Genomic DNA, 144,179 nt, shown 5'->3' on the forward strand with positions numbered 1-144,179 from the left:
TTTATGAGTATTGATTAAGGAATTTATCATCTGGCGGGGAATATATCTTATAATTAGTAACTTTTACAAAGAGACATATAGTTTGTACTAATGTGTAAAAGTTGAAAGCTCTATATTATGTAGTATGGTCTGTTATTTATTTTTGTTACTTATTTGTCATTTCTATGTAGTATTATCACACAATATTACTTGATGTTTTTTTTTTAGTTGTATATTTGTACCATTCAAAAACCTAGATTAACACTTCTTAGTATGACACTTGTTACCAAAATAAATTGTCAATTGAGTTTATTTATTAAAAGTTTTAGTATATTGAGTTATATAAAGAAATATGAACCAAATTTCAAGCGTGTTAACATAGTAATTTATTTACGATATGCAGCCAGTATCTGATGAGCTTTATTAACACATATAATAATACATGATCGAAGATGCTAAAATATGTCAAATTAGCCATTAAGTTATAAAATTAGTGTATACTGTGTATATATGATTTTCACATCATTTGATACTGGCACATAGCCATCTGCATAGATATATGTTATCGCATGTGTTACAATTATATTCAATTAAGGTCATATTAGAACTAATGTTTTTTTTTAGCTAATACTTTATACATACAATATTGTCAAAAATACATGTGAGTAAAGAATATTTTTCACACACATTCATGATATTATAGTTACTGTTTTTATATTTTTTTTGTTTTTTTAAAGCAGTTCAATATCTTAAAGTTTTTATGTTGTTAGTTTTTCACACTCTTATAATGTATCTCTTTTCATTTATGAAGAATATGGAAATTTCCCAGTCATCAGTTGGATCCAAAATCAATTATGATAATATGTGTCTTATTATGATAGTGCCACAACACACACTATTTTAAGAGATAAGAAATATTTCTCTTATTTGATTATGAAAGAAGCTAATATTAATACAATATCTGGTAGTACAAAATTAATTGAAGGATCCGGAAAAGCTAAAGTTGTACTTGTTGGGGGAACAAATTTAACAATTAATGAAGCATTATATTGTAGTAAGTCTCAAAGAAATTTATTAAGTTTCAAAGATATTCGTCAAAATGGTTATCATATTGAGACTACAAATGATGAAAAGAATGAATATCTTTATATTACTACAATGATGTCGGGCAAAAGGTTTATTCTTGAAAAGTTACCCGCTCTTTCATCTGGCTTATACTTCACAAGTATTAGCATGGTTGAAACATATGCCATAGTAAACCAGAAGTTTACTAACTCAAATGATTTTATTATTTGGCATGACCGGTTGGGCCATCCCGGTTCTAATATGATGCGCAAAATAATTGAGAGTTCACATGGACACTCTTTGAAGAACCAAAAGATTCTTCAGTTTAAAGAATTCACTTGTGCCGCATGTTCTCAAGGCAAATTGATTACTAGACCATCAGTAATCAAAGTGGGCATTGAATCCCCAACATTTCTGGAACGAATACAGGGTGATATATGTGGACTCATTCACCCATCATGTGGACCATTCAAATATTATATGGTTTTAATAGATGCATCTACAAGATGGTCACATGTGTGCTTATTATCAACTCGTAATATGGCATTTGCGAGATTACTTGCTCAAATAATTAAGTTAAGAGCACAATTTCCAGATTATGCAATAAAGGCAATTCATCTTGATAATGCTGGTGAGTTCACATCTCAGGCATTTAATGATTATTGTTTGTCCACTGGGATAACAGTTGAGCATCCGGTTGCTCATGTTCATACTAAAAATGGTCTAGCGGAATCATTAATTAAACGTCTCCAATTAATTGCTAGACCAATGCTTATGAGAACAAAACTTCCCATTTCATTATGGGGTCATGCTATTTTGCATGCAGCAAGTCTTGTGCGGATCAGACCCACAAGTTATCACAAAGTCTCTCCATTACAATTGGCTTTTAGTCAGGAGCCAAACATTTCCCATCTTAGAATATTTGGAAGTGCAGTATATGTTCCAATTGCTCCACCACAACGCACAAAGATGGGACCCCAAAGAAGATTGGGGATATATGTTGGGTATAAATCTCCTTCTATCATAAAATATTTGGAACCTATGACTGGAGATTTATTTACTGCAAGATTTGCTGATTGTCATTTTGATGAATCAGTATACCCAACATTAGGGGGAGAAAATAAGCAGCTCAAAAGGGAAATAGATTGGAATGCATTACCATTATATCATTTAGATCCTCGTACAAATAAATGTGAACTGGAAGTTCAAAAGATAATTCATTTGCAAAATATTGCAAATCAACTGCCAGATGCATTCACTGACCTATCAAGAGTTACTAAATCTCATATCTCAGCTGCTAATGCTCCAATTCGAGTTGATGTCCCAATAGGACAATTAAATGATGCAAATGAGTCTAAACCACATTTAAAACGTGGTAGACCAATCGGTTCCAAAGATAAAAATCCTCGAAAAAGAAAAGGAGCAAATAATCAAGATGGTCATGATATGAAAGAACCTGCTCAAGATGAGCAAGGAGACATAACAATTGATGAAACCTTGGAAGAGGTTAAGGCGCCTGAAAATGATAAAAAAATTTCAATAAATTATGTCTCATCAGGAAATATATGGAATCGAAATAATGTAATTGTCGACAATAGTTTTGCTTATAATATTGCTATGGAAATAATGCAACAAAATGAGGATCTTGAACCAAAATCTGTCGATGAATGTAGACAGAGGAATGATTGGCCAAAATGGAAAGATGCAATTGAAGTTGAATTAGCTTCGCTTGAAAAACGCAAAGTTTTCGGACCGATAGTCCGAACACCTGAAGGTATAAAACCAGTGGGGTACAAATGGGTCTTTGTGCGGAAAAGAAATGAGAAAAATGAAGTTGTAAGATATAAAGCACGACTTGTGGCACAAGGATTTTCGCAAAGACCCGGCATTGATTATATGGAAACATATTCTCCTGTGGTGGATGCAATCACTTTCAGGTATCTTATAAATCTGGCAGTTTATGAAAAACTTGCCATGCATCTGATGGATGTCGTTACAGCCTATTTATATGGTTCTCTCGATAACGATATCTTTATGAAAATTCCTGAAGGATTTAAAATGCCTGAAATATATAAAGATTCCCGGGAAACTTGTTCAATAAAACTTCAAAAATCTTTATATGGGCTGAAACAATCAGGGCGAATGTGGTACAATCGTCTTAGCGAATACTTGCTAAAAGAGGGATATAAAAATAATCCAATTTGCCCTTGTGTCTTTATGAAAAGGTCTGGATCTGAATTTGTTATAATAGCAGTGTATGTTGATGATTTGAATATTATCGGAACTCCTGAAGAACTTTCAAAGGCAGTAAAATGTCTTAAAAAGGAGTTCGAAATGAAAGACCTCGGAAAGACAAAATTTTGTCTTGGTCTACAAATTGAATATTTTGTAAATGGGATATTTGTCCATCAATCAACATATACAGAAAATATTTTAAGGAGATTTTACATGGATAAAGCACATCCACTTAGTACCCCAATGGTTGTGAGATCTCTTGATATTAATAAAGATCCATTTCGACCTCATGAAAATGATGAAGAGCTTGTTGGTGCTGAAATACCATACCTTAGTGCAATTGGTGCATTAATGTATCTTGCCAACAATTCTAGACCAGATATAGCCTTCGCAGTAAACTTGTTAGCAAGATTTAGTTCTTCCCCAACGCGAAGACACTGGAATGGAATTAAGCATATATTCAGATACCTTCGAGGGACCATTGATATGGGTTTGTTTTACTCGAATGAATCCCCGTCACAATTGATTGGTTACGCAGATGCGGGATATTTGTCTGATCCCCATAAGGGTCGATCGCAGACAGGCTATTTATTTACATGTGGTGGTACAGCTATATCATGGCGTTCAACAAAGCAAACTATGGTTGCCACTTCTTCAAATCATGCAGAGATAATAGTCATTCATGAAGCAAGTCGAGAATGTGTTTGGTTAAGATCAATAACTCAACACATTCAAGAAACATGTGGCCTTTCTTTGACAAAAGACGCTCCAACAATATTGTATGAAGACAATGCTGCATGTATAGCTCAACTGAAGGGAGGATACATCAAAGGAGACAGAACAAAACATATTTCACCAAAATTCTTTTTCACTCATGATCTTCAAAAGAAGGGTGAAATAGATGTCCAACAAATTCGTTCAAGTGACAATTTAGCAGATATGTTTACCAAGGCATTGCCAACTTCAACCTTTGAGAAAATGAGATACAAAATTGGAATGCGTCATCTTCGAGATATTAAATGATGTCTTCATCAGGGGGAGTATAATACGCGCTGCACTCTTTTTCCCTTAGTCTAGGTTTTGTCCCACTGGGTTTTCCTAACAAGGTTTTTAATGAGGCAGCATTCAAGGCGTATTACCAGATGTGTGTACTCTTTTTCTTTACTAGGCTTTTTCCCACTGATTTTTTTTAGTAAGGTTTTTAATGAGGCACAACATCAATGGATGTTCAGGATAACTATGTATATATATATTTTTTACTAGCATTTTTCTTTACATGTGGACATCCAAGGGGGAGTGTTAAGTAGTGGATTGTCCATTTATTTGTGTGGACACACCACTTTGCAAGTTGCTCAACTTGCCTTCTTTTGTATAACTATAAATATGACCATTCTTGGTCATTGTGAATTGCTAAAAAAACACACAGAATACATATACACGCTACTTTCCTTTCTTTTCTGTTTTCTCTCCATATTCTCTTACTTTCTTTTCTGTTATAATATTGTCAACTTAGTTATTTTATAACAGAAAGTACTTTTTTAAATAGCATGTAAAAACAGTCACGACAAATAATTTGAGTACTCTATTATTTTAGCCTACTCTTCTTGAGCTTATCAATTTAATGGAAACACCTACTTGGTTTAGAGAACATGTCTGAAAATTTTGAGCTGCACCTATCATCACATCCACTAATTACTTTGGAGTATTACCTAATCAATCATTGATTAGAGCAATATTTAAATACACTAATGACAGTGATATTGTGAAAGTCAGAGCACAACCACTGTGACAAATGGCGGGCGTTTTTTAATCGATTCTGGACTCATTTAATCTCAATCAAATTAGCATCCTAAATTCATTTAATTAGTGTGATTACTTTTTTATTTTAGTGTTATTTCCTAGTTTTGGGAGATTCTTCTGGCCTCTTGTCTTGAATTGCTCAAATATATGTGTGAACAATCACATACACTACTAGTACGTACTACTATTTAATAGTGGGTGTATGATCACGTGATAAGTTGTACGATCACGTGTATGAAACTTGCCTAGAAATATACCAGAAATACTGCTGATAATAATACTCCTATGTAATTAACCTAAGTAGATGGGGGAGCAAGTGTCATCATACATGTTAAATAATAGCTCAAATTAAAACTCAAAATTAAGGAACAAGGTAAGTCAGACGTGCAATTTCTCTATTTTAGATGAATTTTTTTTTTTAATGATAAAAGAAATTTCCAAGTGACAATCTATTATTGATAGTTAGTGGGTTCAAAGGGTGATTATCACAAGTATACATTATTTAATTTTCGTTTATATACTGCTTGATTTGAACACATAATTCGATGTGATCATGTACTTTTACAATTTAAGTATTTTAATTTAAATGATCACGAAGTTTTAATAAAAAATTGTGATTTTAAATTTAAAATGTGCGTAGTCATAAAAAATTATGCAGTCTTTAAACTTATCGTGTAGAATATCGAAGTGAAAAAGTAAATAAATTTAAAAATAGACATTTATTTTGAGACAGACCGAAAAGAAAAAATAAGAAACTAAATTGAGATGCAGGAAATAATAACTTTGATCAAAACAATAAGTTATTTCTCTTCATTTATTATAGTCTTGATAGACAACAAGTTACCTAATACCTATTTATTGATGCAAGTGACAAAATATTTCGTAAAATTAATTAATTAGGTCACCAATTTATCTCAGCAAAATTAAAGACATTGTGTGATATTTTCTCATTCGTTTAATTTTTGACCAACAGAGTTACCTACTAATACATACTTATTATTGGTGAGATCATATCCCGTGAAATTAGTTGATTAGATTGCCAATTCAATTTCGAAACATTTATCACTGTGCTAAAATTCCAAATGAGGAGTGGTGTAATATTCACTCCAAAGTCCAATATCAATTATTAGCATGAAAATTAAGTAAAAGTGGAAAGAATAAAATAGGAGAAGGATATGTCCATATCAAAGACTGTTAACGCAGGAGTATGATAACATGGCAAAGTTAAGAATTTTGCTTAAGCTTTTCAAAATATTAGTATATATTTCTGAAAAATATTTTCAAACATATATACGCAAAATTAATTTTATATACCTAACATAATTTTGTCATATTTGAATGACCATCCTAGAATCAATATAGCTACGTTACCAAGTATGAAGTGAAACCATAATAAAACTAGGAAAGCGCGCCCCCCCTCTTCTTCTCACAGAAGAGTCACAGTCCATGCAGACTGTATTTTCTCTACTCTTCAACTTTCTACATGAAAAGCTTGTGATTCCTTTCCTCTACCAAAAGAGACTCCTAAAAAGTAGACACTCCATTTAAGTTTTTAACTTTCTTCTGCTCTGATTTAAATTTAATTTATTTGTCTGATTTTTAATTGATAACAAATTTAAGAAAATAAAAAGAATTATTGAATTTTATAATTTTAAACTAAATATATGTACAATATAAGACAATATCTTTTTTAATCTTGTGACCTTCAATATAATATAAAAAAATTGTAATCATTAAATTGGTCACATCGAAATTCTTGCATGGAATTTGTCTTTGAGCCCTTCCCACCTTAAGCAGGTGTCTAAGAATTCTCTGAATCTTGTTCAAATAGTGTGGGTGGACCACATCAAGATATACAATGGCCACCCAAAATGTCATTAATCTTTTTTGTTTGATTTTTCCATTTGTTTATATCAAACAAATTGTGAACTACTTTTAATAATAAAGAACAAGAGCAAGAAATAGTGCAAAACTTAGAAATATAAGATTCTCTAGTACGTGTAGTGCAAAAACCAATTCGTTAGGATTAGGCGAATGCTTATGGCTCACGCCATGAATATTTGGGAAATGGGGTGTTTGTATCGTCCCGTGCTTAACCTAAGAGATCGTTTAGTATGAAATTAAATTATTCTGTAATTAAAGTCCTAAAATTCTCAACTGTAAATTGATTTATCTCATTTGATATGTGAAATAACATAAAATTTCAAATTAGATGAAAGAGGCTGGAATATTTCAGACAAATTTATACTATATTTGATTGTCAAACAAATACAATATAAATCTAATCTAAAATTTAATTTAAAAATATTTCAGTTTATTCTGCTTACCAAACAACCCATAAAAAGGCTCATAAACTTCTCACTTTTCAACGGCCTGCTTACTAAAGGTTGAAACGCTCCAAATGCACTTGTCATCTTGCTTTTTCCCTCCTATTTTTTGCACAATAATACAAACAAACATCAACAATAAAGAATAAAAACAAGACTATAAATGCAATAATAAGAATTTCTCTAATAGTCTTTATCTTTTCTTTCTTTTTTTCTGGGAATTATATCAGGAAAGTACATTAAAGACTCCTCCATCCGTTACACTAAACTTTAAAACCTACCCTTCACCAAATCTTGGGTCCATGTTAGGAATGTACAATCTAAACCGGGCCTAACTCTCTTACTAAACCGGCTTTGTTTTTTAACCTTACTTACTACATTCGGTTCACTCCGGTTCACTTTTTTTCATCTAAAATTCCTTCCTTTCCTAACTAAAAAATAAAATTCCCTACACTGCAAGAACCTCTTTTTTAAAAAAAAACAGCTAAAATATCTTCAAAAACTCTGAACCGGCTGAGCTAAACCGGTTTCTTCTGATTCCTTCTTCCGCCGCATCTCCAACACTTTCCGGTGATTGTTCGAGTGCAACTCATTGGAAAAAGTCGGGCTGCATGCCGGACGATACTCCGGTAGCAGCCGACCGGATTTGTAGCGAACCCCACAAGCGTTGCAAAGCGTTTTTGCACCCATTGGACCGGCTCGCCACTGTGGGGTCTTTTGAACCCCACAATGGCTACACCGCCGAGGTTGCTGTGACCCACTTCCACCATGTGCCGCCGGTTTCTTCTTCAGCTTCTTAGTCAGCGGTTTTCCTGCTGACTCGGCAGTATGAACTGGAGTTGGGTAAAGGAACCAAGAAGTAGGAGGAGATGACGACATCGTTGTGGTGGAGGAAGACGAAGTTGAAGAAGAAGATGAATCGGTCAATGAGCCGCCTGAACCGGTTGGCCAAACTCGGACGCTAGTCCTCCCACGCTTGGTTCTTGCCTTGGTTTGAACCGGTGTTGCGAAACAAGACTTCTTCTCTTGAACCGGAATTTCTCCGTCGCCCAATTTTTTCTCGACGGGCAACTTTCCGGCAGAATAAGCAAGTGAGTATCCAGAAAACGAGTCTTCTACAAAATGAGACAGCCATTCAAGGCTATCCAAGTCATCCGTCTGTAGTTGAAAAAAAACGCCATTTTACCTTTAGTTCAAGAACTAAAAAAAATGTTTCTTTTTTCATAAAGAACCAAACTTTACAGCAAAATCGAAACAAGGGGTTTGGGGAGGACTCACCGGAACACTGATTTCACTAACAGGAAGAGAAGCAAAATCTTCTTTAACAGAAATGGTGTCATCAATTTCTGTTTTTCTCTGAGGTGAAACAGAAATTGAAACAGAGCATGGTTTGTGAACAGAGTTATCTTCTCCCCCCTGTTTTTCTTCTTCTCCTTCGCCTTCAACAAAGCCATTGGAGAAGTCAAGCAGGTCGTCAACGAAGAAGTCGTCGCCGGAGACAACATTTTGGCCGGCGCCGGCGGCAGATACGTCATCCCCAAAGGTCTGGTTTTGGGTCATTTTCAACGGTGTCTCCGGCATAAAACTGTTTTTCAAAGCCCCATCCACACAGTCCATTTCCTAATAACAGTTGCACAAAGCAAATTCAGAACAAGAATAACAAAAAGATTGAAACTTTGGGGGTTTTAAAGTTAAAGAAGAAGAAAATTAAAGTACCTGGATAGAAGAAGGAGATAAGAGAGGAGGAGGAAGAAGAAGGCGTATGAGGAGATGGGGAGGAAATATTTTTGCTTTCTTCCTTAAAAAAAAGCTTCTCCTAAATACTTTTTTCTTCCAAAAACCCCCCCTCTTCGCCTTTTTATTTTCCTTTGTACTTTTCTGTGGAGGAATTTCATTTAAATAGTACCCAGTATTTATAAGTTATTTTCTGACTGGCATAGATTTAGGAGATTTGATTTCATAAATTTTTATAGATTTATTATTAATTTTATATCCTTTTTTATTTTTATTTCAACATTAACATAAGTTGAAAAAGTCTTATTTTTATTCAAATTGTAAATAAATTGTCATTAAAGATAATCTCTACAAAAGATTCAATAGATTGACTTATATTAAATACTAAACTAATAACTGACTAATACCTACTCATGATATTCTAAAATGTAATTTGGTGCTGCCACAATTTTTATGACTTTTGTTGGTGGAAAATTAAAAAATTGAAACAATTGGTTTTCCTTTTTTCACTTCAAAGTTATTTGGGCAAATTGATTTTATATGCACTTATAAATTATCTTTAGTTTTATGTCCTTCTCACATGAAATTTTTATTTTTACATGATAAAAAAATTGAAAAAATTATTTTGTTTTATTCATTTTATAAAAAAACACCAAACACCAAGAAAAAGTTTCATTCGTTTCTTATTTTATGTCCCAATTCAAAACTATCTCTAAAAATGTTTTTTTTTTCATCGATACGTTGATTCTTTTATGTTTATCTTGAAATAGATGAAAATGAATTTTTTAATGTGAAAATACTTTATTAACTTCACACGAAAAAAAGATTCATGGGTTATTAACAAATTAAAAAAGTAGAGTTAGTTCAAATAATAAATCTCCCAATATCATGAAAAAGCTTATTATTTCTAAATTGACTACATGAATGAAGCGTTATGGAGGCAAATGCCTACAAAATTTGAAAAAAATAATGCCATGAAATTAAACGAAACTACCAAAAAAATATTGTTCATTTTCTTTTAGGAGGTGAAACTTTTCTTGTTTTGAAAGATTGGGCCCATCTCTTTTGACTAATTAATTACGTATATGCTTATATTTCGATCTCAATTTACCATTCGATTTGCTTTCCCGCTCTTTACACTTTTCTAATTTCCTACCCAAAACTTCTTTTCATCAAATTTAATCTAGAAGATTCATTAAAAATGTTGGAAAATATATATCAAGGATACAAATTTATATGAAGAAAAACACTAAGATGAAGGTTTGATAAAATGAACAAAAAATACAAAATTCTAGGCTTGAAACACGTACAAAATGCTTTCTTAAAAACAATATTTGCAATTTAACTTTAAAATGTCTATTTCACTCTAAATTAAATAATTTATTTTAGACCACAAATTTAAGAAGTTTTTCTTTCTGATACTTTTGAGCCGATGGTCTTTCAAAACAACCTCTCTATCTCAATGAGGTAATGGTAAGGTCTGCGTACACTCTATCTTCCCCGTATTTCACTTGTGGGATTTTATTAGGTATGATGTTGTTGTTGTTGTTTTCATTTTAAATTTTGTGTCAAGTCAAACTACATCACATAAATTGGGATGGAGAAAACAATATTTTTATTTTGTAGTTTCTGAATGAATAAATTTTATTTTTTTAAAAAAAAAAACTTAAAGCTTCTATGTCTAAATTCATGATCAAAATTAGAAGTTTAAATCTCAAAATTTCAGTTTTGCCACATAAATTGAAATGAAAAAAGTAATACTTTTTATATAAATTCTAAACTCTTAAATTTTATTTCAAAGAAACTTAAAAATTCTACACACCAAAAATTAGATAGTTGATAATCTTCTTACTACAAATCGTCTCACATAAAGTACCATAGTATTAAAATGGGATGAAAGGAGTACTAGTAAATGTTTATTTTGCCCATAGAAACGTAAAATTGTATTGTAACTTTAGTGGTTGTTTATCTTTGCAATTTCAAACCAAAAAAAAAAGAAGTAATTGTAATATAATGGACATTAACTTTTGAGTTTGAAGATGAGTGAAATGACTTTGCATGCGCATGTAATATTGCCCATGAAGGATGGTTGTAATTTGCACGTAAAGTATACCACTGACCTAATTTTCGACTTTGGGTGGTTCGTGTAATGCAAGAATTCACTTGATGATGTTCATTGCATAGTGGGAAAATTAAAGTGCCAAATAAATCCAAATAATGTGACCTGAATTATACATTATTGGTTACCTTTTTTTTACACCTAATATAGCATTGTTTTTGAATTTGCACTTGAAAGAATAAATTTTACTTAATTCCTTTAATTTTTTGGTGTTAGTATATAATACTATAGTGAAAATATGAGTAATTAAATGGTTTAATATCAGTTTGTATTTAGAATTTGGAAAACACCCAAAAATCTGTTTTCACTTTTATAATTTTTTCTTTTTCAAATTTACCCTGAAGGTTTATTTTTATATAAAGTAATCTCATTTAAATTATATTTCATGTTTAAATCATATTTCATATAGTATTTTTTTTAAGTACATTTAAAATCCTATTTATTGCAAAAATATATGGCTAAACACAACTCTAACTCCAACTTTTAAAATTTCAAATAAAGTAATTTTTCTTTTGTTTCCACGGACAAACACCCATTAAGAAAAATAGCATGTGATTTTACAAGGTCAAAAATGACCATGAATTTATGATGGATACAAGTATTTTCATCAATGATATTCTATAGAAATTAAAATTTATACCTCCTTGTTTCTCCTCTTGTTTTTTTTTTCTTTTAATTTTTCAAAACCTCATGCTTTAATTGGATTTTTAATGTAGAATTTCAAATTTTAGATACATCGGTAAGGATGGAAGGTCTGTTGATATAGTCTTGGACAATTCTTATTTTATGAGTTAGTTTAGAGGTTAAGTTATGCTCAAAGTTTATTTTCTTAGTGCTATCATATCAAAGTCATGCTTACCGCAATTCATTGTTTATCCGATGTTGAGCCCCCATTTTATATTGTTCAAGCTTCAAATGTCCACTTCTAGATATGCAGGGGATGTCAGAGTCCCATGTCGCCTCTTTAAGGATGTGAATGTTTTTTTATATGGTTTTAGAATCATCTTTACTTCATGAGTTAACTTTTTAGAATTAAGTTATTTTCAAGGTTCATTTCTTATTATAATATTATAGAGTCATGCTCATCCGAATTTATTATTTATTTGATGTTGTGCCATCTTAATTATATTGTTGGGAAACTCCGCAAACGAAAATTATAATTTTCTACTCATTATTTTTTAAATCTTAGTATAGAAGAAAAATAAAATAAAAGTACATTTCGTTGGAGAAATAGAGTGCAGAATGCCAGGACCCCTTCATATATATTACATTTTGTTCTGTCCACGCCTATGATATATATTATTATTATTCTCATGTAAAAATTTTGCAGTGTGATTCTGATGTTTGGTTATTTTGTTAGAAACACTATGGTCTCTATATATGCACCTTCTTATGAACGTAGCTCGTTTAATAAATGATGGAAAGCAATTTATTTATAACTTAATAATCCTCCACTCTTGTCTACTACTTTTCTATGACATGAAATAGCTAATACTGACATTCTTATTTATAATAAATAAAATAATGAAAAAACTAATTTAAGTAGAAAGTAGAAAACATACATTCCTATATTATTCTGATTAAAAATCATATTTATTTAATCTGTATATTACACACATGTAGTGCATGTAATGATAAGGAAAATATATGGCATAATCCCTTTGAAGCAAAGAGTGCTAAAAGTAGATGAAAGCAGAGCCAATTGCTTTCCCCACCACCATTTGTCTCCTTCTCTAATGATTCCTTTGCAAATCCAACTGCTGTCTGATGTCTCTTATCTATTTTAAAATTTTACAATATATAATAGGTCTATTAAAATTTGCTGATCAACAATTTAATAAAAAATTAAAACTTTGCGTTAATTTCATTTAGCTATGAATTAACTAAGAATTATCGATAAATTTCGTAGTTAATTTCATATTTTATATTAGTGAGTTGCAACTTACAACTAGCATATCTAAACAATAATATAATATATAATGTGTTTATAGTAGCTAGGGAAAATTAGCTAAAAGGGATGTTTGAGAGTTGAATAAAGGATAAGGGATTTGTATTTTTTTTTCTTTTTCTTTTGTTATAAATATTTAATTAGGGGTTAATTATTAAGAATTGGGGTTGATTTAAAATATTTATAAATTTAAGGTAAAAAATTAAAATATCAAAACTTATAATAAAAACCCTAAATCTATTCATTTCCTTCATGTTTTGCAAATGATCTGTTCTGTCTCTTCTCTTTTCTTTTTCTTCATTCTCTTCATTTTTTTAAATTCTCTGTTCTCCTTTTCCCTCCTCTCTTCTCTTCTCTTTTCTTTTCTCCATATTTTTAAACGCTCTTGTTCCTTTTCCCTTTCATCTTTTTCTTCCTTAACTTCTTTGCCTTTTTTCTTCTTCGTTTTTCTCTTTCTTTCCAAACTTTTTGTGTTTTCATCTTCTTCTTCTTCTTCTTCGGATGTTGTCATCCTCATTTTTTTTTCTTTACTCCGATTTGATTGTGAAAATTATAAAAAAAAAATTGATGAAAAGAGAAGAGAAGAGAGGATATGTTGTTTATATAAACAGGAGTTGTTCAAGCAATCAAGAGATGTTGTTTAAACAACCCTAAGTTGTTTAGTTCAAATAACAAAAGTTGTTTAAACAACCAAAAATTATTTAAACAATCAAAAGTTGTTTAGTTCAAACAACCAGAAGATATTTAAACAACCCTAAGTTGTTTAGTTCAAACAACAGAAGTTGTTTAAACAACCAAAAGTTGTTTAGTTCAAACAACCAGAAGATATTTTAAACTACCCTAAGTTGTTTAGGTGTTTTTTATGATTCTTTAGTTAAAACAATGAGAATATTTTAAATATCAGCTAGTTGTTCGGAGAAATATGAAAATATTTGCTAATTATTTTGGAGATCGAGATATGAAAATATTTGTTAGTTGTTTAGACAAATGTTTAAACATCGGCGCTTGGAAGGCTGGAATGTGTTGAGATTGAAAAAAAAAAGATATGAAAGAGGACGAATATGAATGTGGGAAGCTGCTGCTGCTGCTCCCGCTGAAAAAATGAGCAAATTTTCTGAAAATTGTTTGTTGCCCTTTTGGCTAAACAACCCTCTTATATGTTGGGCCTGTTTGTAAATAGCAAAACTTTGGAGTGTATAAAAATATTCTTTTTTAAATTAGCATAACCCATCAATACCTAATTATACTGGAGTCCCTTTTACTCAATTTTTAAAACTTGTGCCCTATATCCTCAAATAGATAACTTAAAAGTCTCTTTTAATTAAAATCCCCATAGTAGCTATGAATAGAATTGTCAAAATGGATCAGTCCAGCGTCAAGAAATTTGAAGGGATAGGACATATCGGCTTTTCATTTGAAAGCATCTTGAAATGACCAACCCAATCCAACCCTAGAAGGGCCGCGGGCTGGGAGGTCTAGCCCTTCTTTCTTTCTTTTCTTTTAATAATTTTTTTTCTTTTCAATCTAAATTCTAACTTAAAAAAATTCTGTCAATATATATTAAATTTTTATTATGTCTAATAAAATTATATGGAAAGAACAAAATAATTACAATCATAATATGCATTATACATATGGTTTGTAGTGCTTTCAGTTACAATGTCATATTTGAAATATATAACATCAAGAAAATAAGAAGATTTTCAAATCAAACATGGCAAATAATGATCATGAATTTAAGTCATCCTACTATTAAAGAAAACTAATAATCTTTTTTGACAAATATATAAGTAAAGGAAATTTGAAAAAAACAATTTTGTAAACTAAAGAACAATTACATCGTACAACTTTAGTTATTTTAATTTAAATTAGGGATAATATACAAGTATCCCTTTCAATTATAATTGAAATCGCTAGGACACTGTTTTACTATACATGGATCCTATTAACCTCTGAATTATTTTAAAGTGTGATAAACACATCCTAAAACCTATATAATCACTCATATGAAAGGAGGTGTTTTACACTCGCCTCCACAACATTCTTACGTCAGTGCTATGTCACTAAATCGTCAGATTTAAAAAAAATAAAAAATAGTTAAATCTGAAAAAATAAAAAATCGTTAGTTCTAAAAAATAATGATAAAATAATAATAATAATAATAATATATATATATATATATATATATATATATATATATATATATATATATTTTAAAAAAAATTAATTTAAATTATGCTCACCATATATTGCCTAAACTAAATCTCTAATATGCAATTTTTTTTTGAAATTCATGTTAAGTGTTTGAGTAAAAAATAAAAAGAAAAGAAAAATTATTTAGATATTATACAAATTGATGAAATATCTGGAAAAAATATCTCCGGCAATTTAAGTATGTTGTGATTATTTTTTTTATATTTCTAAAAATGATAAAATTGGGCAAGAAATTTTAATTAAAAAGATATCAACTTAAGTTTTAATGTTAACTACTTATGTGTATTAATTAATAATGAAAATGTCCAATTGAAAATGGATATGTTTCCAAATTAATCAGATTTTAATACTTCTTTTTCGTTTCTGACATGCCTCCAAGAGATTGAACACACTTTATGTGTCACCTCAGCACTAAAAGATGTGTTTATTATACTTTAAAATAATTCAGGAGATAATAGAACTCATATATAATTAAAATGTATTCTAGCGATTTCAATTATAATTGAGGAGGTACTTGTGTATTATCCCTTCAAATTAATTAATATTTCTGGTCAATGAGTCAACTTCCGTCAAGCTTCAAGAGTCAAAAGCTTAGTTGGACCGAACCATAATTTTAAATGAACTTGAACAATCTTACATCAACCCAACTCCAATAACGGTTGGGTTGGGCAGATGCCCACAGCTTCAGTCATGAACAGATAAGTTTAATAGGATATATACCACGTACAAATTTTATTTACTTTTTAAAAAAGACTAATCGATTTAAATTGAAATTTTTTTGTCCCTATTATTACAAATTCATGGGGAGATAAAGAAATAGAGCGAATCAAGTACTGGTGTCTTACCCTTTCAAGGAAGGGGAAAAAAAGACATTATATATATATAACATATTTAAATAGAAAATAAATAAATCCTATCCTATTTTTTTAAAATCCTATTTTGGGTGAATTTAAAATGAATTAGAATTAAGAAATAGAATTTTAGAGTGTATTTACTGAGTAATATCTTGAACGTGGGCTTCTTTGAGATTTCATTAAATCTAAACTTTGTAGTTTTCTAAATAGAAATTTAAAAAAATTGTATTATTATACCAAATCCTTATTTTGTCCTTTATTGTATTGTCCTAAATTTTGGAATAAAAAATAAAATGCGGGCGAATATTTACTCTTTCAATCCCTATTTCATTTGTAGGGTTAACTCGTGACTTCTCAGATCTTAGAATAACAAAATACCGTTTAAATTCATTCTATTTCATCAGATCCGGAATGTGATATGATTTCAAAAGATGAACCGGATGTGAATAGTTCCAATAAGATTTCATTCTTTAACAAAAATCCACCTTTTGATTTATTTCATCTATTCCATGAGAAAAATTAAAATTAAAATTCTAATTTAATTTGCCTCTGCACCAATGTTGCTACTTATAACAACGAGCGAGGACCTACATTCAATCGGATTATAACTGAAGTTTTAGAGATGTTAAATTTCCTCAATCTTTTAGAAGAAAGTAAAATAGAAAAAAAATTAAATAAAACAAGATACTTTGAAAAAAAAGGAATAAATAATCTTCGACGGTTTTCAAATACATTTTGTAAACAATTTAGACCGCCGGCTCAAGGTCATAATAGAGGCAGGCCGAATACGTGTAAGTTTATGATAGGATACTGGAAAATCTGGCAGTTGACTGGCATCAAAAATCATTTTTACAATTTCGAGGTTAAGGTTTTATCCTATGGTAGAGCATAGTACCATTGACCAGCTACAAATTTTGAAACCTTGAATTGAATAGAATAACGAAAAATAAAAAAAATTAAGCAAAAGGAGGTAAATGTGGATAATCCCTCGTCCAATAATACTTGTTTGCTATTAATTTTATATGATTAGACATAATAAATATAATATTTTAAAAAATATAATTAAAAAAATGACTACTAATTAATAATAAAAATAAATAAAAAATTAAATTAAAATTATTTCTTAATTTTTAAAAATAAATAAATATTATTGAACATCTATTTTAGTATAAAAAAAAATAAAGGTGGACAAAATATGTTATTGGCGCCCAGTTTTACCATCATCGTCGTTACAGATACAGTTTCCTCGCAATGTGCAGCCTACCAAAATTCAGAATATCCATATATATATATAGATAGATAAGTACTTGTTTGTGTCATAATTACCTTATTGCCCATTTACATGCAACTTCAACTCCACCTCCATGTTTTATAATTTCTAACTCTAAACTCATGTTTATTGAATGGATTAAACGTACTATACATGTACTCCCAAATTTGCGCTAATTTTACACACTATCAATATAGTTTATTTTAAGCAATTATAAGAGACTGCAGGTCAGAAATTTTGTTATGAGTATTCAAGATATAATATATATGTATGAAAAATAATTTTTTATCCATATACTTTATATATATAATATAATTTTTTAATGAAGTGTGTTCGACTGACCATCTTGACCTACAAGTGGCTACCCCACTGATTGTTGCTATCATTTCCTTTTAAGTTAGTACTTGTTGAAGAAATGAATCTTTGATTTAACTCAACTCATAAATCAACTCAAGAGCTAGCTCAATCTCATCTCAAGCCCAGTGCTCCACATCTTAAACTTCGTGCTCGATCAAATATTTTTATATAAATTTAAATAGATGGAACGAAAATTATTGTGGTAAAGTGCAGAAGAAGGGAGGGAAGAGAGACAAACAGAAAGGTACGGACGGACTAGGAAGTCTAAGGAAGTAAGTTTCCACTTTCCTAAAACGTCCTTATGTGTTGTACCATATTTGCTTTATTACAATGCATAACTTGTAATGCCCACTTTGCTTATTAGCTACTCCTCTTTCCAAGTTTATATTGAAATTCAAAATCTTTATGAAATTTGCATGAATAGTTACATGTACTCGTGTAGATATCTTATACTAGATAATTTTATAAAAACAATTTTTTTAACACAAACATTTGTTATTATGAAGGATACGAAAGTGCATAGAAAAAAAACGATGAACCAGTGACATAGCTACATATATTGATCGTGTTGTTAATTGTATTCTTTTTATTCAAGAAGTTGTTCAGTTGAACACTCTTCGTCGAAAAGAATGTCCAACATGTTTTGAAGAACTAAAGTGGAAAAGGCTATAGGTGAAATAGTTTTTGAACTAATTTTTACCTCTATAAAGTGGATACACCCAATTAGTAACATTTTCTTGTAGATATGATCACTTTCATTAAAGAAACAAGTTAGTTAGACTATATATATATATATATATAAAGTTACTGTCACCATTGCATTATTATCTGTGTTCAGTACAATTCATAGATAGATGTAATTAATTCACCGGCGCTTACCCATAAAATGTAGTAACATAATTATTTCCTTTCATGCTAAAAAAGTAGTACTACTATTCATAGTACTAGAATTGTTTATAGATTTGGCTTCAACCACATTTTTTGGTTGTTACAATAAGCTAAAGCACAAAAGTGAAATATTCACCTAAAATCTGGCACCACAAAAATCTCCATCTAACCTCTCATGTGCCTTTGTAACCTTTCCGTGAGTCAGTGCTGAGGTACATTAAAAAAGTCTGCATTTGTTAAATTTAGATTCCAAGTACTCTCAAATTATTTGTGTGATTGTTTTTTTTTAAAAAAAATAATTATCTCAAATTATTTGTTATTTTAGAAATGTAATACATAATTAATTATCCCGTCCCATCTATTTATCGTTGGCTGTAATTATTTTAAAAACTTTAAACATCTCATTTATGGAAAAAAGACATGTAAATAAAATACATATTCAATGACAAGAGATTATATCAAAAGATATAAATAGGAATAAAATGGTCAAAAACTTCTTTCAAATAATATTTTCTTTATAAACCTATCAAAAAAAAAATACGATAGATAATTTGAGATAGTAAAAATAATTTCCAACCTCAAATATTTCTGTATGCTAATGTATTAGTCTCTGTGTTTTAATTATCAAAATCCATTTTCATTTTTTGAAAAATTCAGTTCACAATTTAAATCTACATATAAACTCTCTTCACGTTGAAACTTGAAACCATTCCTAGTTACTCTCTCATTCATTTTTACTAGTTTAAATTGAACTTTTACACAATTATTTAAAAATTAATGATTTGACATAAGTATTTTATTACGATACTCATATTAATTGATGTTTAGTTTTAAGTCTTGAAAAATAATTTGGAAATAAGTTATTACATGGAAAAAAAATATGTTTTTTCTCTGGACAAACTAAAAGTGGAAAAAGTATTGTGAACAAGTAAAAGTAAATTTTCAAATTATGTCTAAATATATGATATGCCTTTAATTTGGGTACCAATGCAGATTTGAATTTTGGACATAGTCTTTCACACATATTCAGCCCCAAGTAGTGTGAAATTCCAAATTCTGAGACGTAGGAATAATGGAGTATATAGCTAGCCTTCTCCTGTCAACATTCACATGTAATGTGTTGTTATGCATTGATGAATTAATTGACTACTATTATCATTCTGCTTCCTTTCTAAAAGTTTCTCCTCTATATATAATCTAGCGGTGGAGTCATAATCTGAATGTTATGGATTTATGATTTTAACTTCTTTTAAATTATTAAGTTCTAAAATAATTATAATATGTACCTATTAATTAGATTTGTCAAGAAAGATACAGAGTTTTAACCAAAGTTTCAAGTTAAGCAAATTTAACAGAGAAATTGATTAATTAATTTGAGGAGATAAAAGTTAAAGCATTAAAAGCTTAAAAGTTCACTTAATTTAATTGAAATGAGAAGAACCTCACATGGTATAGTGGCAGTTATGTAGTGATGTTCATCAGCATCTTGCCTCTCAAATTTCAATGTGGACCCATCTAATGTCTGAAAATCCAAGTATCAAGCAAAGCGGTGTGGATTGAAATAAAAGTTTAATTTCCCCAACCAATTCCAGAATATTATTTAAAAGGTCTGTTTTTGTTTGTTTTTTTTTAAAAAAAAAAACAACTCTACTAGTTTTCAAATTAAACCAAAATTTTTGAAACCCAAAAGAAATATATCAAAAGTTAGGTTTTTACACCTGAACAAGTATGTAATACAATTATTCTCTAAAAAATACTTCCTTAAGATGTTATATATGTATACACAACTTTTTCTCCACTAAAATAGTTATTTTCAATTATTTTTTTTAGAAAACTAAAGAAAAACCAAATCCAAACATCAAATGAAACATCAAGTGGTAGTCTATGTCGGTGTGTGTGTCCTCACTCAAGTATATGCCTAGGTAATATTACCTTCCTTTGTTTCAAATAATACATATATAGTTCTCTAAGAAATGTGTGTAAGAAATGACTAGAAAAATACCCCCAATCAAATAATATCGTTTTCATTTTGACATTGAAGAAATCAATCAATTCGGTTCTTTAAAACTCAATGTTTTGGGCTAATAATTAAGAGCCCAATAGGAGGCCCTACCCTAGCTTCCCAAGTTATAATGCATAGTTGTGCATGGTTTAAGGAAGGAGTCTAGGCCCATGAAACTCAGCAGAAATATCATACTGAATATGTAACTCCCTTGCATAGATAAAAAATAATCTAGCATTGGAAAATGATTCCTTTTAAGATCAAGTGTACATTCATAAAGTAGTCTCGTAGAAGAGAGTGCTTAATAGTCTCTCTCTTCTTTCAATCTTTGAACCCAATTTGAACTTACCTTTAAAGCTTCTCAGACGCAGCGATTTGATAATATTCATTCTATCATCTTGAGCTAATCTATTTTACACTCCCTTAATTATAGGTGACAATTGGGCATGTTAGATCAAATTTAGATTGGTTATAATGGGTCAAGTCAACAAACGGGTCAAGATCCGATCCAACCCAACTCAAATTTGCCTGGATAAAAATTTGTTGGGTTAAAACGGATCAAGACCCAGTTAATTTTTTACTAAGTTTAATTATTTTATTTATTCTTTTAAAATATTTTAATATCTAATAAAATTATTGTTTCTTTATTACGACTATATACAATATCTCAAATTAGAAAAAAAAAATTAAAAATATTTTGACAAAATTTCTCATAAGTCAATTTTGGTTAAATATGGACCAATTTTTAATGGATTGAATTAATAACCTACCCAAACTTAAACGGATTAGGTGGGTTGAGTTTGATTTTGCCGTCTTTATCCCCAGCAGCATTCGTCCTCCGATTCCATGGTGTAGATAAGATTCGAGAACCGGAAATTAGATTAAATACGAAAAATACAGGATACAATATCGAGAGGGTGTTTGGTCTAGTGGTATGATTCTCGCTTCGGGTGCGAGAGGTCGTGAGTTCGATTCTCGCAACACCCCATTGATCTGTTTTTCTTTTTCCAAAAAGTTTTCTCATGCCCAGTACTCGTTTTTGTGGAAAAATAAAAAAAAAGATGCACCAGCCGGGAATCGAACCCGGGTCTGTACCGTGGCAGGGTACTATTCTACCACTAGACCACTGGTGCTTTGTATAATTAGCAACGAATGCGATAGGCAATTGATCATCATGATTCCTCGATGGGCAACGTCTCGATGCTGTTCGCTGTTTAGATATTTATAAATAACAAGTGAGAACTAATTGGAAGATGAAGAGTATTATCGTATATGGTTTAATTATTGCCTGCCTCATTGGAATTTTGACCAACTCTAACACTTTGTTTGGATGGTTGCTACATATTGTTTCATAATATATGAATTGTATTGTATTGTTTTAATGGATGCGTAAACAACAAATTTTCGAATCGAGAAAAATAAATAATCAAGACCGGAAATTTGGAGTAACAAAGTGTAATATTTGATTTCAAAATGTAGTACGTGTTACAATCTCTATGATAATCCTCTGATTCTTCATATAATATGGAATATGTTGAACTTGAATTTGATTTAGAGGGAAGAGTTTGAATAGCTTGATCTTGAATCTTCGTATTCAAATTTGGATTTAAATTATTCGTCACGAACACTTGTATGGTAATGATGAATAATAAATATGAACAAATAACTTGATCTTGAACTTCTTGATATTTTCCTTCGTTCTTGATCTTGAACTTCAGCTTGAATTTGATTACTTGAACTTTGTAGTTTTGTAGAAAATTTGTGGCCTTTGATCCACGAGCTCTCTTCTTGATTCTTGTTCTTGAAAAACACACACTCTCCTCTGAGAATAATGAGGACCCCTATTTATAGTTGTAGGGAGTGGTATGAGGGTATGATTTGATTGGTTAGTTTGAACTGACCAATCAGATTTCTTTGGTGAAGAGCTTTAATTTGATTGGTCAGAACATGTCACATATACACGTGGTATTATTCTAGTGGCTCATTTAATTTGACTTAGATTGCCATATAACTTTGACATGTGACATGATTTTAGTAGCTTATTTAATTTGACTTGGATTGCCACCTAACTTTGGCACATGGTATAATTCTAGTCGCTTATTTAATTTGACTTGGATTGCCACCTAACTTCGGCACATGGCATAATTCTAGTGGCTTATTTAATTTGACTTGGATCGCCACATAACTTTGGCACATGGCATAATTCTGGTGGCTTATTTAATTTGACTTGAATTGCCACATAACTTTGACACGTGGCATGAAAATGGGCCTCTAGGATGAGATGACATTGGGCTTAACAAAATGGGGTTATCTTTATAGTCCAAATCAATTGATTTGGATTTTTAATTAAGTCCACATTTATTGGACTTAAATAATTGACCCAATTTTATTAATTCAAAATATTTATTTGGACTAATATATATTGAATTTAATATAAATTGAATCATTCTATAAATTTATATTTAATAAATTTTAAATGATTACAGGATGATTGTTACGTATAGTTTTAATAACATATTAATTGTATTATATTGTGTGGTATTGTTTTAATGAATATAATGCTTATACATTATCAATTTAAAGGACAAGCCTACAAGAAAAGTATGATACGCGTCTATGGGGTAGAAATATAGATAGTAAAGCAAAGACAAAATAAGAAAGAAAAAAAAGGAACTATGCAAGCACACCAAATTGATGGATAGATATAATAAAATTAAAGTGACACTCAAAATAAATATTATATTTAAACTAACATTACAATATAATTATATGTTGGTCATATATACTGGATCGACTGGTAGTTACATGGCTTCAAGACTCTTTTTGTAAATGTTTTTGCTTAGGAGAATAACAGTGAACAAATCTTCTAACTATACAAAAATTCTAAAATCATCATTAGTTGAAACCATTTAGGATATTAATGTAGAATAATTATGCTATTTCCACAGTAAGTGAAAAGCTGACATCCATTTTTTGTCTGTACATTCTAGCATGTTTTCTCTGAACTGTAACAAAGATAAAAAGTAAATTGAATTTGTTAACATAAGAGAGCAACAACACTGTTTCATGTTTTATACAATACTTTTGTTTAACAAAATACGAACTGGAAAAAAGGCAATAGCTTCTGTCCAATTGCTACTTGGGATGGTCAGAATAACTTATGATTTTCATGTATTTGAGTGAGTACAACTGAATTACAATGCATTTTGGCGAACAATCATGTCGAAAATGAAAAATAAATAAAGAAAAGGGAAATATTGTGTTTGAAAGTTTCCTCATTGTAGATACTATGTGTGCTTACAAGGAGGAAGTGGAGCTCCACACAAGTTATTATTCCCAAAAAATGCAGACTTTGGGATATTAGCTTTATGAGGAGGGATTCTACCACTTAGTCGATTTCCCGACACATCAAATTCTTGGAGGTCTTTCAAATTCAGAACTTCAGCTGGTATTGCACCTCCCAAATTGTTATTTGAAAGTATAATTGTTTTCAGTTCCTTGGCGTTCCCAAGTTCTATTGGAATTCCACCTGTTAGCCCATTCTCGGCTAGTTTTATTTCCTCCAAGCTTGTCAAATTTCCCAGTGATTTTGGTATGTGTCCTGTCAATGGATTGTGGGACAAACTTAGTGACAAAATAGAGTCCATGACAGGTTCATTTCCGCTGTTTTCGTCTATTGGTCCATTGAACATGTTGTATGCAAGATCAATAGAATTGTAGCGGCCTAGAGGGTCTTGAAACTTCTTGGAGAAAATTGCTTTCAAGTTGCCTGAAAATCTGTTGGAGTGAAGATCAAGATCCATCAGAAGTGATAGGTTCCTGAACTCATCAGGGATCGATGAATGGAAGGCGTTGTTTGACAAATTTAATAATGAAAGGTTGGTCATATTACCAATCCATGTAGGTAATTTTCCTGTCAAAGCATTGTTGGATAAATCAAGTGTTGATAATGATGATGAAGCCAACCAACTTGGAAGTTTCCCTCTGATCCCAGTCTTCACCAAAATGAGACGAAACAGTGGTAGTTTCTTGAACCAGTTTGGTATTCTTGAAAGCCCCAGAGGATTAAATGACAGATCCAATATCTGTAAGCTCTCTAGTTTTACAAGCTGATAAGGAATTTCACCACTGAGCTTATTTTTCGACAGATCTAGTGCCATTAGGTTCTTTAGATTGCCAAAACTTGATGGAATTTTGCCTGTAAAAAGGTTATTGGAAAAGTACATATCAGTGAGAGTTACAAGATGTCCAAGTGTTGCAGGCAGTTTTCCACTAAGCTTGTTGTTCTCTAATATTAGCCTTTGGATCTTTGGAAGATTGCCAATGGAAGGTGGCATAGTGCCACTCAGCTGGTTTTCCGATAAACGGCAGAACACCAATGAACTAAGACCAGATATTGATGAAGGAATTTTCCCTCTCAATTGGTTTTGGTTCAGATACATTAGAGATACTTGGGAAAGGTTTCCAATAGAGTTTGGAATCTTTCCAGATAACTGATTTTCAGACAAATCAACATAATCAAGATTCTTGAGTCTTCCTATACTCTCTGGAATGCTTCCAGAGAACATATTTTTGCTCATATCAAGCTTGGTCAATGATAATAAACTCCCAATTGAAGATGGTATTGGACCTGAAAGCTGATTTGCTGATAGACCAAGTTCTGATAGTGAAACACAACTTTGAAAAATACTTGAAGGGATAGTACCAGAAAGAGTATTATCACTTAGATAAAGCTTCTTGAGTTGGTACAGATATTTAAACGTGACAGGTATAGATCCGGAGAGTTTGTTAGAATCAATAAAGAGGTAACTCAAGCGCGATAACTTGCCAAATTCAGGGGGAATTTGCCCTGTTAAGTCCTTGAGATTACTAAGATCAAGCAATTCAAGAAAAGAGAGGTTGGCAAGAGAAGGAGAAAGTGTTCCAGAAATTGAAGTATCGATAATGAAATCGTCCCCTGAAGCAAGGCCAGGGCGAGAGACATTAACAACCCTGCCATTGGAATCACAAGCAATACCTTCCCAAGATTTGCAACAATCAGTTGTAAGTGTCCATGTTTGCAATAAGTTTGAAGGATCAGAAGTAACTTTTTTCTTGAAGTCTAACAGAGATGTTTTATCAACCAAATGACAAGATTCTAATGTCCATGGAACAAAAACAGACAAGATTATGTAAAAGAAGATGAACAAGAAAGATTTTCTCCTACCCCAAATTCCCATAGATATTGCTGTGATTACTGGATATGAAAAATACTGTATATGATTGGAGATTAGGAATTTGGAGGTGTATTAAATACAGAGTAGCTTTAAAAAACAGTTGCCTCATGCGGTTTGAGTAAATTACACTAGTAAGAATATATTAGATAGGTCATGCACTTATAAGAGTATTTTTCTTCTATTGTTTATTTGATTACCTCCGCTTAAGTTGGCATGAAATGAGTTTAAATGGGAATCATAATCTTGACTTGTTTTAGTTAGCACTATTGAAGTGACTGAACTTTATATGACAATAAAGTTACATAATTACTCTCGTCTCACTAAAATAATTTTATCGCATTAAAGTAAGTGAACTATGTATTAATTGGTCGGAAAATATATATGACACGAGATTGCTCTGATATTACTAACTAGAAAATGAAAAAAGAGAAGTTACTTTGAGATCTTCTTTCCTGTCTCCTTTTCTTTTCTATTCTTTTTCTGCATTTTGTCTGGTGTTCTTAGTGGAATCTAATTAGTACGAGCAGTATCCTCCACATAGACGACTTTGTTAACTAGCCAATGGAAAAAGAATCCAGTTAAGACAAATTAAATGTTTCTCCTTACAAAAGTCCAAATTACAAACATGGCCACCCTATGGCAAATCTTGAAAACCACAAACGTTAGTAACATACTTAACATAATATAATATGTTGGTGTAATATACCACAAATATAATAAATTATAATTGAAAATAAAATGATAAAATGAATAAAAAAAAATATTCAGGTTGAGGAACGGAAATTTCATTTTTTTTAAGGAGATTCAAGCCCACTGCACCATAATCTACACCGATCCAACAGTAATATTCTTGACTTGTCCCCTCCAAGAAACAACAGTCCAAAAACGTTGTACAACTCAGAATTAGTTGAACAGTCCAAAGCTCTACAAAAAGAGAGTCTTCCTTCAACATATAATTACTTTCTTTTATATAGTGAATATAGTTGAAGACTTAGAATATTTTTTTATGTCTCAACTCTCTCTTTCACTACACTAATCTCAATATAAACACAATACAAAACTACTCATCTTTTTCACTCTATATTCTATTGTACATCTCTTGTTATACACAACACAAAGTAAGACCATCACTATTTATAGGTGAGGAATTCTTCCTTGCAATGAATAGGAAGATTATGGGTAGTAAATTGGCTAAATGAATGACCAAGTGTTGCATAAGTTACAAGAATAAATAGGTAGAATAATAGGTAAAATGAAGAGTTGGTGGTTACAAAAGTTATTAATAACTAATGACCACATTCTACCACAATTGATGATAGTAAAGAGGCACAAATATAATACACATAACATGACACTTAATGTGACATATAATATATTTATATTAATATTAAAATGTCACATTAACATAATACTAACATTTACTGTGTGTAACGATGGATTAGATCTTATACTGTTGATGTATAATTCATCTGTACAAGTAATGTATGGTACCGTTATTGGATCTTATAAAGCAAGTAGGAGATGACTCATTTTGCCCAAATTGGTTTATCAAGATTGGTTGTAAGATGATGTAGGGCATGAAAATGGGTACAAATCAGGACCTTTCAACCTAAGTGGTGTAGGCAGACTTTTGTGAATGGTGTCGGCCTATTATCATAATTTATGCTTTATTTGGTTCTAAATGGGCATTTGGACAAAATTGTGAAATTTGAAAAAAAGTAAATAACAATATATGGAAGGAATATAAATTGAAGTTGGTTTTAAATTTTTGCGAAGTAATTTGGAGTGAAAATGACTTTTTGAAATTTTTATGAATTCTGAATTTTTTCGAAAGATTATAATACGTTCAAACAGTTTTTCAAAATAATATTCTGACAAAAATCAAAAAGAAATATGTACGGTCAAACGGGCACTAAGAGTATAGTTTGTGTCCTGTATTGATATTTACTTTGCATTATTTTCAACATTTTGTAAAAGCAATGTCAGATGACGCCCCTCGTAGAAGAGTGCCTCTCGCCAATGCTTAGGCTTTGTGCCTACCACTACATAATTGATTCAATGTTATATACCATATGATTTGCCAAGCATATGCTAAAAGAAAATTATGATTTTTATTTATGGAACAGATAAGATGGACCACCAGTTGCGGAAAGAAAGGGCATCCATGATCATAATAAGTGATTATTACTCCCATCTGGATAATGGTAATGACTGGGACTAGTGCACCTGAATTTCAACATTTGGAGGCTTGACTATGTGGGTGGCAGTAAGTTTTATTTTAAGAGTATAAAATTCAAATTAGTCCCATTACAAGAAAGCTAGCTAGTATTATTAGGTTAGGTTCTACGTTTACATATTCAAAAAATAACCCATCTGTCCTGAAAATAGATTTAATTAATATCTTCCATTGTGCAATGATAAGCAAACATTACTTAATTCCTAAGGGACGTTGTACTCATTACTACTCCATCCATTCCAAAATTGATAGTCTTTTTGGACGCACTTTTTAATAGAAGAGTTGATCAATATATGGTGTACTATTTGTTCCTAAAACATGTGATGTGGAGCGAGAATGTTTTTTTGCTAATTAATTGCAAGTCCATATATTTTTCATAGACGTTTTTTAAAAGATGTGCGATCTTAAGTTTTATACGAGATTTATGATAAATATTGAACATTTGCAATCTATGAATGAACTTTATAATAACGTACAAGTTGATAATTGGGCGTGCACAAGCTAGCTATCTGTGTAGACATAATACAATCATTTGGATTAGTTTGTTTCGAAGGTATGGAAATGATCCCATAGTATCAAAAAGACAGCCCGAGGGGAACTTGAGATTTTAAGAAATACACAATCTTAGATCACATAAAATTAAAGGAAATATCATGTGACTATTGGCTTTCACTTTAATTTGCACTTTTTTCTACTCCATGTTACATCCCTCTCTACTTGTAAATACAGATTTGCTTAAACATCTTTCATCTTATTGTGTAAGTTACCTATGATAGGAGTAAACAATATTGTAATGGCATTCACTATTAAAATTTTCTGTTTCTTGCCACTGTTTGTAGCCTTTGTACGATAATGTGTAAAGGCGAAAAAAGAGCTACGAAATTTATATGCAGGACCAACTGACAAGATTTATTAATAAGGCCCATCACTTCTACCTTGTGGACTTTTAGTTTGTATACTGCCACTATTTCTTATATTAAACTTCCCAAGGTCCGCCTAATTTAAGTTGAAAGATATAAATTGAACAAGTATGATCGCTCCCTCTCTCCCCAGAACAAGTATGATTCGCGCGCTCCCTCACATAATGAATAGGTGATTCAAAATTATAGTGCTAGTTTTGTTTCCTCGGAAAAGAGGGCTCCCGGCTCACTTTTATAGTTTTACTTATCCACTATTTTAAAAATATTCAGTTTTATTCGTCTATTTTAACATATTAAGAGAATTTTTTTTTTTTTTTTTATCTTTAATATTAATTATTTATTTCAAGTCATTTCTCAAGTCCATTTTAAAATGTAATCAATATAAATATCATGATAAAATGTATATATAATTTATTATTCTTTAAGAGGTATACAAAATTTAGCACGGACAAATAAGAGTGAACCAAAGATATACATTTATAGATCACACTATTCACCAGTACTATGTGAAGATTTTTATAGAGGTCAGCTAATGCAGCTTCTGCTCCTTGCTGATGCAATCAGAGTACCACTTCCCTTTGTTTCTGCTTCCAGTCTAACCATTAAAAGAATAAGAAAACCAAAAAAATCTTAGGTTAAAAGGAAAGTTACAGCAAGTACCATGTATGATGCAGCAATGGGAATTTTTTATTTTTTTTAATATATTTTTGGGTTCGTACATGAGGCTTTTTTTGACACACAAGTTAGTAGGCCAAATATTTATGAACCAAAAAGTGTAATATTTGAGTTCACGGTGTAAAAAGAAAAACCTTCATACAATTAATGCAATTATTTGAAATATATAATTAAAAATTTAGCTTAAGACATAGTTAATCACTTAACTTGTTAAGATATTTCATTCAAACACTCCAACTCCTAATAAAGTATTCCGGTTAGATATTTTGAATTCAAATTTCAAAATAAAAATTGCACATATTTTCATTCGTCGATTAGATAGTTAAATTAAATACATAAAATATATCATTTTCTTTAATTATGCTCATCAAATCAAGAGAAAAACATATAATTAAAAGAGATAAATATATTATTTATGATTAACTTAACTACCTAAAGACGAATGAGAATTGCACCCACAAAAAAATTAAATTATAATTGAAAGTATCTAATTTGAATACTTAAATAAGAATTGAAATATTCAACTAAAACACGATTTAGTTCAAATATTTAAATAAAATATATTTACAAATTTAAAAAGCTGATTATGTATCGAGGCTTAAAAAAATTCCAATTATAGCTAGTACATTTGAGTAATTAGTGGGGGAAAAGGAGCATTATCATTCATGACAAACATGTGGTGGCATTTCGTCATCTTTGAACGACGAAATCTAATCGTCGTCCTTTACCTATCTATTTCCATACAATATACATCCATACAAGCCAAAATCACGAAGCACCACATCTCTAATTAAATAGATTAATAGAAATTCATAAACTATTTCCTGGCTTTCATTAAATAATAGTCTATCCTAGTACTATTTTTTCTCTCTTTGCTTCTTTTAAAGCTAAAGATTCTTATAAAATTTATGTACACCCAACTTTTATATAAATACGTTCACCCATTTAATCAAATCATAATTAATCAACATACATTTTTGAATTAAAGTATGATTTAAGCCATATTAAATTAATGTGAACATTCCATGGAGTAACTCTAAATGTTAATCACTCTTCCACAAACAATATGATCAATGCATAAATATCAACACTAATTGCAATGATCGCAGCAATATAGACAGACATATCAATAGTCAATAGTATAGTAATTGCAGTGAAGTTAACATCCATACCTTAAATTCAGAATTTCCTCAACTGTCCCAACACTTACTACTTCACCACATTAAGTAAGAAATCTTTATTTCTTTGTCACTCTTGATAAAAATAACAACTCTCCAAGAGAAATACGATAGGATCCATCTAGATACGATATCTACAACCCCATACAAAAAAAAGATTTATACAATAGTTACTAGTACAAAAGAAAATTATAAAAAGAGGAGGTTGGAAAGTAAAGACACTGGTCACACTACTCAAGGAATGATGGGACCAAAAGCCTGACACTCCGATAATGATTTCTGTTCCCCACCTTCACAGAAAAATAATCTCAACGGGCACCGGTACAAACAGTTGTCTCCTAACCGAACTGTTACTGAACCCGCTTTCAGATCCAACAATGGACCCGGTATGGGTCCGAATAAATAGTTCCCTCCTAAAAGTAGCCTCTCAAATTGGGATACCCCTTCACCCGGAAACACCATTTTCAATGCATATTGGGTCGGTATCATACCCGATAACTTGTTGTTCTCTAGTGAAAGTGATGATAATCTGGGCATTAAACCCAGGAACCCGGGCAAAAACCCACGGATCTCATTGTTGCTCAAGTCTGCTGCAATAAGCTGGCTGCTCTGAAACGAGATCCCGGGTTCCTGAACCGACCCGAATTGGTTGTATGATAGTGTGACCTGTTCGAGGGATGGGTGAGTGAAGAGATTCGCTGGCACTGACCCACTGAGTATATTGTGACTCAGATCGATAACTTGTACGAAATTCAGTCCGGTGAGGCTCGCCGGAATACTACCCTCTATGTTGTTGTTTCTCATCGTGAGCTGAATGAGAGAAGCCGGGAAACTCGCCGGGAGTTCACCGGAGATGGCATTATCACTAGCATCGATGAAATTCAAATTACTTAACTGATCCAACTCGGGAAAGTGGCCTGTAAGCTTATTGCCTTGAAATTCGAGCCTTTTCAAATTCCTCAGACCGTTGAAACTTTGGGGAATTTCTCCCTCAAGGAAATTATTGTCAAGGTAAAGCTCTTCAAGGTTTGAAAGTGAACCCAGCGAACTCGGAATTGAGCCGGATAGCGAGTTGCCCGACAAACCGAGTCGTTGAACTCGAGTCAAATTCGTAAGCGACTCAGGTATTGAACCGGTGAAGGCATTATTAGTGAGGTCTAAGGTTTGTAGATAAGGCAAATTCCAAGAGACAGAAGTGAGTGAACCGGAGTAATTCCACTGGTCAAGAGCGAGTTCAGTGACTCGGCTAACAGACGAAAGGACAAGATCGCAACGGAGACCACAGGTAAATTTTTCACCTCCAAGATTATCACATGGGTCTACAGAGAAATCCCAGGAATTGAGGCATGAGCCAGGTGACATTGAATTGAGTTCGACGCTGTTCTTCAGCTGCTTCAAGACTTCAATGTCTTTCCAGTGTGTTGTTGAATGGGCATGCAAGAACAGAGCATGGAGAATAGTAAGGAGCAGGACAGTAGAAATTGAAAAACAACCCATTTTCTGTGTGGTTATTTTTTCGTAATGAGAATTGAAGAAGAACATTCAAGATTGGTTGTTAAATGGGTTCATGAGTCATGAGCATATATTCTGTGTATCCAAAGAAGGGAACAAACAAAGAAAGGTGAAAGAGAGGGTGAAAATGCCCTTGGCAAGGAGTTTTTAAAGTGTCAATACAAATATGAAAGAAAAAAAAAAGTGAAATTGAAAAATATATTATATCAAGATACTGAAAAATATTTTTTCAAGTAATTATTTTAAAAAGGTAGATATAATTTTGGAACCATTTAAACAGAAAACAAGACATAGAATTCGAGACAAAAAAGTAGGCAAAAATTTGTCACATATATATATTTTGGTAAGTGGGCTCACGGGTTAAATTTGCTTATTGAAATGAAAGGGAAAATGATAGAGTGACTCTGCCATTAAAATGTTTGACAAGGGTCCCAATGCAATTTATGCTTCATCTCAGGCTCCCATTTCCTTCATTTACAACATATTTTACTAGTATAAAATCCAATATTCTCCAGCTAATTGATGCTTTATTCTTTTAAAATATATTTTGATCTCATATCTAACAAAATAGGTATCAGAATTATAGTAAACAAAAGGGGCCAGTAGAGGAATTTGTTTAACTTAGTTCAACAGCAATTGTTTTTGCAGTGATTGAGAGGCAACTACTTTTCATTGAGTAGTAAGCACTTTGCTGAGAGCCACTTTCTGATTCTCTCGAAAAAGTTAGTAACAATAATTTGTCTTTGCGTTTTATTAAAGGTGCCATTTTAATTGGTTGACTGCTAGTTGTTTAAGGCTGTTATTCTACATTTTCGATAAAAGGAAGGTGTTATTCTAGTGAACAAAATTTGAATTTTGCACTTGGTTGGACAAATTTTGTCCAGATTCAGTTGCTACTTCTTTTAAAACCAAAAATACTTGTAACGCTTAGACCAATCTAACGCTTCTGCGTTTAGAAATTAATCTTTTACTCAATCCATTTCAATTTGTTTAGTCTATTTTGATTTAACATAAAATTTAAAAAATAACTAACTTATGATATTAAAGTAAAAATATGTCAAATATACTAAAATATCATATAATCTTGTTGTTTTAACTTGTTAGGTAGAAATTGATATTAAAAAAATTAATAAAAGAAGATTTATTTTAAACAGACTAAATAATAATAATTAGTCAAACAAATTGCAAATGGAGAGTAAGAGCCCGTTTGAATTGACTTTGTTGAAAACTGCTTATAAGTTGTTTTCAATTTTTTAAGTCTTTGACTAGCCAACTTAAAATCATTTTATGTTTAAAATAAACACAAAAAAATAATTAGGCATGTTCGACTTAATTTATCTAAAACAGTTTATAAGTTAAAAGCAACATATACCCAACTTATTTTTTTTAGCTTATAACTATTTTAAGCTTATAAATTGTTTTAGATAAACTAACTCAAACACGCACTAAAGGTCTAATGTAGAGGTGTCAAAATGAGCCCAATTATAAGTAACCTGCCCAAATTTTTATGGATTGAGCTCAAGATAATTTGTATTGGATTCAATCTCAACCCGTTCAAGCCTTAACCATTTTAAAAGAATCTTCAATTGTGCCCAATTTAATATTCAATTTCAACCCGTTTTAAGGCTCTTTATTTACATTGGTGTAATGTATGTTCTCATATTAATGGTATGAATTACTATCTATTTTATATCTTTTAGGATTAATCTATACATTTGTATCTTTTTATTTTTATTTTTATTTTCTTGAGTTGAAATTCAAATTGTGGTTATAAAAGGTAAATAATAATATGTTAAAATTATTGAGAATAAACGGATCAAATTGGACGGGTCATAACCCAACCCATTTTTAGCCCAAATAAGCCCAACCCATTTGAATCCAAAGTAAATTTGGATGGGTCATAACCCAACTCGATTGTAAAACAGAAGAGAGGAAGTTTTATATCTATTTGTGTTCATTTACATTGTAAAACAAGCCAATTTATAGAAAAGGAAAAGTGGAAGAAAAGTTAGTGGAACATCCACTTCTTCCTAATACTCTCCCTTGGATGTCCACGTGTAATGTGCCTCATTAAAATTTTTTTTATAAGAAACAATATACATAGTTATTCTGAACATCCATGGATGTTGTGCCTCGTTAAAACCTTACTAGAAAAAACCCAATGGAAAAAAGCCTAGTAAAGGAAAAATAGTACACACATATGGTAATACTAGGGGTGTACATGGACCGGGTTGGTTCGGATTTTTTACAAACCAAACCAAACCATTTGTGTCGGGTTATTAAATCTATAAACCAAACCAAACCAATAAAAGTCGGGTTTTTCGATATTAATTTTTCTCGGGTTTTTCGGGTTTTTTTTGGGTTTTTCGGGTTTCTCGGGTTTTTTGGTTTTTTCGGATTTTTTTGGGTTTCTCATAGTATTTAATAAAAAGCACAGAACAGTGCTTCTTAAAAAGAGTTCTAGTACAAAATATCAACATATAAGATGGAGGCACAACACTGTTTGAAGTTTTAACTTTATAAGATAAGTTTTTTTTGTATATTATTTAGATGGGCTACTCAAATCCAAATCTAAATGTAAGAAAGAAAACAAAATTTATGAAAAAAATTTAAAAAATATTTATAAATTACATTTTAATAAATATTTTTATGTATAACATAATTTAAATGTAGTATATCTATAATCGGGTCGGTTTGGGTTCGGTTTGACTTTTTTAGTTAAAACCAAACCAACCCTATAATGGTCGGGTTTTTTTTTCAAACACCAAACCAAGTCAAACCAAACCACTAGTCGGGTTTTTTTTCCGGTTTGGTTCGGTTTATCGGTTTGGTGCGGTTTATCGGTTTGTCCTGTACAGCCCTAGGTAATACGCCTTGAGTGTTGCCTCATTAAAAATCTTGTTAGGAAAACCCAGTGGGACAAAACCTAGACTAAGGAAAAAAGAGTGCAGCGCATATTATACTCCCCCTGATGAAGACACCATTTAATACCTCGAAGATGACGCATTTCAATCTTGTATCTCAATTTCTCAAAGATTGAAATTGGCAAGGCCTTGGTGAACATATCTGCTAAATTATCACTTGAATGAACTTGTTGGACATCTATTTCACATTTCTTTTGAAGATCATGGGTAAGAAATTTTTTTGGTGAAATATGTTTTGTTCTGTCTCCTTTCATCTATCCACCCTTTAATTGAGATATACATGCAGCGTTGTCTTCATACAATACTGTTGGAACGTCTCTTTTCAAAAAAAGGACGCATGTTTCTTGAATGTGTTGAGTTATTGATCTTAACCAAACACATTCTCGACTTGCTTCATGGATGACTATTATCTCTGCATGATTTGAGGAAGTGGCAACCATAGTTTATTTTGTTGAACGCCATGATATAGTTGTACCTCCACAAGTAAATAAATAGCTCGTCTGTGATCGATCTTTATGGGGATTAGACAAATATCCCGCATCTGTGTAACCAATCAATTGTGATGTGAATTCATTTGAGTAAAACAATCTCATATCTGTGGTTCCTCGAAGGTATATGAATATATACTTAAATCCATTATAGTGTCTTCACGTGGGGAAGAACTAAATCTTGCTAACAAGTTTACTCAGAAAGCTATATCTGGTCTAGAATTGTTGGCAAGATACATTAATGCACCAATTGCACTAAGGTAAGATATTTCAGCACCAACAAACTCTTTATCATTTTCATGAGGTCGGAATGAATCTTTATTAATATCAAGAGATATCAAAACCATTGGGGTAGTCAATGGATGTGCTTTATCCATATAAAACCTCTTTAAAATATTTTTAGTATATGTTGACTGATGTATAAATATCCTATTTGTAAAATGTTCAATTTGTAGATCAAGACAAAATTTTGTCTTTTCAAGGTCTTTTATTTTAAACTCTTTTTTTCAAATATTTTACTGCTTTTGAAAGTTCTTTCGGAGTTCCAATAATATTCAAATTATCAAGATATACTGCTATTATGACAAATTTAGATCCAGACCTTTTCATAAAGACACAAGGACAAATTAAATCATTTTTATATCCTTCTTTTAGCAAATATTCGCTAAGACGATTGTACCACATGCACCATAATTGTTTCAACCCGTATAAGGATTTTTAAAGCTTTATTGAGCAATTTTCTCAAGAATCCTTGTATGCTTCAGGCACTTTGAACCCTTTGGAAATTTTTATAAAAATATCGTGGTCCAATGAACCATATAAATAGATAGCGACCACGTCCATTATGTGCATTTCAAGCTTTTCATGAACTGTCAAATTCATTAGATACTTGAAGGTAATTGCATCCACCACAGGGGAATATGTTTCCATATAGTCAATGCTAGACCTTTGCGAAAAATCTTGGACTACAAGTCATGCTTTATAGCTTACGACTTTACCTTTTTCATTTCGTTTACGCACAAAAACCCATTTGTACCCTACTGGATTGACACCTTCAGGTGTTCGGGTTATTGATTCGAAAAGTTTACATTTTTCAAGTGAAGTTAACTCTCCTTGAATTGCATCCTTTCATTTTGGTCAATCATTTCTCTATCTACATTCCTCGACAAATTTTGATTCAAGATCCTTATCTTGTTGCATTATTTCAAAGGCAACATTATAAAAAAAAATATTATCGACAATAATTTCATTTTGGTTTATCTATTTTTCTGTAGGGACATAACTTATTGAGATTTCTTCATTCTCATTATTTTCAGATAGTTGGACCTTCTCGGTAGTATCACCATTTGTTGTGTCTCTAGGCTCTTCTTGAGCAATTGCCTTCAAATTATGATTAAAAAAAAGGACAGCCTGGTGCACTTAAGTTCCCGCTATGCGCAGGATCCGGGGAAGGGCCCGACCACAAGGGTCTATTGTACTCAACCTTACCTTGCATTTCTGGCAGAGGCTGTTTCCAAGGCTTGAACTCATGACCTCCATATTATGATTATCTTGATAATTTATTCCTTTCCTTTTTCGAGGATTTTTATCTTTGAAACCAATTGGTCTTCTACGTTTTAAGCGTGGTCTAGACTCATTTGTCCGAACAAGTTGTCCTACCGGGACATTAACTCGAACTTGAGCATTAGTAGCTGGAATATGCGATTTAGTAACCTATGGAAGGTTAGTAAATGCATCCGGCAGTTGATTTGCAATATTCTGCAAATAAATCATCTTTTGAACTTCTTGCTCATATTGATTTGTTCGATAATCTAAATGAGATAGTGATAATGAATTTCAATCTATCTTATTTTTCAATTGCTTATATTCTCCCCCTAATATTGGGTATACTAATTCATCAAAATAACAATCAGCGAATCTTGCCGTAAATAAATCTCTAGTCATAGGTTCCAAATATTTTATAATAGAAGGAGATTTATACCCAACATATATTTCCAACCTTCTTTGGAGACCTATATTTGTGCTGTGCGGTGGAGCAATTAGAACATATATCGCACACCCAAATATTTTAAGATGAGATATATTTAGCTCCCTTCCAAAAGCCAACTGTAACAGGAAAAATTCATGAAAATTTGTTGGCGTTATGCGTACAGGTGCTGGTGCATGCAAAATAGCATGCCCTCATACTGAAATAAAAAGTTTTATCCTCATTAGCAATGATCTAGTTATTAATTGGAGGCGTTTAATCAATGATTCTGCTAGACCATTTTGAGTATGAACATGAGGGACCGAATGCTCAACTTTTATTCCAACCGCCATACAATAATCATTAAAGGATTGAAATATAAATTCACCAGCATTATTAAGATGAATTGTCTTTATTGCATAATCTGGAAATTATGCTCTTAACCTTATAACTTGAGCTAATAATCTCGGAAAAGTCATACTGAGAGTTGATAATAAACACACATGTGACCATCTTGTAAATGCATCTATCAAGACCATATAATATTTAAATGGTCCACACAAAGGGTGAATTGGCCCACATTTATCACCATGTATACTTCCAAAAATGCAGCGAATTCTATCCCAACCTTAGTTGCTGATGGTTTAATAATCAGTTTTCTTTGGAAACAAGCAACACCAGAGAATTCCTTAGATTGTAGAATTTTCCGATTCTTCAAAGTGTGTTCATGTGAATTCTCAATAATTTTGTGCATCATATTATAACCGGAATGACCCAACCGGTCATACCAAATGATAAAATCATTAGAATCAGTAAATCTTTTGTTTACTATGGCATGTGATTCAACAATATCAATATTTGTATGGTATAATCAGAAGAAAGTGCAGGTAATTTTTCGTGCATAATTTTCTTCTCCGTATTTATTATAGTAATATAAAGAAATTCAACCTTTTCTTCATTCGCAGTCTCAATATGATAGCCATTTTGACGAATAACCTTGAAACTTAACAAGTTTCTTTGGACTTACTAAAAATACAATGCATTATCAGATAGTAATAAGTCCGCTCTTCCAGAGCCTTCAATCAATTTTGTACTACCGGATATTGTATTGATATAAGCCTTTTTCATAATCAAATAACAGAAATATTTCTTTTCTTTTAATATCGTATGAGTTGTGGCACTATCCAAAAGGCACATATAGCCATTACTCATCTTGAATCTAATTGAAGATTGAGAAATTTATTTATCTTCATAAAATAAAAATATATTATAAGAGTTAAAATAAGTAACAATATTGCTAGAAAAATATAATTCCTTCTTTTTTTTGTTTTTTATTTTAAATAGATAAACATAAAAACATGATAATCAAAAGTACATAAAAAATGACAACATATTGTAAATCATACAATAAAATTAAACATCAATTATAATCCTTAAAGAAGTCTTTAACCTCCAAATGAGTAATATCATTGAGGTCATTAAAATCGTCATCCTTCAAAGTCAGATTTGCTTCAATATTATCATTATGCAAAGGTCTTGCTTCAACATTATTTTCAAACGCCAAGTGTGACTCTATCCGAGCATTAGAAGAAGAGGCACCACCTCTATTTGCCTTTGTTTTGAAGGAATTTTGATAAAGCCTTACAAAATGCTTAGGTGTCCGACATTCATTTTTTCAGTGGCCTTTCACGCCAAAACGATGACAGTTACTTCTTGAAGGGCCACTTTGAGAACTCATATTGTTCTCCCTTTTATGTTGACCACCACCACGACGATTATTATATCGTCTTCTGCCATTGCTATGTCCAACACACATTATTGTGACCTTGATTTTTATTATGTCTTCTTTCAGACTGGCTATGTGGTTCTACCACATTTGCTTTCGGTAACAGAGCAATTTCAGTGGGACATGCTTCATGATTTTTCATTGAAAGAACATTATGTTTCTCAGCCACCAGAAGGCATGAGATCAATTCAGAGTACTTTTGAAAACCTTTTTCACGGTATTGCTGCTGTAATATCACATTAGAGGTATGGAAAATAGTTAGTGTCTTTTCTAACATGTCCTCATCATTTATAGTTTCCCCACATAATTTTAATTGGAAAGTTATTCTAAAAATAACAGAATTATATTCAATTACAATTTTAAAATTTTGAAACCGTAAGTGCATCCACTCATATCGAGACCTTGGCAATACTGTTGCCCTGAGGTGGTCATACCTCCCTTTTAAACCTTTCCACAATTCAAGTGGATCTTTCACTGCCAAGTATTCAACCTTCAGGCTTTCATCTAAATGATGACGAAGGAAAATCATAGCCTTCGCTTTATCCTGACTTGATGCTTCATTTCCTCGATTATAGCATCACCAAGACCCCTAGCGGTAAGGTGGATTTCAGCATCAAGTACAAATAAATAATTTTTGCCAGAAATATCAAGTGCCACAAACTCCAATTTTGACAAGTTTGACATGATGAAAATTAATTTAAAAATAACAAGACAACTAAAATTAATTTTCTTCAATAGATATACCTGATATAGAAGTTAAATTTTCTGAAAAAAAAATTAAAGCTACGTGCTGATAACGTGTTGTAAAATACACTAACTTAACAAAATAAGGAGGAGAGAGTTAAAAGAAAAGAAAGCAAAACAGAAGAGAGGAAGTTTTATATCTATCCGTGTTCATTTACATTGTAAAACCAGCCAATTTATAGAAAAGAAAAAGGGAAAAAACATAGGGGGACAATGGAGGGTGGAAAGAAAAGGAAAAAACAAGTGGAAGAAAAGTTAGTGGAACATCCACTTCTTTCTAATATTGAGATATTTATCACTTATTAGAGGCTTTAACTAAGTTTTTTAATTAAAATAAAAAATCGGAAGAGAGAGCGAGAGTGTGTGTTTTAATGGGACTTTGATCATGAATGTACGAAAATACATGATGTTGAATTTTGTCCAATAATAATTTAGTAAATATAATTTTTTTTATTACGAGAAACTTTTATTCCGAGCAGCTTTTGCTTCTAAGTTAAAATTTACTTTCTTCTGCAGTTCTGCTTATTCCCGACAACCAAAAAAAATAAGCCTCTCCAATTATTTCAAGACACTTATTTTTCCTAGAGTTTGAGCTAACGCCTTAATTTCTTAAATAAATAAATTTTAAGGAAAAAAAATAACGAGGGTCTATCTTTTAAGGGTGGCAAACAACTGGGCTATGTTTAATCTTTGACTGAACAGTTTTTTTTTTAGCTGGTAGGTTGTTTATTGACTTAACCTATTGAGCGGTTCCAATTTGACCCAACCCATTAGTTTGATACCACTGCTACTCCTAAACATGATACATTATAAGTTCAAATTGTTCAACTCATAAAAAAACTTATAATTAGCATCAATGTTGTTTGAATACTTTTCTGTTTTGTCATTGAGAATATATCAACGATCATTTACAACTGGAAAATGTGAAACGAATATTTGGTTGGTTGCTGTGGGAGAATGTCGATGTGCTGTTTGAAAACTCTCACATCCCCCATAAGCCTCGTTGGCCTGGCACGGCATCTTCAGGAAGACCGTTAGGGTCCCGAACATTTTAACAACTTGTTCGGATGATTGTTACCCATTATATGGTATTGTTAATTTAATATTAATTTAAATATAATATTTATTTTGATTGTTACTTTAATTTTTTTGTATTGCATCGTTAAATCAATTGTTAGGTAATGACAAAAATCTCATTTTGTATGAATGAAACAATATATAACAACCATGTGTAAGTGCATTATTAAAGACCCCATAATAAAGAAGCGAAACAATAAAATAAGGTTACTCTCTACCAGATCAGACAGGGAGACGTTAGAGTCCCAAACCTCTTCAATGCATGTGTATTTATTTTATATAAAAAGTAGAACAATAAAATAAAGGCTGCCCTCTGCCAAATCGCAGTCGCTAGCTCATTTCTCTACCAAATAGGAGAAAGATGCTTCATGATTTGCTATTGTAAGTACTACTCTCTTATCTTCAAGACCATTTTAAACAAACATAGGAGAATTACTTGCTATAATGTCCGTTGTTAAAAGTCATTATGAGCTGCCAAGTTGGTAATCGAGTCCCTCACATTGCAAGTCTTAATGGGTCCTTTTGTTCAATATAAGGTTATCCCACCTGGACCTTTACGAGATAGTGAATAGAAAGGCGTGGGACGTACCACTAGCACTCATGGAAATTGTATTATTAAAAAAAGAAATAAGAAAGCTTGTGAAGGATAGGGAACACTTTTATAGATTTGGGGAATAATCTCTAATATGTAACGTATTTATTTAGGACGCATCCACCACGTTCCAAATTGTATAGAAGATTGAGGAATAGTCTCCTAAACCCCCTTCGTCAATTGAAGCGGAAGGGAATAACAGATGAAAAGACTGAACTTAAGTTCTTTTTGATAACTGGGTATCTGTGCCACGCACCTCAACTAATACATAGGATATTCACTATCTTTCACCAGCATTAGTATAACAATTCCATTAGCCAAGACTCGGACAAATGGGAAGAAATAATTTACAATAAATTTTTTTGTCTCGGTGAGAATTGACCCCGCGGCTTTATGGTTCTCAACCCTCTTCAATGAATATGAACAAGTTGTGCATTTGACCATTTGATTCCCAGAGCAAACAAAAAGCCACAGACTTTCTACGGACTTAAAGAAGGATAGGCAAATAACTAGAGTTGATTAAAATAAATAGGAACTCATCAATTGGCAATTATCCTTCTCCTTTCTGTATATCTCTCTCCTTTCAGAAAGAAAAAAGAAAGGAGGCAAATTGATTACATAATTGAACCTCTGAAATCCGATATTAAAAGACTTAAAAGGTGTTAAAATTTTCTACAATAAGTTGACATTTTTATCAAACTCAAGTCACAGCATTTACATTTGAGTAGTTTAAACTGGAAGAAAATATTTGTAAATGAAATGGACATCTTTCCTTAGACAGCTATAGATCAAATTCTTCTGTAAAACTTCGATTCTTCCATTTGCACATCTAATCTTTCTTTAGACAGCTAAGTGATCATAATTCCTCTCCTCCTTTTTACTAAATTAATTCCAGAAGAGAAAAACTGAAAGTCCCAGTGAAACTACTCGTGTAGAGATGAAGAAAAGAAACAAGGTAGTAAGGGGATCTGGGCAGGTTAGATGATCTTTACACAGGAACATAAAGAGATATTTACAACCTACACATCCATTAATGAACAGAGGAAACTGATCCTCAACAAAAGATATTGTTTCAACATTAGGTTAATTTACAAAACAGAACAAGAACAACAAAGGTACCTTAAAGGTGTTCATCATGGTTTCCTTTCAGGTGACCATTCAAATTTGCTAAGTGTTCTTTTATTCTGGGTAATGCTGTATATGTACTGCTTGACATACTTAGGATTCATCTCAAACACAAAACTCATTTCCCGTATCTGTAAAAGTTCAGCATGTTCCATAAGTTAGTAATTGTAAGATCTTTCCTGCCAATGAAAATGCCACAATATAAAATATTTGAAGATCTTGACCATTTCCACTATATTACAGAGGGGTAATATGAAAGGAAGATGTGACAGGTCATCTTAGAAATTGGCTTAGATGGAATTTCACTTCCTTGTTGTGACTAAACAATTCACTCACCAATTATACTCTTGACTCCCCACCGAGGGGGGGGGGGGGGTTGTATCCCACGCAGTGTTGTTAAAAAGCGCTGAAGCGCTCGCTTAAAGTGAGAAGTGAGGCGAGGCGAGGCGACAAGCTGGCGCTATAATGCCTTGAAGCGAGGCGATATTGAAAAAACGTGCCCTTCTGGCCAGAAGCAAGAAGCGCGCTTTTTATAAAAGCGAGAAAAAGCTCGCTTAATTGAAATAAAGCACTACAAGGGTTTTTTTAAAAAAAGTTCTGTAAAAATACTTATAGTTAATTATTCCAATTATTTTCCTTCCTATCGACTACTGTGCAACTGCTTCGACTGCTGCTGAAAAGTTAGTTCTTCTTCTCTTCTCTTTTTCTCTTCTTCTCTTCTTCTTTTTCTGTTTCTCTTCTGCGCGATTATTGCTGAAGGTAACTAAGGTTTTTTTTTCTCAATTTTCTGTTTGTAATTGTTCTTTTTTTTCTTGATTTGAGGTTCTCTATATGCTCGGTTTGTAATGCTATGTGTATGCTCTCTTTTTTTTGGTTTTGCTGCCGGCTGCTCTATTCTGTCTCTATTTCTTTTTTCCTTTGTTTTTTGATGTTCTGAGTTCTGTGACTGAGTTATTGTTATGACTTCTGAGGATTATTGACTATCTATTTACTTTTTAATCTAAGAATGAAAGATATGTTTAATATGTTACCTCTATTGAGTTCTTGATTATTTATCTATACATATTTAATTATTTTTACTTTTATACTAAATAGCGCTTATTTTGAAAAAAGCTTGCGCTTCGCTTCACGCTTCTTGCTTATGTGAAGCGAGCCCACATCGCTTTTTTCCGCTTCTTGCTTCTCAAAACACTGATCCCATAAACCAATCATGGAATGACAGGAAATCTACAGAAGAACATTTTTATTTATTGTTTGGAGAACATTTGCAACCAGGTTAGGTGAACTTTTTAGCAGACTCCAATTAGTTAATGATCAAGGTGGTGGTAGTGGTGTTATTTTGGTTGTTAGATAGCCTTTCTTGGCCACATGCGCGGATAAAGGAAGAGCAAAATTATCTACCAGGATATAAAGTCCGTCTAGATAAGCTTCAAATAGACATGTTTGCCCCTAGTATATCCAAAAAGACTCATATCCATTCTCTAAAGTTTTCTTCATCAATCCTCCTTCCTCTATAGCTCTCATTCTGTCCCACTAGTGACACATTCAATGCCCTACACCATCAACATCCCTGGGGAATATCTTTCCTGCTTCCTACAACCCACAACCCATATCTAGTCTTCCTATATTTGTTGTTTCACTTCCACTCCCTCCCTAACTCACTGTGCTCTTTCTCTCTCTCACACACACATCTTCTTTCTCCAATCTCTCCTTGTGTTTTAAGCTAAGTTCCTCGGAGTCTTCACTTTCAGTGTTGCACCCGTGTCGACACGACATAGGTGTGGGTGTGGATGTAGACTTGGGATCCTTACCCGATTTGGTCAACCAATTTTGGGTACTTTGACCAAAATCAACAGAGAAATTCCATCAGATTCAATCATTTTTATAATCAAAACAAAAGCTAAGGTAAAATTGAAGAAAATGGAATACCTTATATATAGAAATTCCTATGTCATTCCTTTTCCTTTTATCTCCTTCTAGGATTCTCCTCTTGATCAATATTTTCTCCTCAAGTTTCCACATAATATCTCATAATTTAAGTTTTGTAACTCTATGTTTAGATATTTGTTTAGCCGAATCTCCACACACGTATCCATAACTAGATTTGTATCCCTGAATCTTAAAATTTAGATCAGGAAGAATCCGACCTCTAGATTTGCACTTGTATCAGACACCTGTACTTGGGTTTTAAGAGCTTTATTAGGGACATTTTAGGTATTATTAGCTACCCTTTAACCTAAATATAAATATCCCTTTTTTCCCCATTTGGTAGGATAGCTAGCTTTTGGATGATTTAAGGGTTTTACTTCTTTGGTGAGTGTTTAGGAATTTTTCAATGAATCTCTTTATAAATCTACCTTGAATTCATTAATGTAGGATTCATTATACAACAGCCGGTACGGGACTAAGGGTCTATGGGAATAATGATAGACTGGATTCAAAGATATAGGCCAATCAAAAGGAAGATGGTGAAAGACCACCACTCGTTTGGCCGCGGGCTTCCAAACAAATCTTAAGCTCTTTTCCTCCCTTTTATAGATTGTTTCTTTAATTAAAGGTTATTCCAATTAGTGTTGAGCTCTTTTGATTGTTCTTGATATTAATTGTTTGCATCTTCATTATTTGATTCATCCTTTCTTGGTAGCTATCTTGGCTATTGATTATTGCTAACTCATCAATGTATTCAACTAATTCTTAGTTTGGTGCTTGATAGTTATAGCCTAATCCTTATTCCACATATTTGTAGTTGTTTTCTATCAAACGTTGATAGTAGAAGGGAAGAAGGGGCAGCCCGGTGCACTAAGCTCTCGCTATGCGCAGGGTCCGGGGAAGGGCCCGACCACAAGGGTCTATTGTATGCAGCCTTACCTTGCATTTCTGCCAGAGGCTGTTTCCAAAGCTTGAATCCGTGACCTCCTGGTCACATGACAACAACTTTACCAGTTACTCCAAGGCTCCCCTTCAAACTCCGATAGTGTTCTTAGGATTCTTTATCAAAAAAAGTGCTCTTAGGATTGGTTATTTTTATATAACCGTTCTCTAGTTCTTATTGGGTAGAAAGTTATAATTAGGTAGCACTTTTTCTAAATTTACCATTTTTTGGTCAATTATATAGACCTCCTTTGTCTTTGTGATGGCAAAATGGAGATCCCAATGCATGGAGCCATAGATGTTGGTCAAAACAAACGGGTTATGTTGGTCAACTTACTATATAAATAAACACCATATAAGAAAAAGATTGATGCAGAGAATTCATATAACTAAGGACACTTAGTTTTGGATCAATGGTTGTTGATTGATTGATTGAACACCGTCCTACTACGGCTAGAGGTTCCAAATATAATTAGAAAGTTTGTATAGGTTGCTCTGAATGGAAGGTCTAGAAGTTCCCCACCTCAGGTCCTGTGGTAAGAGTGCAAACCATGATGTGTGAGTAGGGAACACCACTGGTTCAAATCTTGCCTTAGACAAAATCTATATATTTAAGTAGAGAAGGGTAGAGGAGCGGGCTCAATATCCACCCAATTTCTGATTGGGAGCCACTAGCCCTAGGGGATACGAGAGAGAGAATGTCTAAGCAACTAGCCATCTTTTTATCGTGACTTCTTTTAAGTTTCCCTTTGAAAAAAGTCTTTCCAAATTTTTTTGTGGTGCTTTCATCTAGCATTTAATTGATGATATTTTGCAGTTATGTTGATTATCTATATCTATATTATATTAAAAGCATGAAGAAATTTTAGGGAAATGCCGTTTGCCTTTTTTAACAGTTGAAATTAAATTTTATATTGGACATAATTGTAATTTAATAATTTTTAATATTTAAAATTACATAATTTAATTATTTTCCTAATATTTAGGACTTCAAATCAATTAGATTGTGTGTACTAACTTTTTAAATAATTATGAAACCAGACTCATAAGAAGGAAGTATTATTAACCACAAAACAGAACTTCCAAGACCTAAGTGTAGGTAAGGAGAGTGACATACCTCTATCACACAACTAGAGCTAAGGCTCAGATACTGCCCAGTATCAACAGATTTGCCATTCACTGCTATTGAGCACCTCCCTAGATTCTTCAGACAGAAGGATCCATCCGATTCCATCTTGATGCTAGCCTAAGTAAGAAAACATGGAGAAATGTCCTAAAAAAGGCCTTCCATCTATTGCAAAACTATAAGGATGGCATAACAAAGAAGGCAATCTTATCTAAAGAAACTTTGAAATATCTAACTCCGCCAAAATAATTTCAACGAAAAAGCAATATATTGTTTATAACTGACTGTTTCATAATATGTATAAGAGATTGCCACAGAGGATTAATTTCATCACCCTGACTTCTCAACATTCAAGTGTTAACCTTGTTTTTCTGTAAGAGTAACCCCTAATTTTTTTAAGACATCATCAGCCAAACACTGTTAACTTCCTATGCTTAATAACACAGTATAGGTTATTAAGCAAGAAAGATGAATATCCTTTGTGTGTTTTTGGCGGTATCACTTCATGCTCATACATTATTACATTTAAAGAATGAAAAAGCACCAATAAAATCTTCCTTCACTAGAGTTTTACCACCAAGGTGTAACGTCAAAAGGCACTTAAAACAAAGACACGTCATAATGCCTCATATTGTTTGACATGTCTCCTTTTTCATAGAGTACATAAACACATCACATCAGACTAACATCATTTTCAACAAAGTCATAATAACCTGAAATAGAAGATGATAACTAAATAATTCTACCTGACGCCGAGATATTTTGTTAGCACGGCCTTCTTTTCGTAAATCAATGTCAACCTCAACATCATCGGTGGATCTTCCAAGTATGACCTACAAAGGCAAGCTGACTTGGTTAACAATACACAGGCAAAATAGGAAAGAATTGCAATAATCAGGGCCTGTTTCCCTATAAAAGCAGCAAAACCATATGGTGTTGAAGCCCACTAGAAAGGGCAAAGAGGTCATTACCAATCAATAGGCAAGACAAATAGGGATATACTAAGAAACTAAGTTGCTCAGACCCGGGTGTGGGTGTCCGATACGGGTGTAGAACTAGAGATCAGATCCTTCATGAACAAAATTTTAGGATAAGAGCGTAGGGATCTATCTCGACTAAAAATAATTTTATTATATAAAAATATGTCTAAATTATGGTGGCCTATTTGAAAGGAAAGGAATGCACAGATTTTTGGAAGCATATTCGAATCTATAATTATTATTAGTCCAAATTATTATTAAGTACAAATGCAAATGATATAGAGGTCATGATCGACTTCTTGAGTTCATAGTACATTCACCCATGATGTTAACTTGTAAATATCTTTAAAGCACCTTCTTGTTGTTGACGTTTTAATACAAAAATCTTTTAACAATAAAAAAAAAACATATGCTTAAATAATGACTTCACCCTAGCTTTTGTCTCGAATTTCTCAATCAATTTTGGTTGAGTACCCAAAATCATTTGACCGTATCCGGTACGGATCCCACACCCATGTCGTGTCAACGCAGGTGTGGCATTGAAAGTGAAGAGTCCGCGGCAACTTAGCTAAGAAGAAATGTAAAATCAATTAGCTGGAAATCCTTGTAAAGGTTTTTGGTAAGGAAACCAATGAAAACTAATGAGACAAATCCAAAACAAAACTATTCTTTCTAGATACTAACTAACTAAGACTAATAACATAATAAACTTGGCCTTAGCCAAGAAGCCCATAAAGGTATTAGTTATATGCTTTCCAAGCAAGAATCAGGCTATAGCTGCACAATCTGTGTCAATGATACAAATGCTTGATGAAAGCCAAGGCACTCGGAGGAAGTACACAAGGGAGAAAGGAAATCCCATTTTTTTCCTTAAGGGACTCTTACAATCATTGTTAATGGCTTTATAATATTTTCCCTCAACATCATAACCCGAGTTCCTGATGAGTATAGGATATTTTAGCAATCTTATATTTTGTAATAATTTTTTTATGGAAATCCAGCCAGCAGCTTTCCCTCACTACAAGGTAGGGGTAAGGTCTGTGTACACCACCTTTCCCAGACCCTACTTGAGCGATAACACTAGGTTGTTGTTGAAGTCAGCGAAGTGTCCTAATAGTCTCTATGATCAAGTTACACAAGTTTAGTTTCTTCATAGGAAGAAGAAATTTATCCGTATAAATTATACATATCTTTTAGTTTAATGGTGGAAAACTATAATCTTCCAATGAAGCTTATGTAGCTTCTTTGGTGCATATGCGACCTAGGGAACTTTTCCCTGTTCATTGTATTAAAAGGAGCAAGAAGATTGCCCCAAAAGGGAGCAATTGCATGGCAACATGAAAATGTTGGATATCAACTATACTATTAAAACTAAAACCTCAAAAAAAAAAGCCACGTGGAAAATAGAAATCACAGATGTGGAAGAGCATTTCCCTAGCAGAAACAAGACAAATAGATAGATAGATAGAGAGTGTGTGTCTCTGTTGGGGTGGGGGTTGAGGGAAGCTACACTAAAGGAGAATGAGGAAAGCACTAATATAATTAATAATTAATCAATTGAATAACAAAAGATGCAGAAGGTCACAATCTGGGATATTTACCTCTGTCTTTCGGATGTAATGCCTCAGATGACGGCCATATAGGATGGCAAAGGCCCCTCGAGAAGTCATGTCTCTTTGCACAGCAGAACGACTACACTGCTCCAACCTTATGGTTGTCCTTCTAAAGTCTTCAGACTGATATTTGGACTCTGAACATCACATACCCAGCAGTTTAAGATTATAAAAATCTACACCATGTAGCATAATAATAAGCATTTTCTTTTCACTTTAATATAAAAACATTAGCTTTACTATATAACACATCAATTGGCTACTTTGGTAATCAATTTTTTTCTTGCTATGTGAATTACAGCATTAAATAGTCGCACGCCTTTAAATGCATGGATGACTAAATATGGAGGTAATCTTTGTATAAGATTGGCACATCAATCCTAAGAAGAACAAACATATGTAAGAGTGATACCACACAGAAGGAACATCAGGGTTTACACACCTGGTACTTATCTCCAGTAAAAGATATAAATGAACAAACTCCATTCAATTTCAAAGAACTTACCTTGCCTAGTTGCATTTAAGTTTTGATCATGTGGATCTAAGTCCATCTCTAGTATCTGAAAAGCGAAATTGCAAAATCCTGTTATATCTATTTTGGTAACTCCACAGATGAGATTAGCTTAAAGAAGAAAACTTCAACAATTACCATAGCTTCAACATCAGAATAACAAGGTACATCATCATCGCTCTGAGGATCTTCCACTTCTGATGTTGAAGAGTTAATTGTTGGCTCTGTAACAGCTACCCTGACAGAGCTTGATTCACCAAATTGTGGTGCCTCGATGAAAGTAGCTGGGGTGTCCCCTACCTGTCACCAACAAATAAGCAGCTCTAAAGGTTTCATATGAAGAAGGTAAGCAATTTATGGAAGAAAATATACATACTATTTCATGTTTTGATACCCCTCGAACTCTAGCAATATCATCCTCTCGCACATCATTTTTAGATACTGCTGGGTTTACAGGGAATGATCTGCTTTGACCAGCGACTCCCACACCCTTGTTAGCAGCACCAGGAAGGACCGGTAAAGCAGTAGTACCAGACACCTTTAAATGGGCAGTACTACCAACGGCTGGCTGCACTGGTCGTGTTTCTCCAAATATGTTTGGTCCAACCTTATTAGTCCATGCAAAGGACTTGCCAGAATCTTTTCCACGAGTGAAGGAGTTGACTCTTTGTTCACTTTTACTACAAGCTGATGACAGGTCTATGGAACTTCGACCAACTGGTTGGGTGGCGGTAGAAGCAAATGATGTGGAAGGGTGGATAAGCAAGAAGATATCATCGTTACAAGGAATCTCTGTGTCCTCAGTGTTAAGTAAACAAAGCTTACTCCCATCAATAGGCTGTTTTCTATCAGGACTTAATGCCGATGTGGATGGCAGATTAACTTCACAATTAGTTCTGACATCTTGCCCATGTAGAGAAGAATTTTCCGTTTCTGATCCTAAAGGATTGAAATCATCAGGATCTGTAATATTTATGTTTGATTCTTTGATAACTTCAGATTCATGGTCATCTGAACCACCGTCTGGAATATCACAAGGAGAATCTGGGAGGAACTTTAGATTTGCTTTACACAAGTTGTCCGCTGAATCCTTTCCATCCACCTCCAAAAGGATGTCATCCTCATTTGAAAGGTTTAAGAGGGAATCTGGAAGATCCGTGAATTCACCATCTGAGGTAGCTGATGAATCAATAAAATCAGTGCTGTCAGTCCTGGCTCCCAACATAGCTCCTGCAATGACAACAGCATACACAAATGAACACTTATCATTACTATTGCCATCATTAGGCTATGCCCTTGTTAATGGCTGATTACATATCTCCAAGACTCATACTGCTACATTTTCCACTGTGTTCCAATGAGGGGGAATAGACTGAACAGATGGAAATTCCTGTGTATGAAATGAAGAGTTCTCACCTGATTTTGGGGAGCGAGAATGCTGTCTACTTCCAAATCCGCAAGGACCACTGCAGATGTTTTGATGGTTGTCACTCCTTGAATGGAAGGTGGACAACTGTTTTCCTTCAGGACTACTGAAGATCTTTCTCTCAGGAGATAACTGTGATAAGCGAGGCCTTTTAACAGCCGAGCACTTTTCAAAGTCAATGGAATTATCTTTAAGAACATCAGGAATTTTTCTATCTTCCATATCAGGCTGAAAAGAATTCCTCCTCTCTTCTCTTGAAAGCTCCTCCAGAAACCTTTCTCTTATAATTGCATCTGGACTATTATCGTCTACTGAAATTGAACACCTACTATTGTAGCCTATATGAGAATTAGCAATGGCAGAGGTAACAGGCATGTCGTCAAGTGCTTCTGGGAAAGCATTGCGCAAGATATCCAGATCTGATTCTTGAAGCCCAAGGTCATCTGAAATACAATCTCCAAGCATACAATTCCCATCACGAGCCTGAGCATCAATTCTGACATGCTGCCTAAAATCAGTTCCATGTCCATTGCAATCATGTAGATTTGGCTCATCCAGAAAGCCAAGATCGGTGGAGTTGAAAAATTCACTTCGAAATTTCTTCCGCATCGTATAGTATCGTCTACGAATGCTGTCTGCTTTCCTCTTTCCAGCAACATCTTTGCTTCCTTTAAGATTGTCAGATCTGTTAAACTTTGACAATGGATTGATCCCTGAATGTTCAAGCTCAATCATGCGAACAGAAGCTGGAGCAGCAACATCAGAATCAAACAGAAGAGAATACCAACGATCCTGCAGTTCTTGCAATGTGAATTTGCGGGAAAATCGTACTGCTCCTTTAGCAAGTGCTTCTAAGGATGCACCAGCCTGCAGCATACCAGGAAACGTGAGAAAGTTTCTTTTAAACAACAACAGCAACAACAACAGTTATGCCTCAATCCAAAGCAAGCTGGGTTGACTATGTGAATCCTCACTGACCATGTTACTCCATATAAACTCATCTCCGGCAAATATTATACAAAATATTAATAAGATAAAAAGTACTAGAAGTTTGTTATATATTTTACTGACATATAAATCTTTGGAACACTAAACAGCTTCTAGAAAGGCATAGGGTGTAAAATAAAGTGCTAACATGACTAGAACATATTCTCAACTAATAGGTATCGCTTATATAGATTTTTTCCTTCCATTGTGACATATATTTCGCTAAATCTGCATGAATCCCAAGAGGTTATAAGTCCTTCGAGATAACTTCCTGTCAAGTGATTTTAAATCTATCTCATCCCTTTTTAACACGTTCAAACATCATGGTTTCATACCTAATGGACCGGTGCATCTTGAAGTCGACGCAAGGCATGACGAAACCATCTTTAGTAACCTCTCATTTTATACTCAAAGTGTGCTATTTTCTCGCGAATGTGGTCATTGCTAATATTGTCTAGGCTTGTATAATCACACATCCATCTTAGCATCCACATCTCTGCGCGACATTTTGTGGACTTGTTGAACACTTCAACAGTTCACCATTCCTCCCATATAAAGTTGTTGGTCCTATGACTGTTCTAAACCTACTTTTCATTGTGGTAGGCATCCGCTATCACATGACACCCATGTTGATCCATCATATTTTGATTCTATGTGCAACATATTCATCATCATTTCATTCTCTAGGAACGACAACCTAAATACTGAATTGTTTGTATTTAGGTACCACAATCCTATGTAATCTCACCTCGATTTTGCGGTTATGTTAACTAAGCTAGCCGTGCATTTATACAGTCTTGTTGATAAGACTAAGCTATGTAGCAACAAGTAGACTTAGAGTGCTAATAAAAATAAAAAATAAGATGTTGAGTTGATAGTGGCGGAGCCAGGATTTCTAATAAGGGGGTTCAAAATCTGAAGAAGTAGACACACAAACTAGCCGAAGGGGGTTCCACATCTACTATTTATACATAAAAATTATTTTAACCATGTATAAATAGTATAATTTTTTGCCGAAGGGGGTTAGCCACAATGTGGCTCCGCCCCTGGTTGAGTAATGATGATCAAGACAACAATAGATGGTGAAAAGATAAGAGACAGACATTACTTCAAAGAAATACCTGAAGCATATCTATCAACTAGCCAACTAGCAGACAGCCATTTTATTTTTATATGTGAGCCAGTGTAAAGAAAGAAAGAAATTAATTGTGGCTTGATGGAAATTAAAAAGAATATAGAAAGAAGATCCGACTTCACGGAGAGACAACTAAAAAATTTCCAAAGCTAGCCTTCAGTGTACAAATTGAAAAACTGCTAGTTCCTAGTAAAACAGTGAAGAGGCACAACGAGGCTCAAAGCAAATCATCAAATTGAAGAACTGGAGTACCTATAGCAATCACTGTTTAGCTAAGAGCAACAATGATGCATAAGTGTCTTTTGGAACATTGTTTATACAATAATGTCGTACAAGTATCTACAATCACATGATCTATATAAATATTCAAAAGAACTAGATCATTTTATTCTACACACATCTCACACTCCCAATCTGCTTGCAGCTAAAACCTCCAATCACGTAATAAGCAGCTACTAGAGCAACAAACTCCTAAAATTCACGGAATCTCTAGCATTGATTTGTTAAAACCCAGTATTCTCCTCTTTAACCCCAATTTACAGCCATTTTTTTTAAGAGCATGAGTTTTTGTCACTCTGTGTGCCTCGCATTTCCGGCAAATTATCTTAACTTAAACTATCTAAAAAAAGCCTATCGAGATACAACAAGCTAAGAAACGGAACGATCAAAAATTTATGAGAAAGAAATAACATCGAATTGAGAAAAACTGTAACCTCAATGGAGTTCTTCAGAAGGAGATCGTCTTCGGGAATCCATGAAACAGGAAGTGGAGCAACACTTGCCATCTCCAACTTGTAAACCCTAAAATTCAGGTTGATTCCAGAACAAGGAAAGCTATATCATTCTCAATTCTGATTCGAGAGAGCGAGAAAACTGATTTCCGGAAAGTGGATTGGGGAATATTAAACTCGGTGATGGTTTCGAATCGGTACTTTGGGTGACGGAGTGACATTTTGCGGATTGGGAAATGTTTTTATAGCTTTTCTTTATTTGCGCTGTGAAGCGTAGTCACGACGTGGGTAACGTGCTTAACGGAATACGGATTTTTGCTTTCTCCGTTACCGTATTACTTTAACGTCCCACCTTCTTTTGCTCGATTTTCAGTTTACGGAGCTTTTATTGGTTATAGATTTTAAAATTTTATCCTCAAATAGTTTTAAAATCTCATCTTCAATTATTTTCAAGTTCTCAGATGTTAACTTAGACCTATTTTGGGGTTTTAGGGATTTTTCTCACAAATTTTTAATTTTTTTTCAAATATAGCTCATGTCCAAACACAATTTCAAATTTTAAAAATCACAACTTAAAAAACTCAAAAATTTTAAAATTTTTAATCACTGTTTTTAATTAATTTAGAGAAAAGAAGAATGATCTAATAGAAAATAGCATCCTTAATATAAAACAATAATAAGAAAACTAATCAACTATTGACAAGAGATAGTTATTCGGATGATAATCACCTCCTTATTTTCAATCCTAAAATTGTGAATCTCAAGTTACTGATTTTGTTCCTTTGACGGAATTTTTACTTGGCCTGAATGATATATGATTTCGACATACTATTTGCCTTACTTAGTCATCAAAAAGCAAAAAGGCAAAACCTACTAAAAAGGATTAAAAAAAAAGAAGAAAAAATTGACTATTGTAGTACAAACTTGATATTGTTGTGAAATAAATTATAGAAAAGGATAAGTAAACCACAGAAAACAGAGAAGAGGAGTAAGAACAATGGAATGTTTTTTGTTTTGTTTTTTTGTTGTTCCATTTCTGCATCTCTACACAGCCTTTTATAGGCATAACTAGAGGGAGACAATAGTTAGTGGTAGGGAGAAAGAAGAAAGAAAAATGGGGGAAAAGGAAAGGGACGTCCACATCCACTTTCATTACACTCCCCCTTGGATGTCCACGTGTAGTGTGCTTCAGTAAAATTTACAAGAGATATAGTTATCATAAATACTCATAGATCTTGTGCCTCATTAAAAACTTTACTAGGAAAAACCCAGTGGGAAAAAGCCTAGTGAAGAAAAAATACATATATCTGGTAATACGCCTTGAGTGCTGCCTCATTAAAAACCTTACCAGGAAAACCCAGTGGGACAAAACCTTGGTTAAGGAAAAAAGAGTGCAGCGCGTATTTACTCCCCCTGATAAAAGCTTCATTTGATATTTTGGAGACGGCGCATTCCAACCTTATGCCTTAGCTTCTCAAAAATTGATGTTGGTAATGCCTTTGTGAATAAATCTGCAAGATTATCACTTGAACGAACTTGTTGTACATCAATTTCACCATTCTTCTGAAGATCATGTGTGAAGAATAATTTTGGTGAAATGTGTTTCGTTCTGTCTCCTTTTATGAAGCCACATTTCAATTGAGCTATGCACGCGACATTGTCTTCGAATATAATTGTGGGTATTTTAACATTATTTTCTAGACCACATCTTTCTTTGATTAACTGTATCATCGATCTCAACCACACACATTCTCTACTTGCTTCATGAATTGCTATTATTTCAGCATGATTTGAAGAAGTAGCAACAATGGACTGTTTTGTAGATCGCCATGATATAGCAGTCCCTCCGTGTGTAAACAGATAACCTGTCTGAGATCGAACTTTATGTGGGTCTGATAAATAACCTGCATCTGCATAACCAATAAGGTCTGCGCAACCTTTGTTCGTATAAAACAAACCCATATCAATAGTACCTTTCAGGTATCACAAAATATGTTTGATACCGTTCCAATGCCTTCGCGTTGGGGATGAACTATACCTTGCTAGCAAATTGACAGAAAATGTTATATCAGGCCTAGTTGCGTTAGCAAGATACATAAGTGCACCAATAGCACTGAGATATGGTACTTCAGGACCAAGAATTTCTTCATCCTCTTCTGGAGGTCGAAATTGATCTTTTTCCACTTCAAGTGATCGCACAATCATTGGAGTACTTAATGGATGTGCTTTGTCCATGTAAAATCTTTTTAAGATTTTCTCAGTGTAGGCAGATTGATGGACAAAAACCCCGTCTGCTAAATATTCAATTCGCAGACCTAGACAAAGTTTTGTCTTTCCAAGGTCTTTCATTTCAAATTCTTTCTTTAGATATTCAATCGCCTTTTGGATCTCTTCAGGGGTTCCAATGAGATTTATGTCATCAACATAAACGGCGAGTATCACAAACTCTGATTTCGTTTTCTTAATAAAAACACATGGACAAATTACATCATTTATATAGCCTTCATTTATCAAGTACTCACTAAGGCGATTATACCACATACGCCCTGATTGTTTTAAACCATATAATGATCTTTGCAGTTTTATTGAGTACATTTCCCTAGACTTTTTACATGCTTCAGGCAATTTTAATCCATCTGGAATTTTTATGTAAATTTCATTATCAAGTGAACCATAAAGGTAAGCTGTAACTACATCCATTAGATGTATTTCAAGATTTTTATGTACAGCTAAACTGATGAGATATCGAAAAGTTATTCCATCCATAACTGGTGAATATGTTTCTTCATAATTGACTCCGGGTCTTTGAGAGAATCCTTGTGCAACAAGGCGTGCCTTGTATCTTACAATTTTATTTCTCTCATTTCGTTTTCGCACAAAAACCCATTTATAGCCAACTGGTTTTACACCTTCAGGAGTTTGGACTACAGGTCCAAAAACCTCACGTTTAGCAAGTGAGTCTAATTCTGATTGAATTGCCTTTTGCCATTCTGGCCAATCACATCTACGTCGACATTCTACGACGGATTTAGGCTCAAGACTTTCACTATCTTGCATGAGGTTAATTGCAACATTATAAGCAAAAACATTATCCACCGTAATTTTTGATCGATCTAAATTTATCTCATCACCGGTAGAACTTATTGAAAGTTCTTCATTCACTTGAGTATCGGGTTCACTGATTTCTTCAGGAATATCAAGATTACTCAAACCTTGACCTTCTTCAGGAAGTTCCTGTGTAGTATCATCTTTATTATTTCTTACGCTTCTTTTTCTAGGATTTTTATCCTTTGAACCCAACGGTCTACCACGCTTCTGGCGTGTTTGAGATTCAGAAGCTATGATACTTGTAGATGGTCCTTTTGGGACATCAATTCGGATAGGTACATTCACTGCAGGGATATGTGACTTAGTTATTCATTTCAAATCAGTAAATGCATCTGGCATTTGATTTGCTATTTTCTGCAAGTGGATGATCTTCTGGACCTCCTGTTCACATGTGCGGGTACGTGGATCAAAATGTGATAGTGATGAAACTTTCCACGCAATTTCTTTTTCTTTTTCGGGTTCCTTTTGCTCTCCCCCTAATAGCGGGAAAATTGTTTCATCAAACCGACAATCTGCAAATCGAGCAGTGAATAAGTCTCCAGTCAACGGTTCAAGGTATCTAATTATGGAGGGTGAGTCAAACCCAACATATATGCCCAACCTTCGTTGAGGGCCCATTTTTGTACGTTGTGGTGGTGCTACAGGCACGTATACTGCACAACCAAAAATTCTTAAATGGGCTATATTTGGTTCATGACCAAATACTAATTGTGACGGAGAGTATTTATTATAATGAGTCGGTCTGAGACGTACAAGTGTTGCTGCATGTAAGATAGCATGACCCCAAACAGTAATTGGCAATTTTGTTTTCATTAGTAGAGGTCTTGCTATTAATTGTAGGCGCTTAATAAATGACTCTGCAAGGCCATTTTGAGTATGAACATGAGCAACAGGATGTTCAATTTTTATCCCAATTGATAATCAATAATCATTAAATGCTTGGGATGTAAATTCTCCAGCATTATCAAGGCGTATGGCCTTAATTGGATAATCTGGGAATTGCGCTCTTAATCTTATTATTTGTGCTAATAATTTCGCAAACGCCAGGTTGCGAGATGATAATAAGCACACATGAGACCATCTAGATGATACATCTATTAGGACCATAAAATATCTAAACAATCCACTAGGTGGATGAATAGGTCCACATATATCTCCATGTATACGCTCTAAAAAGCCAGGAGATTCGATGCCAACCTTCAAGGTCGATGGTCTGGCAATTAATTTGCCTTGATAACAAGCAGCACATGAAAATTCATCATTTGTAAGAATTTTCTGGTTCTTTAACGGATGTCCAGTTGAATTTTCAAGAATTCGTCTCATCATTATTGATCCAGGATGACCTATTCGCTCATGCCATAGCACAAATATATTTGGATCAGTAAACTTCTGGTTTACGATCATATTTGCTTCAATTGCACTAATTTTTGCATAATATAGGCCAGATGACAGAGTTGGTAATTTTTCCAAAATATATTTCTGGCCTGAGACACTCTTGGTTATACCAAGATATTCAATATTCATTTCATTTAATGTCTCAACATGATATCCATTTCTGCGGATATCTTTAAAACTTAACAAGTTTCTTGGGGATTTAGAAGAAAATAGTGCATCTTCTATAATAATTTTTGTCCCCTTAGGCAGAATTATAGTAGCTCTTCCGGAGCCTTCAATCATTTTGGAATTGTCAGATATCGTAATAACATTAGCTTTTCTTCTAAGCAAGTTGGAAAAATATTTCTCGTCTTTAAAAATAGCATGAGTTGTTCCACTATCAATTACACAAATATCTTCTTGATTGATCATTGATCCAAATAAAATTTGAGGCATTTCCATATTTTCTTCAAAAGGAAAGAAAATAAATATTATAATTAATACATAATTTATTATACAAAATTTTATTTTATTACATGGATCTAGAAAAATACAAACATAATATTTAATACATACAACAACAAAGAGAATTATTTAAATATTATCGGGCTTATCAACATTCATGTTTACTTCTGGAAAATTAAAGAAATCAGCTACATCCAGATGCATGGGCTCAATATTATCTTCAGAGATAAAATTTGTCTCTGGATTATTTTCTGCCCTTTTTAGAGATGCCTGATATAGCTGAACAAGGCGCTTTGATGACCGGCAAATTCGTGACCAGTGCCCCACACCTCCACATCTATGACATATTGTTTCTGAATTATTCTTCGGTAAAGCTTCTGGCCTTTTACCCTGCCTTTTATATTGCTGATTATTTCTCGGTGTCAGCCGAGCATCATGATTAAAATTTCTTCTTTGACTACGACCACGACCACGACCACGACTGGGGCCATGATCTCTTTCTCGTTGGTTAGAATTTGCCTGATTCACTTCAGGGAGTGGCAAAGAACCAACTGGCCGACTATCATGATTTTTCATTAATAGTTCATTATGTCTTTCAGCAATAAAAAGGTGAGAAAGTAATTCAGAATATTTTTTAAAGCCTTTTTCGCGATATTGCTGCTGCAGGAGCATATTCGCGGGTGGAAATGTGGAGTATGTTTTTTCAAGTTTATCTTGTTCCGTGATTTCATCTCCGCATAAAGTTAACTGAGCTATAATTCTAAATAAAGCAGAATTATATTCAGTTATATTTTTAAAGTCCATCAGTCTCAGATTTAACCAGTCATAACGTGCTTGTGGAAGCATGACCAACTTCAGGTGGTCATACCTTTCTTTTAAATTTTTCCACAATTTCAAGGGATCTTTTAATGTAAGATATTGTAATTTAAGACCCTCGTCAAGATGGTGGCGGAGGAAAATCATAGCTTTTGCACGGTCTTGACTAGATGCCTGGTTATCATCTTTGATGGTGTCTGCCAGACCCATCGATTCAAGATGAATTTCGGCATCTAGTGCCCATGAGGAATAATCTTTTCCAGAGATATCCAAAGCAACAAATTCAATTTTTGAAATATTTGCCATTTTATGAAAATAAATTTAAATAAAACTCTTACCACTTTTTGTTACCTTGAAAAATTAGCCGGAGCCTCGTGCTGATAACGTGTTGTGAAATAAATTATAGAAAAGGATAAGTAAACCACAGAAAACAGAGAAGAGGAGTAAGAACAATGGAATGTTTTTTGTTTTGTTTTTTTGTTGTTCCATTTCTGCATCTCTACACAGCCTTTTATAGGCATAACTAGAGGGAGACAATAGTTAGTGGTAGGGAGAAAGAAGAAAGAAAAATGGGGGAAAAAGAAAAGGAAAGGGACGTCCACATCCACTTTCATTACAGATATTACCAATTCCAATTGTGAAATCTTTCATTAGGCCTCATTGAGAGAATATAAGTATTGTAATATACAGATTTCATGTTATTTTCAGCTGATTGAAAATTAATTTAGTACTTAGTAAATAAAGATGCCCAATCGATCTGTTGATTTTTTAATGGGATGAAAGCATGTAAAACAATTTAAAACTCTGTAATATGTTTTTCAAAGTTTTGAATGAGAATTATAACTCATAAAAAAATTTAAAACAACTTTCAAACACAACTGTTTTCTAAAATTAATTCTTCTAAAACAAAACCCAAAGAACACAATTTCCTGATTATTTGCCTACTTCCTAACAAGGGTGAGGACGGAGCTCTCAAAAAAATATCTTTTGATAGAAAACCATTATACATATAAGGAAAATATTATTCTTTGTATGTATATATAACTAAAAAGCAAATGGATCTAAGCAAAAGCATATTCGGGGAATTATTTAACTATGTGCCAGTTCAAACGAAAGTTGAATTGTTGATACCTTTATCCCTGCAATATATATCCTCTTTATATTTTTCCCTTAGAAGAAAAATGTGGATACACTCATCACTCAAACTTCAGCCATAACCCACAGAGGAAAGAGAAGTCAGCAAGCAGGCTACACAATTCAGAATGACCTAAGTAGAACTATATAGACTTTAAGTTAAATTTAAAAGCTTAGCTCCCCATGACATTGATCAACAAAATATTAACAAGAAGTTGGGACATGTGGCATAACATTCTAATAAGAACAAGTAGTATGCGTAGCTAACAATGAAGTCATAAAGGGAAATTGATTAATTGAACATACGTTCAAGGCATCATAATTCATCTTCCTTGGCATCACCCATATATATAAGAGTTGAAACTCGTAAAATAATAAAGTGCTTTAGACAATTAGGAAAGGAACCAAATCCAGAGTCGGAGCAAAACCTAATTAGATATAGTAGTGTTTGCAGCTTCCAATATTTAACTTTTTTTGAGTAATAAGATATAATTTGGGAAGTTGATTCAAATAAGTAATTCAACATTAAGTTTTAAGGCCATTGCTGCAAATTGATGTCTTCAGGAGAGACGTAGATCACGAGAACCAAATCCTCCTTCGTTTTGAAGATTGGGGTGCAACGGTTGTAGGCGAAAAGCATAAAGGTTGTGCACTCCATTCGCAAATGCCACAGCAGAGTTGTAATGCCCCTCATTTTCCACTACACCATACTTTTGTTCTTCACATTTTGTTTCCTTTGATAAAGCAATTACATATATAAGTTTTTTGGGTTAATAAACAATCCCATAAATCGACCAAAAAAATAAAAAATCAGCATTTCAACTGAATTAAAAAGATACTTACCAAGTCAAGTACGAGGTTTCCATGCTGCTCTTCTAAGCTCTTCACCTATTTTTTTCATATAGAAGAACCCGTTGCACTTTGTAATAAGTCCCAGGCGAAATGAAAAGAAAGGAATCCATATCAAATATTAACTAGTAGAATTATAAAGGAAAACTTACCTTCTTCTTGCAGGTTACCGTTTGATTCATGATCCTGTGGTACTGTATGTAATTCATAGAGCCACTTATAGTTAAGTAAGTCAACAATAGATGTGGAAAACAAATTCTAACTTTATTTGCTGAGAGTGTAAAAGACAAAAAAACTAAAATGTAGTTTGATCGACCTATCATTTGGACACATGAATGAATAAATTACTACTGACTGCTTTTTTGGTTTCATGGTCTTCTCTAGTATTGTATCAAAATGGGACAGCAAAATCTTGTAGCAAGACAAACAATTATAGCAATGAAAGGCCATCCAGGTACAGGAAAACGCACATTAGCTCACTCCTTAGCTACCACTTACAGACGGAGACCATTTTTGGGATTACAATAAGCCTCTTCAACAGGCCTTAATGGTATCATCCCCTCATTCACACAGCCTTTAACCATCGAAACGGACTTTCTTATAATACAATGTGGCATGCTGCTTCAACACAACTAGAATTGGGCCTCAAAATATTGTTGTAGTGTCTCCACTCTCTCGTTGGCCCCATTTTAAGAGGCTTGTCAAACTTGGTGAATGTTTGGTGCACGAGCTGTTATTGTTGAGTGAAAGCCCAATGATCTGGGCTTGTGGAGATTGAGGGTTGAGCGGAGGGCTAAGTTTGAAAGATCGAGTGTGTCACGCCCCGTGCGTGGCATAAACCAGCTACATAGCTTATGGAGGTGGTGTTTGAAGAGTTTTGTGATTATGATGTTGGAGAGGTTCCAAAAATTGTTGTGGAATACACTACTGCTGCTGCTGATCAAGGGGTTGAAGCTTCTGTGTTAAAGTTTCTAATGTCAGGGTTTAGTTTTAATGATGACAAACTTAATGTAAGTGCTTTCTATGTATGCAGGATTACGCAGCTTACAATATAGAAGCATTTGAAAGGAAGTCAAGTAAAATAGCTCTATGCTAATATACCCATATGGAAAGAACTCAATCAACATCTATTACAAATGGAAGCAAAATCAAATAAGAAGATTTTGCTCTTATTAAAGCTCAAGATCTCAAGGCAGTAATCGAATGACCTCTATGGAAACAAGTACCAACGCACATATTTCTCGCCAAAACCCTAGAAGCTAATCAAGTTCAATTGAAGACTAGGAAAACTTACTCAATGGCATCATGTGAAAGCTCTACACTTATTCTTGGAAAGAAATCATCTATTCATCTTTTCAAGGGTCAATTCTCTTGGGACTGAACGGAGCAGTCAAGATGTGAAGAAGAAATACACTTGTCTAAACATTCTCAAATACCCTTGTTCTACTCTTAACAAGCATTGTATTTCCTGTTTGAAATAACAGTGTATTCAAAAGAGAGAAGAGAAGAAAAATATTGTTGGTGAGGTATTGCATCAATCAGAGTGAACAGATTGAGTGTAGACATAAGAACTACACTTCACATAATTTGTACTAGACAAACTTCAAAAGCATACAGAGAGTTAAGATTTACATTGAATCTCAACCAGCATAAAAACATCTGGTGTCATTTTACTTTTTGTCTTTACTTTTGAGTTCTTTAGTATTAAGTATCTCCTTCAGTGTCTCTAAGATAGTTGACGAAGAGACAAATGAAAAAGAAGTCAATTCACCCTCACACTTTCAATTGGTATCAAAGCAAGTTCTCACAAAATAGTTGGTTGATGGTAAGTGAGAAAAGATCATGTGAGCAATTATTTCAAGAGGAAACATATCAAATAAGACCTCCCTACTTCAATGGAAAACACATTTCTCACTGGAAAGTGAGAATGAAAACATACATCTAATCTTACGATGTGGAGTTCTAGAGAGTCATCAAGATAAACTAGGAGACATCCCTGTTCCCATTCCTAAAACTAATGACAAGAAAGCAGAAGGTGTGAAGCCTCGTCTGACATGGAAAATCTGGCGAACTACACATGAGCAAATGGGAGTTACTCAAATAAACTCCAAGGCAAAAATATGTTGTACAGTGCTGTCAATGGGGAAGAATACTAGAAAATATCCGGTTGTAAAATTGCAAACGAAATGTGGACAAACATAAAGTCGCATACGAAGGAAATGATAAAGTCAAACAGACTATAGTTAGTATACTAGTATATGAAAATGAACTTATTCATATGAATGAAGGAGAATCCATTGGAAGTATGTTCTGTCGTCTAAGCAAACTTATAGGAGAACTTAAGTCTTCTATTAAGACGTATCCTATTGCAGATCATCTAAGAAAAGTTCTCAAAAGCTTACCTCCTCAATGGTGTGGGGTCCATCCCGTGAATTTTTTAGTCAACAATAGTTTCTACAAGAATTGTCAAAAGCGCAGTCAACAATAGTTGCTGTAAGAATTGACAAATGCACAGAAATTGTTGAAATCATAATATTGGCCTATGTCATCAGTGACATAGGCATGCTTTTTTCTTTCTCTATAAATTGAGAGTTTATGGCTCAATTGAAGAATACACCAATTCACGGAGAGAAAGAAAAATATTTAGAGAGTTGTGAGGTTTTCATAGACTATATATATAATAAAATAGTCTGTGATGAAAAATAGAGTGTGCGCGCGATATTTTAGTAAGGTGTTAAATCAAAAGAGTGTTATTCCTTTTGAGTATTGCACCCGTGACTACACGATGTAAAATTCCTTACTATAGTGATATCAGTTGTTCCTCTTGGTCCGTAGTTTTTCCGTTATTTAAAAAAAATTCCACGTAAAATTCTTGGTGTCATTATTTTTTCATTTTATTACATTATTTTGACCATATATATTTTTGTGTTAGTTCGCATTTTTCCAACATAGGCGCATCTCATATGACATCAAGGAAGGATTTTTTCTCTTCCTACTCTTCTGGTGACTTTGGAACCTTGAGTATGGGTAATGAGATTGTATCTAGGGTGGTTGGTGTTGGTACAATTTGTTTGGAAACTGGTGTTGGAATTAAACTAGTTTTGAACAATATAAAATTTGCACCTGATGTTCATCTACACGTTATTTCTATTTGTGTTCTAGATAATGAAGGATATGTTAGTACCAATGACGATGGAAAGTGGAAACTCATTAAGGGTTCCTTGGTTGAGGCTCGAGGTAACAAATGTCGTGGTCTATACTAGACTACGGCTTCTACTTGTGCCAGTATGGTGAATGCAGTTGAGAGCGATAATTCTTCAACGTTATGGAATAAGAAGCTTAGCCAGATCAGTGAAAATGACTTATTGTTCTAGCCATGAAGAAATTGTTGTCAAATTTCCAAAGTGTCAAACTAGAAAAGTGTGAGCACTGCTTGGCTGGAAAATAAAATAGAGTTTTCTTTAAGTCTAACCTTCCTTCAAGAAAGACACAATTGCTTGAGTTGGTGCACTCTGATTTATGTGGTCCAATGAAGACAAGAACTCTGGGTGGTGCAATCTACTTTGTTACTTTTATTGATGATTGTTCAAGAAAGCTTTGGGTCAATGTCTTGAAGAATAAAGACTAAGTGGTGGGTGTCTTTAAGCAGTTTCAGGCTTCAGTTGAAAGAGAAACTGAAAGGAAATTGAAATATATTCGTACCGATAATAGTAGTGAATATTGTGGACCATTTGACAAATATTGCAAGCATCAAGGTATTAGACACTAGAAGACTCCTCGGCTTAATAAGTTGGCCGAGAGGATGAACAAGACCTTAATGGAAAGAGTTAGATGTTTGCTTTCTAAAGCAAAGTTGCCGAACTCCTTTAGGGTGAAGCCTTAGTGCCCGCTGCACATGTTATTAACTTATCTCCTGTTGTTGCTTTGCAAAGTGATGTTCCAAATAGAGTTTGGTATGGTAAAGATATTTCTTATGACCATTTGAGAGTATTTGGTTGCAAATTTTTTGTATGTGTGTCGAAAAATGAGAGGTTAAAGTTAGATGCCAAGACAAGGCAGTATATCTTTGTTGGATATGACCTTGATGAATTTGGTTATAGGCTATATGATCCAATTGAGAAGAAGCTTGTGAGAAGCCGCGTTATCGTCTTCATGGAAAATCAAACCATTGAAAATATTGACAAAACGGAGAAGCTAAAATCTTCAAGTTCAAATGGAGTAGTCCATCTTGATCAAGTTCCTCATACAAGTACGTAACATTGGTGGGCTTGACAATCATGGTGATGCTCAAAATCAAGTCCTAGATCAACATGTTGATATTGAAAATAACAATGATGATGTTCTTGATAATACTCATGTTCATGAAGTTGTGGACGAATCAAATATTCCTCTTAGGAGGTCCACAAGACAACGTATTCCCTCTTCTCGTTATTCACCTAATGAGTATGTGCTACTCACTGACGGAGGCGAACCTGAGTGTTATGAAGAAGCCATGGAAGATGAGCACAAGGACTTAAATACGCGACGGGGTATTGTAAGTGGCAGAGTGGCCTTGCTGCCACGATAATGGGTGATCTTTTGCAAGGGATTTTCTAGAAAGAGGTACCTTGTTTTTTGTCGAACGCTTGCGTTCAACAATGCGAAGGTTTGCAGGTTGTCCCAGGCGCTTGGAGTCACCCAGGAGTATTGGGGCTTGTTGCTTTGAGTGCGAACAAACCCAGCTGGGTCTGAGGTCCGAAGTGTCCGGACGGCTCTTGTGTAGGTGAAGAGGGCGTTGTAAACTTGGACAGGGACAAGGCGATGCCTTAGTGGCTGATTCAGAAAGGAAGCGGAAGGTAACTCTAGAGCTTCCGGGATTTTGAACGAAGCTAGTGCTGTGGGCACAAGCTGGAACTGGTTGAAGAGACCCGAACTGGATGAAATGGTGTCCGGGGGAGCACGAGCAGGGTGTCGTGAGGGAAGCCCCCTTTGAATCAAGATAGAGTGGAGGGGGCCCCAGGAGTCCAAAATGGTCACGCTGAGAGTAGTGTGAGTGCTGACTATAGAATGAATTTTTAGCCAGCTGAGAGCGCTCAGGGGTTGATTGTAAGAACCGGAGGAGTGATTTTCCGGAATGTAGTGGAGGGTTTGCCCTGAAATTTGGTAGGTGTAAATTTCGGGGTGGAGGGAAAGGTCCGTGAAGCTGGATTCGGGAGGAATCACTAGACTGCAGAACAGTTTTTGGATGTTGGGCGACTTTAGGAAGAGGTCGCACACTTGGCTTGGGTGGAAGTACATGAGAGCGTCTTGCATGAAGACGGACTCTGTGTCCGGAAGAGTGAGGGATGTTGTGGGGTAGCGAACTGTGTCGGATGACGTCAGTCGATAGTTTTTCAGCTCCTGGAAGTTTGGGTTCTTTCTTTGGAGCTTTTGAAACTTGGAAGGTTTCATGAAAAGGACGGTGGATGGAGTGACGCAGAGGAAACTCCAATGTTGGTGAAGGAGAAAAGTCTCCAGTGTCTTGTGGATGGGATGAGGGTGGGGAGTAGTTCCGAAGGATGAAGCCGGAATTCCCTGGCTGTTCAAGAATGGTAGGGCTTCTTTGGGCAGAAGCCAAGGGTAGGTCTCCAGAGAGTCTTGGAGAGGTCGGACGACAGATGTCAAGATGGGGTGGGACACCGCATCTCGATGAGTCGTTGAGTTTAGAGCTTCTAGAGCATGTTGGAAAGACATTTTCCATTAACTGAAGGACCGAAGTGGTTCAGCTTGGAAGGAAGATTTGTTAGGCTCCGAAGAGGGTAACAAGTAGAAGGGAAGAAGGGTAAAGAACAAGGTTGCATCCCATCCACAAGACACTGGAGACTTTTCTCCTTCACCAAACTGTTATGCCCTGTTTTTAACCGAGGTTAGATAAAGCACAACATATTGACTCTAAAAGGATTGATTATTGTATAGAGTCGCCACCTAATTTATTAAGGAAAATAAGGAAAACCTATTTGATGCATGACCTGTATGATTCACGTTTCGATCTACGAAAAACCAGTTTAGATTCTAGGTAAGGGTTTACATTATTCCAAAGGGAAGGTGTTAGGCATCCTTTGAAATCCACAAAATGTATTACCCGGCTAGACTTAATTTATCAATGAGGGAGGGATAATATTACTATTTTGCAAGTATAACATATATATATGTAAAAAATATTTATTAAAATTATATAAAACATATGTATAAAAGAATATGAATCAAATAAATAATGTATGTTATTGTCAACTATATGTATAAAAATATGAGAAAATAATATAAATGTATAGAAAAAAAAACTCTTTTACCATATGAAAAGAAGAACACTATTGAATATTATTTTTTGTAAAATATCTCTGAATACAAACGCTTGACAAAATATTAGTAGAGAATAATTAAAATAATTTTTAAATATATGTATCTTTATATACACTATAAAAAATAAAATTCTATTATATGGTGGGTTCAGATGCGTAACTATAATAACTGTTACATCTCTATATTAATTTTTTTTTTTGCAAATAAGGAGCAATGTCATGGTGATTCGTAAAAAAATCAATTCGGTTGTTCAAAAATAGTTTAATTTAATGAGTCACCATAATTTTAGGATAATTAAAAAAAACCAATTAATTATTTTAAAATGCCTGCAAAACCAATGGATTTATTCCGAAGAGAAGGTATTAGCATCCTTCAAAAATCCACAACTGTGAATCCCAACTGAACTCATTTTTTAAATTGAGGAGATAAAAAATATTGCACAAATATATAATGAAATATACATAAGAGTAAATTAAAGCAATAATATAAGGAACGGCCTAATATTTGTCTAACGTCAATAATATACACAATAATAAATTTAAAATATTATTCGAACTTAATTCGAATAGCTTCCTCGGAAAGCAGTTCTGAATACCTGTAAAAGACTTGATAAAGTGTTAGTGAGGGATAAATATTAATAATGATGATGATTATGATAATAATAATAATAATAATAATAACTAAAAATAGCATTCGTCTTATAAACATGGAAGGCCTTGGAAATCGACGGTAATTTCTTCATCGACCGTTTTAACTTGTAAAAATATAATACATAATGTAAACTTAAACTAAAATTTCCGTCTTTAAATGGGGAGGCCTCAAAAACCGACGGAGAGATCTTTTCATTGGCCATAATTGTGGCTTTGGTTTTGGACGAGAGCTGGGCATAATCATTGATGCAAATGCACTCGGCAAAGAGGACCGGGTCGAATGGGATAGAGTCAGAAGGATTGCGATTGTAGACAGAGCAAAGAGAATTGTAGAGATGTTCTCCGAGAACAAAATCATTGGGAGTGAGAGAGTAAGGAGAGGTGGAAGGCCGAAACCGGAGTCTCTTCTCCACTGAGAGGGGGAGTAGGGTGGAGTCACTAGCAGGTCTGTGGATCGCGGAGATCAGAGAAGATGGTTGGCAGGATAAATGGAATGGAGAATCCAAGTATGGGAACTGGGAGCTGCAATCGTCTCGATAGAGCATCTCCTTTAAGTCGGGGTCATGGGCAGGCATAAAGAAGGCGGCTAAATTCTCGAAGGTTTCTTCGGGATAAGCAGCGGTGAAGGGAGTCCCGAAAATGGAGTCGCAGAATGAAGAAGTAGCTTCAGAAGGGATGCCGCTGACCAGATCAGTTTGTAAAACTAGTCGAGTAGGAGGCAGATGTAGAACGTCGAGGCGACGCTCTTCATGGTGGCCAAAGAGGAAGGAGCTGTGATTGACAACATCAAGGTCGTGATCAACAGAGATGTGGGGAGGCTTGGCTTTGGATTCCAAGCGAAGAATCTCCATTTGGGAAGTTTCCCCACCAGTGAGCCTGACTCTTCGAGACTTGATGGGTTCATAAATCTTGGGGAGGGAGTCGAAGAGCCTTGGGAAGCATTGAGACATGTTGATTTCTTGGAGAGAGAGGGCAGCTGAGAACATGTAATTGTTGCCAAAATTGTTTGAAGCCACGGCGAGATTTCCAAGGAATTCAACGCCCTTCTTAGATCGGGTGAGAGCAACAAAAGTGTTAGAGCAAGACAGGAGTACAGTGTGACGATCGAGAAGGATCGAAACTTGCTCTTTGAATGTCATGCCTTGACTGCTGGAAATGGTGAGAGCATGATGGCCAAGTTGATGCATGGTATTGGCAGTGGAAATGCTGTTTACCAAGTTTTTGCCATTGGGCCGGTGGGAAGAGATGGTGGAGATGAACCCTTCTTCCTGGCTGAAAGTCTGCACATTGAAAAGGCGGGCTATCTGTTTTGGAATGCGGTAAGACCACCAACAGTAGCAGTCAATGAAGCGGGACAGCCTCGAGACTTCAGATTGAAGACGATTGTTAGAAGAGTGGGGACTGGAAGAATGGTATTCACCCTGCAGAGGGTCGCCAAGAATCACGACGAATTCTATGGACGGATCCGCAATGATGCTGAGGTCTAAGTAACCTCGTGGGAGTTTGTAGATCTCGTCAATAATGAGAACTGGGCCTTTCTTGAGGAGAGAAGACTCCCAAGTAGAGAACTTCCAAAAGTCTTCAGGATTTGGCTTCATGTCAGCTTTCCATTCATTGCGAAGCTCTGTGGTGGGGCAAGAAATCCTGAAGTTGCTAAAAGCTCGAGTCTTGAGCAGTTGCTGGAGTGGATGGGTTTTCCCACAACCTGGGAAGCCAGCGATGTGAACTAAGTCGACGCAGCGAGTCCTGGCTACGTCGCAGATGGAGTCAAGCGAGTAGATTCGATCACGGGGCGAAGGCCCAGAGGAAGAACTTGGAGTGTCAATGGTGGACAAAATGCCATCGAAACCATTTTTCATGTTCGAGATCAAGTTTTTAGCGTGAGACAGAGAGGGGCTGAATTTGTGGATCCGCTTGAAGGGAAGATAGCAATCGTTGTATTTGAAACGGAGCATCAAGCGTCCGTAATCGGTGCAACGACTTGAGTTGACAGGGCGTGGAGCGCCGCCAACGATTCTTCGGTAACATGAGTAGTGAGAGGGCGGGCCAAATTCATGCTTCAGGTAATAGCAGGTTGAAGCGTTGGAAAGGCCATAATAGAGCCAACCAGAATCAGTGAGAATATGCACTTGAAAGTGCAAGTGATAGGACAGAGCAATGAGGACATCGGAAGAGAGTCCGAACTGTTCGACTTCTGGGTTGGACAAGAGTGAGTCTGGAAGTATTTCCTGAAGGAAATTCCAAAGTTGGTCAACACTGTAATTGGAGGATTCACTGAGAGCAGTCAAAAGACAATGTTGAGATGGGATTGGAAGATGGGAAGAGGGATGGACTCTAAGCCTGGTTTGAAAGGAGGGAGTCTCGTGGAGATACGAGGCTGGAAAAAGTTCCTCGAAGGGTAGGACAGGACCAGAGCAAGTAGGGTCATTGAGGAGAAAGCTCTGAGGGAGCTCGGGGCTGGGAGGTCTGGCTTGGACAACGGGTTCATGCATGGTGAGAGAACCGTCAGGGTTGACGGTTGAGACAAAAGGCAATGAGCCGAAGCTTAACGAGGCGGGGTTTGGCGGCCTTGGAAGTTCAGGAGAGGGAGGAAGAGAAATTGCGACTCGTTCAAAGCTTGGTGGAGCCTCCAGTTGGGGGGTTGGAGAATGAGAACTTGAACTCTCCAGATTCAGCGGGAGGAATGGGTGAATTTCGTCGACCACGAACGACGTCAACTCCCATTGAAGGCGGAATTGCTGGGGGTGAAGGTTGTGGTGGTACAGGTCGTGGTAAGATTGATCCTGAGTGGGTTGGGTGAGATGGAGAAAAGCTAGAAGCATTTCTGGAAGGAGCCCGAGACCCAGCATGAATTTCCAGTCTGGAAGTGGTAGACTTCCTTTCTTGAACTTCATGCGAGGCAGGAGAGGTTTTTTTGGGTGAAGGGGGACGCCCAAGAATTCCAGGACCTGGACAAGGGGCTTTGGGAGAATAAAACATTTCTTCTGAAGAACATGAGGAAATGCTGTGAGTTGGAGAACCGGGAGATGCAGTGATGGTGGTTCTCGAATCAGATGGCGTCCGGCGATGGAAAGACTTGAGATGGCTGGAGCTGGAATTCGACAGCCTAGCAGCTTTGGAAGGAGCAGTAGGGTGGACAGGATGGGGGCTGACCGACGGAGGATCAGCATGGAGTGCTGCCGAAGATAATGGGTGATCTTTTGCAAGGGATTTTCTAGAAAGAGGTACCTTGTTTTTTGTCGAACGCTTGCGTTCAACAATGCGAAGGTTTGCAGGTTGTCCCAGGCGCTTGGAGTCACCCAGGAGTATTGGGGCTTGTTGCTTTGAGTGCGAACAAACCCAGCTGGGTCTGAGGTCCGAAGTGTCCGGACGGCTCTTGTGTAGGTGAAGAGGGCGTTGTAAACTTGGACAGGGACAAGGCGATGCCTTAGTGGCTGATTCAGAAAGGAAGCGGAAGGTAACTCTAGAGCTTCCGGGATTTTGAACGAAGCTAGTGCTGTGGGCACAAGCTGGAACTGGTTGAAGAGACCCGAACTGGATGAAATGGTGTCCGGGGGAGCACGAGCAGGGTGTCGTGAGGGAAGCCCCCTTTGAATCAAGATAGAGTGGAGGGGGCCCCAGGAGTCCAAAATGGTCACGCTGAGAGTAGTGTGAGTGCTGACTATAGAATGAATTTTTAGCCAGCTGAGAGCGCTCAGGGGTTGATTGTAAGAACCGGAGGAGTGATTTTCCGGAATGTAGTGGAGGGTTTGCCCTGAAATTTGGTAGGTGTAAATTTCGGGGTGGAGGGAAAGGTCCGTGAAGCTGGATTCGGGAGGAATCACTAGACTGCAGAACAGTTTTTGGATGTTGGGCGACTTTAGGAAGAGGTCGCACACTTGGCTTGGGTGGAAGTACATGAGAGCGTCTTGCATGAAGACGGACTCTGTGTCCGGAAGAGTGAGGGATGTTGTGGGGTAGCGAACTGTGTCGGATGACGTCAGTCGATAGTTTTTCAGCTCCTGGAAGTTTGGGTTCTTTCTTTGGAGCTTTTGAAACTTGGAAGGTTTCATGAAAAGGACGGTGGATGGAGTGACGCAGAGGAAACTCCAATGTTGGTGAAGGAGAAAAGTCTCCAGTGTCTTGTGGATGGGATGAGGGTGGGGAGTAGTTCCGAAGGATGAAGCCGGAATTCCCTGGCTGTTCAAGAATGGTAGGGCTTCTTTGGGCAGAAGCCAAGGGTAGGTCTCCAGAGAGTCTTGGAGAGGTCGGACGACAGATGTCAAGATGGGGTGGGACACCGCATCTCGATGAGTCGTTGAGTTTAGAGCTTCTAGAGCATGTTGGAAAGACATTTTCCATTAACTGAAGGACCGAAGTGGTTCAGCTTGGAAGGAAGATTTGTTAGGCTCCGAAGAGGGTAACAAGTAGAAGGGAAGAAGGGTAAAGAACAAGGTTGCTGAAGAGCAAGGTATTGTTCTGGATAATTACCTTCTACTTGTTACCCTCTTCGGAGCCTAACAAATCTTCCTTCCAAGCTGAACCACTTCGGTCCTTCAGTTAATGGAAAATGTCTTTCCAACATGCTCTAGAAGCTCTAAACTCAACGACTCATCGAGATGCGGTGTCCCACCCCATCTTGACATCTGTCGTCCGACCTCTCCAAGACTCTCTGGAGACCTACCCTTGGCTTCTGCCCAAAGAAGCCCTACCATTCTTGAACAGCCAGGGAATTCCGGCTTCATCCTTCGGAACTACTCCCCACCCTCATCCCATCCACAAGACACTGGAGACTTTTCTCCTTCACCAACATTGGAGTTTCCTCTGCGTCACTCCATCCACCGTCCTTTTCATGAAACCTTCCAAGTTTCAAAAGCTCCAAAGAAAGAACCCAAACTTCCAGGAGCTGAAAAACTATCGACTGACGTCATCCGACACAGTTCGCTACCCCACAACATCCCTCACTCTTCCGGACACAGAGTCCGTCTTCATGCAAGACGCTCTCATGTACTTCCACCCAAGCCAAGTGTGCGACCTCTTCCTAAAGTCGCCCAACATCCAAAAACTGTTCTGCAGTCTAGTGATTCCTCCCGAATCCAGCTTCACGGACCTTTCCCTCCACCCCGAAATTTACACCTACCAAATTTCAGGGCAAACCCTCCACTACATTCCGGAAAATCACTCCTCCGGTTCTTACAATCAACCCCTGAGCGCTCTCAGCTGGCTAAAAATTCATTCTATAGTCAGCACTCACACTACTCTCAGCGTGACCATTTTGGACTCCTGGGGCCCCCTCCACTCTATCTTGATTCAAAGGGGGCTTCCCTCACGACACCCTGCTCGTGCTCCCCCGGACACCATTTCATCCAGTTCGGGTCTCTTCAACCAGTTCCAGCTTGTGCCCACAGCACTAGCTTCGTTCAAAATCCCGGAAGCTCTAGAGTTACCTTCCGCTTCCTTTCTGAATCAGCCACTAAGGCATCGCCTTGTCCCTGTCCAAGTTTACAACGCCCTCTTCACCTACACAAGAGCCGTCCGGACACTTCGGACCTCAGACCCAGCTGGGTTTGTTCGCACTCAAAGCAACAAGCCCCAATACTCCTGGGTGACTCCAAGCGCCTGGGACAACCTGCAAACCTTCGCATTGTTGAACGCAAGCGTTCGACAAAAAACAAGGTACCTCTTTCTAGAAAATCCCTTGCAAAAGATCACCCATTATCTTCGGCAGCACTCCATGCTGATCCTCCGTCGGTCAGCCCCCATCCTGTCCACCCTACTGCTCCTTCCAAAGCTGCTAGGCTGTCGAATTCCAGCTCCAGCCATCTCAAGTCTTTCCATCGCCGGACGCCATCTGATTCGAGAACCACCATCACTGCATCTCCCGGTTCTCCAACTCACAGCATTTCCTCATGTTCTTCAGAAGAAATGTTTTATTCTCCCAAAGCCCCTTGTCCAGGTCCTGGAATTCTTGGGCGTCCCCCTTCACCCAAAAAAACCTCTCCTGCCTCGCATGAAGTTCAAGAAAGGAAGTCTACCACTTCCAGACTGGAAATTCATGCTGGGTCTCGGGCTCCTTCCAGAAATGCTTCTAGCTTTTCTCCATCTCACCCAACCCACTCAGGATCAATCTTACCACGACCTGTACCACCACAACCTTCACCCCCAGCAATTCCGCCTTCAATGGGAGTTGACGTCGTTCGTGGTCGACGAAATTCACCCGTTCCTCCCGCTGAATCTGGAGAGTTCAAGTTCTCATTCTCCAACCCCCCAACTGGAGGCTCCACCAAGCTTTGAACGAGTCGCAATTTCTCTTCCTCCCTCTCCTGAACTTCCAAGGCCGCCAAACCCCGCCTCGTTAAGCTTCGGCTCATTGCCTTTTGTCTCAACCGTCAACCCTGACGGTTCTCTCACCATGCATGAACCCGTTGTCCAAGCCAGACCTCCCAGCCCCGAGCTCCCTCAGAGCTTTCTCCTCAATGACCCTACTTGCTCTGGTCCTGTCCTACCCTTCGAGGAACTTTTTCCAGCCTCGTATCTCCACGAGACTCCCTCCTTTCAAACCAGGCTTAGAGTCCATCCCTCTTCCCATCTTCCAATCCCATCTCAACATTGTCTTTTGACTGCTCTCAGTGAATCCTCCAATTACAGTGTTGACCAACTTTGGAATTTCCTTCAGGAAATACTTCCAGACTCACTCTTGTCCAACCCAGAAGTCGAACAGTTCGGACTCTCTTCCGATGTCCTCATTGCTCTGTCCTATCACTTGCACTTTCAAGTGCATATTCTCACTGATTCTGGTTGGCTCTATTATGGCCTTTCCAACGCTTCAACCTGCTATTACCTGAAGCATGAATTTGGCCCGCCCTCTCACTACTCATGTTACCGAAGAATCGTTGGCGGCGCTCCACGCCCTGTCAACTCAAGTCGTTGCACCGATTACGGACGCTTGATGCTCCGTTTCAAATACAACGATTGCTATCTTCCCTTCAAGCGGATCCACAAATTCAGCCCCTCTCTGTCTCACGCTAAAAACTTGATCTCGAACATGAAAAATGGTTTCGATGGCATTTTGTCCACCATTGACACTCCAAGTTCTTCCTCTGGGCCTTCGCCCCGTGATCGAATCTACTCGCTTGACTCCATCTGCGACGTAGCCAGGACTCGCTGCGTCGACTTAGTTCACATCGCTGGCTTCCCAGGTTGTGGGAAAACCCATCCACTCCAGCAACTGCTCAAGACTCGAGCTTTTAGCAACTTCAGGATTTCTTGCCCCACCACAGAGCTTCGCAATGAATGGAAAGCTGACATGAAGCCAAATCCTGAAGACTTTTGGAAGTTCTCTACTTGGGAGTCTTCTCTCCTCAAGAAAGGCCCAGTTCTCATTATTGACGAGATCTACAAACTCCCACGAGGTTACTTAGACCTCAGCATCATTGCGGATCCGTCCATAGAATTCGTCGTGATTCTTGGCGACCCTCTGCAGGGTGAATACCATTCTTCCAGTCCCCACTCTTCTAACAATCGTCTTCAATCTGAAGTCTCGAGGCTGTCCCGCTTCATTGACTGCTACTGTTGGTGGTCTTACCGCATTCCAAAACAGATAGCCCGCCTTTTCAATGTGCAGACTTTCAGCCAGGAAGAAGGGTTCATCTCCACCATCTCTTCCCACCGGCCCAATGGCAAAAACTTGGTAAACAGCATTTCCACTGCCAATACCATGCATCAACTTGGCCATCATGCTCTCACCATTTCCAGCAGTCAAGGCATGACATTCAAAGAGCAAGTTTCGATCCTTCTCGATCGTCACACTGTACTCCTGTCTTGCTCTAACACTTTTGTTGCTCTCACCCGATCTAAGAAGGGCGTTGAATTCCTTGGAAATCTCGCCGTGGCTTCAAACAATTTTGGCAACAATTACATGTTCTCAGCTGCCCTCTCTCTCCAAGAAATCAACATGTCTCAATGCTTCCCAAGGCTCTTCGACTCCCTCCCCAAGATTTATGAACCCATCAAGTCTCGAAGAGTCAGGCTCACTGGTGGGGAAACTTCCCAAATGGAGATTCTTCGCTTGGAATCCAAAGCCAAGCCTCCCCACATCTCTGTTGATCACGACCTTGATGTTGTCAATCACAGCTCCTTCCTCTTTGGCCACCATGAAGAGCGTCGCCTCGACGTTCTACATCTGCCTCCTACTCGACTAGTTTTACAAACTGATCTGGTCAGCGGCATCCCTTCTGAAGCTACTTCTTCATTCTGCGACTCCATTTTCGGGACTCCCTTCACCGCTGCTTATCCCGAAGAAACCTTCGAGAATTTAGCCGCCTTCTTTATGCCTGCCCATGACCCCGACTTAAAGGAGATGCTCTATCGAGACGATTGCAGCTCCCAGTTCCCATACTTGGATTCTCCATTCCATTTATCCTGCCAACCATCTTCTCTGATCTCCGCGATCCACAGACCTGCTAGTGACTCCACCCTACTCCCCCTCTCAGTGGAGAAGAGACTCCGGTTTCGGCCTTCCACCTCTCCTTACTCTCTCACTCCCAATGATTTTGTTCTCGGAGAACATCTCTACAATTCTCTTTGCTCTGTCTACAATCGCAATCCTTCTGACTCTATCCCATTCGACCCGGTCCTCTTTGCCGAGTGCATTTGCATCAATGATTATGCCCAGCTCTCGTCCAAAACCAAAGCCACAATTATGGCCAATGAAAAGATCTCTCCGTCGGTTTTTGAGGCCTCCCCATTTAAAGACGGAAATTTTAGTTTAAGTTTACATTATGTATTATATTTTTACAAGTTAAAACGGTCGATGAAGAAATTACCGTCGATTTCCAAGGCCTTCCATGTTTATAAGACGAATGCTATTTTTAGTTATTATTATTATTATTATTATTATCATAATCATCATCATTATTAATATTTATCCCTCACTAACACTTTATCAAGTCTTTTACAGGTATTCAGAACTGCTTTCCGAGGAAGCTATTCGAATTAAGTTCGAATAATATTTTAAATTTATTATTGTGTATATTATTGACGTTAGACAAATATTAGGCCGTTCCTTATATTATTGCTTTAATTTACTCTTATGTATATTTCATTATATATTTGTGCAATATTTTTTATCTCCTCAATTTAAAAAATGAGTTCAGTTGGGATTCACAGTTGTGGATTTTTGAAGGATGCTAATACCTTCTCTTCGGAATAAATCCATTGGTTTTGCAGGCATTTTAAAATAATTAATTGGTTTTTTTTAATTATCCTAAAATTATGGTGACTCATTAAATTAAACTATTTTTGAACAACCGAATTGATTTTTTTACGAATCACCATGACATTGCTCCTTATTTGCAAAAAAAAAAATTAATATAGAGATGTAACAGTTATTATAGTTACGCATCTGAACCCACCATATAATAGAATTTTATTTTTTATAGTGTATATAAAGATACATATATTTAAAAATTATTTTAATTATTCTCTACTAATATTTTGTCAAGCGTTTGTATTCAGAGATATTTTACAAAAAATAATATTCAATAGTGTTCTTCTTTTCATATGGTAAAAGAGTTTTTTTTTCTATACATTTATATTATTTTCTCATATTTTTATACATATAGTTGACAATAACATACATTATTTATTTGATTCATATTCTTTTATACATATGTTTTATATAATTTTAATAAATATTTTTTACATATATATATGTTATACTTGCAAAATAGTAATATTATCCCTCCCTCATTGATAAATTAAGTCTAGCCGGGTAATACATTTTGTGGATTTCAAAGGATGCCTAACACCTTCCCTTTGGAATAATGTAAACCCTTACCTAGAATCTAAACTGGTTTTTCGTAGATCGAAACGTGAATCATACAGGTCATGCATCAAATAGGTTTTCCTTATTTTCCTTAATAAATTAGGTGGCGACTCTATACAATAATCAATCCTTTTAGAGTCAATATGTTGTGCTTTATCTAACCTCGGTTAAAAACAGGGCATAACAGTTTGGCGACTCCGCTGGGGAACGAACCCAGAATGTTGGTGAAATTGCTTAAGGGCATGAGAGCTTTGAAGAACAAGTGGGTGTTCAAAGTTAAAATTGAAGAACACAATTTGAAACCCAGGTACAAAACTAGATTGGTTGTTAAGGGATTTAGTCAAAGAAAGGGTATTGACTTTGACGAAATATTTTCTCCTATCGTGAAAATGTCCTCGATTCGTATAGTTCTTGATTTGGCTGCTAGTCTAAATTTAGAGATTGAGTAGATAGATGTGAAGACAGTTTTTCTTCATGGTGACTTACAAGAGGGGGTTTATATGGAACAACCTGACGGCTTCAAAGTAAAAGGTAAAGAAAATTTTGTGTGAAAACTCAAAAAGAGTCTCTACGGGCTAAAGCAAGCTCCTAGACAGTGATACAAGAAGTTTGAATCTGTTATGGGAGAGCAAGGCTAAAGAAAACTTCCTCAGATTCACTGTGTGTTTGTACAAAAAATTTCTTACAATGATTCTATCATCATCTTGCTATATGTGGATGATATGTTGATTGTGGCAAGAATATTTCCAAGATTGACGAGTTGAAGAAAGAGTTATGTAAGTCTTTTGCTATGAAAGACTTGAGTCATGCCAAGCAAATTTTAGGCATGAGGATTACTCGTCTCAGAAATGAAAAAAAGAATTATCTATCACAAGAGAAGTACATTGAACGTGTACTGGAGTGCTTCAACATAAGAATGCAAGTCTGTTGGCACATCTTTTGCTGGTCATATGAAGTTGAGTAAGAAAATGTGTCCTACAGCTCGGGAGGAAAAAGAGAACATGACCAAAATTCCATATTCCTCCGTCGATGGAAGTTTAATGTATGCAATGGTATGCACTAGACATGATATTGCTCATGCAATTGATATTGTCAGCAAATTTCTCGACAATCCAGGAAAACAACATTGAAAAGCTGTAAAGTGGATACTCAGGTATCTGAGAAAGTTCAGATAAATGCTTGTGTTTTGGAGGATCAAATCCAACTTGAAGGACTATACAGATGTTGATATGGCAAGTGACCTTGATTACAGAAAATCCACTACTAGATATTTGTTTACTTTTTCAGGGGAACTATATCATGCCAGTCGAAGTTGTAGAAGTGTGTTATACTGTCTACAACTGAAGCTGAGTATATTGTAGCTGCTGAAGCTGGCAAGGAGATGATATGGCTCAAGCAATTCCTTCGAGAGCTTGGCTTGCATCAGAAAAGGTATGTCGTCTATTGTGACAGTCAAAGTGCAATAGACTTGAGTAAGAACTCTATGTACCATGCAAAGACAAAACACATAGACGTGAGATATCACTGGATTCGAGAAAAGATAGAAAACGAATCTATGCAAGTTGAAAAGATTTCTACAAATGAGAATCCTGCAAATATGCTGACCAAAGTGGTAACAAGAGATAAGTTTGATTTGAGCAAAGAACTTGTTAGCATGAGCTCTCTCTGAGAAGATGAAGATACTATTGGAAAATGCGGACTAACTCAAAAATATATATGGTTAAATTAATAAAATAAAATGAGAAAATAATGACACCAAGAATTTTACGTGAAAACCTTTTTAAATAAGGGAAGAACGACGAACTAAGTGGAGCAACTAATATCATTATAGTAAAAAAAATTACACTATGTAGTCACGAGTACAATATTCAAAATGACTACTACACACTCAAAAGAAATAACACACTTTTGATTTACCACCTTACTAAAATATTGTTCACACTCTATTTTTCTTCACGAACTATTTTATATAGAGAGTTTATGAAAACCTCACAACTCTCTAAATATTTTTCTCTCTGTGTGAATTGGTGTGTTTTTCAATTGAGCCACAAGCTCTCACTTTATAGAGAAAGAAAAGAGCACACCTATGACACTGATGACATAGGTCAATTTTATGATTTCAACAATTTCTGCGCATTTGTCAATTCTTACAGCAACTATTGTTGACTAAAAAATTCATGGGATGGGCCGCACACCATTGAGGAGGTAAGTTTTTGAGAACTTTTAGTATAACATTGTCCCCCTCCAGTCCCATGCACCAGAAGGAGGTATCTAATGGGACCGCGCGTACCTCCACCCTAACTTCACATTAGTATGATATTGTCCGATTTGGGCCAAGCCCTCACGGATTTATTTTTTGGCACTTCCCAAAAGGCTTTATACTAATGGAGTTGGGCAAGCACTTACATATTGATACATTTCTTTTTCTCCATTCGATGTGGGATGGGTTTGTTACCCAACAATCCTCCCCTCAAACTAAGACCACACAATTCGTAACCTTCCCTTCAGCAATAATACATTTGATCTGTTGATCATCTTGCACCGCTACTACCAACCAGTAGGACACGCCGCTTGACCACCAATTTGCCAAGACTTTCGACAAAGGCATCAACCGCAGATCTCCAATCACTAAGTCACATCATCTGATCTACCAAATCATCTTGCACCGCTAGTATCCCAACGGGACACGCCGCCTAAAACACCAGTTGACAGGAAGACTTTCGACACAAGGCAACCCTACAGATCTTTGGTCCTGTTGTCACACCAGAACTTCTCACAAAACACAGTCCACTATTCCGACACACCTAAACCTAGGCTCTGATACCACATGTTGGGACCACGCATACCGCCATCCTAATTCCACATTAGTATGATATTGTCCCCTTTGGCACAAGCCCTCACGGATTTATTTTTGGGCACTTTCCAAAAGGCCTCATACTAATGGAGTTGGGTAAACACTTATATATTGATACAATTCTTCTTCTCTATCTGATGTGGGATGGGTTTGTTACCCAACAAATGGCACGCTAAAGTAGTTGTTCTAGAAAGTAAGAATCTCATCATTCTTACTTATGAAAAAGTAAGCGGAGACACATAATTGTCTTTGAAAAGGCGCATCTAACAAAAACTAGGGCAAGATGAAAATAAAAAGAAAATGGTTGCATTCAAGGCTACAGAAGGAGAAGAAGAAGAAGAAGAAGATCTGGGTGATCTAAGAGATTGCTATGATAACTAGATCTATTGTGGATTCCTTAAGAAGATCTAGAAACAGTATACGAGGCAAGTAAAATTTCAAAGAAAAATATATTACTGATCAAAACAACAATGATGGAAAATGCTATGAATGTGGAAAATATGGTCATATAGTTGACGATTGTCCGGAGTCAAGAAAGAAATACTCCAAAAGCTATCAACGAAATAAAGCTTCCAGCAATTGGAGTGATGAAGATAACTCAGACAACGAAAAGGAAGAAATGGCCAATATATACTTTATGACAATTGGGGAAACTAGCGAGGTAAGATCTCAAATTTGCAATAACTGTAATAAACTTCAGAAATTACTAGAATGCACCATATCTGATTTAAATCGTGTGTTCGATGAACTTAGAAGTTTGCAAAAAGAAAAGGAAGACTAGGAAATAAAATTGGAATTATGTGAAATAGAAAAGAATTTCCTTCAGGGATTGGAAATGCGACTTAATAGCATGCGCAAATCCTCTATCAGATCTAACCAATCGACTCATGATATGAAGTCAACCAGTAAAGATCCTGCCAGTGTCAAACCTGCCTGTAGTAGGTCTACATATCAGTCTGTCACCAATACTAAGATAGATTACTCGACTAGCTCTAGTCAGTCAACTGAAATGAATTTTAAGAGTGAAAAATCTAATTTAGGCAAGCCGACTATCAGTCTAACACTGAGGAGCAATTCTACCAAACATGTCATTTTTGTGATAGAACTGGTCATGAATTTTATAAACGCATATTTCGATACCCAGACATTCCTGGTTAGATATGGAGACCTAAACGTATTACAAATGACCTTGTGTCTAACCTTGAATGCTCAAAGCTGCACCTATCACAAAATGTTTGGCATTTTTTGCAAGAAGAACAAGACCAACTTGAAGAACTATTAAAATGGCAATGTTGTATTCACTAATGTTGAAATTAAATCGGTCCAAGCTAAAAAGATTTGTTGCCTTTACTTCAAATAGAAGTTGAATGCTTCTCTATTCTCTAGACTCAAAATAAAGTGAACTTTGCATCTAAAATTAATATACACTAGTTCACAATTTTGATAAAAGAAGACATCATGAGTACTTAATTTCCGTGTATTTAGCTTCAGAAATGGATCAACTTTATTCTTGATTAATAACCCCAAAATGTAAAGAGTAAGGTATGAATAATAACCTTTTTTTCACGAATCTCAGCAACAGATTCAGAGATGTTTTCCTGCAAGTGGCACAGTTCCTGCAAATTGAGGCCGCTCATGTCTTCCCCTGTTCTCTGCCTATGAACAGACACCAACATCAGCCATTTCAGTATCATTACTTAATTACACACCCAAAAAAAAAAACTGATCACATGATAAAACTCGTTAACCATCCTTCAATAGCTCAAATTAAAAAAAAAAAGTTAGAAACGGTGTTATTAATACAACAATGGTATATTAAGTGTGATCCACTTACTTACCCTAACTTTGTAGAGAGGTTGATTTTGGTATATCCTCGGCTTAAATAAAGCGTTTTCAAATAGTTTGAAAAAGGGAATACAAATATAGGAGCATAACAACAACAAAATAATATGAAATACACATGTAGAAGAAGGAAAAATAATGACAGCAAAATAATGAACTCTTACTACCTTATCTCTCTTCTTAGCTTGTTATTAATCTCTTTCAATCTCTTCAAGTTTTCTTGCATTTTCTGCACACACACATCGAAAGCACATATTTCAATTTCTAAGCAAGTGTATACTAAATCAACGTTAACCCACAAAACTGTGAATTTAGGAAAATATACCTCATAGTGACTGCTCCAAATATCAACTCCAAGCGTACTCAGATACTGATCTATCATCTTTTTTGTCCTGATAGAAAAAAAAATTAAAGACTTTTATTTTGGTTACAAAGAAAACTCTGTTGTGACCATCACCCCAAATGGGTATCCGGATTTAGATGGAGCTCCAATGGAGACAAGGGAGAAAAGAAAGAAAAAAAGAGAACATAGCATACGTAGTGTTTGGGCTAGTATACTCATGATATTTCCTGGTGCTGGAGAGCATGATGAGAAAGATTTTAGCGTCACAAAGAACAGTAAGTTCTTTAGCTTTCTTGAAAATACCATTTCTTCTCTTGGAGTAAGTGACCTGCCTGTTTGTGGAGTTTTCGATCTTCTTGATCTCAATCTTTCCACGACCCATTCTGGAGGAAGTAGAAATTGTAATGGAGCTGAATCTGATGCTGAAAGAAGGCTCATGTCTTGTGATGATGAAGTTAAAGAGCAAAAAAGTGGAGAGATGGGTGGGTTAGTAGAGAAACTATATCGGGAAAAAGAAGATTGAAGTGTAGTAACTGCACTACTATAAGCTTTTGCCTATTTTATGAAAGTCTCTCTGGCTTTCATGATCATTACTGTTTAACGTGTGATGTCGGCTTCTTTGACCAGGACAACTCCCCACTCACCATTACCTAAAGGGCCTGTAAAAAAAAGCCCAATGCAGTGACACAGAATCAGAATTTTCAAAAGCTAGAGTTGTAATTGTTCGGATAATATCTCTCGCTTTCAATTTTTAATTTGAAGATTATCAGAAATTTCACTAAAATATTCAAATATAAAAAGTAAACATATAAAAAAAAAAGTTAAAAAGGCTCAGTATCTATTACTTATGTAGAGATAAAAAAATAAGTTAAAGCCTATTTGAATTGGCTTATAAGTTATTTATAAATTATTTTCAGCTTTTTTGAGTGTTTGATTGACCAATTTAAAGTCATTTTATGCTTAAAATAAGCCTCAATAAATAATTGAATTTATTTGGATAGATTTATTTTAAGCAATATATAAGTTGAAAACAGTTTATAAGTCAATAAAAATAAATTGGGTTGCACCTATTTATTTATTTTTAAATTATAAGCAGTTTTCAACTTATAAATTACTTAAAATAAGTTCATTCAAACATGTTGTAACATCCCCTAAAAATGTTGTATACGATGTTTCAATTCTCGCCTAAAAATGATACATCCTCTGTATGTTGGGCATAACTTTTTATAGGATTATCCAAATTGGGTGATTCAAATTTCTGAGTAACCACAAGATCATTACCTACAACTTTTGTGAAGACCATAATTTAAGTTTCGGATGTTAAGTAGGTCAAACAAATTAATTATTGTAAGACAGTGTGTTGTGACAAAATAGAGTGTTTGTAGAAGAAAATTCATATCTCACTGTAGGATGCTCAAAATTGGTTGATTCTTGAACGACATGAAACTAGACTTCTATATCTACAATTCTTATGAATACACCAAATCCTAATAAGGAATTTATCTTGTTCAAAAATAGCTCCAAAAAGGAGTATTCTGTCAAAGATAACTCATTTCACCTACCATGGAAAGATCTAGATACATTTGATATCACTCATGACATAAATTGTCCTCCAATTAACATCATCCATGACATCATAATTTTCCATTAAATTTTCAGATTTTTCTTTATAATTATTTTATTTATTGTTAGGTCCCTCTTTCTCACCTATAAATACCCACCTTATTTCCTCATTTTATTCATTAAGCTTTCTCAAGCAAATCTTCTCTATATATACTTTATTACACATTCTCAAATATAGTTTTAGTTCTTAGTAGTAAAGAAATACTATTCTGGTGATTAATATACTCCGGGTAGTACACAAAACGTTCCGGCGAAGAGAAAAGTTAAGACTCAAGAGTGTTCATTAAGTCTTTCGGTTCCGACTAAAGCTTCAGATTCCAGGTATGTAAGGCTTCAATGAGAGTATTCCTTCCACTCTCATGTCTAAATTGTTTTGATTATATGATAAATTATGTTTATTTTCTTTAAACATTACTCTAAGTTATGTGAGTGTTTATCCATGAGTTCTTCCATCCATGTAGTCCAAAAACTCTTTCAATTAAGTCTCTTGATTTTCAGTAATATTTTCTTATGGAAAATTCTTATTTATTCTTAATATCATGAATCATGGTTAAACTAATGATTATTGTTCTATTTTGATGCAACATAATTTCATATGTATGAATTGATGGATCCTCTATTTGTCTATTTAAAGGTTCTTGAAATTCATAGTGGGTTGTTTAAAGAATGATTTTTAATTAATGAATTTTAAAGTATTTATGTATATTTATTTACACACATGTTTGTAAGTTGAAGTGATTTGAACCTACCTAGTTTTACTATGTTTTGAATAAAGTTTGGCTTGAAAGTTTTGACTCCAAATGAATGTTTATGAAAGCAATATCTATTATCATAAGGGAGTCTTATGAAATAAAAGAATGATGAAATGATATGAATGATGGATTCTTTATGCAATAAGGACAATTCTTGCATATTTGAATAACCAAATGTTTTAATGAGCTATTCCACCGAATATGATGTTTTGAATTCTCAAGTTATATACTATGAATATTTTGAAGTATTAAACTATTCAGTGGGATTGACTTAGCACCGAATGGGGCATTGAGGTGGGATTCGGTAAGGGAATCCTAGTAGCAACCCCTTGTCTCATTAACTATGTGCCAACATAGGAGCCCTTGTAGGCTTAGGCTAATGGATCCATAAATAGCCCTTAAAGTTAAAGTTAAAGAAATGAATGAAGTTGACGGAGTTCTACCTGGCAAGTAGTCTCCCCGGCCAACGTAGGGGGTTATGTTGGATTCCATATAATAGCTCGCATGGTCTTAAATGTCGGTTATGGTTATTTTCCCACAAAATGAATGTTTTAAATGATATCTATATGATTTATTATGCATGCATTACATTATGTTTCATATTACATAAATGTTTTAATGTTTCCTCAATGTCCATGCATCCTTACATACTTAATACATTCAAAGTACTAATGCATACTCTTTTGCCTACATGATATCACCATGTAGGGATCAGTTGAGATTTCGTTGAAGACTACTTTTGGTGAGTTCCCATGTTCCGGGAACAATACTCCTTTATCTTTCTAGCTTATGATATGTTAAGATATTTTTCTATGACATTTCTTCTATTATGATTGAAAGTGAGCTAGGAACTTGTCTTAGCCCCGTTAAATCTAATAGTTAGAGGTATTGTTGGACATATGTAAGTTGAAGATTTACTATTATGATTTCTGCTTGTTTATTTATCATCATTACCTATAAAAGGCTAAAAGAATGCTAAGAGGCTTGTTTGAGGTACTTTCGGTTTTCTCATTCGCCATGTCACATCTAGGCCCTAGGCTTGGGTCGTGACACATGCTCTTAAACAATTCAAAAGGGTATTTTTGCATTCGCATCGGAGGAAAACATTTTTGTATTTTTCATGTTTGAAAATTTTTTGATAAATATTTTTTCTAACAAAATAATTTTTTTATAAACTAGGAAAATAATTTTTCTAGTGCAAGTAGAGAGAACAAGTTAAACAAGTGATATTTCATATTAATTGTGTTATCTATGCACTTCATCTTCACTCACACCTTCGATAGCATCTATCCCTAGTCCCCACCACCGCATTACCTGCACCTCTTCTTTCATAGTACTCCCCGCGTCCCATTTTAGTTGTCAAGTATACTAAAAATAATTGCCCTAAATTAGTTGTCAATTTAAACAATTAGTCACTTTTTTCCGACTCTATCATTAGTAATTAAGTCATTTTGAAATGTGAAAAAAGTTATTACTACAATTCTACTCTATTGCTATAATTTTCAAAAAGACCATTTTAAAGTTACAAGACGACTTCTTGTTATATTTTTGATATTCCTTGTCTATCATTCAATACAGAACACGTCATTCTATGATATTTAATGTATAAATTTAATAATCCATTAATAGAGATTAATTCCCATAATGATTGAAGAATATTTATAGTAGGATTATATTAATCAAATTGTATCCCTTATTATTTTTTCTTAAGGGTTGTGCAAGACTTTATCCTTACAACTAAAATGAGACGGATGGAGTAACCCAACCCCGGAACTTAGAACGGCCGGCCTGTTTGGACGGTAGAACAGGGAGAGAGTATTTATTTGTCTTACATTATATATATATAATGTTTTTAAGATAGTAGTTCCCCCATTTAATATTAAGTGAATTTGTGAGACATTGCACATCAATTAAGAAAAACATTCAATGACATAATTTAAAATTATATTTCCACTGTTGTCTTTTTGTTATTCCCAAGTAAAACTTCATTTGAAAAGGCAACTATTGAGGGAAAAGAATCAAATATTCATCATAAATTTTGAACAATTCAATTATTTTGAATAATTAAAATAAAATAAAAAATCACTTAATTTGAAATAAAGTCATTAATATTTTTTGATTACTGAAACACAAGATATCAAAGAAAAGTATAAGATGGTTTGAGGCACAACTAAAGAGATATAATTAGTATTGAGGGCAAAAGTCATAGTTGAGCCCTGATATCAACTGAAAGAGGTAAGAGAAAATATAAGGTCTGCATACAGACTAGTATGGCAACGTTAAGATAATTGTGGGCTGATTTACGCACCTACACATATTCGTGTGAAAATTGCAATAGGATGCGTGGCAAGAGAGCTAAGAGCAAATTTGAGTAAAGGGGCAATGAAAAAGTTTGAGTCACAAATAGAGAAACGAATCAAGATATTATGCCTAAAGTATTGCTAATTAAGGGAAAGGAAATTACGAAATAATTCAACCAAGACAATCAGAACAAGTGGGTTATTGGTTACTGGATAACGGTAAGGTCATAATATGAGGAAACCCTAGCTCTAATTGATAGACAACCCAAAGATCGAGATCGAGAAATAAAAGAAAATGATAGACAAAGACCTTCAAGAAAAAGTCAGAAAGTGACACATGATGCCAATGACTTCAGAATACAGACTGTCACAGCAGAGTAAAGCAAGAATATTGGAGTACAAAAATGTTACCCCATGTGGAATTTTGTTTTACTCGTAGAACCTGGAATGTGTTATAATGAACTAAAGCGAATAGACTAATGGAGGATATATGTGAAGGGCATAATTAACTATAAGAACACTTGAGAAAATATTGAGAATTTAGAATCAATTTAACATTCGTGGACGAATGTTCCAAAGGGGGAAAGGATGTTACACCCCAGAATTTTTTTTGTTTTACTATGGCTATAGATGGCTTAACCGTGAACTGAGGTGGAGCCCACTTAATAGATTTTTTATAAAAAGGACATATGATAATTTATATGTATAATATATGTGGAGTTAAACACAACTCAAGGAGGACCCTTGAGCCAAATCCAAGGGTGAGCCCTCCAAAAAGATGTTTTTAAGTTATGTTTTTGGGCAATCTGACTTGGGAAGACCATAACGCCATCATGGCTCAGGAATTTGGGAAACCTTATAAAATAAAAGTTGTAGATAATTGGATTATCTTTCCAACCATAGGTTGTGGTAATTTATTCGATATCGGTATCAAGAGATATGACTGATTTACTGAACAAAGGAGCTGGCTGCGAATTTTAATTCCGAATTTGAAAATGGCTCGACCTGTTTTCAAATTTCTACTGATATTGAAATATTAATCAAGATTAGGGATTAATTAACCATGGTTGAATTATTAAATAGGAATTTGAGATTAATTGAGATTAATTAAGTTAATAGTGGATGAAAGTGATCTCCACTGTCACATGGCCAATTCCTATTGGTCCACATTTTTATAAGGGACAATTAGGCCTCTTGGGCAGCCACTTGGTCCCCCTTATTGACAAAAATCTGCATCCACTTCTTTTCCAACTCTAGAGAGTTCTCCAAGAAGGAAGAACTCTCATTTTCAACAAATGAAGATAGAGAGAAGTAACGAGAAAGAAATTGAGGGAGAGATTAAAGGGTCAAGGTTGGTGATTATTCAAGTTTATGGCAGCAAGGATGGGTCCATTAAAGAAGCAAAAACGTTTTTGACCAAGCCCTCAAGTTTTCAAGCAAATTATGTCAAAAAAAAAAACTAAGGTAAGATTTCATCTCCTTTTTCGTTTTTCCCTCATCTTGAAGGTAATTGAAGCTTGTGTGAGTTGATGAATGTATGAAATTATGGGTGTTGATGTTGAGGCATGGTAGGAGACGTTTGGGGCTGTTTTGGTGTGGAAAATAATGAATTAATTTTGCTTAGTATTTGATTGTTATTGTTATGGATTTTGGGATGAGAATGAAGGGATTAAATGGTTAAAGTTGAGGTTGAAATTCGTTTGTGGGCTATGGTATGACTTGTGGTGATATTAACATGGCTTTATTGAATTTAAATGAGTGATGTTTATGTTGAGGGGCTGCTGCAATAGGTCACGAAAATTATTGAAAAATAGTATGAAATAAGGTGTAAAAATTATAGGTGGTTTGCTTGGCTTGTGGTAGGTGTTCATGAGGTTTTTGAGCATCTTTATGTTGGTAGTTAAGGGCTATTTTGATAGGTTGTTATTGTTATTGTTGAGATTGGAGGATTAATGAAAATGAAGGTCATATGTTGCACTATATGTTGGTTGAGCTGTTTTAGGATTGTTTCAATAAAACGTTAACACTATGGATCATTAAGGATAATTGGAAGATGTAGTAGTTGTATGTGGATTGGAATTGTTGTTGAGTGTTATGAATGTGGGATGACTTAACTTACCAATAAGGTTATAATGAAGATATTAACTTGTATTAAATGGACTTGGAAGCAAGAAAATTCCATAAATAGTGTTGATATTAAAATGGACAGATTTGGAGTATTTTTGAATATCGTCTTGGCTTGTCTTGACATGGCATTTGAAGGTGTGATTATTTATGTTGCTTGGGGATTTTATGACTGATTTGAAAGGGGAAAAAAAGTGAGCAATATAAGGGAGTTGCTGCCCAGAATTTTGTGTTTTGCAAACCCGTTTTTGGATGGGACTGCTGTTAGTAAATTTAGCATAACTCCTTGTGTAAAGCTCCGTTTTGGTTGATTAAAGATGTTTTGGAAAGCTATTTGATAGAGCTAAAACTTTCATTTAGACTCTAAAACCCAGTTGTACTTTTATATACTCGAAAAAGGGTGATGAAGTTAAGGGGAGGTGCTGTCCAGTTTTTTTTGTTTTTGTTTGAAATAATCTACTAACGATAAAAACGTTTTATGCCTTTCCATATCTTAACCATAACGCTTAACGTATTAATATAGGTATGAGGCAGCATATACATGTTGTGTGTGGATAAACACTAAAGGTATGTAAAGCTAACCTTTCTTTCTTTTGGCATGATTTATATGAAACAAACGGACGAAGGTATAAATTCCAAAGAAGCTCCTATTCTTAGAGACACTAGGATGGCTAATGTTCGTAAATTCCTAGAAATTATATCTTTATATTTTGATACATGAGTTTGATTCCGGCCATCCTATTTTGGTATAATTCATCTTTTGATATAATTCATGCTTTAGTATAATTCATAGTGACAATCGAAGGTTACTTGAAATAACTATTATCTTGATTTTTAAATGATAGTTATTTCAATTATTCAATTGATCCCCATATTATGTTTCGAAATATGGAAAATGATTTCTGAAAGACTGTTTTGACATAGACCATCGTGACATAGGAAAGAAGTACACTATGATTATAGCTCAGTTTCTTTTATATGACTTGTCATCAGGATTAAGCTATTGAGTCTCTATAAATGTTTTTATATTTTAAATTGCATTTAGTTTCTCACTACTCTACTCGTGCATACTGTAACCATTCTTTCACTGAGCCTGGGCCAGGATATGTTATCAAGCGTACTTCTCTGCATTTTTTTCGCCATGCCCCGACGTGAGGGGGCAGGTATGACATGTACATGGGTTGTGGTGTATGTTATGCCACGGAGTTATGCTGTGCCATGTACATACATAATATGATATGATTTGATTTGACATAATATGATCTGATCTGATATGATATGATCTGTTACGGAGATATTTCCTACTCTGGTGTTATGATGTGCTGTGGCGCCAATGACAGGAGGGCGACCACGTTTTGTTCACCGAGTCCCATGAAATGGGGCCGGATACGGCATATGTATTTGCATATATGATTTGGGATTATGATAAGTATTTTGAAATTCTGAACATTTATTTTGTTTTCTGCACATACTATTCAGATTATGATTTTAATTTATTACAATTCATGCTTTACATATTCGGTACATTTTTCGTACTTACTTCCTTTCTTCGGGGGCTGCGTTACATGCCCGCAGGTACCGAAGTTCGATTTGCTGATCCACCTGTTTAGGATATTTGCTGCGTCGTTGACAGTGCTCCCTTGTTCGGAGCTTGTATTTTGGTACTGACTTTATCTCTGTATATTTGGATATTTTAGTCAGGGGTACGACGGGGCCCTGTCCCGTCATATGACTATGCTATCATCTGTAAAGGTCTGTAGACAGAGTTATGTTGTGGGTTTTGTATATATGGTTTGGATTTTGTGTGTTTTGTGACGGTCTGTCAGCCCTCGTGCCTACATCTATTTTTGTGATCTATTTAGAAATCTTTTCTAATCACTACCTATGTTTATTCGATTAAAATGTTAATTTGGGATAAAGGTACGTTTGGGTGCTCAATTCGGGCACCAGTCACGGCCTACGAGGTTGGGTCGTGACATGATCACTTCATAATCCTCACCAGAGGCGGAACTAGGAATTTTATGAAGGGGGTTCAACATTTTATTATCTAAAATCAGGAAAAAAAAATATGCTTATTCGGATTCAAACCCGCGAGTTGAGACAAGCTAAGGCAAAATATTGAACCCCCTTGCCACTAAGCTAGTCCCTTGGCTTATATTCAGGGGGTCAATGTTAAATATATACTCATAAATTAAAAAATTGTCTTATATATACAGTGTAATTTTTTAACGAAGGAGGTTCGGATGAACCCCCTGGATACCACGTAGGTCCGCCCCTGATCATCCGACCCCCCTGGATACCACATAGGTCCGCCCCTGATCCTCACCACCAATTACCACCACTTGTGAATTGCTCGCTAATTTTTGGAGTGTTTTTCATCGAACAAACTTTTTTTTACTATACTATATAAATTGATATTTTTTGTTATATCGTATTGATATACATTTACATTAATCACCCTCCACTTTAATCTATAAAGCTTACTTTTTTTAGTCTATTTTTTGGATAATTTTTGTTATATTGTATTGATATACATTTTCATTAATCACCCTCCACTTTATTTTTAGTCTATTAAAAAGTGTTACTTTTTATATTTTTAAAAAAAGTTCGAATTTCATTATTTTCATTTTACTACTCTCTCATATAAGAATATCATTACATATATAGTTAAGATAACACGACTCATTTATAACAGTATATAATAATAATAATAATAATAATAATAATAATAATAATAATAATAATAATAATAATAATAATAATAATAATAATAATATATCTAGTCTAATTTCAGAAGTACATAGAATTTGCAAGAATTGAATGTTCACAAACTTTACTTTTACCTTTTATGGAGTGAAGAAGATATTTTCAATAGACTTTCGACTCAAAAGATATTAGAACACAAATATATTAGAAAAAAAATATTATTATTATCTTGATTTCTACATTTATTATGGATAAAATTTGAAAGGATTAAAAGACACTTAAAATGGACCTCGAAGAGTATATCTTTATCTTATGACAATAAAATTTTAAAAGTTTCTTTTTAAATTTTTTATGCCCATTTAAACTTATAAATACTATTAATTTTATATTTTAATTAAGACATCTAAATTTCAATAATACAAAGGAAAAGAAAATTAATAAGCAAAAAGATCATTCAATATGAGAGATATAAATTCAAGAGTAGTTTCTTCTGCATGTGTGAGTTTTGAATTTGTGGAAACAAGTTAGTTTGAAGCATTTAAGAGTTTTGATTCTTGAATAGTAATTATAATTGGACAAATTATTGTTGGAGGGGCCTATCATCCTATGAGAACTTGAGAAGAAATGTGGCAGCGATTTTGTTGTCCACAACGGATTTAAATGTTGCTATTAATGCTTACCCGATCTCTGCGTGACCCTGTTTATTTCTAAACGTTTGTGGATATTTATAATTCGCACTGAAAAATTAAACTGAAAAAATACTCTTTTCATTTCATATTATTTACTCAAGACATTAAAAATATTTATCTTTAATTATTTATCATTTTATAAAATCAAGATACAAATAATTAATATTTTTTTACGTTATCCTTAAATTATTATTTTTTGACAATATAAATATTACTATAAAGTTTTAAAAAAAATTCTTGTTAGTCTCGAGATATTGATGGATAAGATACATATATATTTTAAAAAATTAGTAACATATTTTTTATTTATTTATAACTTTTTAAAAAACTATAAAAATGCATAATACAAAAAAAATATTCTTTAACTTAACCTCAACTAATATCTATGTCTCTCAAATTTGGGTGTATACAAATAAGGGAAATTTACATAAATGTACTACATTAAGAAAATATTTACTATTTATAGCAATAATATTTTTTTTTCACTGAATATTTATAATACAATTTTAATACATATTAGCGAGAATAATTTATAAATCTCATATAATACAAGTTTTATTCATGGATAATTTATTTATCACATACTTTAATACACTTATAATACATTGTGTCAATTTCTTACTAAATAAGTATAATATATTTTAAAACACTTATAATATATTTATATTGCATGCATAATTCACTTTTAATACATAGTAGATATATCATAATATTGCTATAAATGGTAATAAATAAAAAGTATCGCTAAAATCAGTAATTATTTATTAAAAAATGTTTTTCCTAATAATTTTTTCTACAAATAAACACTTACAAACTTGTATATAGTTGAATAAGTAGACATATATATACATTATACGTGAAATCCTAATTAAAACAGAGGAAATATAATTCTTAGAAAGGCCTTCTAGTAACATATTATACTTTGCTATAAATTTATAATTTGCTCATTTGATAAGATTATAAGAACCGAAGAAATTTTAATAATTTTAGAGATTATAAAGTTTTCATATTTACAAAAAAAAGAAAATCAAATTTTGAGATCAAAATACGTTCCAAATAAATATTTAAACAAATTAAATTAATAATTTCAAAATCATGTCTTAACTTCACGTTATTTTTCTGGGTCCGTAGCTGTAGCATATTATTAATTGGAAGTAAATCTTCAATTTTGTTGGTATACATACAGTAGCGTCATACATCATCCTAAAGCAGCAACGAAAATTTGCTAAATTAGTCATCTAATTCACCTTCAAAAGATAATCCGAAGAGAGAAAAATTATTTATCCATCTCATTAATTATCAATATAATTTGTTTTATTATTATTCAACACTCACCTTACACCCAATATTAGACCTAACTCACACCCTAAAAACTAAATTTTTTTTATTCAAACCTTATAAAGAATCCTCTCATCTCATTAATTATCAATGTGAGACTTTTTATCATTCCGACAAAAATTACCCAAATTAATTGTAAATTGAAATGTATGAAATCAAAGGCCTAACCAACCGCCACGTCAATTCTATTGGAAAACGCAACATTTAATGCTTGCAAAATAGCACTTGAGAGCTAACAGCAAAGCAAAATTAGGACTTAATATTTAAGTTTGATTTGGGAGAAGAAGAGTTTTAATATTGGAGTAAAATTGAAGCCATGAATGGAGTTCAGGAGGATGTGTTAGGTGAACTGAGAACAACATTCAAGAGAGGAAGAACCAGAGGTGTTGCATGGAGGAAAGCGCAGCTTCAAGCCATTCTCAAACTCCTTGCTGAAAATGAAGAGGAGATCTTTGAAGCACTTAAACAGGATCTCGGAAAGCACCCCGTTGAATCTTATCGTGATGAAGTGAGTAACTAATTTCTCGATTTTTTTTTGTTTTTTCAACTGATTTATGCATCTGGTGCTTTAGTTTTGTACACTGTTCATTTTCATATTAGTAGTAAAGCAAATTTTTGCTCAAAGTAAGTTAGCATCGCTGTTTCCCACAATGGGAAGTTGTATTCGTTGGACGTGATACGTAGATGCTACAATAACGAAGAACAGGACTAGCAGCTCCAATAGAAAGCTAATCATGAAAAAGATGGAAAAAAGTAGAGAATAAATGCTGGATCGATCTTATTGATGATCGTTTGTAAGCTTCGAAACAAGTTGAGCCTAGAGGCGTTGATAAAAGTGGAAGCAAGAGCTGAGCTAAGGCAAAAAGTGTAAGTGAGCAATAGAGTGTAGCTGGGTAAGAATCTGAGAATCTCCTTTTATTAGAAGACCAGGAGGGTCCAATAGCTAGGGGTTGAAAACGATCCTTGATCAGTAGGAAATGACCTCTTCATTTGTGGGAGATGGTTGCAAGAATTTTCGGAATCCATTGAGAGGCGTGGAGCAGTAGCGGCTGTGTTTGAGTTAATCGAAAGTAGAAGATGTGGAGCAGGTATAATTAGGTGGGACGTGCCTGATCAATGGTAGGCACACTCGTCAGGCATCCCGGGACATTGTCTGTCTTCTGATTTGCACATGCTGAGATGACTCATCCTACCTCAGGAGTAGGACCAAAATTTACTGCTGTAATGATCAAACTATAACGCCAGAGAAATGACATTTACACTTGAAATTCATATTTGATCAAAGAGAATTAAACAATAAAAATTGCTGTATTTAGTGATTCAATGCATGACCAAGGGATTGATTTTCCACTCATTTCAGGTTGGTGTGGTGAAGAGATCAGCTACCAATGCTTTGCACTGTGTTGAGAAGTGGATGGCCCCTCAAAAGGTTTGTAATTCTTTCCCCTCCCCCCTTCCCCTTGAGAAATAAATAAAATCATCCTTAACTGTTAGAGTAATCTTTGGCTAACATCTTCGTTGAAATTAGTTCTCAAAAAGATATCTTCGTTGAAATTATCCTAAACGGAGTAACACATTCTGAATGCTATCTGTAATAGCTCCTCTCTTTTCTGTCTTGAATAAGTATGTTAACTATTGTAGAAACAGGTATATTCATTTTTACAAGCATGCTTGTTAAGATTACTAAGTATTGTCTTACTGGTGAATTGTCTAAGAGGTTTTGCTGTCCAAAACAGTCTTACAGATACAAGCAGGCCAGTAAAACTTTGAAAAGGTTGAAATAGACTCAGAATGGAACATATTAAAATTGTTCTGCTCTGTTACTAATTAGTATGTTAAATACTAGCAGCTTGCATCACGTCCTCCAAAAACATGTTACAACAACAATTAGTATATTAAACAATCTGCAGTTCAAATGAACTGTTCAAAAGCAATCAATCCAGAAATAGCAATGAAGTAACTCTTGTGATACCATGACCTTATTGAGATGTCAAAGTGCTCTTACTGCACTATGCTATTACTCTTTGTGCGTGAAAGCTGGTAAATATCTCGTATGTTTACTTGCTTCTTGGTCATCTAACCAGCTAGTGAAAGTTAAAATTGTTCTTTCATTCATGTTGCTCAGTCATTTGACAGCTATTTTGTCATTTTGTGTTTATCTATAACTTATAAACTAAGGTGTTGAGCAGCAACTAATGATGCAATATAAACAGGGCCGAATACCATTAGCTTTCTTTCCTGCAAGAGGGGCAATAGTATCAGAGCCACTGGGAGTAGTGCTCATATTTGTATCCTGGAATTTTCCCATCTGTGAGTAAAATCTTTTTGACTAATACTGCAACTGTCCCATCTCTTCTTTTCTAGTCGCGGAGAAATATTGACCATTGTACAAACAAACTAAGTCCTTGAACAAAATGACTGTTCAGGAACCAAACTAATGTGTATTTTGTGTTCTTAGCTGGTTGTCCACAACTGTTGTTTTGTGTTTATTAGTCTGTTATTTCATCTGCAGCCCTAGCTTTTGATCCAGTGATCGGAGCAATTTCAGCTGGAAACACAATTGTCCTCAAAACTGCAGAGCTGGCACCAAAATGCTCCTCCTTTCTGGCCAATACAATACCTCTTTACTTGGATCCAGAAGCTATTAAAGTTGTTGAAGGTGGAAAAGATGTAGCAGAACAACTACTGCAGCTAAAATGGGATAAGATATTTTTTACAGGTATAGCCTAGCCATTTTGTTTTCTATGATCTTTCTCATGTTTGGGAGGAGCATTTTGGAGAAGGGCATTCAGCAATAAGAATAATTAAGGAATGACCTAGAATAAAAGAGTTGTTAGTTATGAACAGCCACTTGTGTTGATATAATTCTGGCTTCCTGTTTTGCAGGTAGTCCACGAGTTGGCCGCCTCATAATGTCAGCAGCTGCGAAGCACTTAACACCTGTAACTCTAGAATTGGGTGGAAAATGTCCTACCATCTTTGACACACTATCTAATTCCTCTGATTTACAGGTTCCCAATGGTTAAATATCCTCTAACGTAATAATGATTACTTCATGTTTCATCTAAAAAGAAAGTGCTATAAACTGTAAGGGATAAAACATCTCCCATACGGGACAACTTTATTTGTTGTAATTGAAAGGAAATCGACATATAGTTTCGAGTACAATTGGATATTTTTGTCCTAGGTTATTGCACCAAATTTTTTTGGGTCGCGTTATGATGTGGAGTAGAGTATATAATTTGTTCAAGACGTATTCATATTTTGCTCACAGTACGATGTTCGTTTTAAGGTGGCTGCCAAGAGGGTAGCGGGGGGCAAGTGGGGACCATGCAATGGACAAGCATGCATAGGAATCGATTACGTGCTCGTGGAAACACAATTTGCTCCAGTTCTGGTATTAATGGCATGAGCTGTTATCCTGTTATATTTATCTTTTCCCTCTTTCTTTCTCAGTAAAAGTTTTATTCTATCGGTCTTTTTGAGGCAGATAGTGTAGCCACCTATTTATTTTTGTAGTTTCTGGTAAATCAGATCGAACTATTGGAGAAATTCATCAAGAGATTTTATGGTGAAAACTTGAAAACTTTGGGAAATCTCGCCAGAATCGTGAACAAGTACCACTTTGATAGAGTACACAATCTTCTGAAAGATCCAAAAGTTGCAGCATCTGTTGTTTATGGAGGTTCAGTAGATGAGGAAAATATGTAACTCCAGTATCCTATATCCTATTCTACTATTGCTTACATACCATGTTCCTCATTCTATTTCGATGAATTTTTTAGGGTCATTGAACCAACAATCTTGTTGAATCCTCCACTTGATGCTGATATTATGACTGAAGAAATATTTGGCCCATTGCTTCCAATCATCACAGTAAGAAAATATTGTTGCTATGTTTTACTTGAGAAATGTTGATCTATGCTTCCAATTGGAGTAAAAGGACTTCACTCTCGGTCCACTTTATCGGAAAATCTCTTTCAACAAAATGTCTGACAAGAAAGTGGTTCTTTTAACAGTTAAACAATATCGAAGAAAGCATTCAGTTCATAAACTCTAGGCCAAAACCTCTTGCAATATATGCATTTACCAAGAATGATTCGTTGAAGGAGAAGATCTTGCAGGAAACATCTTCTGGAAGTCTGACTTTTAATGATGCTATGGTTCAGGTATGAGGATCCACCTCCTCTTTCAAATGTATCCTCATGCCCTCAGCTAAATATAAGCAGAAAAGGAGATGTTTAATTTAGTTGTCATAATATTGCAATTTCAGTTTGTATGTGACACATTACCATTTGGAGGCGTTGGTCAGAGTGGTTACGGACGTTACCATGGGAAGTTCTCTTTTGATACATTTAGTCATGAAAAAGCAGTTCTACATAGGAGCTTCTTAATTGAGTTGGAACCAAGGTATCCTCCGTGGAATAATTTCAAATTGGAGTTTGTCCGGTTGGCTTACGACTATGACTATCTTGGGCTTATACTGCTCTTGCTGGGATTGAGAGGATTATTCAGAACAAACCGAAGGTGGTAGCAGATGTATCTTCTCACACAAATAAGGCTAATCCATCAAAATGAATGCCTTACCAATCAGTAAGAATGCTAATTGTTGTCACTCGCTTGCTCCTGTGGGAAGTTGGGAGTGAAACAAATTGAGAATTGTCAGTTGTATTCACAAATCAATTGAGGTAGTCCTTTTGTTTCTCTACTTGCTATTATAAACAAAATAAATGAGTACTCATGAAAGTGATTGTTCTACAGCAATGAATAACTTGTGAATTATTGTCTAATTTATTTAGTATTTATTTATTTTTTACTAAGACGAATTACTAAAGTAATTGTTGTAAAATTACTTAGAATTGCAGTTCTCTTTCTGATGTCATTCTTCAAACCTGTAGAAGAAACAAACACGTTTAATGAATATGCCAGGGATTTGGAATCAGGATTTTGTTCGTTCTAATAGAAGAATAGGCAAAGTAGCATAGTGAGAGTTCGAATGGATTACCTCTATGGATCTTGAATAATAACAATGGAGACAAAATAGAAAAAGATATGTATCCCAAAATTTTCGTAACAATGGTTGGAATCTAATGGGATCTGACTTTTAATAAGTAAATTAGTAGTTGTTAATTAAATAATGATAAGTTAGAGGGTTTTATGGACGTAATTAATGAATTGTTTGTTATAATAACTGATTTTACCTTATTTAAAAGGGCAGTCCGGTGGAGTAAAATTTCCGCTATGCGCAGAATCCGGAGAAGGGCAGTCAAAATTTGTTATAAAACATAGTTATTTTTAATAAATACCACACATAACTATTTAAATTCAATAAATATAGCTAGTTTCTCAAATATTTACTGCAATTTGGCACAGAAGAAAAGTTGTCAAGTTGAACAATAAGGCTTGTAGGCGAATAGAGTTGTCCGCAGCCAGACATTTGCCTTTGTTTTTTCTATATTTAATCATACACATTATTCAACACGTGACTGGCCCAAAAGGTGCACGCGGATTGGTTATATGAGGAATGGCCCTTTCTGACCTCTCCTTGTCCAAAACGTCGCCATTGAGAACCAAAAATCTTCGCCATCGGCCACCGGAAAATGTCCAACGAGCCTCTACTTTTCTCATGCCTTTAACAGATCTGACTTTTGGACGAATCTATACTGTCAATCGGATCCGATTCCGTCACCCTAGATTTCTATCGGGCCGTAATATCGCTGCACTCGAAAGTCCGATGGCCGAGGAAGCGAATCACAAGAGCACCGTAGAGTCAACGATGAATAACAAAACGGAATCGGAGAAGAATCAGGAAGAATCAAAGGTTACCATTCCGCCGCCGCCGGAGAAGCCGTTGCCGGACGATTGTTGCGGGAGTGGATGTGTTAGATGCGTGTGGGACATGTATTATGAAGAACTCGAGGAATACAATAAGCTTTACAAGAGTAATCCAGATGTTAAGCCTTCTTAGATTTGTTTGGAAACTAGAATTCATATAATCAATCTCTGTTCATATGAATTGTTGTTGTTTGCTATATTCTTGATTAGATTATTGAAGACAGATTTACGAGCATACAGATACTTTGTAAACTTTACCTTTCTACTCTTGACAGAGTTAATATTTTTTTTACTCTAATTTCCTGATTTTTCTCCCTTGGTTTGGAAACTAGTTTTGGCAAATATTGTAAGCAAGATACGAAAGCAACTTGTAATTAGATAGTAGTATTAATTTTGAAACTTGTGTAACAAGATTAAAATTTGATGTAATAGTATAACCAAAACCCAGGCAAATATTAATTGTAAATCAATAGTTCCTACCAAAATTATATGTTAAATTTTCTAATTAGTATTGTTGACATCAAATTCTTTAACGAATGAATAACAAGAAGTTCAATTCATCTATGAAGATTGAGAATTACTTAAATAATGAGTCATATAATTACCAATTAATAACATTGTGATGATGGATATCATTTGAACACCTTTTGAAAATAGTTGGATAACCAAAATTTATTTCCTCAGGAGTGAGTTTTGATCCTTTTCATAGTATTCACATGTGATTTTTTTTTACTTCTTTGATCAGCGGTTAATTTGAGTTTTAAATATCTAAAATTTATTTATTTATTTATTATTAGTTGAGTTTTTTATTCTTATTTCATTTTTTAGTGTGAACTTATGAGAAATAAAAAGAAGAACTATGAATGAAAAAAGAAGAAAAAATAAACTTTTATCAAAAAAAGAAAAAAGAAGAAAAAAATCGAAGACAATTTTTTTCTGGCTATATTGTAATTTATTTATTTTTATAGAAAATGGGACATTTATGATAAATTTTACAAAAGAAAAGTTGAGAGAAAAAATAAATTTGATCATTAAGATAATAAATACCATGGATCCATCATCCGGAGCAATGGGGACATCTATGAGGATGTCACCATCGTATTGAGGCAGCGTGGATGAAATAGAGGCTTGCCTCTGGAGTCTTGTGTAATAAAAAGGTACCACCTAAACTTAAAAGTAAGTTCTACCGAATGATAGTTAGATCGGCGCTATTATGCGGAGTGGAGTGCTGGCCAGTAAAGAACTTTCATGTTCAAAAGATACATGTTGCGGAGATGGGGATGCTGAGATGTATGTGTAGACACATTAGGAGTGATAAAATTAGGAATGAGATTATTCGGGAGAAGGTGGGACTGGCCTCTGTGGTAGATAAGATGAGAGAAGCAAGATTGAGATGGTTTGGGCATGTGTAGAGGAGGGGGTAGGGATATAATGATGTTTTGCCTTGTGTAGGTTTAGGGTTGGCCGTAGATCTAGGCGTGTCACACTAGTTGTGTTGTTATTGCCTTTAATTATCACGTTACTTTGCTATCATTATTGTTCTTTTCTTATAAAATCTGTATCATTTTTATTTATGTATTTATTAATTTATTTATTATTATTATTATTTGCCATTTATGTAGATATATTGTTTTTCTCTCTTACTTGGAGTTGTGATTTTTGAGCCGAGGATCTTTCGAAAATAACCTCTGTATCTCCATGAGATAGTGATAAAATCTGCGTACATTCTACCCTTCCTAGTTCTCACTTGTGAGATTTCGCTGGATATGTTGTTGTTGTTGTTGTAAGATACTAAATACAAATTATTCATTGAATCAAAAAAGAAACAAAAAAAAAAGAATTAAATATATTCTTTAACTTTTCGAAAAGGATTAAATATACCTACATGAAATTTATTGTTTTAATAAGAAATCAAAAAAAAATAATAATTTATTCCGTTACTTCAGCTAGTAAGTATTTTCATTTTTGACAAGCAGGTTGAAGAGTGAATCCCTTCTGTTTTTTTTTTTTTTTTAAAACTTTTGTTGCAATACAGGAGATTTCCATATAATAATAAAAATATATATGAATCATTTATAACAAAATATACATCATCAAGCTCTAAATGATGTATCAAACATTTTCCCATGGTAAAAATGTGCACTCTGTAGATACATAAAGGCCCAAAATTAGTCTTCTGGTGTCGCTTTCGGTTTTAAAGTGAAATTAGCAGTCAAGTCCTTCATCATGATGCAGATCAACCCGGTGGGTCGTTCAACCAAAATAATAAACGGGCACTTTGGACAATATTACGATCTTCCTACTAACAGCGGTATCCGGTTGCCCACTCCAAAAGGCCCGCTGTTTTGTAACCGTCCGGAGAAAATTGGCAGTATCAATTTTCGATTAAAACCCCTGTTCCTCTCGTTTTTGTCCAAAACTCAACAGTTTTTTGAGCGCTCCACTGTTCGTGTAATAGAAAGGGAGAAAATGGAGGTCAATGGTTGTTTCAAGCGTAATCTTCTTCTGATGCTTACTGTATTTGGAGTAATGGCGATAGTGAAAGGTCCAGCAGAAGCCCTAGCCTCTAGTTCTCCTTCTGCTTTTGTCCAAAATGTCATCTACTCTAACAAGATCGCCATCTTTTCCAAATCCTATTGCCCGTAAGTATCTTTGTATGATCAAAACTAAGGATTGATTAGAAAATTGTTAACTTTCGTAGCATATTGCAAAGCTTGTGGATTAAAGAGTTCATCTTTTTCTTTGCTTTCTGGGGTTTCTGTTCTGCTTTGCTTGTTAACTCTACTGATTTGCTCTCTGCTGCGTTTTATCTTCTTTCATGTTAATTTTGGAAATATCACAAAGAGTTTTACGGGTTAGTTTTTGTATCAGACTGCCCCCCCCCCCCCCCCCCCCCAACCAATATTGATAGTGTTGGGCTAGTTTAGGTGCACCTCGACTAATCGACTAGAACCTGTATAAAACACAAGCACTTGTTGCTAAGGTAGGTCCAGGGGTATATGATCACTGGAGTAGCAGCCAAGAAGAGCTGTGGTTGGTCTTAGTAAAGACCAAATGCAGAATATTAAAGGCTGCTACTGCACCAAGGTGGCTGTGTGCACAATGAAGAAGAGCTGTGATCACAGCTTGACTATTTCCAGCCTGATTTACTACGTTTAGACTTTGGCCTATTTACGCATTTACATGGGATTAGCTCATTGTAAGTTGTTAGTTATTTACAGAAGATTAGATGATTTTAATGAAACTCTTATGATGATTGAAGGTTGAAACGTTGCATTTGAATTCACTGTTGCTTGCTTTCTACTTGAGGGTGACAGATAACGTTGGTTTCATCTTGGTTCCGAGTAGGAGCTAATATGTATGTTTCTATTTGTTGCCTACAGAGGGTGACTGATAACATTGCTTTCTTTATTTTAATGTTCAATTCCATATCGTTTGCACTATAATTTAGTATCACATCAAGTGTTTGTAGCCGTAGACAAATTTTCCGGACATCAAGTGCTTTTTATTCCTCTTCATTATCGAAATTTGAAAATAATTGGTATGCATATATGAAGATCACACAACACAATTAGAAGTTTAGCTTTTACATCCTTTCCATCTTCGTTTGATTATAGTTATGAGTCTAAAGGGTCTTAAAACCAGACCTTTCATTTTGGCAAAGGAGGAAGCTATTGAGAAACTAACCTATGTAATAGCTGAGCATTTAATTTATTATGCTCTCTGTGCTGCTTGGAATAAACATTATAAAAGTCTTAAGATATAATATATATCCATGAATAAGATTTAAGATAATGGATTTGAGGCATCATAGGCTGTAGTGGTGCTCTGTATCCCATCAGATTTTTGTGCCATGCCTTCTTTTATTTAATTCTATGCTGGATCACACATTTGTCTCGACCATAAAAAGAAAGAAGCACCCAAGGATGTGGCCTAGTAGTCAATGACGTGGGTTGAGTACCATGAGATCTCAGGTTCAATTTCCAGCACAGAAAAATATTAGGTGATTTCTTTTCATCTGTTGACAGAGTTACGTGATACTTGTTGCTGGTGGGAGGTGGTAGCCTGACTGGTATCCCATGGAATTAGTCGAGGTGCGCACAAACTGGCCTGGACATCAATGTTATCAAAAAAAAAGAAAGAAGAATCATAAAATACCTTGTATTTGAGAATCAAAATAGCTTTCTAAGTGCATTTTAATGTTTTGAAGTTTGTTCCTTCTCATGTTATCGTTTAAATTGTCTTATCTTTTGACAATAGGTACTGCAAGCGTGCCAAAGGCATCTTCAATGAACTTCAAGAACAACCATTTGTGGTGGAGCTTGATCTTCGAGGTAATTTATTGTCTATATACACCTCCCCTGAAACCTGTAGAAAGAAATAAAAATAAAGTATTTGAAAACTATTCATGGAAGTACACACAAGTTTCATCGACTATATCATTGCCTATCTGTGTTTCCTCCTCGTAAGAACTATACTCAGTCTACATTGATTGTCACATCTAGTGATGGAAGTTTATGGATTTGTTTCGAACTTACGATATATCTGTTCAGATGATGGCGCTCGTATTCAAGATGTCCTTCTAGATCTGGTGGGTCGCAGCACAGTCCCACAAGTGTTTGTGAATGGGAAGCACATTGGTGGTTCAGATGGTAAGCTTTGTGATTCTTGTTGTCCGATTAATGCTCTCTGAAATATTATCAGCTTGTAACACTTGATTCTTCTTTCTTTTTTTTTTTGATTTCTTTTCATTTGTTTGTATTAGATCTACAAAATGCTGTCAAGAGTGGGCATTTGCAAAGTCTTCTTAAGAAAGAGTAAATTACTGAAAGTCAAGAGGTTAAAGCATCTTTCCTGAAGTTCTGAAGCTGCAATGCGCTCATGGAGAGCTAGTTAAGTTTGGTAGGTCCAGGTCTAAGCAAAAAATTGTGTGCTGATATGCTGTTTGTTTCATTTCTTATGTTGAAAATATGGTATTTGGACAAAAGACAAGGGATCTGAACGTAATTCCAGAGCTTATGACCTTCACTTGCTATAGCTTTCAGTGTGCAACGGTAGTAGGTTGTTTACAAATGAACAAAAGTAAAATGGAATGTGATAACACTGAAGCGTGGAAATAGAGAAATTGTCTAGTACTACTCTCCTCCTGTTTCAGTTATGTTCAAATTTCAAACGTTGGTATGCAATTTTATGTGCATCTAAATTCTAGAACCAGTGGATAGATCTTCTGAGCAAAGCATGGTGAAAAACTTGTGTAGATCCAAATTGTATATTGAGACATAAGAATGAAAAGATGCCATGATTAATACATAAGGCGACCTGTTAACTCAATCATCTAGAGAAATATCCAGTGGGTACGGCTAAGTGCCATTTTTCATGAGCTTTTCACATGTCAATAGAATGATTTGGCAAGGGTAGATTAAGTCCTATGATCGACTGAATGTTTCATGCCTAGTTATCTCAAATATGTCTGACTTTATTCCATCTTTGTCAAAGTAAAACTCAATTCTGTCCGACTTTTTATCTATCCTTATCAAAGACAATTTTCTGTTCTGTCTTCTAATCTATCTTTGTCAAAGTTGACGCAGAGCACACACTCCAAAAAGCAGTTTGTTCTCTTTGTTGTCCTTATGATGGTAGTTGTCTTGGACAAAAATGAAGTTGGTGAGTCAAAAAAAATACAAACAATCCGCACAGAAAAAAGTGAAAGTGACAGAGAGAAAAATAAAAATTAAGAGATAAAGGGATAGTGAACTTCAGATCTCTGTCGTTGTAATTATGTATTTGTATGCTAAATGTAAACATTAACCTTGCAATTAATCAATAACAACAACTACGGCATTTGCCTGCACCACTTTGCCTTCTTTATCTATCAAAAAAAAAAAAACTAACTAAAATTGAAAAATAAATGACTAACTACAACAGCAGCTTCTTTGCCTGCTGGCAGCAGTATATGAAGACCTTTAGGCTGCATAGTAAGAACTGCTTGCTACAGATTTAGATGATTTGAGAGTCTGTAGTCAGGTAGGTGCAGCAGAAGCATTTGGCCGCCAGAAAGTCTTCTGTGCACTTAGTATTCCAACTTGATTCTGGGAGATGGTCTTCCGGATTTCCCAATGCAGAGACTTGAGTAAGTTTTCTACTTCCTTAGTTGTAGCAGAGTCATCACGGACAATCAATTTACCTCCAGGTCTTACTATTCTGTCAACCTCTGCCATTACAGCAACAATTTTGCACCTACAAATGCGACATGAAAGTCATTAATTAGTGCACTGACTACAATGATTCTACTCCATAAATAAACTACTACTAGTATTATATACCTCTTCTTCAACTGGGAGAAAAGATGATCAGCATGTAGAAGATCGTATGTCCTTGGGTATGTACTAAATGATTCGCACCAATCATGATAAATCCCAAAAAGACCACGCTCATATATTATGGGAAGTGTGTCTGGAGCATTGACGTTCACCACATTCAGCACCCACATTTTGACATCTCTAAGTGCTGCAGCAAACCTGTTAATTAATAGGAGGAGCCTTTTGTCAGTACTCTTTTTTGGTATAAGCGGAGGTAAGAAGAGACAAGTCAATTACCCTCCATATACTGCTCTCATGTCCATGGCATTTCTCACATTTGACCAGCTAATTCCCAATCCGTTCATATACACCTTGCTTACCAAACGTTTCCAATGTTCTAAATCTGCTGCAAAGTCATCTGGTGCTGGTTTTCCATAAATTCCAACTTGTGATCGGTTTAGCCAGTATGGAGGCGTCTGCAATCGCTCAGGCCACTCTACAGGCCACCGATATCCTCTTTCCGTTTCTTTACTTGGCACCCTATGCATACATGAATTGAAGGGGACATACCTGAAACACGTGTAATATTTCCAATCTCATTAGAAGTTGGTAAGTATTTCTCAAGAATAAATATGTGGAAATTACAGTGTTATTCTTTGTAGACAGACTCCACAGAGTAAACAAAATTTTGTAGGAGAACAATGAGCTTACCAGGCAGCATTAGGATCATCATCTGATTTACACATTGGAGGTTTGTTTTGTTTTCTTTGATCGTAGCATTCATTTGTGTCTGATTTGTGGTAGATGGCAACACCAACATAGTTTAGTTTATCCTTCTTTATGGTTATAAGCTCCCAGCACATGGCCACCGTCAAGCTAGACATTTCTGGTAATAAAGAGCCGAAGGGAAGGAAAAAAAACGCGTCAATTTTACTCTAATGGCATCAAGGGATAGAAATGATTAGGATCTTACCCTTCCATATCTCGACATCTTCTTCAAGAGTTTGGTAAACGGGAGTTGCAGACCAGGCAAAGTAACCTCCAGGACGAAGGACACGATTCAGCTCCAGGAGAAGAGCCCCACCTTCATTGCAAATTTAAACTTTATTAAGGAATTCATATGCACAACTCAAAGGCGAAGTCCAAATGAGAACTTGAATGTTCAAATAGCTCTAAATTATATAATGTCTAGGAAACACCTTCCTCATGCCAAGGGACTCTGCAGCGTGCACAATGCACGAGGTCAAAAACTCCACTTGGAAATGGCAATCTCTGAGTACCCATAACAGCAGATATTGCAGGTATTCCCCTTTCCAGTGCGAATTGAACTTGTGCCTCATGTTCATCTTTAGGTGCGAAAGACATTGCAAGAACATCTCTCTCGAAAAGATAACCACCAAAACTAGCGACTCCACAGCCAACATCCAACACTGTTCTAGTGCGCTTTCCCCATGCTATATCCGGAACTGCCTACAACCAGTTGATTGACATAAATCAGCAGCATCAATGGATTGTCAAATGTAGTATCTACTAGTAGTTAGTTTTAAAATGTTGTTTAACTTTTTGGGTTGATCATCCAATGATGTTTTTGTAGACCTTGGTGATGGATAACATACCTCTTGTACAAAATCCAGGTAATGCAATGCTCCATGGATAAACTGAGTACCTCCACCTGGGAAAGTTAGGAATTCACCAGAAACCTTCACCCAGTTTTGGTGCCCCTTCACCTCTGCTAACAATGTATGAGGCACATTATGGTACCATATCTGGATAAAAGCAGATATTCTCATAAGATTAACATTTTCCCAATCTCATATTAAAAACTAACAAAGTAGTTTAAATGGACAACGACCTTATCTCTGCTTTTAGGCCACTCAATTGGCGTCTTGTATCCCTGAGGCAAGGGGACGAGACAGGTAGGAGGTTCCTGAGGACAATGTCTTTCACGATGTTCATAATGCTTTGTGGTTTTTAGCTTCTTTATTGCGTCTTCGTTGTCTAAACATGGTATGTAGTCTGCATGGGCTTTTACCTTGCATAGCTGCCAATTCTGTTCTGGGACACTGCTGTCTTGGTTATTTTTTCCGACTGTTCGTCTTTCTTTCTGGTTCACTGATTGATCAGCTTGTGTCGACCAGGCCTTCTTTGATTCTTTAGACTCTTTTGGTACAATGATTTCCTTGTGATTTTCATTCTTCAGAACAGGTACATTATTAGTTAAGTTTACGGGAGCCTTGTGATCATTTTGAATCTTAACATCTTTTACTATAGGTGCTTCGTCATGTTTGATTTGATCTTTATTCATTACCCCTTGAGTATGTTCTTCTAATTGTTTCTGTTGCTGTTGCATTTGGTCATCTTCCTGTTGTTGATGCTGCTCAAGTCGTTTTTGTTGCTCGTGATCTGACAATATGTTCTTCGTGTTATCTGTTGCAACTCCATGGGCATCATTTCCTGAATCCAAAGAGACGTCCTCTTCAGCGTTTTCTTTTCCAGTTGTTGTCTTTCCTGTTCCTGCAGTTATTTGCTCAGCCTCTTGCCTGTGAGTGATGGAACTTTCCTCAGACGTTTGTGTCTCCAATTGTTTCTGCTTCTCTTGCTCGTCAACAGATTTGGTTCCATGCAATCCCTGAGAGTTTTCTCCCACAACTGGATTCACATTTTTCTTCTCATCCTCTGGTTTTACATTTTCATTACTATGCAATGATTGATCAACATTCACATTTAAAGTATCTCCTCCACCTCCAGAATCCTTTGTAATATCTGATGGGACATCTGTCTGTACCTTGTCAATTTCGTTAGTATCCTGAGGCCGATTAGCGTCACCAGTTTTAAGGGCATCATCAGGAAGGTCTCCTTGTGAGTCTTTGAAAACAGGAGTTGTTTTAGCAGTGTTAGAAATGGTCTTGTGGGCATTCATAATTGTGGAAGTAAAAGAAGAAGAAGGGGTAGAATCAGTCGATGTTCGAGTTGTGGATTTGGGAGGAACAACAGAGGTGGAGGTGAGAAGCCATACTCCCAACACACATAATGACACAAAAACTATAGTAGTAATAGTTGATGAATAGGAAGAAGAGGATGATCTTCTACCCAAACGAGCTCTTGCTGTTGGCATGTTTTGGTTGATTTTCGATTACATTCAATATTATTATTTTTATTGTATATTTTTACCTACTTTTGGTTGTGCATTAGCATTTATGTTGAAGTTGGTAAAAGAAATAAGTGGAAAAATGAGATGAGAGGATTCAGTTTGTTTTTGTGGAGGAAGATGAAAGCCAAAGAAAGAGAGAAATAGTCCAAGCTGGTTATCAATGATCCAACAGAGTAGGGAAAGGAAACAACATGTTGCACTCATTTAAATTTTTTTAACCTACATAATATTACACTCATTTACAGCTCCCAACGTCAAAGAAAATTATTTTGATTTGTTTTTACAAATTTGTATTGATTTCGTTAAGTTGTTTAATATTTATATTATTTCTGTTAAGAATTCCTCATTTAACTCCTTGAACGGGGGTGGGGGGAACTTTTTTATTTGAAAAAAATAAATAAGGGGACATTTGAACAATCAAACTGTAAATGGAGAATCTAGCATGGCCCAAGATTGCCTTCCAAATAAACTTCAAGCCCACTTCTGGATCACCAAAGGGGAAGTGCACATATACATATATCGCATATTATAAAGTTATTGCGGGGTGGGTAGACATGCAAAAATTATAAAAACTGGAGACAAATTACACAACAGTATTCAAATAGAGTCCATAACTTATTAAACAATTTCAAGTTTAATAAATTTTGCCACGTATTGTTCTGAGGAAGGTTAGTTTGCTACGGCTTCTTCCTGTTTTGTTTTTTTCGGACAATATTTTGACTTTTGACCTACAATATTTGTCCACGACCGTGAAGCAAGGAGGAGTTTCAAAAATTTAAAACCACTCATAGAAGATAGAATAATTTACTATTACAGGTTAAATTGCGCTAATATTATAAAAGATCTTTAAACTATCTTCATATCAAGCATGATGCAGTAACCTGGAAAATAGAGTAATAACAGAAATGAATGTAATTAGCTTTTAACAGTATGAGATTTGTATAATCCCTACTTTTCTTTTTATCTTTTATGTTTTCATAATTACAGTATCTGAAACAAAAAAGAAGCAGATCATCTCAGTACTGATCCATATGATTTTGGTTCAATCAGTTTCCTAAAGTGGTTATTCTGAAGCAGGGCCCTCTCTGTTATTAGGCCCAAAAATGGTAAGACAATAGGATGTTGTTGACTTGTTAATGACTGGGCCAGATCCAACTCTTCCGCTCATCTGCTGGATCTTTGTGTGTCTTATTCTATAGAATTCTCAATTACCTACTGGGTTTTACGCTTTTATTTTCTCATTTTTCACTTGGTATATATATATATATCAAAAATATTTAATTATAATTATGTTACACGTGACCTAAGCCAGACGCTAGTGCATACAACGTCAACTCAAAAAATTATTTACACATTAAGATTAATCAGGTAATTGCAAATAATTATATTTAATAGTATCGTATGGTAATCTAGAATAAACTGTAAGTAAAACACATACTAACTTTTCCCCACCCCATTTGATCTGGAGGTTCACTTGTGTCTTTATTCTTCAACGTGAGGCGAATACTCAACCTATCGATGGATGATAGAAGGGCTCAACTACTTCAACAAACTTGTCGTCCTTTACTTTCCAGTGTCAGAAAACAACAATTGTTATTTATGTATCCACCATCTGAAAGTCATTAAAGAAGTTACAGAAGTTAGGCAGCCAAAGCCTCTTTAATTATCATATAGGCTAGCTAGCAGCCTAGCTAGGTAAATGCTCGTGAAAAATTCAAGTCTTCATTTGCCTGACTCACTTACACATGAAACCATTGAAATTTTGTACATACCCATATTTCACATCTGTCAATCCAATGTGCATAAAGTTAATGAAACTAAAATCCAATATGCCATGTCCCAGCAGTACACTGAACAGTCCAATGTGTCTAATCTGTAATTCTTGAAATATATTTGGTCTCGATAAGTCTAATCTTCTCTTCTTGTTTGAATATCAAATTGAGCAACACACAAAGAATCTCTCCTCTCAAATTTAGAACACATTTAGGAATATAACTTTTTAGCCTGATCAGAATTGCCTGCTAGTATGAAAGGCTTGAGCAATATGGGTTGGTTAGCCCGTGGCCTAAATTACTTGAGTTAATACTTTTTAATAAATAATTATTAATTTTAGTGATATTTTTTATTTATTATTATTTATAACAATATATAATAATATTATGATAAATCTGCACTATATATTAAAAGATATATTATAAGTATTTTTAAAATATATTATGCTTGCTTTGTAAGAAATTGGCACAATATATTATAAATGTATTAAAATGTGTGATAAATATATTATTCATCAATAAAATTTGTATTATACGTGTTTTATAAATTATTCTCTGTAATATGTATTAAAATTTTATTATAAATGTATTATGAGTATATGCTGAAAATAAAAATATAATATTGCTATGAATGGTAAATATTTTCTAAATATTGTATATCTATGTAAGTTTCCTGTCTTTCTCAATGTGACAGCTGAGAACTGTGATTCTTCGCTCGATCAATTCTTGCCATCACGCTCTAGCTTTAGCATTTGCCGAGCACATCTAAGCAAAAAATAGAAAAAATGTTTGAATTTCAATTGGATACCCTTTTTCTCTATTCTAGGTACAAGTCAAGTTGAATGTACAAAAAAAATTCAGTGTTAGAAGCCGAGAGCTGAAATCGGGCTTGAGGCTCTCATCTTACCAATAAGTCGAGAGCTGATGGCTGTTGGTCATGATTACTATCAAAAAACGGGTTTGTTGGCTTGCTGGTTAGCTTGTGCAATCAAGGACAAGGAAGTCAGAAGCTCCATACCATACCTCGTGAGAGAAGTCGTCTTTGATTCATCCCCTTCTGCAATCTTGACTTCCCAGTACTCCGATCAAAGATCCTATTTTCTTAAAAATAAAATATTAAAAATACAAGAGGAGTCCAAACTTAAAATCTTAATTAATCATGCATATAAATATTAAAAAGTTCAAAAATCCAAATATTAAAAATATTTTCTTGTACGGTTGTATTCAAAAGATCTACATAAAATAACAATGACTTCAAATTGAAGTCATACAAGCAAATATTTACTTATATCCAAACTTATTAAGTATTATTAAGATTATTTTATTTATAAATTTGAGACTTGGTTAATAAGTAATAAACATCATTTAATATTGTCATATTGATATTTATGTTAATATTTTAAAATTAGAATTTAAATTATAAAAAATATATTTTAAAATAAAATGGATCAGTCCGTAGCCTATATAGTTATGAGTTGAGCCGACCATCTTTTGGCCTGCTTAAATAATAAATCAGCCCGTATTGAGAGCTCTAGTACTTCCGATTCAGTTTCATCCTTCTTTAATTTTTTCCCCCCTTTTAAAGTCAATTGAGAAGTAATGTCATTTTGAAAATAATGGACTAAAAAGAGAAATGAAAGGTCAATACTTTCCAGTGTAACTCATATGCATTAGTACTCTTAGTTGCCTAATTCTTTTGGACTCTTTTTGTACTTAATTCGATCTAAGGGGGAAGCTGGACTAACTTATATATATGGAAAATGAATAAATTTTCCCTTAAATTTGTTTTAAAAAGTCAGTTATATGTCTAAACTATCAATGTTATATATTATACATTTTTACTATTTAAAAGTAATTTTATTTACCCCCAAAATAAAGGCAGATCTAGGGGTTCCGGAGGGGTTCACTCGAACCCCTCGATAAAAAATTACATTTATATATAGGGTAAATTGTTTGTATTTACATACACATATTATGTTTGAACCCCTTAAAAAAGAAATGAAACACAACTCAATGGTTTAAGGCCTTCCAAATCCTCTGTATATCCCACCATTCTCTTCTTCTTCATATCCACCCATTATCCTCATCCTCATCTTCTTCATTCTTTATATTTATCAATTTCTTTATTTTTCAATACAACCTCAAAGTATGAGAAAACAAAACATCGAAAAATCTCCCTCTGGCTACCACTGTCATCATCGGGGGAAACTCAATGGAAACATTGCTCTTCAGTTACCCCCCATTTTGAATCTTGATTTTCTTCAAAATTCAAAAAGAAAAACAACAAATCTAGTTGAAATTTATAAAGAATTGAAGTTTAATCCATTAGGGTTGATAAGAAAATGAGAAAATCAAGATTCTTTTGTAAAAAATAAAAATCTAGCACTTCGATTTGAGATTTGAAAATGATGGAGGTGATATTTGGTGGTGGGTGACGAAGAAGAAGAATTGAAGACGTGATTTTTCCTGTGAGATGAAAGATAAAGTGGGTGGAATTTAGCGAAGAAGAAGATATAATTATTCGAGAATTTTAATAATTAATTAGAAATTAGTTTGTGTAAAATATTGTTAACAAAAGAAAAAAAGAAAAAAATATAAATTCCGACATGGCGCTGATGTGGTAGTGAGTGTAATACACTATATACTGTGAGAATGATGTTACACATTTGAGGATGGTATTTCACTTTTAAATAGTAAATGTGTGTAATAGATCGTCTTAATAGTTTAAGAGTGTAACTGATTTTTCGGGATAAGTTCAAGAGGAATTTATGTATTTTCCCTTATATATATACTCATTCCACCTTAATGTATGTGACATCTTTTGACTTGAAATAATATTTAAGAAAAAAAAATATCTTTGAAATTTATAGTCTAAGACAATCCTTATATAATTGTCTAGCTAAATTATTTTATTAAGAGTAAAAAATAAATTTTAAAATTAAATTATTTCTAATAATTAAAAAATAATATTAAAAAGAAATGAATCACTTAAATTGGGACAAAAGTAATTTTTCGTGTTCATCCCCACGTCGTTCACTATTTATTCATAATTAGCAAAATAACTAAAAAAAAATATGTACACAAATATTGTTCCTTTATTGGATCAGCCCATGCTTGATTATTATTATTGTTCGGAGAGAAATAGTAAAAAAATATTAAAATAATCAGCTGTAAGTTCGTAATGCGTATTGTCTCTCATGACGACGACATTTATAAAGTAAGCAAATTAGAGCCATAATATATACTTAATATAAAGTTTAACAAGTTGGAATGATAAAAAGTTGTATAATATATTTTTATTTTTTGAGGTTGGGGGGGCTCTCACGTGAGTAATTCCAAAATGAGAAGACTGTCAGCTAACTTACCAGTACAATAATGAGGGACCTTTCTTAATATATTTGTAGTATTTAGTATTATTTCATTGGCTGCTAAAATTAAATGAATAATAGAAACAAATATTAATAATGGCTATCAAACAAAATAAAATAGAGAGGCCCCGCCACATGCACAAGAAGGTGACAGCAGATCGAATGTTACATTTTTTATGGGTCCCGTTATTAATTAAAAGTATACTATATTATTACTAACACATAGTATATGATTTGGACATCCACAATAAATATATACTTCCATTTTTTGCAGATATATGATGATGATGATTAATTAGCTAGGAGTATGATTTTTATATGATGATTCTGATCCAAAGGGTATGGTCGGTTCTTTTTGTCAAGACATATAATATAATGTGGCTGTGGTTTTAGCATCATCAACCTCTGTTTCTAACTGTTCTCTCAAATCCCAACCAACTAATTAGCTTCCCAAATCATTTCTCATGTTTCCCTTCCCCATAATTAGAAGCGGAATTAAAATTTGAAGGTTATAACATCAAAATTTTAATGTAGTTTTTTAGGTTACTGAATTTTAAAGTAATAATTTTTACATATTTAATGAACTTTTTATTGCAAATTTAGAATTTAAACACAAGTTACTGAATTCGATCGAATTCATAATCCTGCCTCATATACTCCATCGTCTTAATTTATATGAAGATATTTGATTGAGTATAAAATTATAAAATAAAAAGAAGATATTTGAAATTGCTTGTGTGATTTAAAATAAAATATAAATATCAGTATAGCTATAAATAAATTAAATTAAGAAATATAAATAGTTTCAAGTCAAATTATTACAAATAGTTAGATATAAAAATTCTTCTTACAAAAAGGTAAGCAGCACTCCACATTAATTACCACAACTACAAAATTTAATTAAAATATTAAATTCGTCCTTATATTAAAATAAAAAAAAGGCAACAATCATCAAAATGTTGGAAGTATCTCCTAAAAATTCGCCACTTGTTGGCTCCATTTTTTGTTTTCTTCAAATTCTTTTCTTTCTTGTTTCTTTTTTTATTATTTTTTTTCCCCACTCGAAGTGATGGCCAGTTGTCTGATGTAGATGGAAAGATTACGAATAGACAATTGGAAATTATCTTCTAAAAGTGCAATTTGACAAAACATAAATGTAATGGGCCAATGTGTTCAAAAGTGTTTCTTTGAGACCGAAAGTGAGAACATCTTAAGAATCAAAAAATAAAGAAAGGTATAAATATGAAAAAAGAAAAAAACTTTAATTAAAATCCTATATAGAACCTTCCAAATTGTATTCTTTTTTAAAAGAAAAAAATACGTCAATGCAATCATCATAGCTAATGTTGAAAACATTTTTGTCTCCTGTTTTTGTACTTCTTATTTTAGTAGCATATTTGTTTCTTTTTCCTTAAAACTTGACCCCAGTTGATCCAAAAAAAAGAAAGAATGTCCCACTGCAGGTTAATGGGTCACAAAGAAATTAAAAGTAAAGCGTGTACCCATTTGATAATTTCTTCTGTAGGATGAGTAGTTATGACTTTATATTTTTATAAAAGACATAAAACCATAGTTGTAATCATTTGGTTATTGACTTTTTATGTGAAAACTCAGAAGAAGAGAAAAAAAAGATATCGACTAGTGTTAGACACAAGTGAACAAAATGTCCACTTGTGCTGAGGTTTGTTTTCTCATCATATTTATTTAAAGTAGAGGAAGTTCACAAACAGTTACTCGAGCTATCACTAATATATCCATCGTTTATAACAATTATTTCATATAAAAATAATATCAATTTTAGTTAATATCTGTAATTAAATACGAATTAAATTTAATTTCTAAATTTGTATAGAGATAACCAAACGACCCCAAAATAGTACTCTTCAAGTTATGTAATTTGACAAAAAAAATATAATGGAAGTTCTTAAATTACCATGTATTAAGGAGTTATTTAGTAGTATTGCCTTAAAAATAGTTATGAACAGTCAAGTTAGCCAAAGTATAAATAAAGTCTATGAGAATCTTATGATCCTTCTAAATTAAGCAAATAGGTGCTACTATATATACACTCCATCCATTTTAATTTATTTGTCTTATTTTTTTTAATTAATTTCATTTAAAATGTTGTTTTTTTTTAAAATAATTTTTTAATTCTAGCTTTCCATATGACATGTTTAGAACCACAAAATTAAAAGGACATTTTTGATACATTCCACATACTTTAATTTAATATCATAAAATTTATTATTTTTTTAACTTTCTTAAATTCATATCAAGACAAAATTAGATGTATAAATTAAAATAAATGGCACATTAAAAATAAAAATCAGAAAAGAAAGTGAAAAATTGGGCCGGGTTAGTCGTTTGGGTGGACCATCACCTTTATTGTACAACTATTTAATTTCCTGTATATTTATTATTATGGACGGCAATTTATGCTGAAAGTAATTAGTAAATTACTTGCTTCTTTAACATATGCAGATTCAGATTTAAATTTTATGAGTTTAAACACATGATATATTTTATAATTATTCAAACATATTATTTGCAATTTTAATTAATTTGTACATAATTTTTTCTCTATATCAAAAGTATTGCATTCAAATGAATCCGAAGCTTGAACACTACATCTGCCATTGGCTTCTTTTCAATTAGTTGCATTTCAATTACGCATTTTAACTTGTCAACATCACTGTATTAGGAGCACTTAGTATAATCTAATTATTTTTTTTTCCAAATTGCTAAACTCTCATCACAATAATGCCATAGCATATAATCATTCACCTATCAATTAATTAATCTTTATCTAGACCTTATTCATATAGTATCTAGCATGCTATGATTAACAAAGTACTGAATTATTATGGGTTGAAATAAGATTATACTTAAGGTGTTGTTTGGCCCAAATAGTTTTTGGAAAAAATTTGAAAAAAATTGAAAACTAATGTTTGGCCACATAATTTGTCATTACTTGGCAAACATCCCAAGTTCCCAAGTTCTAGAAAAAACTAGAATTTGGGCTAAGTTCTAATATTTTAGAAGTTTTAAAAATTTAAAAATTATCCCAAACTTTTATATTTTATAAAAACACCTATCATTTCTTAATTCCAACTAATATTTATTTATCAACTTACTCTTTTAATGTGGTCAACTAACACCATTAAATAATATTTCTATCTATTAATAAATAACCAGACTATTCCGGAAAAGAATAGTTTGAGTGACAAGATTGAAAAAAAAGAATAATTTATTTTTAATTCGATTAATGTACTGCTCTTACTTATATTGTTATTTTGTTGTTGTTGATTGTTATCAATTATATTATAAGTTTTTTTTAACGAAATATGTTCATTATAAAGTGATAACACAAACTTATAGGTATTTTAAATAATTTTTAGAACTTATGAATATAAAATAATATTTTTGAAACAGCCAAATATTTTTGAAAATTTTTTTGGTCAAACACATAGTAAAACTTCACCAAAAAAGAATTTGCCAAAAAATATTTGAGAATTTGAGGTTAAACCCTAGCTTAAGGGCCTTTGAATAGTCTGTTGCGTTGATAATGACCCGATGTTCATTAATGAAATGTTGACTTAAAAATGATATATTGTTAATCCATTTTGTGTATTGGTAATTGGTAGTAAGTTGTGCTAGTGTTATAAGGAGGAATGATTTAACTTGTAGAATATAAAGTTGAAGATGTAGTAATAGTTAAAGGTTGATTTAAAACTTGAATCAAACATATATATATCGACGGTTAAAAATAAAGTTTGATTAAGTTTCATTTAAGAATTTTATTTTTATATAATAAATTTTTTAATTTATTTACGTTTATATAGTATTATTTTACATTTGATATTTTTAATTATATTTAAATCATCATATTAATATTATATCAATATTTAATTAATTTTTTTTGATTTATCTGTGTATAATATTTTTATTGAAAATTTGAATATGTACATTTTAATTTAATAAAAATAAAAATTTGATTAAAATTTATAATAGATATTTAAAATAATTTCTCTATATAAAATAATCTTAATAATAGATGTACATTGATACTTGTCTTTTTTCAGAATTTGACTCTTAAAAGCACTTTTTTAAAAAAAATTAATCAAATACAATCTGCTTATCAAATAAATTAATCAAATACAAATTATTATTTTTTAAAAACAATATTTTGAACAACTATTTTTAAAAAAGTGCTTTTAAGAATAACTATTTTTTAATAACAACGCCAAACAAAACTCTAATTACTTAATAGCTATACATGTGTTTGCGTTAATTATCAACTTAGGGATTTTGATGAAATGATATACAATTCAATATAATATCATAAATAGAAGATACAAATCACTGTCACTCATAATACAAAGTAAAATTAATTTATTTTATTTATATAATCCCTCTTGACTACGAGGAAATTCTTTTGAAAGCTTGACTTAGAAGGAAAATAAGAGCCTATATATTGCATTTGTTTACTAGGATGCTTTTAATATGAAATCAAACAATATAGTAATAAGCACACGGTTTTGGTTTTCCATATTTATATTTTCTTTCATTTTTAATACACAGGTCACAATTTTGGTTAATTAAACTCAACTTGTTTGGCTTTCCTAAAATGTTGATTAGATTCTTTTTAAATAATAATATTATGAGCATTTATTTGTTTTTTATATATATATATATGGTCTCCTAGTAGGATATTTACTTCAAGATTAACATCCGGACTAACATAACAATTTTTTTCTGTGTGTGATAAATATTGTTTCTTACGAACGTTTAATTAGAACAATAGCAGTGTACAAAACAAAATCAAGCTACCTACATATGAGCACTTGGCCAACTTTATATCTATTAAATAATTTACAAATTTCCTTTAAAATATTGTTTATTCATTTTCAAATTCATCTTTAACATATGGAAGTTGAGGATTAGTATAGAAAAGTACTAGTAAATAGCTGAGTGTTGTCATATTTTCATGGTTATCCTGAATGAAATGATTTATAGTTACACAAATAGTCAAAAAGTGGTTTAAACCACAACTTGTAAATTCTTTCCTTTCTTTTTTAAATGTTGTATCAAATTAAATAGTGTCACATAAAGTGGGGAGGAAACTACCTCCCATATAAAAGTATGACAACACTCGACTATTTTGCTATCATTATTTTTCTTTCAATTCTACTTTGATTACACATGATCATAAACAACTTATCTACCCATAAAGATCATTCACTAGATTTCACTTGTGAAACTATACTGAAGTTGTTGTTTGTTGATAGTTAATTTTCTGATGAATCCCAATTCCATGAGATTTGAAATAACTAGAATTACTTATTTTAGGGCAAATTTCATTAGAATTCGAACTATCCCATCGGTTGGAAACTAAATCCTATTAAGTTACATGTGCTTTATTGATTTGATTAGTATCCTACCATAGCTAGCTAAGAGTTGACTAACAATAGTACGTACTGGGTCCTTGCCTAATTTAATTATTCAGTGTACAACAGATCTCTTCCTAATTTAATTTGTTAGGCACTTCATTGTGATGAGAGGTATTCCATATATTAGGCACAATATCATTTAAACAAGAAGGCATAAATTACTACTACATGTTCTGCGTTGACATCGAAAGCTCCTAGTATCATTTTGATAATTCTCAATTCATGAGCTAATTATGTTATAGGAATAGAGGTACGTTAGGTCCAGAATCATCCAATTCTAGGCATGCCAGTCTCATATTGATAGAACTAATGTATTGTTTTCTTATACGATCTTCGAAAACATTTTTTCATACCTTTCCGTATTAAAATAGTAGTGTAGCTTACAGCTAACTACTAAGTTTGGTAGTGTAAAAGTTAAGAGACTCTCATCAAATTCTTGCACAAGGTCTAAAACAATGGAAAATATAAACCTTTCCTCTAAATGTTTCTGCGATTGCATTTCAATATAATACTCCTTTGTTTTACGTAACTTACATTTATAATGTCATTTTTTAATGATTATTTTAAATTTTTTTGTGCATCTTTAATAAAATAATTTATAATTGTATAAATATTTAAAACTTGTTTCTTAAGATATAGGCCTATGTTAATTTAGGTAGAACAGTTAATGGAGCCAGGATGTGATGAATCAACTATAAAATGCCAGAAAAGCTCGTTGATGTTGTACCAAAATATATGGTACCAAATTGAATTTAAACTGCGGCTGTTAATTTTATTACTTATACGAACTTGAATATAATACATATATTTATATAGTATTATATTATATGATTATTAATTACAACTGCTTGTGCTATAGTAGTTTTACTGCTATTTGCCAGCAAGCAGATCAACATTATAATTTACGTGACTTAAAATCTGAGAAAAATAAAGTAGGATTTAGTGGGTCCATTATTGGACCTTGCATGTGACTTTAGCTTAGATACTATACCCAATTGATTTTATTTTATTTATATTTTTTGGTTGAGTTGATCATAATTTTCTATGAATTTGAAATTTTAGCCCCTTTTATTTGATGGATGTGCATGCATTTTTCTTTAGCTAGAGCTTGGAGACCACCTACTTAAATAATAACTTTTTAACTTTTCACATGCAAATCAATATCAAAGTCCTCTTAATGGTTCCCGACACCCACTTACACCTCCATCAACAGCAATAATTTTGCTTCAATTATTTTGGTTAATTGTTTCATCCTAATTAAGGGCCAGGGACAAACCTCTAGAGTAGAGATTATGAGCTCAGTAAAATTTAATAACTTTAGTTTAAAATTTGTATTTGTTTTAATAAATTTATTAAATATATATAAATTATTTAACTAAAAACCTAATAATTTAAATTCTAAACTCATAAATTTCAATTTCTGGTTTCATCCTTGTTAAGATATCTCTTTTACTATCTGAGTGGATAGAATTAAATGACTTCATCTGATTTCAATAGATTTGGCTCGAATTTGAACCTTATAAGCATATTTCAATATTCACCAAAAAAAAGGAGCAAATAATTGACTCCGAACCGTATGAATAAAATGGTTTATGGTAAAATTCAAACTCGGACCTATAAATAATATTCAAATCTTTAATATGTCTTTATTTTTTAATAGTGTTTTCATATACTCCCTTTATTTTAGTTGTCATAATTTTGTTTTTAAGAGTCAAATAATATGAACTTTAACTAACATTTTAAAATGTAATTTTTAATCATATTGATATGAAAAAATTATAATTTATGATTCTTTTTATAAAATTTTAAAATATTAAATTAATATAATCTCATTTAATTTTAAATATTAAACTAATTAATTATGAAAAAACATAATATGACAACTAAAATGAATGGAGGAGGGAATACCAGAGAATGCGGCACCTAATGTGCCATCTGGCCTGTTCGTTTCTGTTATGTGTACTACCTTTGAGAAAATGGAACAGAATATGCCACCGACGCTTCCTCATTTGGCCGAGAAATTAATTACTACTCTCAACTCTCATGACAAGAGACTTGTTGTGAATTCAAAGATTAATTCCTTAATTATTTAAATTAATGCGTATATTATATGATTTTAAATAGATATTAAAAAACATTAGTGGAAAAAGTTTGTTGAGTAATCCTCAATTGTAAGTGTCAAAAAAAAGAACTACTTTTAGGTTAGATTATTGCTCCTGATTGTTTAAGTTTCTCAAATTTGATGAATGAATCAAAATAATTGTCGTCCCTAGCTATTAAAAATATCTGGTTCAAAATACTTGTCATTTTAAAAATTTAAGATAATTTTCTTTTTTATTTCATCCTTAGTTGTAATTTTTTTTGAAAATTACATACAACATACACACACCTCATTTATTACACATGAATAAAGTAGATATACAATGACAAGAAATTATTTGTTAAACAAAACTATGAATATTCAAAGGACGTGGAAATAATTTTAAAAAATAAATAGAACAAGTATTTTAAGACGGAAGAATATTAAAGAATAACCTTAAAAAAAAGAAAGACAGAGAAACAGAAGGGGGGAGAGAGGTGTTGTGAACCCTAGAGGGAACAAATACACACACGGCTCGAGAAATGCCAGACAACGTTCGATATTTTAACATACCTTTTCTACGTTAGCATATCGAAAGATACTTGATATAATTTTCAAAAATTTAAATTCTCTCATGTTTGGTAATGCCAACGTATGTCCTCTCTATGATGAGCAGGGGCTGAACCACATTCAGGGGTTCGTTCCAAATTTTTTTGATAAATAATTATATTATTTATATATAATTAAAATAATTTTTATATATAAATAATAGATATCGAATCTTCTTTGGCTAGTTTGTGTGTCGATTTTTTTAGATTTTAAAATTTCTTACTGAAAATTTTGACTCTGCCACTGATGATGAATCCCACGTAATGGGTCGGAAATGTTTAGAGTTGGAGTCATAATCGAGCATGACACTTATTTAATAAATTTCATTAAAAAAATTAATGCGTTCTTCTTATTAAATTTAATTTTTGATGATATTTTTCCTATTCGACTAAAATGTTAAGGTGGCACCTTTTTTTTCAAAAAGAAGTTATTGGAAAATTCAATTGTCAATCAAACACTTTTCGGAAAAGGTCTTTAATTCTCAATTTCTTCACCGTTTTTTATACTATTCTTTCCCATATTTAGATGAATACTTTCAATTTTATATGGTCATTAAAAAATTATTAATACATTAATTTTTTTTTATCATTTTGCCCTTTGTTTATATCAATATAATATACATAGTGTATAAAAAAAGCTAAATATTGAGAATTGTTAACATTCAAAAGATCATATTAATTGTAAGGGTAAAATAGAAAAAATTAATTAATTTTATCTTGATTTAGTAAGTGATCAATTATTATAGACAAATATTTTTAATAAGATATCCAATTTAATATGGGACAGAGATAGTATTAAAGAAAATAGGAATAACGCATTGGGGGTATGTAGTTTGTAAACACTATTATTTCCAACAGTAATGACACCAATTATTTTAATGGGATGGGGGCTTACTAGCATTATTGACAGCTTTGATTAATATACATGACAATTATAATTCGAGCCTACCTAGTTAATAGATTTAAATCAAAGGGAGAAATTTACATATTCATGGTTATCTCTCTCAAAATTATCTTTCTTTAGCTATCACATCAAACGTATCCTAATTGTTTGTTATTGCACTTCGTTGAAATCAGCATATATAGTCTTTATCTTTCTCTATCACACAAAGAGGGATTTAGAGAGAAAAAAAAAACAAGGAGCGCTAGGGGATAATAAAAATTGACCAACACAATCTGCTTGTATGACATCCCGTAACATTTACTTAATTCATCTAGTGCACCACTATTGCTACTTTTGTGCATAAAGGCAAAAGAAAGGTCCACAAAATAACTTGTGGACAATATATTAGGGTTTAGATAAATACATACAAAATAAGATGACTTGGAAGACTTTGACCCTTTGATTTCCACACGTGGATGTTTTTTTTTAAGTCAACTACTTATTTAATTTAATGGACCACACATTTGTGGTTCAAATTAACTAAATATTGAGAAAGCAGGCAAAAGTAATGACGAACAAGAGTTTTGTGGTTCTAGTTACTATTCAATTCTAAAAAAGTTTGATAACTACATATAAGAAAAGTTCGTGATAGGACGTTTTATTGCATTGACCATTTACCATATTAAGTTCTCAAGAACTTATGAGATCAATAGCTTTCAATCCTTTTTATTGGTAAGAAAAATTAATGTAGTCAGTGTTTTTGAAGCTTCGATAGATACAAGACTAAAGAACTATTGTTTTTGAGAAGACTAATAAGCTTGTGGAGGATTGAAGGATCTTCCAAATCCAAGGTTTGTCCATACACGCAACAAACTAGAGATGGAGTAAGAGATAAAGACGAATCAATATGAATTTTGTGGATTCAATGCAACAAAAATTAATTTTTAAGTGTATACCTACAAGAATAAAATACTTATTTTGAATTTTGAATTCGTCTGCTTAGTGAGGCGGATATTGACAATGTGTTCCATAATATGAATATCGTCGACAGTAGTAACAAAGTTTTGAATTATATGTTCATTCGAAGTCGATCCATCTAAATTCACCTGACTTTAAATTTGATTTCGATCAAAACGAGTGACACTCTATGATGGGGGCTGCTTTTACGTTTACCTTTTCAATGTCGCATTTCGAATTTAATTCAACGTTGTTTAACAGATTAAACCATAAGCGTTTCGTTAAATCTTTTTAAGAAAAATTACTTTGATGTAGCTAATTTTATTCCCTTATTACACGAATATGTGTATCTAAAATATTCTAGTTGTCACTGTACACCCCCAACATCATCCGTTTTTCGGCGTTTCAGTTGGCATGAAAAAGTTGCCATACATAGACTTAGCCAGGGCGCATATAGTTTGAAAATACGTACGTTGGCGATTGGATCCAGTTGGCCATACATACCGTTGATCATGTCTTCATATACATACACATTCATACTACTTCTGTTACATGCAAATAGTTGACCTACATCCAACTTTTGCTTAAAACACATTCATATACATACAGTTGACTACACATACATGCACATACACGTATGATGACAATCAGATATTGTATCCGCATGATTTAAGTTAGGATTAGATTTTTTATATGCATGGATATAATGTATTTTTCTACGTTTTGAAAAATAAAATGTTAGGTTTTTTTTTTTAAAAAAAATAACATCTGGCTATATTTTTGCGAAAACGGACGCTAATAGCTCTATTTATGAATCCCCCCCCCCCCCCCCCCCACAAAAAATAAATTATAAAAAATCATTTGTTAATCACTAAAGAACCCTTATTGATCTGTGGCATCTTTATTTGACATGTAATTCGTATACTTCATAATTTCTACACACATGACTAGTTATTTAAATATTTATTTTTCCATTTCTTTTGTTTCCGTTATATTTGTTTTCAATCCAGATTTGGACAAATGAACTTACCCTAGGAATATAGCGTTTGTTACGTTGAATAGCCTAATATTGTCCCTTCACTTCTTATTTTTCATCTCAAACTTAAAAGATATGGAATATTAGTTTTCAATTAAAAACTAATATTCCATAAAAATATAATGTATCTTTTCATGTTAACCAAGCTCAATGTAATGTCTTATTTATCGAAAAGTTTCTTCATTTTATCATAGATCTACCAAGAATAGACTAGTTATACACGTACAAAACGTTTATACAAACAAACAAAAAAATTGTATGTTCAAATAAACAGTCATTGTCATTTCCTTTACAATCTTTCTATTTTTTCTTTTTCGATCCTGTGTAGGAATTAGGTTTGGCCCTTTATTATATTAGTATAATTATCGACAGTTAATTTGCAGACGCACCAACTATTTAAAAGTATATATAATGTTAAGTAGCAATCTATCATAAAGGCTACTCTTTTGTTTTATATTTAGGGGATCACCAATAATACTCTAGCTTGGATGAAATAACAATGACCTGCTGAAAATAAAGAAAGGGTCCAAAATCATTTAAAAGGATTGAAAGTTGGCACCAAGCATGAAAATATATTCCGTATGATCAATTATTTATGGAGGCACGTAAAACAATTATTTAAAGACGTATCTCAATTTGTCCCAACTGATTATAAGGAACCATATCCTTATTCGGTATAATTTACTATTAATTAGCTGCACTACCAATATAATTTTACCTAAAACCTAAGATCGAGTCTTTAGTAGGTACGTATTTGGCCGTAAATTTTAAATACCTTTTCACTTTGTTTGAAATTTATGGAATTAGAGTTGGAGTTGATGATGGAGTTGTGTTTGTTTATACTTTCATAAAAAAATCTTTTAAGTAATGATGATGCTTGAATAGTTGAATGTATTTAAATATAACTTTAAAAGTAAAAACTTAGATAAAAAATAAATTATAAATTATTTTGCAAATTTAAAATATAGCTTCAAATTGAATTTAACTTTTTCACAATGAAACACTAATTTACAAATATGCTGAAAACTCATTTGAAAATAACTAAAACAGAGTAATTTTTTTACGGCTGTTTTGGATCCTTAGAATCTTTTGGATTGAGAATAGCATGGCAAAAGCTGACCCAACTTCTATTTAGATTCTCTCCTATAATGCACCAACTAATTACTAACTTACACATGGCTATTAAGAATTAATTAATTTCAAAAGCATAATACATAAATATCATCATTAACTTGGCTTCAGCTGGGAACTATAACCTCTAACTTTATTAATGCACAAGTAGACACTTTAACTATTCAAAACTTAAACAAATAGACATTCGTTCTACATGGCATCCTACATGGCAATTTTGTGTCCTGCGTGGCATCCTACATGGAAATTTTGTGTCCTACGTGGCATCCTACGTGTATTGTTCCACGTAAGATATGTGTGTCTACTTGTTCAATTTTATACAAATTTAAGTGTTACTTGTGCATACCCAAAATTGAAGGGCATAAATGTGAAATAAGGCTAAGTTAAAAAGCATATATATGTATTATGCCAATTCCGGACTCTCACAGTTATTTGAAAACTATAAATCTTTTATTTGTTTTGCCCATTTTAAGCCAAACATTTGAATATTCTTTTTAATAATGGATAGTAGTATGATTCGAATTTAGGACCTCTATTTACTAAAAAATATGTGACAATTTCATTTAAAAGTTATGTTATTAAAAAGATCTCACTTTTATTTATTTACTTATATCTCTGACATCTAGATCAATTTGATAAATTATTTTAACTAAATCAAATAAATATTTTTTTGAAAAATAAATATTAAGATTCATAAGGTCTAAAATTACTAATGGTATTTTTCACTCATGTAAAAGTTAGAAAAAAACATTATACGATAAAAGAGTACTTATTTAGACTCTCGTTGAACAAATTGTAATAACCAACTTTGAGTCTTCCTTAATCATTAGATAATGTTCCAAAATTATGATTTAACTTACGTGGTGAGTAGCATCGACATTTCTTGTTAAAAGATAAATCATATTTCAAGCTTGTTTGGTATTGCTGCTAAAAACTGTTTATTTTTAAAACCATTTTAAAATAACTTTTCAATAAAGTCTTTTGAAAAATAATAATTTGTGTTGGACTAATTTATTTGAAAAATATTTTTGATAAGCAGATTGTGGTTGACTATTTTTTTTTTAAAAAACGTGTTTTTAAATAAATCAAATTACGGAAAAAGACAAGTATTAATAACTTGTAATATTAAGATTATTTTATAGAGAATTTTACAAAAAATATATATTATAAAAATTTAATCAAATTTTTATTTATATTAAATTAAAATCTACATATTCAAAATTTTAATTAATATTATACATAAATAAAAAAATAATAATTTAATATTGATATAATATTAACATGATTATTTAAATATAATTAAAAAATTTAAAGATAAAATATTAATGTATAAATGTAAAATAAAATAAAAATTTTATTATATTATTAAATGAAACTTAACCAAACTTATGAGATATGCTAATTAATTAAGAAGAGATATATTGGCAAATATGTATATTATATAAAAGGGATATTTTGGTATTGAATAAAATAATTTTCCGCTTCTACTTTTTTAAGAAGCAAATTTTTTTTATCTTATTTTCAACAGGAAAATCTGTTTCTTCTTCTATTTAATGGCACTTTTACTAATTTACTCATAAAATTAATTAATTCTCCATTTTATCCTTAGTTGTAATTATTATTTATGACTACAAATATCTAAATTATAGGGTGATGAGTATTGATACATAAATAGAGTAAATATTCAATGACGGGAGATTACAATATCTTAAGACATAAATAAAAATAAAATAATTTAAAACTCCTTTTAAGGGTTTTGAAAAAATAAACACAACAAATAATTTCAGACAGATAAAATATGCTAATAATTAGTGGATTGATTAAGGAAAGTGTATGGTTGACAAAGAAAACTAGGAATATATTAGACGTTGGAGGAAGCAAGGCATCAATCGGTCACAACAAAGAGAGATTCCATTAGAGTCATCATCAAGTATAAGGAAGGATTGAAGAAAGCGTCAAGTGTCAAATGAAGGAATATCACTTCTCATTAAGAAATTACTATTAAAACTAGCACTAAGGAACGTGAGATATATCATATATGTGATTTTTTTTAATTAAATATTTTATATTCGAGTTTTGAGAGTGTTGAAATTATTAATTAGGAGTACTTTCTTCTTTCATGAATCATATATATATATAATGTGATTTTGAATTATTCAAATAAATTAATTCCACAAATTGTTATAAAGAAAACATAATTAATAAAAATGTTATTTATGTAATGGCAGTATGGCACATGATTTCTAAAAATTAGATGTTTTGAGCACACTCTAAAGTAATAGCATGTTAATTTCTCATATTCCACGTCTAAAGAACGGGTTAATATGGGAAAAAGGACAAAAATGTCCCTTGATGATATTCCTTTAACACTTTGGGGGATTTAAGTTTGTTGAAGGTTGGCATTTCAACGAGACTTCTAGCGGTTAGATTTTATGAGAATTGTTTTTTTTTTTTTAAAAAAAAGATAGAAAATTTCCGTGAAATATAATAACCTGCGATATGACTAATTACATCACACAAAAAGATTGATGAAAAGTAACAAAAAATATATATTAAAAAGTTATACCAAACTAAAAAAATAACAAAATCCGCAAAACTGCACCTTCAAATGTAAGTAATTTTTATTTTTATTTTTTGCAGTTCCTATTAGATCTAACCGTCAAAATATGTAACTGAGATAAAAAAATAATAATAATTCATTTTTGATAAATTTAAAAGATTAAAACTGCAGCAATAAATAAATAAATTTGGGGAGATCATTTTAATTCCAAGTATTTCTTACGAATCCAGGTGCAACTGGCAATATGCAAATATCTTTAGATACTATTCCAATCTAACAAAAAATAAAATGACTGGGGTGGAGGGTCCAATTCGATTCATTCTATTCCCATATGAAGCAAATTAAGGGTAGGGGGGCGAGGTTCCTTATTTTATTAATCACAGATTCAAAGTTATCATAATTTGAATAGTATCATTTTAAAAAAAAAATTGGAAATTCGTAGATGCTCTCACTGTACCAGTCAACCCCCATCCCTTTCAACTTATGTCCAGGAACTAAAAACAAGTACTACTACTTTATTTTTATTTTTTTTGATAATGATCCATCCACTCGTGCTTTCGCCTCTCATGGTGATGAAAGGTTTAGTCTGGACACCTACTTTATAAATTTTATTGAAAATTTAAATTACATCGACGGAACATAAAATCTTACCTCCAAACAACAGACAAGGGGTTATAGTAGAAAAAACAAGTATGAACTTGACTACTACAAATAGGAAGATAAATTCATTAAAAACTAATAAACAAAGCACAGTTCTAGGTTTTTTAATATATCATCTCAAAAACTTTTTCAAAGTTAACTAATTAGTTCTGGGAACAATATTTCATGTTTTATTTAGATAAATCTGTTGAGATGTATACTATTAACTATGAGTTTGGATATAGTATTTATTATAGAACAATTGGTTATTCGTTTATGTATTAGTTTACTTATATAGTAGATGATTTAGTGTATAGAAGTTTAGTTTATATACAGATGATTAAACCATCGGTTCTTATAAGTATAAAGTATTTTCGTTCACAATCTAAGATGGAAATTGGACAAGTCATCGGTATGATTGTAGCACAAGATTATATATAATTTATCTTGATTATGGGAGCGGTGTAGTTCCAACTTCTTGTGCTAGTGCATTTTGTATGTATTGAGTGAGATCGAGTAGAGATAGTTGTTTTATACTGACTGACAAAACATATTCTCTAAATTGTTAAATGTACTTATATTCTTAATTTTGATATAACTATTATGATCTATATTATATGAATTATCTTTTTGATTTATTAAAATGTGAAATTCTGATATGGGTCAATATGTCTGGTATATTGGATGATAATAATATATATTGCTGAAATAATAAGTTAGCTGATGAAATCCATGTCTCAATATAGAGATTGATGATATGCCTTTTTGAGAAGCTTATAAGTTTTCATCGTGTCAAACCTTGCAACTGTATTTATGAATTCGACATGAAATAAGTTAAGCAGTGCTCTAAAGAAAATTAATCTTTAAGTTAAATTCGTCAGTAATTTAATTTATTGATTATTATCTATAATCTTAACATGGGAAATTACATAAGTGTTTAATGAGGAATTTAGAGATATAAATGAAGGAGTACAATTACGAATTTCTAATGGAATGATTTGTAATTTATTATGGTAAGAATAATTCAAATTTAATTATTTTGAATTATTTCCATAATAAGGAGCCTCAGTAATTAATTTCGTGGTCCTTACAGTGTCATATTTAACTAGAACTCAGAATCTTATTTTCTTCTCTTTTTTGGACTAGAAAAAAGTCCCTATATATAGGGGTTCTCATAACCTAAAAAGGATGAGATGTAAGATTTTCTATGTGATACTTGCCCACTCAAGTATTGAGAGAGTTCGTCTGTGAACCTGGGATCACTGTAGAAGACTACAGAACTGTCGTCTAACTTGGAGATTTGCTTGAAGGTATTTGCTCACACTTCAAGAGTTATTTATCAAATTAAATTTCAGAAAAATTATGTATTCTAGCATAAACATATGTGTTATCTATTATTGATGTAAGCAATATGATTCTAGTATGTTTCCGTTGTGCAAATATTTTTACATCAAAATCTACCTAGCAATATTTCGTGTAATTTATAGACGTGTACACACACACATATATATATATGTATGTATGTATGCATACATTTATTATACTCTTTACATGTTTTGACTAATTTAAACTACAAACGCGTGGAAAATCCCATGCTATAACAATATTATTGGACATAGAAAAATGACATCGAGTAATGAAATTCACTAGTAAAAATTGATACATTTTGTGCAACATTAAAAATGTCCACTCAAAGTCACTCGTGAAAACAACAATTATTATAATTTGAAAGTGTCTCCGGAAATAGGGGGGAAAAGAAAGACATTGATGGAATCATCTCTACTACACTATTTATTTATCATTATTGCATCATGTTAAACACTTAGCATATTAAATATTTACAAGTAATCCACAAATTATATTAGGTGTTTTCTAACTCAAATAAAACTATAGGCTTAGGTGTTTTTTGGATTGGGAAATTCACTTATTGATGTTTGGATTGAAGAACATTATTACAAGTTCTAGGATTCTGATCTATGACTAATATATTTTCTTGACCAGTTTAATACGAACGATAGTATTAAAAAGAGAATTACTAAACAAAGAATCAAAATAATATAACCTGGATGAAAGAATCACAAACACGCGTATGATCTAGTTAGGCCTTCTGACTTCTTGTTATGTGTGTTGTGTGTCTCTCACAAAATGAATGAAAGGAAACTTTACTGATTTTTGATTGAGCTTACGCTTTACTCTAATGACAAGAAATTCAGATCAATGTGAAATTACGATTCTCCGGTCTAATAACTTCAGATCAATCAAAAATAGATATCACCACACCATGCTCCCACAAGTATTACTTGAGAAGGAAAATCTTTTACCAAGGTCATTTGAGGAGAATTAATAGCTCTCAAGGCTCCACATAGATTCCTTTTTTGACAAGGCGTGGAATATGGAATGCTTGAGTTTGTTTGTGATGAGTAAGTATAATTGTGGGCTAACGATATCTCAATTTATATAACACCATTTGACTTGATATAAAATTTAAAGAAAAAAAAGAAAAACTTTGAAAACTTTATGATTTAAAATAAAATCTAGAATTTTGTATAACTATAAATTATAATATTAAAGGTAATTGAGAGAATTAAATTATTTTTAATTTTAAAAAAAACAACATTTTTTAAAGATAAACCTCAAAGGGAAGAATGTAGCACACTCGCACAGGAAGTAGATAATTTAGTGCCGGTCGGGGTCTTATGGGGTCATGACATATACGCCCTCCGTCACATATTAATCGATCATTTTCTAAAAATAGTCGTCACAAATTAGTTGTCCACCTCACTAAATCAAGAAAGAATTAACTAAATTTTTTCTATATTGCTATTGAAATTAATTCTTTTTAAAAGTGTTCACATTTATTTGTGAAATTCCTAATAAGTTTTTAAAGAGGTGAATTGATAAAATTATCTTCTTATTTATGATTTGTTAATATGGGACGAGGGAGTATCTGCTTGCTTTTCTTTTCTTTCAAATATTGAAACACAAATTTTCATTTGAAATTGACGTAAGTACCTTTCGATCCCTCTAAATTTGATATCTTTTATTCATTACATATTTATGCTTTGCTTAGTCCTAATTACTCCCGAATTTCGCATTCGATAGCCTCGATATTCCCAACAAATCTCACGTGATGGGGGATGAGCAGCGCTGTCATACGTACATGAATTTATTTGTCCACATGCCATTTTAAATAAAATTATTATCTTTTAAAATTTATAAATTTTGGAATCATTTTTTTCTGGCTAAATTTATAAAAAGGAATTTGACTAAAACACCATTGTTTGCCTCTTTATCTCTACTAAGTATATGTAACGTTTGGGTACACTTTATGCTCCACAAACTTTGCTTTGTGGAATTATGTTGTTATTGTTGTAAAGTACCATTTTTAGGTTGAAACTTTCTTTATTTAAACAATAGTAATGTAGTTTAATTTCAGTAAAACTTTTTATCGAATTTCTCCTCAAAAATAAAAAAATAAAAAATAGAAGTTGGGATAAAATATGCCGTGTACTAAGAACAAATACAAATTTTGAATATAATTAATCATCGTATATAACACATGAAAATTCAGGTTGGAAAATACCCTAATTAAAAGTCATTTTGAAAAAATAAATAAGTTCAATCTCATTTATTTAAAAAAGAATGTATTCATACCTTTTGCTACATCAAACTTATGGAAAAGGGGTGGGGGAGAATGAAGAATAACAAATTGTCAAAGTAATCGAGGGGATAATAAGGACTAAAAGTAATTCAAATTTATATCAATAAATTGTGTCAAATTTAGGAGATCCTAATATAGTAATACATTCTGCCTCTGAGATATGCTCAATAGTGTAGAAAAACAATTTTGCAACCAACCAATAGACATGTATTCTTTTTTCTGTTTTGCGCGACAAACTAATTTAGTTTCTTTTTTAAAAAAATTATTATCTGATGCATGCATGAGCTCAAAGAGCTGTAACGGAAAACGAAAAATCATCGTCGAAACCTTAAAAAAAAAGAAAAGGGAAAGACTAACCTAAAAACAGAGTAGACATGTATTTTTTCCCTTTATTTTTTACAAAGGATGTAATTTAAAGAAGTTTAATGACATTAATGAAATGCATGTGGCCGATCATAAAAAAGAAACTCGAAATACATAAAGGAGAGCATAAAAATTTATAAACATGATAAATAAATATGACCATTAACTTGGCTTCAGCTATCAATTATGACTTCTAATTTTATTAATGCACAAGTGATTTTTTAACTATCAAAAACTTGAACAAATAGACACATTCCTTCTGCATGACATCCTGCATGACAATTTTGTGTCATACGTGGCGTTCTACGTGTATTGTGCCATTTAGGACATGTGTGTCTATTTGTTTAATTTTATACAAGGTTAAGTATCTACTTGTGCACACCCGAAGTTGGAGAGCATAAATATGAAATGAAGCCAAGTTATAGAGCATATTTATGCATTATGCCAAATTTATATTAATGAACAAAGATAAGCCACAATAAATTTGAAATAAAGAAGATTTGTATAACGGGAGTAATAATACATGTATTGGTATATGGAGATTAATTGGACTATCTAAAATCAAAATTGCTATTTAATTTAAGAAATTATTATTGAATAACAATAATTTTTTTGTTAGTTACCTTAATTAAAAATATTAATATTAGTTATTACATAAATAATTTTTAACAATATAATCTCCCAGTCATTAGTATGCGAAATGGAACCCAAAACATATAAATAAGGGACGGAATGAATCTAAAAATGTTGCAAGAAAAATTCTTTTCTCTAAAAACATGTTTTTTTGGAGCTGTTGATTTTAAAAAATAATTTTATCCTGAGTTTTTATATTCTATAAAAAAGACCATCTATTTATGAGCCCAATAAATTTCTATGTACTCCCTCTTTCCAACAATAGTTGTTCACTATTAATTTGATATATGGATTAATATTCATCAAATGATATGGATAATTTTATCAAATTATCTTTATTAAATAAAAGTCATCTAAACATTAAAAATGAATAGCATTTGATTGCAAAGGTAAAATAGATAAATAATGATAAGTTATTCATTAATTTTACAAACTGGACAAGTATTATTGAACATCAAATAATAATATAATTTACCAATAAAACTGGATGGAGGGAAAATTATCTTTTGGTCATCTGATCTGAAAATGTTTGTCCGTTGTGAAGAGATTGTTTGCAAGAGGAAAGATAATATTTAAACAAAGCTAGTTATTATTATTGTTATTAATTAAAAAAATTTGCACTAATGAATTTTCGTAATATTGTCTATGCTCACTTTTACTTGTTGCTTTTGCTTGTTCCTTGTAATATATGAAGAAAAGATAATTTTTTTAATTGATATATTGCGGTTTTCGACATTTAATTTGACTAATTTTTAAAGCTAAATTAAATTATAATAATTCGATATTTTAAAATAAAAATTTTTAGATATATATTCAAAAACTATATGAAAAGTATTATAAATTGTATTTTTTTTTATATTAATATAATTAAAAAATATATCTTAAAATGTTAGTCAAAATTTATATAGTTTGAATTTTAAAAAAATAATATAATAACTAAAAAGGAACCAAGAGTATTATTCTAAAATGTCAAATCCAAATATGAAAAATAAAAAATGATATTTGAGAACCTATCTAATACGGTAGCTCAAAATCTAATCTTATATTTATGGGCATAGTTGCATGGTCATTAGGAAACAAAAAAATAAGGGAACAAGAAGTTAAACAATCTTATTGTATTGATTAACACACAATTAAATGGATTGAGACATAAAGCAGGAGGTTTTGGGGGTACGAAGGAGTAAGGAAGCAACTGCTGAGTGGTTGACACGTGTCAATATAACAGCCGACAGATGGGAATGTTATTTGTGTGTGAACCATAGGATGAAGAGAGCAACACAAGTAAGTAATAGTGAGAGAAAAAGAACACTAGCTAAGTACTAAAAGCAGAAAACACTTTACAACAACCGATCGATTTTTAAGTGTGAGTTTTATAGAGAGAGAATGCTACTGGGGAGGCTCTGTAATTAGTGTGTGTATGTGTTTTGCAGAACGGAAAGAGTATAGAGAGAGAAGGAGAGAGACGTTTGCTGCTTTTTTGGCCATGGCGGCGTTGCAGAGAGTTGTATGTCTACCTCTTTAATGCTCCCAAAACACAAGCCACATAATACAAGCCTAAAAAGTAAACTTCAAAGGACTACACTTCTTCCTTCTTTTTCTTTTGATTTATCTCTATCTACAAAAGTCTTCTCCCTTCCTCAACTTTGTCTGTCCAAGAAAATTTAACATAAAAGCTGCAACTTTTATCTATCCAAATGCTCTCTTCCACTCACTGTTCCTGTCACGCGCTTATATAGTACAGACAATAACTGTATTTCTCTTTCTTTTTTTTTTTTATAAAAAACTTATTTTTATTCTTTTCTTTTATTATACTCACAAATCAAGAAAAAGTGAAGGGGGAGGTACCTACCCATATCATTCTTGGGTCATAATCAAAGCCAGTGTTCGTGATCTGCTATGGATTGTCAGTCACAATTGAATTTTGGAAAAGGTTTAAAGGAGGAAACGAAATGGCTGGCTTCTTTTCACTAGGTGGTGGAACAGCAAGTAGCAGCCAAGACCAGCAGCCTCATCAAGACACCACCAATAATCCTACTACTGAAATTGCTCCAGAAAATAATTGGTTCTTGTACAGAAATGATCATCAAGAGTTGCCCACATCATACAGAGGCTTCGAGTTATGGCAAACTAGTAATTCCCAGCCCCCGATTCGCCACCCAATTAATCCGCTTCAAGATCTTTATCCGACAGCGGCTGTCGGATTAGGTATTGGGCCGAGCCACAGCGGATTTACTGGTGTGGCTCGGCCCGATCACGAACCTCCTTCGGGAGGAGGATCGGGTTTGGTGATGATGAGGAGTGGGGGAGGGGGAATTAGCTGCCAGGATTGTGGGAACCAAGCGAAAAAAGATTGTCAACACATGAGATGTAGGACTTGTTGCAAGAGCCGAGGCTTTCAGTGCCAAACCCATGTGAGAAGCACTTGGGTTCCAGCCGCTAAAAGGAGGGAAAGGCAACAACAACTGTCTACTTTACAGCACCAGCAACAAGAAGAACAACAACAGCAGCAGCAGCAAACGCTGCAGCTGCACAGAGATAACCCCAAAAGGCAAAGAGAGGATCCAAGTGCTTCCTCTCTTGTTTGCACTCGTATATTACCTTCCAGTACTTCTGGTAAAATTTTGTCTTTCCTTCCTTACTCGATACACACAAAGATATATTTATATACACTATCGAATATCATATGAAGGACCTAAAAGCTTAATTCCCGTACAAAGTCTTTCTCAAAGAGCGAAATGATTATTTTTAAAAAAAAAGGAGTTTCCATTATACACAAACATACTCAGTATAATTTCATGAGCGTATTTTGGAGAGTGAACATGATAAAAAGACTGAGTGCAATAAACCTTCGACGGTAAAGAATTTGGGGAGAGTATATGACAAAGAAATTGTTTTCGACAGAAACTCATTACAAAAGACAAAAACGAGCTTCCATTGTAGTTAAATAGTGAAACCACAGCTTTTGCTTTTTCTTCTCTTTCAAACTTCTCATCACTGTATTTCGGTAATCCTGACAAAGAAGACGCTATTCTCTCTCTCTTCTCTTTATGTTATTGATATCTGTGTAGTCACATGCCTATCTTTTTCCCTCATTTAACGCAAATTCTTCTCTAGCCAATTAAACTTACTTTAATTTGGTTTTGATGTGGTTAGGGTTAGAAGTGGGAAATTTTCCAGCAAAAGTAACTTCAAATGCCGTATTCCACTGCGTTCGAATGAGCTCCGTTGACGATGCCGAGGATCAATTCGCATATCAAACCGCTGTTAACATTGGTGGCCACGTATTTAAGGGAATTCTATATGATCAAGGTCCGGAAAATCAGTACATGGCTGCTGGTGAAAGCTCGTCCGGTGGTGGAAGTGCTAGTCACCAGCATAACCTTATTGGTCCTGCAGGCACCGCAACATCAGCTGCTACAAGTGGTGGTGGCGGCGGTGCAGCTGCAGCACCCGAAGCATCGCCTTATCTGGATCCTTCATTATACCCAGCTCCTCTCAACACTTTCATGGCTGGTACGCAATTCTTTCCACCTCCAAGATCTTGATGAGCTTCAATATTCTTCTTCACACTGAAAAAAATTGACATTTGACTTTTTACTCTGTAATGGGATACAGTTATGTTAGTAGTAGTCGGTAAGGCATAAAAAAATTAGGGGAGGAGGGGGGGGGGGGGGTTGAAATAGGAGCAAATTGTGAGAATGGAGGGTATGGTGTTTAGTTTTCAAGTTCTAATTTCAAGCATAATTGAATTGTTCCCATTAATCCTCTTGGAATGTCTTATAAGTTCTCTCGCTTTGAGCTGAAATGTTGGTTTTCTTATTTAATTTTTGTCCTTTTTTTAAAGCTATTTATTCTTTCCTAACTATTTTCAAGTTTGACTTTATTTAGTCCGTTTTAGAAATTTCGAATTTTTGAATATTCAAAGGATATGTTTTCAAGGTTACTCTCATGAAATCAAAATGGCGGTTCGAAACAAATTGTGTTTTGAATATAGCACCTTGTTCTTCTCCATAAACGTGTAATATTGCCTGCTCTTTCGAGATACTATTTTCTTTTGTTTTCCACCCGCTGCCTAGTATCAAATTTGGGACTCTGACTAATCTAAATTCGTGACACATAAGATTCTTTGAACGGAAAAGTGTTTCTTATAAGCATTTTTCCATTCACAAGTCTTGAAAGTGAGGCCTCATTCGTTAATGGTGATGAGATCTTATCTATCGCACTCAACCCTTTGTGCTTCACTTTGAGATGTAGTGACAATCAAGGAGGTATTTCTTCCTTTGGTTAATCGACATTGTCAAAACAACACTTCAATAAGTGTATGGTTAAGAGTTTAACTTAATACATGTATACTTTAAAACATACTATATATATATATATATATTATCATGTTACTCAAGTGCTATTCATTTATTAGTTTATAGGTTACCAATTTATGCTAGCTATATAATTGACAAGTGAATCTTGATGAAAAAAAAGGTGAAAAGTAAATTTTGTTTGACTTAGTGTCCATTTGAATTTATTTTAAGCACAAAATGACTTTAAATTGATCAGTCAAACACTTAAAAAAATTAAAAATAACTAATAAAACGGGCTCTTACAATACTGTGTTAAACTGCGTGGGAAGAGAATTTTATCTGTTGCTATGTTATGTCCATTGTATCTTGAATTAGCTTTTGTGTATATAAGAGGTGTGATTTGCATGTAAGAAATGCAATGCTGCTTTTGATTGGTTCAGGTCTGATTAAATGCATTAGCAGGCGCATTAAGTTAGAATTAATTATGTGGCTAAAAGTAAAGAGAGAGAAAAAAGAATTTAAAGAGCATTTATGTACACAATATATACATCAAGGTGTTTTACTGTTTTCATTGTCAATATCTACTTCTGTGGTAAACTGTTTGCAACAGATAAATTGAATTGTTTCCCTTTCGTTGCAAATTTTCTGACCTGCTGTTGCCTGTTACTATCTGATCTGAATTATATTGAAAGGTCTTTTTTGTTCTCCTCAGTCTGTCATTTTCCAGATTTCTCCTATCTTCTGTTGCATCTTTGCTAGTTCTTCCAGTTATTTGTTATGTTACTTGAAGAGTTTGTTTGATAGGACATGAAGTTCAAGAAAAATAAAAGACTTTCAAAATTAGTGACTTTAATTGAACATGATAAAATAAGAAGCTTAAAGTTAAAGAATCTCCAAATATAAAATACACTCCATTCGTCTCAATTTATGTGATATTGACTAATCTTTAAAGCAGAATTGGAGTACATCAACTCAATATTTTAGAATTGTTGTTGAAATATTTCAGAGAAATACTTCAAGTTGCAATTTCTCTTATGTGAATAGGATAAAAATAATACATTTTAAAATACTTGTTAAAGTTCTCATAATTGAATCTCTAAAAGCAAAATGTATCCACATAAATTGAGATGGAGGAAGTATGATTTTTTTGGTTGAAAAAACAGACTGAGAAGGAAATAATACTTTCACGTAAGTTTGGAATGTGTAAATGTTATAGCTGAAAATATTCTCCTTAATTGAGATTTTGATATATTATCCCAATCATTATTAGCAAATTATGTCTTTTATATAGTTAATGCAGCTAAAACCTTTCTCTTGGGTTAGAGATTAGTGCTAATTCCAACTAATCATTTATTATATGGATATAAGCTAATATAGCGTCTGATTTCTTAAGGTAACCAGTACTTTCTTAGTTGTTGATCTCTAAATATTCAGGAAAATGGTGGAAGCACAGCCAATAGTGTATCATGTAAATTTCGACGAAGGATTATTTAAACAATAATAAATATGTACATACTCATTGATTAGTAACGACCTTATTTGAATGAGCTTGTATCTATGAGCGAAAATTACCGTATTCTTAGCTGGAAAAGTTAATTCTCCGTAGTATTCAATATGTTGATAGATTTAATGGTCCGAACATAAACTAGAAGCATTTAGGAAGAAGTTAAAAGAAAAGATGAGCAGTGTTCTCGATTTCTTTTTAGAGAAGAAAAGACGTAAAGTGTGGGGAAAAAAATGTATATGTCCCAAGACTTCAAGGGATATAGCAATGTTTTAACACCTGTACCAACCATACCATTATTACATCTTATTTCTGTACATGTAATTTTGTCACTTTCTCCTACTCATTTTGTCACGCTGTTGCTTTAGATAATGAAGAAAATGTGCTATTATTCCCTTTATTTTTCTGTTTAAACATCTCATAAATTATATTTTCTAATTGTTGAAAATAGATTTAAAGATGCAAGGTGAGAGTCTATTAAAAGTAATTTCTCTATCTATTTACTATTAGGACAACAAATATTAATTGGTCATTTAGTACTATTGCTTGAATTTATAAATAAGTGAGTATTCAATTGCAATTGAAGAGAGACACCATGAGTTAAAGATATTATTACTTGTATTTATGAATTATGGTCTAGTTCTACTAACTGCTGTATCATAAATTCATAATGGTATATATGAATGCTCTTAAAACTCTCTGTTTGCCGTACGAACTCTAGTAAAAAGGTTGATGATTTATATCAACTGGTTATTACTATAAGTGTAGTTTAATTATATGTTTAAGCCCATAGGGGATCCATTCGTTGAATTGTTAATAGAATTCTTTTTTTTATTTTTTTTTTTAAAATTTAGACTAAGGTTAATTAAAAGGGCATTGAATATTTTTTTCATTTTTTGTATTAAAAAATTTCCCTGGGTTGGTCCAGCATTGGCCTTGTCTAGTCTAGATATACGAAGCCATTAATCAACTAAGGGCTATTCCCTTTTGTCGGAGTACATTTTTTTTGGACCATACTACTACATGAACTATCTCATGTTTGTACTCATTATTTCTACTTAGGAATGTGATTGCATGTGCTTGTAGATAGTATCATTTTTTAAAATTTATTTTTTATTACAGGGTAGGGAAAAGAATTACAAGATGGATGAATCGAACTCTCAGTGAAAGTTTAAATAGCCGATACATAAATTGAAACGTTACTTCGTGGTATGTTCTACATATAATTTCCACTTAGAAGCATTTTAATCTCCTTAGTAATCCTTACACAACTAACGAGAAATATGAGTAACTTTCCTTTATATATATATCACATGTGTCATGTAAATTCTTTTTTTTCTTCTGAAGTAGAGGGGAAGAGAAGGCTCAACAGGAGTAACTTTGGAGTATATAGGGAGAGAGAAAGCGCGCTAGGACGTAGTTAGGGAAATGAGCTTACTATATGGTTATGATACCATAGTTTTGGCCATGGTACCTCAACTTATATTAGTAGCTTGATGTGGGTTGAATTGATAGAGAAGTTTAGTGGATATGACATGAAAGAATCTGAGCATAAATTTCAAGGCAATTGGTGGAGCAACCCAATGCCGTTTAAACTATTTTTTATAAAATAAAATAAATTTACACTATGATGTTTTACAAGTGATAAGGTACAAGTGTCGTATTCTCTAATTTTAATAATCCTACATTAATAAGCACTTAAGGGTGACTTTGTATTCAATAACGTGAATTTAGACCTTAGAAATTCTAGGTAGTAGACAGAAAGAATTGGTGATTTTCTTCAATTTGTCTAAGCTTTTGTAGGTAGTTGTCTTGAGACTAGGTACTTCATAGAATATTAATTTAAGATGCACAAACTTGGCAAAAATCAGTACCATTATGAAATAAACGATAAATATACACGAATGCTGGCGCGCATATAAAGTTCAAAATGAATGAACATGCATCGCAATGAAGGTAAAGAAATAGATACGGAGCTAGAGTATTATTTACGGATTCAATCAATCTTAATAATTATAACTGAAACCTTTTATTTGTCTTAAAAAAATTCCAAATTATTAATTTAGAATTCATTAAAAAAATATAATTTCGTACTTATAAAATTTAAATTCACTCTGCAAATGCCAAACGAAAGGCATATTACGTAGTGTGTATGAATAAAAAAATCATGGGGAACATATAGTCTGAATGGTCAGGTTTTCAATTGTGGTAGCCGAAAGAAGACGAGATCATATGATCAAATATTTTCCC

At 33.5% G+C, this 144,179-nt stretch overlaps 11 protein-coding genes and 2 non-coding genes across 16 annotated transcripts in view; 6 read left to right on the top strand and 7 right to left on the bottom strand.

Annotated features, from left to right (window-relative positions):
• The window catches only part of LOC129872715 (glycine-rich protein 5-like), a 5,571-nt gene extending 5,553 nt beyond the window's left edge, over nucleotides 1-18 (top strand). The window contains exon 4 of the mRNA XM_055947634.1: nucleotides 1-18. This exon is cut by the window's left edge and continues 149 nt beyond it. Within this exon, the coding sequence (XP_055803609.1) occupies nucleotides 1-18 (18 nt within the window).
• Nucleotides 19-7,584: 7,566 nt separating this feature from the next.
• Nucleotides 7,585-9,351, bottom strand: LOC129874851 (GATA transcription factor 5-like). Of its 2 annotated transcripts, XM_055950225.1 has the most exons (3): nucleotides 9,123-9,348; nucleotides 8,685-9,026; nucleotides 7,585-8,564 (listed from the first exon to the last, which is right to left on the bottom strand). In XM_055950225.1, the coding sequence occupies exons 2-3, from the start codon at nucleotides 9,021-9,023 to the stop codon at nucleotides 7,902-7,904; spliced, it is 1,002 nt and encodes a 333-aa protein (XP_055806200.1). In that variant the 5' UTR covers nucleotides 9,024-9,026; nucleotides 9,123-9,348; the 3' UTR covers nucleotides 7,585-7,901. The 2 variants fall into 2 exon arrangements, with proteins under 2 accessions (XP_055806200.1, XP_055806202.1); XM_055950227.1 differs by having other exon boundaries at nucleotides 8,685-9,351.
• Nucleotides 9,352-21,707: 12,356 nt separating this feature from the next.
• TRNAP-CGG (transfer RNA proline (anticodon CGG)) lies at nucleotides 21,708-21,779 on the top strand. Its single transcript has one exon. It is a non-coding gene; the product is annotated as a tRNA-Pro (tRNA).
• A 75-nt stretch (nucleotides 21,780-21,854) lies between these two features.
• TRNAG-GCC (transfer RNA glycine (anticodon GCC)) lies at nucleotides 21,855-21,925 on the bottom strand. The gene has a single exon. It is a non-coding gene; the product is annotated as a tRNA-Gly (tRNA).
• Nucleotides 21,926-23,937: 2,012 nt separating this feature from the next.
• On the bottom strand, nucleotides 23,938-26,176 carry LOC129875289 (DNA damage-repair/toleration protein DRT100-like). Its single transcript, XM_055950742.1, has one exon. It carries the CDS (start codon nucleotides 26,009-26,011, stop codon nucleotides 24,080-24,082), a length of 1,932 nt encoding a protein of 643 aa, XP_055806717.1. The 5' UTR covers nucleotides 26,012-26,176; the 3' UTR covers nucleotides 23,938-24,079.
• Nucleotides 26,177-31,017: 4,841 nt separating this feature from the next.
• Nucleotides 31,018-32,676, bottom strand: LOC129873096 (receptor-like protein 34). The gene has a single exon (XM_055948101.1). It carries the CDS (start codon nucleotides 32,557-32,559, stop codon nucleotides 31,252-31,254), a length of 1,308 nt encoding a protein of 435 aa, XP_055804076.1. The 5' UTR covers nucleotides 32,560-32,676; the 3' UTR covers nucleotides 31,018-31,251.
• A 10,368-nt stretch (nucleotides 32,677-43,044) lies between these two features.
• Nucleotides 43,045-54,830, bottom strand: LOC129873017 (uncharacterized). Of its 2 annotated transcripts, XM_055947997.1 has the most exons (9): nucleotides 54,594-54,830; nucleotides 51,749-52,625; nucleotides 50,709-51,562; nucleotides 50,471-50,632; nucleotides 50,327-50,381; nucleotides 49,810-49,958; nucleotides 47,975-48,061; nucleotides 47,220-47,348; nucleotides 43,045-43,362 (listed from the first exon to the last, which is right to left on the bottom strand). In XM_055947997.1, exons 1-9 carry the CDS (start codon nucleotides 54,663-54,665, stop codon nucleotides 43,240-43,242), a joined length of 2,508 nt encoding a protein of 835 aa, XP_055803972.1. In that variant the 5' UTR covers nucleotides 54,666-54,830; the 3' UTR covers nucleotides 43,045-43,239. The 2 variants fall into 2 exon arrangements, with proteins under 2 accessions (XP_055803972.1, XP_055803973.1); XM_055947998.1 differs by lacking the exon at nucleotides 43,045-43,362 and having other exon boundaries at nucleotides 47,220-47,343.
• A 6,948-nt stretch (nucleotides 54,831-61,778) lies between these two features.
• LOC129871976 (agamous-like MADS-box protein TM6) lies at nucleotides 61,779-84,771 on the bottom strand. The gene is made up of 7 exons (XM_055946804.1): nucleotides 84,364-84,771; nucleotides 84,152-84,218; nucleotides 83,994-84,055; nucleotides 83,541-83,640; nucleotides 62,510-62,551; nucleotides 62,352-62,396; nucleotides 61,779-62,242 (listed from the first exon to the last, which is right to left on the bottom strand). The coding sequence occupies exons 1-7, from the start codon at nucleotides 84,549-84,551 to the stop codon at nucleotides 62,069-62,071; spliced, it is 678 nt and encodes a 225-aa protein (XP_055802779.1). The 5' UTR covers nucleotides 84,552-84,771; the 3' UTR covers nucleotides 61,779-62,068.
• Nucleotides 84,772-95,903: 11,132 nt separating this feature from the next.
• Nucleotides 95,904-100,491, top strand: LOC129874101 (aldehyde dehydrogenase family 3 member F1). Its single transcript, XM_055949328.1, has 10 exons — nucleotides 95,904-96,209; nucleotides 97,062-97,130; nucleotides 97,915-98,011; nucleotides 98,214-98,420; nucleotides 98,588-98,712; nucleotides 98,994-99,098; nucleotides 99,236-99,408; nucleotides 99,487-99,577; nucleotides 99,721-99,870; nucleotides 99,975-100,491. Exons 1-10 carry the CDS (start codon nucleotides 96,018-96,020, stop codon nucleotides 100,233-100,235), a joined length of 1,470 nt encoding a protein of 489 aa, XP_055805303.1. The 5' UTR covers nucleotides 95,904-96,017; the 3' UTR covers nucleotides 100,236-100,491.
• Nucleotides 100,492-101,065: 574 nt separating this feature from the next.
• On the top strand, nucleotides 101,066-101,775 carry LOC129874102 (uncharacterized). Its single transcript, XM_055949329.1, has one exon. It carries the CDS (start codon nucleotides 101,226-101,228, stop codon nucleotides 101,667-101,669), a length of 444 nt encoding a protein of 147 aa, XP_055805304.1. The 5' UTR covers nucleotides 101,066-101,225; the 3' UTR covers nucleotides 101,670-101,775.
• A 1,907-nt stretch (nucleotides 101,776-103,682) lies between these two features.
• LOC129874305 (glutaredoxin-C3-like) lies at nucleotides 103,683-106,674 on the top strand. Its single transcript, XM_055949565.1, has 4 exons — nucleotides 103,683-104,178; nucleotides 105,797-105,870; nucleotides 106,090-106,188; nucleotides 106,302-106,674. Exons 1-4 carry the CDS (start codon nucleotides 103,763-103,765, stop codon nucleotides 106,355-106,357), a joined length of 645 nt encoding a protein of 214 aa, XP_055805540.1. The 5' UTR covers nucleotides 103,683-103,762; the 3' UTR covers nucleotides 106,358-106,674.
• A 400-nt stretch (nucleotides 106,675-107,074) lies between these two features.
• On the bottom strand, nucleotides 107,075-110,979 carry LOC129874304 (probable methyltransferase PMT27). Its single transcript, XM_055949564.1, has 8 exons — nucleotides 109,688-110,979; nucleotides 109,452-109,601; nucleotides 109,035-109,305; nucleotides 108,809-108,919; nucleotides 108,547-108,721; nucleotides 108,133-108,405; nucleotides 107,860-108,054; nucleotides 107,075-107,773 (listed from the first exon to the last, which is right to left on the bottom strand). Exons 1-8 carry the CDS (start codon nucleotides 110,948-110,950, stop codon nucleotides 107,557-107,559), a joined length of 2,655 nt encoding a protein of 884 aa, XP_055805539.1. The 5' UTR covers nucleotides 110,951-110,979; the 3' UTR covers nucleotides 107,075-107,556.
• Nucleotides 110,980-137,262: 26,283 nt separating this feature from the next.
• Nucleotides 137,263-143,518, top strand: LOC129875018 (protein EXPRESSION OF TERPENOIDS 1-like). 2 transcript variants are annotated; one of them, XM_055950451.1, is made up of 3 exons: nucleotides 137,263-138,740; nucleotides 139,281-139,640; nucleotides 143,052-143,518. In XM_055950451.1, the coding sequence occupies exons 1-3, from the start codon at nucleotides 138,077-138,079 to the stop codon at nucleotides 143,054-143,056; spliced, it is 1,029 nt and encodes a 342-aa protein (XP_055806426.1). In that variant the 5' UTR covers nucleotides 137,263-138,076; the 3' UTR covers nucleotides 143,057-143,518. The 2 variants fall into 2 exon arrangements, with proteins under 2 accessions (XP_055806426.1, XP_055806425.1); XM_055950450.1 differs by lacking the exon at nucleotides 143,052-143,518 and having other exon boundaries at nucleotides 137,263-137,688; nucleotides 137,952-138,740; nucleotides 139,281-139,919.
• Nucleotides 143,519-144,179: the final 661 nt, after the last annotated feature.

Source organism: Solanum dulcamara, chromosome 11 (genome assembly GCF_947179165.1).
Source record: "Solanum dulcamara chromosome 11, daSolDulc1.2, whole genome shotgun sequence".
Taxonomy (NCBI): Eukaryota; Viridiplantae; Streptophyta; class Magnoliopsida; order Solanales; family Solanaceae; genus Solanum; species Solanum dulcamara.

What these genes read in the sequence shown, in the direction of transcription:
- LOC129874851 (XM_055950227.1), bottom strand. Translation starts at nt 9,023, where the DNA reads ATGGACTGTGTGGATGGGGCTTTGAAAAACAGTTTTATGCCGGAGACA. An exon ending in TTAGTGAAATCAGTGTTCCG is followed by an intron (nt 8,565 to 8,684) that starts GTGAGTCCTCCC and finishes TTTCAACTACAG; the next exon opens with ACGGATGACTTGGATAGCCT.
- LOC129875289 (XM_055950742.1), bottom strand. Translation starts at nt 26,011, where the DNA reads ATGGGAATTTGGGGTAGGAGAAAATCTTTCTTGTTCATCTTCTTTTAC.
- LOC129873096 (XM_055948101.1), bottom strand. Translation starts at nt 32,559, where the DNA reads ATGTTCTTCTTCAATTCTCATTACGAAAAAATAACCACACAGAAAATG.
- LOC129873017 (XM_055947997.1), bottom strand. Translation starts at nt 54,665, where the DNA reads ATGGCAAGTGTTGCTCCACTTCCTGTTTCATGGATTCCCGAAGACGAT. An exon ending in GGGTATCAAAACATGAAATA is followed by an intron (nt 50,633 to 50,708) that starts GTATGTATATTT and finishes TGTTGGTGACAG; the next exon opens with GTAGGGGACACCCCAGCTAC. An exon ending in GCTCTAGTTGTGTGATAGAG is followed by an intron (nt 43,363 to 47,219) that starts GTATGTCACTCT and finishes GAACTTTTACAG; the next exon opens with ATACGGGAAATGAGTTTTGT.
- LOC129871976 (XM_055946804.1), bottom strand. Translation starts at nt 84,551, where the DNA reads ATGGGTCGTGGAAAGATTGAGATCAAGAAGATCGAAAACTCCACAAAC. An exon ending in TTTGGAGCAGTCACTATGAG is followed by an intron (nt 84,056 to 84,151) that starts GTATATTTTCCT and finishes GTGTGTGTGCAG; the next exon opens with AAAATGCAAGAAAACTTGAA. An exon ending in CGGTAACCTGCAAGAAGAAG is followed by an intron (nt 62,397 to 62,509) that starts GTAAGTTTTCCT and finishes TGAAAAAAATAG; the next exon opens with GTGAAGAGCTTAGAAGAGCA.
- LOC129874101 (XM_055949328.1), top strand. Translation starts at nt 96,018, where the DNA reads ATGAATGGAGTTCAGGAGGATGTGTTAGGTGAACTGAGAACAACATTC. An exon ending in CACAATTTGCTCCAGTTCTG is followed by an intron (nt 99,099 to 99,235) that starts GTATTAATGGCA and finishes CTGGTAAATCAG; the next exon opens with ATCGAACTATTGGAGAAATT. An exon ending in CATTGCTTCCAATCATCACA is followed by an intron (nt 99,578 to 99,720) that starts GTAAGAAAATAT and finishes TTCTTTTAACAG; the next exon opens with TTAAACAATATCGAAGAAAG.
- LOC129874102 (XM_055949329.1), top strand. Translation starts at nt 101,226, where the DNA reads ATGGCCCTTTCTGACCTCTCCTTGTCCAAAACGTCGCCATTGAGAACC.
- LOC129874305 (XM_055949565.1), top strand. Translation starts at nt 103,763, where the DNA reads ATGATGCAGATCAACCCGGTGGGTCGTTCAACCAAAATAATAAACGGG. An exon ending in TTTTCCAAATCCTATTGCCC is followed by an intron (nt 104,179 to 105,796) that starts GTAAGTATCTTT and finishes TTTTGACAATAG; the next exon opens with GTACTGCAAGCGTGCCAAAG. An exon ending in GCACATTGGTGGTTCAGATG is followed by an intron (nt 106,189 to 106,301) that starts GTAAGCTTTGTG and finishes TGTTTGTATTAG; the next exon opens with ATCTACAAAATGCTGTCAAG.
- LOC129874304 (XM_055949564.1), bottom strand. Translation starts at nt 110,950, where the DNA reads ATGCCAACAGCAAGAGCTCGTTTGGGTAGAAGATCATCCTCTTCTTCC. An exon ending in AGATGTCGAGATATGGAAGG is followed by an intron (nt 108,722 to 108,808) that starts GTAAGATCCTAA and finishes CTTTATTACCAG; the next exon opens with AAATGTCTAGCTTGACGGTG. An exon ending in GATGATCCTAATGCTGCCTG is followed by an intron (nt 108,406 to 108,546) that starts GTAAGCTCATTG and finishes CACGTGTTTCAG; the next exon opens with GTATGTCCCCTTCAATTCAT.
- LOC129875018 (XM_055950450.1), top strand. Translation starts at nt 138,077, where the DNA reads ATGGCTGGCTTCTTTTCACTAGGTGGTGGAACAGCAAGTAGCAGCCAA. An exon ending in ATTACCTTCCAGTACTTCTG is followed by an intron (nt 138,741 to 139,280) that starts GTAAAATTTTGT and finishes TGATGTGGTTAG; the next exon opens with GGTTAGAAGTGGGAAATTTT.